The sequence below is a fragment of the Lygodium microphyllum genome, chromosome 22 (assembly GCF_053477565.2).
Source record: "Lygodium microphyllum isolate KBCC chromosome 22, Lygodium_microphyllum_v1.1.10, whole genome shotgun sequence".
In the NCBI taxonomy this organism is placed as follows: Eukaryota; Viridiplantae; Streptophyta; class Polypodiopsida; order Schizaeales; family Lygodiaceae; genus Lygodium; species Lygodium microphyllum.
The window spans coordinates 52885679-53029857 of NC_141156.1; the positions used below are offsets into that span (position 1 = coordinate 52885679).

The 144179-nt window shown below is 42.8% G+C and overlaps 1 protein-coding gene across 5 annotated transcripts; it reads left to right on the forward strand.

Annotated features, from left to right (window-relative positions):
• The first annotated feature begins 13998 nt into the window (after positions 1-13998).
• LOC148017154 (formin-like protein 14) lies at positions 13999-121249 on the forward strand. Of its 5 annotated transcripts, none has more exons than XM_087663334.1 (20): positions 13999-14411; positions 14670-14840; positions 14914-15222; positions 15328-16037; positions 16121-16342; positions 16419-17581; positions 17684-17822; positions 17905-17976; positions 68171-68269; positions 112907-112948; positions 113197-113277; positions 113372-113422; positions 113508-113589; positions 114103-114197; positions 114539-114610; positions 114705-114821; positions 114913-114981; positions 115066-115132; positions 120406-120788; positions 120977-121249. In XM_087663334.1, the coding sequence occupies exons 3-19, from the start codon at positions 15150-15152 to the stop codon at positions 120582-120584; spliced, it is 3333 nt and encodes a 1110-aa protein (XP_087519460.1). In that variant the 5' UTR covers positions 13999-14411; positions 14670-14840; positions 14914-15149; the 3' UTR covers positions 120585-120788; positions 120977-121249. The 5 variants fall into 5 exon arrangements, with proteins under 5 accessions (XP_087519460.1, XP_087519462.1, XP_087519461.1 ...); XM_087663336.1 differs by having other exon boundaries at positions 14678-14840; XM_087663338.1 differs by having other exon boundaries at positions 14005-14411; positions 17687-17822.
• The last annotated feature ends 22930 nt before the right edge of the window (positions 121250-144179 follow it).

Consider the following 144179-nt stretch of genomic DNA (forward strand, 5'->3'; position numbering starts at 1 on the left):
CCAAAAGAAGAAAGATGGTAGTCTTCATCTTTTCATTAATTACCATGGGCTAAACCACGTGACTATAAGAAATGAACACCCAATCCCCAAGATTGATGAGCTTCTTGATAGGCTTCAAGGGTTAATAATCTTATTGAAAATTGATCTAAGGTTAGGCTACTACCAAATTAGGATTAAGATGAAGGTTAAGAAAGTACGAAGCTTTTTGGGCTTGACTAGATGGTATCAAGTTTTCATCAAGGATTATGCCTCAATAGTTGCACCCCTCACCAACTTGTTAAAGAAACAAACTTACATTGTATGCACCCCAATTGAGCAATCCAACTTTGAGAAGCTAAGACAACTCCCATCCTAAAGCTTCCGAATTTGAACCAAGAGTTTGAGATTGTGATGGATGCTAGCTCTCTAGTATTGGGCTGCGTACTCATATGAGAAGTCATCTATTAGCCTACTCTTCAAGGAAGCTAATGACACATGAAAGAAATTATACCACACATCATTTAGAGTTGTAATGGTTCGTACTCTAAAATTATGGAGACACTACTTGCTTGGAAATAATTTTGGTCAATTGATCATAAGAGTTTGGACTATGAACCAAATCTAAACATGACACAACAAAGGTGGATCAAAGTCCTACAAGAGTATTTTGAGATCAAATATGGCAAAGAGAATATCATTGCATACACATCAAAGTATAAAGCATTCCTCAATGCCCTCATCTTGGAGAAACATTCTAGGGAAAAACTCTTGCTATCATAATGTCAATGCCAAACAATCCTATCATCCAAATAGCAAAGAAAGAAGCATCCAAGGACCCAAAATACTAATAGTCACAAAGAGATGTCCAAGTTAAGAAGCAAAATCCTAAGTAATGTCTCGACTATAAAGGCATTTTCATTGAGGAAGGACTTGTCTACTTCACATCAAGATCGTGCATTCCCTCAAGTTAAGAACCAAAGAAGAAGATACTTTGGGAAGCCCATGACTCCCCATTCTCAGGACACCCTAGCTATCCCAAAATGCTCAATGTAGTAAGAAAGAACTATCATTGGCAAAGCTAAGGGGTGATGTACTTAACTATGTCACCGCATGCTTGAGCTATTAAAGGGTGAAAGTTAAGTATGTCAAGACACTAGGAAAGCTCCAACTGCTTGACATCCCTCATGTAAAGTGGGCGTTCAAAAGTATAGATTTTGTAGTAGGGTAATGGGAAAAATATAATCGATTTGTGACCTTTAGATTTATGAAAAAAGCTACTTTAGGTTGCTTGAAAGGCTACTTGCTTTAGAAAATACAACCTTGTTCTTAGGAAGATAGTGATGGGCAAACTAGCAACAAGGGATAAACTTGTGACATGGGCATAGATTCCTATTGCCTTCCCCTTTTTTTACATATTAGATGGGAGGATACATTTCATCTCTTTTTAGCTTATTGGTCTTCAATAACCTTATGGAGGAAAATTGTGAAATAGATAGATAAAGCATGCCTTCAAAGAGGGCTACATAGATACAAATTTTTTTAATGGAAACATGTATCATTCGTTTTAAATGTGTGGCATGCAATACTAGTTGTGGCCTAATATGGTATATGGAGCTAAGAAATAAATCACATTTAAAAGTGGTCTTGCTATGATGACTCAGATTGGGGATCGTTTTAAGAATATTGAGCTTTCCACTAGGCTTGTTAAGATCTCAAAGAATCCTAGTAATAAGGTAATTGTTTCTAAGCTCAAACTAGTTGCTTGAGTTGTTTGTCCTTGTTTAAGGGATGTATATATTTAGTTGACTTGATATAAGTACTACGTTAAAAACAAAATTTCCCCTTTGTTGAGGCCTTATCCATTTAATGCTTCTACATGTACAAACCTTATTTTCTCTTCTTGTTAGCTTTCTTCTTCATTTAATGCTTTTCGACCTTTATGCATACTTTCACAGCATGCCTTTTACTTTTCACATTGGAAGGATCATAGATCTTATTTACATGGTATCACAAATCTTTCTAATGTCCTACTTTTAGGAGTGGTAGGACCATAACTTCATATTTCCCAACCATTTCATAGGGTGCCTATAATCATTTCTCGTTTGGTTTACTCCATTTGCATGTACAAGTGCTATTATATCATTTTCACCTTCTTTTCAATTGAATGCTCTTGGATATAGAGGTCTAGTTTTGTCTTTTTCATCTCCCTTTTTCACTCCATGATTTTTTCATTTTCTATATATGACCTTTCATTTTATGTTTTGCAAGGGCGTTTATGTGATCATTAGTAAGATCTCTCTCTCTCTCTCTCTTTCTCTCTCTCTCTCAAATGGGTGAGAGAGAGAGAGAGAGAGAGAACGCGCGCATGCACGTGCATGTGCATGTGTGTTACTTGTCCTACTATCAAATTAACACTATACCAATCAATTAATCTTAATTAAACTTTTTGCTATCTACAAATTAGCTTATTGGATTTTTTAAATCGCTAATACATTAACTATAGCTATAATGTATGTAATGGGTGAAAATATGACTATTCATGACAAGTTCATTGTACCTAGGGCTTACATGTGAAAGTATAAAGTTTCTCATCCTTATCAAGACGATTTGCAAAGAAACATCTCTCTTGTAAGGTAGAGGTGAGGAAAAAATCATGAACTTGTTGATAAAATATACAAAATATATTTATGTAAGCAATGTAGTATCACACCAACAACACCTTTTAAAACCTTTTCCTTTTAGAACCTTTTCATTTTAAAACAATTGTCTTACTACATCCTCCTAAATGTATTTTGTGCTCATTACCACTTCCTCTTCTATGTGTTTCTTGCTCATTGGGTTGGCTTGTTTATGGGTGAATATCCTTTGTCTACATATATTTATTTAGTACCAACTTAAGATAATATCAGTAAGATCATATAATAAACAAGCACTCTAATTAAAAAATTTGTAGAAAACACAATGTTGGGGATTAGACAATTGCTACAAAGTTACTCAAAAAGCTCTATGGTTGGCATGTCAACATTTATAGGGAGGCAATGTTCACATAAGTTGTGCAAATGACATGTTATGTGATATGTGAATTGAGCTAAAATATGTTCACACGTCAACATTTAAAGGGAAGTAATGCTCACAAAGGTCATGCAAAGGGCATGCTATGTGATAAGTGAATTGAACCAACATGTACATCTTTCATGTGAAAATCAAAACATGGAATCTATATGATAGAAGAGACACTTAAACTTTTTGGGTACTTGCTTGTGAAGTGCATACATAAGGAGTGGTGGCAAGGCATACTTAAAATTTAATATAGAATGCACATAAAAGAATTCGCTAATATAAGCATAAGAAAGTATGACTCTCAACCTCCCTTTTGATAGATATGATGATGGATGCATGTTTGCATTGTTGACTAGAATTTGGTTTCTCAAAAGGGATTTGTTGGCCCAAGGTAGTGACTATGCATTGGGTTGCCACGAGCTTTCGTGAATGTCGAAGTAAGTTACTTGCACAATGGACCATATTTTTGGATATTCAAAAGACAAAGAATTAACTTGCAAGCTATAACCATCAACTTCATTAAAAGAAAAGTTGGTACTTTACCAATTATCAAGGTAGGAATGATATCGAAGTTCCCACAATACCTTTATATTCCAAGAAAACCTAAGAACGACTATTCAGAATGGGTTTCTAGTATTTCCTATTACAAATATCGTGCACAAGACAAAAGCATGCATCTCTTAAGGTGTGATTATGAAGTGAAAGCTACTTCAAAACCCCTAATGCCATAGATATAACACATATCTACAAATCAAGTTGATCATTAGAGCTACGGTTAAATTTCTTTATAATTGCCACATTGAATGTGTAAATGAAGAAGGGTCACTTGTGCCCTTTATCCATCCAAATGCAAACAAAGAATGTAAACAATTGGTTTCACTTACTCTATCTAATAAATATGACCAAACCTAACAAGTTGCTGCTAAAACCAAAGTGGCAACATTTATTCCATGCAAATTCTATTCTTGAAACAAAACAAATATCTACTAGGGTTTGATAGTATAGTAGTTCATACATAGAAAATTTTTCTTGATTCTATTCACAAATGATCATAGTATGTGCACATGCATGATGGAAAATTAGAAGATTTTGATGAAGAGAAAAAATAATGTTTCCCTAAAAGATCAAACCAAGATATTATGGCAAAATAATTATTGGTCCAAAGGGATTATCTTACTAAGTAGGTAGGATTGAGGAGAAAACAAAATGGGAAAGGAGTAGCATAAAATTTGCAATTTAATGATGGTGCAAATTTGAAGAATTGTATCCAAACTAGGTTTTCATGTGGTGTAACGGTCATGTTGTAACATGTGGAGAGGTATTAGACTCGATTGAACCTATGTTTCCCATGGTGGGTGATGGATTTTTCTTCAAATCAAATTAGTTTTGCTATACTTGTCAGCTCCTTAGAGGTCCACTCATAAGATTGTAGCATCTAGGTTTAGAAACAAGCATTTTTAAAGTCCATTTTTTCACAAAATTTGCAAGAGGGTTTTGTTTAAAGGGCACATTCAAATGTTGTAAATAGAAAGGATTTGATGTATTCTCATAAAGCATGTAGTCAAAGCATGTGATATAAAGGGTTTACATAATATGACTTGCTATGTAATGATCACCTTGAGATGTATGAAAGCTAGATGTACTTTGGTGGCCCTCTTCCTTTTACATTCAATGTCTCATTTCCATAAGATGTTCAATCTTTAGATAGAATTAGAAAGATCTAGAAGAAGTCTGGAAAATTTTTGTGGAAACAAATGTAATTGGAAAAATCATATCCTGAGTAGCCTTAAACTTATTAAGGGCGATTTTACCCTTCTCTAAAAGGGCAAGTTAGGTAGCAACCTTCAAAAGAAGAAAGACTTCAACGAAATTTTAGTAAAGTAGTCTTCCAAGACCCATACGTTATAACTTATTTGAAATGCTACTTTGAGGTTACTTGTGCACACCAACCCTTATAGTAGCATGCCCTTATATGGCATGTGAAGAAATATGTTCATTAAGAGCTTTTGTTCACAAGGTGGAAGTATAAGACTAGAGGCTTGAAGTAAGAGAAAATAGTGGTGGTAGGAAAGTCCAAACACGTGTTCAAGCTTCCATTCTTGTTAGTTTATGTAGGAGGAGTTGTCATCAATCTTGTTTGTAGGGAAAGAGGATAGTATAGGAAGGTGTACAAGAGGCCAACCCCAAATAACAGAGGACAAATGATGGCAGTCAAATGGACCTAGATAGTCATGCCTCTCACACAAAGGCAAGGCATTTGACTTCTGGGTAGTTGTGCAAGCTCTAATTGCCATCATATAGTGTGTTAACGATTTTGAGAAGAAGGCTCTCATGGTTTCTAAAAGAAATTTTTATAAGATCAATGTTATCTCCCCTAATTGGATCTTTCTATGCAAGGTATTTTGATTTTCCTACATCTAGTTGAATGTTTTATACCATGTGAAAGATTCCCACTAATGATGAGTTCAATAGATGGTTTCCCAACACCTTAAGCACACTAATCTTGGTGTATTTCAAGTTTTTGGTTAAGGGATTTTATCGAGTGCTTTTAGGCATACCACAAGAAACTAGGCTCTTTCTTAGTTTTTTTGGCTATAAGGGCCATCTTATGTATTGCCTACCATGGCTTCCTAGGTTTGCCCCGTAAGGATTTCTGCTTATCGAGTGTCTAATTTGGGCTACCTTTTCTAATTTGCATCTGTGTTAAAGAATAAGGTGTAAAGAATTACTTCTATGCTAAAAAAAACCATGGTATGACCCCACAACCCTCCCCCTTCCCCCCCCCCCCCCCCCCCCCCCCCCAAATCCTACCCAAGAGGTGGAAAGTGTGCATCTAATCTTTGCAATAGGTGCTCAAAGCCACCTTAGATTCTAGAGCTTCATGATAACCATGCCTTTGAGATTGTATGTGAGGTCAAATTTTCACCTTTCGAGTATACATGTTATTTATGCTAGTAGTTAGGGCATTTTGCAGAGGCATGTCCAAAGAAGAATCAAGAAAATGAAGACACCAAAGCTATGATAGATAAGGACTATGCAAAAAAGGACAAACATATACAAACTATGGACATGCTAAGATGAGGTATTAATACCATTGATAAGCCTCCTTAGATGAGGGAAGTTCCCCATCAAGAAGGCCTCAAGAAGAGCGGACAAAAGGGTAAGGAGATGCCCAAGTAAGTCGTTGGTAAGGGTAATGAGAGACTATCAAATGAAGAAAGCATGAAACTCCCAAGTAGTGCAGATGGAGAGTTCAAAGGCAAGGATCAAAAGCATGCCAATAGCAACATCAATCAAAAGATGTTTTTAAATACTTCCAAGAAACACATAGAATCTCATGATTATCTATGCTCCTCTTGGTGAGTTGGATATTATGGTGCTTGAGATTTGCATGCACAATGCCACAATGGGAGTTACCTTGATCAACTAGAATATTTGTGGCTTCTACGCTCTAAGAAGAGACCAAGCACAACTTGTTGCATTTTAAGTAGACAAAAACTTGGCATCTTTGACAAAAACTTGACAAAAACTTGTTGCATTGTTGTAGGAAATTAACATTAGTCTAGATATTTGAAGTTAAGTTTGAAGGTAGCACATTGATAATAGTCAAAAATTACTTGAAGAATACTTATTTATGCTCTAATTAGCTCTCATTTGTTGTCCCTATTAGTTTTATAGTTGATGATGACTAGTTGGCTCTATTTATGCCCCTAAAGCTTTAATGAATAGGGCATGGTATTTGAAAGGCTTTCTATTAAGTTATGTAGATAGGAAATCCTACTCTATGGTGAAGACTAGAATATGATTGGAGATCAAGTAAATGGATCCCATGGTGTGGGTTGAGTGATAGAAAGAGAAAAGGTTAACTTGTTGTCTCTATCTAATGGGGTTGGATTAGTGGATATATTTAGTAGGTGACAATGCATGTTGTGCACTTGCCACACTAAACGCAATGACCACATGTGGTAAGGTGCTATCCATGTGGAAAAGGAGAGTGGATATCCTCAAAAATCAAGTATTGTGATGTATGAGATCCAAGATTTAGACCATGTCTTGATAATGATTACATGTAGGGTTGTTTGTGTGAGGGCCACATATAAGGGTCTTCCCCTATTCAAACTTAACATCTCTTTTGTTAAAGAGAAAATGTTCAATGATGGTATTACATAATTTGGAAAAAGTCCATCATGCAATCTCTACAAACAAACATGAGAATTGTATTGTTGTTGTTACTACCTATAGCAAAAGCTATGGGAGGTTTAAAATAATATCAAGGAGAGAGCTTCTTGATTGAGTTGTGTTATTTAGAAACTATATTCTTAACAACCTTCTTTGCACTCCCATTGGTGGCTTTTTTCTATCTTGCAAAATGTTGAAATTTATATTAATATTTGGGCAATTTATCAAATTTAGCTACTAAGGTCCAATTGAGAGCTCTAATGTTATTTATGGAGCATCATCTCACAAATCCATTTTTAAAGTGTTAAAAAACGTGATACAATCATGCATTTGAAAATCAAAGTGATGTTACAATCAAAGACGATGATAGCATAGCGAAAATGTTTCTTCAGCATCTATCATTAAATGTTGGCTCCATTTTAATGAGAGTAGCAACAATGTTTCTTCAACATCTATAATTAATTGTTGGTTCCATTCTAGAGAGAGTAGATGGATATGAAGAAAAAATAGCAACTTTTCTTGGTCCCATACATGCTAAAGTTGATTCGGTTCATGCACTACTACTTGATCAACCTTTCTCCAAGGAAGAACCACAATTTACCCTAAGTTGGATGGGAAATAGCAAAGCCCCTCATCCTAATGGATTTCTTGCAAACTTTCATGTAACTTTTTGAGACGTTTGTACTAATGATTTGCACTTACTTATTAATGACTTTAAATAGGAAGGTTATATTCCCAAGGATGAAAATCAAGTCTTGACCAAGCTAGTTCTTAAGAGTGAAATAAGGAGGAAGCAAAGTCAATTTAGATTGTTAACAAGGCTTAATCTTCCATTTTGCTAAGGCCCATGGTCTCAAAATCAAATTTGTTCTCTTCTAAATCCTCGTCACTATCAATATGGTTTTGTTCATTCCATGATAATTCATGTACAATGCTTAATATACTTTTGGAAGCGATTAGAGCTTATGATGGGATCTTATCTTATTATCATGGATTTAGACAAAGCATATGATAGGGATGCTAGGGTTTTGTGGTGAGAGTCCTTGAGTAGTGTGGTTTTGAAACTATTTTCTTTAAAACGGTTTAGGGTCTTTTTCTATTGTTAGAAGCAATGGCTATTTCTTTGCTTTCATTTCTTTACATAGGTCCATCAGGTAATTTGCCCTTTGGCACCTTTTCTATTTGCATTGGTTACAAAACCTCTTGTAGACCACATTGATTATAGGATGTGGCAAGGGCTTATCAAGGGTTTGCCTAAACTTGTACGATGACTCCTTTGTTAATAAGATGTTTGCACATGATAGACTTGTTTGGCTGTTATGAAGGATTTGATGTTGCTTTCTCAGGCTTGTGATTAGCATAGAGAAGATTGAGTTACTACTTGTAGATTGGGAATATAAATATGGCTGGGATGCAATATCATCAACAAAGGCTAGATATTCAAGTGTTTGAGTGCTTCAGTTGGCCATATTAATTACCATCTCATAGACATTTGAGTGGTTGGCAAATAAATTTAGAGATAAGATAAAAAATATATAGCCATCTCTCTCCTAGTCTTGTTAGGAGATAAACAACTCTCAACTTTGATCATGATTTTCAATGCCATGCTATTCCCTTACATTAAACAAATGGTTCAATTTTTTTTTTGTCTCTGTTTGTTTCTTTACTAGTATCTTGGGGGAAAGATAAGTCTTGCAGTTATATATTGGGACTAGATTACCACCGCATTGGAGAAAGGAGGATTGGGATTGGAAGATCTTTATGCCAAGGTCACAGGGTTGTCATTATAGATTCTGAAGAGATTGAATAATTAACAACCATAGGCCTCTATTATGGGTTGGTGGATCATGATGTCTGAATCATTAGTTTAGGAGCTAACTAGAGTATTCTACTTGGCAAGCATACTAAATTGAAGATAGATAAATTCCAACCAACGTAAATGCTATTCAATCATTGGGTGTTAATGACTAATAAGCTAAGTTGGTAGGGTGATTGGAGTGGTAGAAGTGATGCTTCCTTGCTCCATAATATTTGGCTACAATTAGAATAAGCTAATTAGAAAGACATTTGTCCAATCATTGCTAGTCAAGAGCTATCGCATTGATGGTTGACAACAAGAGGATAAATAGGTGAAGTGATACTTGGAATAGAGGTTCATTAACTTCAAAGGATGTGGAGTCATTGAGATAAGGGTACAAACTGGCTAATGTGGATAATGAATGGCTACATGTTATATTCTCCAAAAAGAATGAGCTCTAATTATCTAGGTTTGAAAGGTTTGCTTGACTTTAGAGGAAAGCCTATTGAGACATTGATGAAAATCAAAGACATTGAACAACAGGATAATAGATGGTTGTTGAAAGCCTAGAAGGCTTGAGGCAAGCTAGATCGAAGAGCTTTTTGATTGGACCTAGAAAATAAGACTTGGAAACCTTGGAACGCTACTCCATCTTTTAAACAAAACCTAGCTTTGTAGTGGGTGGATGCATATAAGCTTCCCACTAAGGACAAGAAAAGATTCTTGGGTTTTTCAACCCTTTGCAATTTTTGTAAACATGAAGAAGAGACTTCAAACTACTTAGGTGATCCAAATGAGGATTCATAGGCAATATAGACTATTTTTGAAGTCCTACTATTTAGATCAATATGAAATTTGAGCAATGAGTTACTTTTTAGCAAGAGACATTTTGGGATGGCTATCAAAAGGGTTATGATCGTAGGCTTATAGAGGATGCAATAGCTTTTTTGGGTTTAGTAGGGAGAAAATCCAACTTATGTAGTTGGTTAAGAAATTGCAATTAAAGGTAACCACTTCATTATAAGATATTGTACACATTTAATTATACATAATATAAAAATCATGCTTTTGCATTAAATAGCATGCTCTCAAGGCCAATCTTATAGTTGTGTTTATATTAAAGGCTTCCATGACAATCCCATTACACTAGCGTAAGTAGGTCCCAAAGAGATGTGGGTTCCACGTGAGTTTATTTGCAATTAAGCTTAAACTTGTTTGCAATGTAAAAAGGAAAATGTGTTTTGTTCTTGATTTCATGGTTTAGCTTCATTGTTATCACTCTCCATCTTATGATTAGCACCCCACCTTTTTATCATTTGTATGGGTAAATTTAGCACTATTGTATCACCAATAACCCCATAGGTTAACTAATCCCTAATTGCACCCATTGTAATGGGTGGCTCAATTTACTAAGAGCATTTTGATTATTGAAACAAAATGCATGAGATAATGCAAAGAATTTATGAGTTGGGCAGGGCATAATGTCAACCTTATTCACTCCAACCTATAAAACATCCCAAAAGATGAGATATCATGGAGCCAACCCCCACTAAGAGATTTGAATCATAAAGCTCTCAGAACTGATGCATCCTCTTTCCAATTGAATGCCTAGTTGTAGGCAAAAGGCATTTTGTTTGGGATGCATCAGGACTTTCGCAAGAAATGGGGGAACCCTCAAATTCCTAGCTACTTTTCTAAGCAAAGACATTTCCTCTTCCTCTCTCATTGCTTGAAATACATGTGCATGTGATTCATAACTTAGGTGGCTTGTGCATGGATGTCCCATTGCAAGTTTATCAACTTACATGCATAAGTTCATTAGCATGTTGATAAATGTGCCATGTTTCCCCTCTAATCAAGATTGAGCAATAACTTTATACTAGGAGATGCTCAAAGTATGGAACATGTTTCAAGAGCGCTAGGTGTAGAAGTGTTAGAACAATAGATTGTTTGGTTGAAAAAAGAGTGAAAAGCAATGAAAGAGGAGTGGATCTAAGGAAAAAGATTTTGGCTATCTTATGGGGGTCTCAAAAGGAAGGCTTCAATTTACAAAGTTGTGTTTTCAAGTATGAAAGAAACACTAGGTTTTGATGGGAACTTTAGCAAGTTCCTTAAGCCTTGTAGAAACATATGGCAATATATTAGGAAAATTAGTTGAAGCAAGTACAAAAGCTTACAAGACATGCCCCAATTGGAGATCATATCATTCTCCTAAGTAGACCATGAACTATTTGAAAAAATCCCCTTTCTTGTTATACACACCAAGAAGTCCATGAGGGTTGCCGTGCGCCCATTAGCAAGTAGATTAGTCGCACTTTTCATCATTCCCACATTGTCCCTGTATAAACTTAAGGCCCCCATACGAACTTAAGGACAAGATCTCTTAGGAGGTCCTTGAGTCTTTCGGTTTGTGAGATGCATATTGCTTTGAGTAGGGTTTTGTGAAGTTCCTTTAAGAAGATACTAGGTGCTCCACACCTAGATTCTCATAACGCTTTGCGCGAGGAGTTCTCCCAGTGCTTTGCACTAGGGTTTGAAGCATTAGTGTCAATAGCAGTTAGGACACTTTGCCTTCTAATGCATATTTCATGTCTCCTATGGCACACACTAATGTTAGCTCGATGCTTGGCACCAATGTTAGCTCGATGCTTGGCACCAATGTTAGTAACAATGAAATCTTTGCATCAAGAAGCACAAAACCTATTTTAAAAAACATATGTAATGGCATTCTTTTTACATGAAGCATCAAGAAGTCTTTGTATCATGCATCCATTCACATACACGCTAAGAAAACAACTAAATGTATAACCATATCAAAGTTATGCTAATCTATATCAAAGTTGAGATTGCTCTGTATGATTGTGCATAACCATATTGAAAGTTGAGTTTGCGTAGTAGATCCCCTAGTTGGTACAATCTCACAAGTAGTGGCGATCATGGCACAAATGCAACACCGAGGGAGGCACATGGTCTCTCTCTCTCTCTCTCTCTCTCTCTCTCTCTCTCTCTCTCTCTCTCTCTCTCTCTCTCTCTCTCTCTCTCTCTCTCTCTCTCTTTGAGGTAGCATGGGAGGAAGCTACAACTCAGCGTGTATGCCTCAAGTTGGGGTGTTGGTGATTGTTGCCACTATAGCATATACACCAGCCCCTATAGTGTATACACTAGCCTCAGGTTGGGGATGTTGGTGTCGCTGATTGTCACCATTTGTCACTATGCTGCCACAATGTTTCCTATTATTTCAATTGTCAAGCCAACATCCTCTCGACATGCCCATTGTTTGCTTGCGAATCAGGCCAATATTTTCTCATGGCCATGTGGGCTTACTCATCTAGTCTTCCACACTACTGCCGTAGCTTCACTCTCTTGAGCTTCCATCTTCTTGCACTTACATGTCTCTTGCCTCTATGAGAGAGAGAGAGAGAGAGAGAGAGAGAGAGAGAGAGAGAGAGAGAGAGAGAGAGAGAGAGAGAGAGAGAGAGAGAGAGAGAGAGAGAGAGAGAGAGAGAGAGAGAGAGAGAGAGAGAGAGAGAGAGAGAGAGAGAGAGAGAGAGAGAGAGAGAGAGAGAGAGAGAGAGAGAGAGAGAGAGTGTGTGTGTGTGTGTGTGTGTTTTGAATGACACCTATCTTCTTGATGTTTTTACGAATGTTCTTTTTCTATCTTCCTCCGTCATATATTTAAATACACAAAAAAGGGAGAGAGCTTTCTTAGGCTTGGGAAGGAGGTTTGATAAATGTTCAAAAAATATATTGAAAAGACTAATGTTACCTCAATGCTTGGCACCAATGTTAGTAACAATGAAATCTTTGCATCAAGAAGCACAAAACCTATTAAAAAAAAACATATGTAATGCCATGCTTTTTACACGAAGCATTAAGAAGTTTTTGTATAATGCATCCATTCATATACACGTTAAGAAAACAACTAAGTGTATAACCATATTGAAGTTATGTTAATTTATATCGAAGTTGAGATTGTGCAGTGGATTCCCCAATCATTAGTAGTGGTGATCATGGCACAAATGCAACACCTAGGGAGGCACATGCTGTGTGTGTGTGTGTGTGTGTGTGTGTGTGTGCTTGCTACTATAGAGACAAGCTAGCGCGTACGTTGTTGGGTAGTTCACAAGATATTCCAACAACATAGTTGCAAACCCGAAGGCAAGTGCGAGCTCAAAGTGCTTCAAGTGGAGGGCACCAGGTAGGAGCACATGCAGAGCAACATTGCTCTCTCTCTCTCTCTCAGTCTCAGTCTCAGTCTCTCTCTCTCTTCGAGGTAGCATGGGAGGAAGCTGCAGCTCAGCTCGTATGCCTCAGGTTGGGGTTTCGGCAATTGCCACTATAGCGTATACACCAGCCCCTATAGCTTATACACTGGGGTGTGGTGTCGGTGATTGTCACCATCTGTCACTATGCTGCCACAATGTTTCCTATTATTTCAATTGTCAGACCAACATCCTCCCAATGTGCCCACCATTTGCTTGCGAATCAGGCCAACATTTTCTCATGGGCATGTGGGCTTGTTCATCTAGTTTGCCACGGTACTGCTCCACAGTTTTGCCCATCTTCCCACACTTATGTGTGTCCTACGAGAGAGAGTATTTTGAGTAGCACCTATCTTCTTGATCTTTTCACGAATGTTCTTTTTCTATCTTCCTTAGTCGTGTCTTTAAATAAAAAAAAAGGGAGATAGCTTTCTTAGGCTTGGGAAGGCTTTTGATGCTTGGGAAGCAGGTTTGGTAAACGTTCAAATAATATATTGGAATGATACGTCGGCATTATGGAAGAAATATGACATTATTATTATACTTAGACAAACCAAAGACAACACTAATAATTACAATAACGCGAATTTAGAAAACCGGAAGTCGGACGTTCCGACGGCCCTGATTGTGTGCGTGGGCCCGCGGAGAGTGTATGCGAAGGCAGCTTGTAAGGTGGCGCTAATGGGGGACGTGGCGACGAACATGTCAGCAGGCCAGGCGTCTCGACACGTGTAGGGCTGTGGTTGGTTCAGATCGTGGAGCCCAGAAGTCTTCGTCCCGAGAGAGAGCCCTGCGTCTCGGAAGGCGGTAACAATGGAGGCCCATTTGGAAGGAAGAATGCCAGCCATCGTTCCCATTTCCTGGCGTCCCGACACGACAATCGCAGCACACAAACCCTACCTTCGCATCAGAGAAAGCACTCCCGCCTGCAAAAGGATCTCTCATCCGCAATCATCGTCGGCTTTGACGCGCAGCTCCGTTAATAACCCTCTTTCCGAAGGCGTGTGAAAGCGCAGGTAGCTGCCATTACCCCAGCTTTGTACCTCTGGCAGTGGATCTTGTCTCCATTGCATGTAATTCCAGATAGAAGTAGGGAATTCTCACGGACGACGAGCAATACCTCCACCAGGACGGTAAGCTTTCTTCTTCAATGATCTGTTTCCTCAGCCGTTTGACATCACCATTCTCGTTTGCATAGTTCATTGTCATCGTCTAAATGTTGCCTTATGCTACTTCTATTTGACATTTTCAAGCTCGCCGTCTGGATTTCGTCAACGCTCTCTCATTCTCATTCTCATTCTCTCTCTCTCTCTCCGTCTCTCGTTTCTTGTGGTTCCATTGAGGTGCTTTACTGCTTTTTTGCTGTCAACACACTTTCTTCAACTGCATAGGCGTGCAGAAACAGGAAAAGCGAAGCGAACTTTAGGCGTGACTTGTGTCACGTCGCTCGTAGCGCACAGCTAAGGCGGTTTTTTCCACTTATTAAAACTTGTGAATTTCTGAAGATCTAGTCACTTACGGAGCACGCCATCCAGGTGTTTCATTTGCTCTCTTTGATGCAGGTGAGCGAGCAAAGGCTATGTTTGGATAGCGTTTACTATTCCCTGGTGATTGAGATTTTCTCGTTGCTGGCAGGTATATTTATCTCTTCGCTAGAACGTCCATCTTCAGCATTTTAACGCCAGAAGTTAGCGCATCACCAGGGAGTCTGGATCTACATTCGTGGAATTCAGCGGACTTAGACCGTTTGAAATTGGAACCACAGCTGACGTGCCTTTCTTCTCAAATTCTGCAAACTATTGATCGAAGGAGCCGAGCGCTTCAGCATTGAGGGTCTTCATAAGAGCATTTTCCTCTTCATTACATGCTAAATGGCTTTATTTCGTAGGTTTTTTTACAGGAAGCCTCCTGATGGGCTCCTTGAGATCACAGAGCGTGTGTATGGTAAGAGAATCATGTTCTTTCTACTTGCGATGTCTGCCTTGTCTATGCATTGTAAAGTCTCAATGCGGCCTATGCCTTGAGCAAATGTGTGTTTTACATTTGCAGTTTTTGATAGCTGCTTCTCCACGGATGTGCTGGATGATGAGACTTACCGGATTCACATGCGACAGATTGCAACACAGCTGCATGAACAATTTCCAGATTCGTCCTTTCTTGTCTTCAATTTCAGAGAAGGAGAAAGAAAAAGCCAGCTCACAGACATTCTATCACAGTATGACATGACAGTTATGGATTATCCCAGGCAGTATGAGGGATGCCCAATCTTGTCCTTGGAGATGATTCATCATTTCATGCGCTCTAGTGATAGTTGGATTACTCTAGAAGGCCATCAAAACATTGTGCTGATGCACTGTGAAAGGGGGGGCTGGCCTACGCTAGCTTTTATGTTGGCTGGTCTCCTCATCTATCGGAAACAGCATACAGGAGAGCAGAAAACGCTTGAAATGCTCCACCGAGAAGCGCCTAGGGGCCTGTTGCAGCTTCTCACTCCCTTGAACCCCATGCCATCTCAGATACGCTATCTTCAATATATTGCAAGAAGAAACATTTCAGTAGAGTGGCCTCCCCCTGACAGGGCTCTTACACTTGACTGTCTTATACTTCGAATTGTCCCAAGCTTTGATACTGAGGGAGGTTGTAGGCCTCTAGTGCGAATCTATGGTTCAAACCCTCAGGGTGAGGGTGAGAGTGACAGAACCACAGGAATGCTCTTCAGTATGGCCAAGAAGAGTAAGTCACTGCGGCACTTCAAACAGGTCAGTATGATCATGGAGATTTAAACTCGTAGAGGAAAGAGCAGTTTTTGGATACCTGATGTTCAAAAGTGCTTGTTTTTCAGGTGGATTGCGATGTTGTGAAACTTGACATCCAATGTGGTGTGCAAGGTGATGTTGTGTTGGAGTGTATCCACATAGATACAGATTTGGACAGAGAACAAATGATGTTTCGTGTGATGTTTAATACGGCATTTATTAGGTCAAATATACTGATGCTTGGTAAAGACGATATTGATGTGCTTTGGGATGCCAAAGAGCGGTTTACAAAGGACTTTAGGGCTGAAGTAAGTTGCTATTTGATGGGCAGGTCCTAGTTTTATGACTTGTGTTCACCATTCTGATTCTGTCTTCATTGGACAGGTTCTTTTCACTGACGTAGATAGCCGCCATGTTCCCAGAGGTCCTGTAGCAATGCTAGGTGGTGAAGAGAAAGGTGGCTTGTCCTTGGAAGATTTTGCCAAAGTGCAGGAAATTTTCAATAGCATGGATTGGAATGATCCTAAAGGCCCAAAAGTTGAAGCTCTTCGTTTCCTACGGCAGATCTCTGCAGTCAATGGGGTTCCAGATAATGTAGGAAAGGCACCCTCGGTAGAGACACCTGATTCTCCCATGCCAGTGGCTAACAAAATAGAGCATTCTTCAGAAGTGGAAGCTAACAAGACAGAGCAGCCTGCAGAAATTAATGTTAATGAGCTAGGCACAAAATCAACTCAGGTTTTTTCAGAGCAGCTGGGTGTAATTAACCTTGCATCTTCTGCAGCACCACCACCTCAGTCCTCTGGCTCTGTAAAGCCAGCAAATACTCCACCTGTGCCACCCCCACCACCTCCGCCTCCAGGAACTCATTCTAAAAGCAGTACAATACTACCACCTTCTACAGAAAGCCAGAGTGGTTCTCATGCACCTACACCTACACCTACACCTACACCTACACCTCCACCTCCACCTCCACCGCCACGTCCACCCCCGCCTCCACCCCCACCCCCTGGATCATCTTCAACATCATCAAAAGCTCCTGCTCCACCTGCTCCTCCCCCTCCTCCTCCCCTTCCAAATTCAGCACGAAAAGCTCCTCCTCCTCCTCCTCCTCCCCCTCCCTTTCCAAATTCAGCATCAAAAGCCCCTCCCCCACCTCCCCCGCCCCCAGGTTCCAAAGCTCCACCTCCACCTCCACCACCTCCATCAGCCAAAGGTCCTCCCCCCCCTCCACCACCCCCAGGAACCAAAAACACAGGGGCAAAAGGCCCCCCTGGTCCCCCTGCACCTCCTCCACCCCCTGGGGCAAAAGCATCCAAAGGTGCTCCACCACCGCCACCTCCAGGTGTACCAAAACCTCCTACTGGTCCACCAGTCCCACCTTCAGCAAATTTGAAAGGATCTCCTTTACCATCCTCATCAGGATCAGCTTCTGCATTAACAGCACCAAAAAAAGCATCTCTAAAACCATTGCATTGGGTAAAAGTGACTAGGGCTGTGCAGGGTAGTCTCTGGGCAGAGACGCAGAGGCTGGATGATCAGTTGAGGTATATTTTCTAGCGTTTTTGTTTGGAGTTCGCATTCAATTAAGTTCCTTATGTTGGTGAGAATATTCATGTTTAGTTATGATAGTGCAATGATTCTGCTAGTAGGGGCCCTGAGATTGACATGTCAGAGCTGGAAAGCCTTTTCTCAGCAGCCGTACCGGCAGCCATTACTGCAGGTGCTGGTGAACGACCAGGGGGCCGTCGCGCTTCACTTGGTGCAAAGCCAGAGAAAGTGCATCTGGTATTTTGCAGAATTGGTTTTTCTCTTCAGGCCTAATGTATATGGAGCTATAACATTACAAATTCTTCTATGTCTTTTGTAGATTGACATGCGAAGGGCCAATAATTGTCAGATTGTGCTGACCAAAGTGAAAATGCCGCTTCCAGATATCATGGTAACAGCATTGCCCTTACTAACTGTGCTCGATGCAAATCTGTTAAAAATATGGTGTGGAGCCATATTTCGTCATGTGTCATAGGCTGTAGAAGACAGCTGAAAATAGTTAAGTTAATCACTGCATATCACAGGGAGTTATTAATGTGAATTGTTATGCCTTATTACTGTGACTCATCTATCAGAAATCATTAATAGGTAATCTGGGACAAAAATTAATACGCTACTTCCTTGTTTATGTGTGTAGTTCTCAAATACATTTCCATGATACTTTTGACCAACTTCTACCTTTTTACCTTACTTCATTAAGAAATCATTCACTTGGCTGTCTGAAGTAGAAAATGTCAAATCATGGCACCCCTATGGTGACTTGTAGAACCACTTTGGGCCCCTTTCTTGGAGAATACAAATTGTATTACAAGTGTAGTGCATGTGATGTGGCAGTGTTTTCCTCAGCAAATAGGCAATTTCAGGTGATAGAATGAGCCTAAACCTTGTCAGAAGTGTTCTAAGAAATGGATACATAACTGGCCAAAGCTTTGGACATTTAAAATGGCCCTGGACTGTCATTCTAATGGTCAAAGAGTGGACGCTAGTGATTTGTCAGATTTTCCAATCAGTTAAAAAGTTTGGCCTACTTTCTGATCTGTTTCAAGAGTTTTGGGCTATTTAGAGCCACTTTTGGTTCCCGATCAGTGATCACTTGATCATGTGATTGAGAAGAGTGGAGCAGGAGAGTATGTGGCTATGTGAGGGTTGATCATGTCTGTCCTGGACAGTGCAGCAAGGCAGATTTAGAGCATGAAGATTGCAGATTTCTCTTGGGGTGCAAGTGCTGTGTGGATTTGCTGTTGGTGGCCTTTTCCCTTGAAGATATTCATATTAGTGCTGTGATATATCTACGATTAGAGGATCCTTTCTGCTCTTGGGTATTCTGAGTTGTGCGCCTAGGAGATCAGTGTCTTAAAGTTAATATCAGAGGCAAGAAGAAGTGATTGAGGTTTGGAGAACTTGAAAATTTTTGTTTTCTCTTCTTCTTTGTATGATAGTAAAATGGTTTATTGTGCATGGCAGTGTCATATAGCTTGTGTTGTTAGGATAGGTGACACCTATGGAGGTGTATTGCTTTGTGTAACAAACCTTTTCTATATCAATTGTTACCAAGACATATTGGCTCAATGATTCCAAATTAATTTGATGCTCATGTACTTTGAAAGGCAATTTGTATTATAAGTGTTTCAAAATATGATTAAATGTTCATCTTTCTATCTAAGGGTGGCCAATGGCCAGAATGCTCTATAATTATACTTGGGTCATCATTGATGAGATGCCCAAGAGAAATAAAAAGTTTAGTCATGGGTGGTCAGATCAACCAGAAAGCTCAGATGACTAAGACTTTTATACTTAGATAGTTACATTGACTAGAAGCCCATATAATGAGTGGTTTTAGAAAGTGAAACTAGATGCTTATGATCAAAGAAACAAACCATGAACTAGTGACCCTATATAACGAAGCTCTCCAAAAGCTAAATTTGGCGACTCCTAAAATTTAGAAGATGACACTAGGGACTAGCATTAATCAATTAATTAATGCTAGTAGTCTACGGACCAACAGAGGTTGGGGGGACTACTCGAGGTTGCAAATAGCCTAGCTAATTTAATTATGAATGGACACATTTAATTTTGGGTAGGGTTAAAAGGATCGGAATTAATTTTCAGTGTTATTTAATTTTAAAAATTAATTAAATGGTTGGATAATGCTTTAAAATGGGTTTAGAAGATTGCCGCTTGGCAAAAATTCCCATGTAAATTGAAAAAACGTTTTTGGGGACTGGGCCTTAGCCATTCGGCCAGTTTACAACTTAGAAGAGAGAGGGAGTTGGTGGTGCATTTTTTGATTAAAGAATAGCAATTTGGTACAAAAGGCAGCCATCTGAGGGCCTCAACAAGGAGATAGCTTTCAACGGCTAGTAGCAGGTGACAAGAGTTTGGAGGTGCATAGTAGTAGGCGATTGCATTAAATGTAGGGTGGAGCAGGTAACAAGCAAATTTCAGGGTTTTCTCGCGAAGAAAATCAGATTTCTCTCTCATCTTGGCTTTCTCTCATCTTATCCAATTCCATTCTCAGGAGATCTCAGTATTTCTCAATCATTTTGAGCAGATCTCAGCCAAATTTGGTAGACAGCAGAGGGATCTTTGCTATGAACCCTAGATTTAGCAATCACCTTGGAACTTGTGCCAAGAGGATAAGACATCATGATACATTGAAATTAGCACTTGCAATTTGTTCTATTGTCAGGGATTTCAAATACCCTGCTATCCATTGTAAATTTGGGGCAGCATTTGGCCAATTGGGGTCTAGTTAGAGCAAGTCTTGGGTGAAAATCAAGGGGCGAATTGCCCAATTTATTTATTGATTATTGGATTAGTAAAGACCTTTTAGATCAACCAATGAGATCGTGAAATCTCACCTTGTAATACATTCATTCGCAGTTGAAGTTAAAGAAATACTGAAAGGAGCACCAGTTTTGGGGCAAACATGGTGTTAACCCTCAAATGAACAAGGTGGAAAATCCGGAAAATCTAAAGTATAAGACAAGGCCTAGGCAAAGGTGAAACGGAAGATGGCACGCCAAAGAAGAATCTGGAAACACAAGAAGTGCAAGAAAGTCCTAAATCAAGGAGAAATGCGCACAAGAAAAGTGCAAGTCAATACTTTTGTAAAAGAGCGCAAGGCATACCATAATTTGTTTTAAGAGCGTCGGGCTTTCACCCGTGCAAATTGTAAAGGTAGATGGGCGGTACGAAGGAAGCTAGGAAGATGGAAGGACAATGGGAAAAATGGCCTAGGCTACGGCCGCCCATGTAAAAAAGGGGATAAGGGGATGACCGCCTCAAAGGGATTTAGGGTTTTGTATATAAAGTTGAAAAGTGAATGAGAAGCTTATTCTTGTGTATGGCCAAAAGTAGTTCTCTTTTTTTTTTTCTTCTTCTTGTTCTTGTTCTTGCTTGCTTGAGCTTGTGCTTGAGGGAGGGAGTGTGAGAGTGTGAGGGAGTGAGTGTGTGAGGGTGAGAGAGCATGGTGGAGAAGCTCTCCATCTTCTTCTCTCTTCTTCTCTTCTCTTCTCTTCTCTTCTCTTGTCTTGCTCGCAACAATGAAGCTTGAAGCGTGGAGCTTGAGGATGGAGCTTGCTTGAAGCTTGCATTTGGATCGTGGAGCTACCGGAGTGCTTGGGAGAGGAGGTAACTCGATCGGGTATGGAGGTAAGCTCACTACATCTGTAGAGATGGATAGCGCATCAGCTATGTGAGAGGTAGCCATTAGTGCTCGGTTTGGAACGCTTAAAGCAATAAGCGGTCCGTGGGTCTTGGCGGTTAATCGCCACTACATTTTGGTTCCATTGCCGGGACCAACGGATTCAAGCCTTGAGCGCTTGTGCGCTTCGCATTGAGCATTGAAGTAGGGTTTTCCCCGAACCGGTGCTTGAGGTAGATAGGAAGGAAGCGAGGGAGTTTGAAGAGGTATTGATCTCCTTAGCAAGTAAGCTTTTGGTTTTTTAGATTTGGATAAGCAGGTTGGAGTAGTGTAGGTATTCTCTTTATGATTTCTGTTTACATTTAGGTAAGATAGGAGCAAAACAGTGTGAGCACAGAGTAGGGTTTTTGTTGCTGTATAACAGTCTGAAATAGGGAAAAGAAGGGCAAAAAAATGAAATCCTAGGTTAAATGCTAGTAAGAGGAGCAAGACTAAGGTGAGTGCAAATCTGGGCAAGGCAATAAGAGGCCAGGGGTGGCAAGGAAGACTAAGGTGAGTGCAAACCTAGGCAAGGCAATAAGAGGCAGGGGGTGGCAAGGAAGACCTGATTTTGCATTTGAAAGGTTAAGGAGAGCTTGAGAGAGAGAGAGAGAGAGAGAGAGAGAGAGAGAGAGAGAGAGCTTGTAGTTCCAGATCTACGCTAGATCAATCGGAGCGTATCGAGACTTTCAGTGAGATTGAGGTATGGAATGCCCTTGGCCCACACCCCTCTTGATTCCTGGAAGTTCTAGTAGCCACTAGTGACATCTATCCTAGATTTTTTGGGCAAATAGGTGATCAACGCGCGTTTCGGCCGGCGGAATCGAACGGCCCCCATAGTGTCCGATTCCCAGAGTCGGCTCGAATGACCTGTCCGACTCCGAGAGTTGAACCACTCAAACAAACCTACCTAGTCCGATCGGACATCCCGTCCGATTGCAAAAATTAGACAACCCATAATCGGACACACAACCTGTCCGATTGGACGACCCATCCAATTGCAATGATTGAATCATAGAATCGGACTAGTAACCTTGTCCAATCGGACATACGTGCTCCGATTTTCAAAATCGGACCATCTGGAATCAAACACTTCTCAAATCGGACGTTTGTTTCTCAGAATCGGACGTACGAAAATTGGATTAACCGACCGATCGGATATCCAACCGTCCAGTCGGATACGCACACAATTGAATCACTCTATAGTCGGTAGGACTCGGACCCAACTACCAATCGGACTACTCTTCGGAATCGGACCCAATCCAGTCGAGTGGACCGTTTGACTCTGAAAGTCGGACTACCCAGAATCGGGCAGCAGTCCGATTTTAGGAATCGGACCAACAAACCGGAACAAGAAAATACAGACCCAGAGACCATATAGAGTTGAAAGCACATTATAGATCTATCACTGGGTTGAAATCTAGAGCAAGTAGTTTAAAACTTGGCTACGAACGGTCCTTCAAATCGCACATGGTATTTAGCGTGCCGGCCCTATGGGCCGAGGGGGATTGCACCTTTTCCAAGTAGGTTGGAAAGAAAATGCGTGTCGGGACGGGTTCTCCAAATTAGATCCTAGTGTATTAAGGGCTCTGCACAAGCATAGATTCTTACTTGCAAAACAACAACCAAAAGCCCATACTCGGACAAAGAACAGAAACCCTAGGACCTCAATGGGCCAATCCAGCCAACAAGGGCAAAAAGACCATACCACAAAAACATGTATAGGTTGCGTCGAGACTGCATCTAGTCAAAACAAAATGCAACAACATTAACCTACTGCGAGGATGGCTAGACATGACAGTCCTGATGATAGATGCACCTTGAACAACACTACACAGACAACCCAAGATATCAATAGAGAATCCAAATCTAGGCATGTAGTTAGGGACTTAAGGGCATATATCAGAAGGCTTGAATTTACAAGCCAAGATCCGGAAGATGAAGACATAGTACTGCTTGCTTATCTTAGGGTCAAACTCACCGCAAAAATAGAGCATAGTGTTGATGCTCTTATCGATGAAGGAGTAGATTTTAATATCTTGACCTATGGAGCATGGACCCTACTAGGCCAACCAGAGCTCGCACTGACTAATGCAACTCTTAGTCCTTACGGGGGACACCCACAAGCACTTATAGGGAAGTGCAAAATCCTTGTAACTATTGAAACAGAAAGTTTGCCTATCCTATTCCATGTTCCTCTAAATAATGCGAATTGTGGAAAAAAAACCCTCCTAGGACGATTCTTCAAAAGGGTGACGAAGTGTGAGGCTGATTATGTAGCACAGAGGATATACTTGACACTACCGGGTGTGAGGATAATCACAACCTTTAGCAAGGGTGACCTCATCCAACCTCGGGGGAAAGACAAGGAACATTCTGACATGCTAGGTAAGCCTAGTAACGAGAGCAAGGACTTGTTGAAAGAGTTGATAGAAGTGCATGTTGAACAGAGAGAACCAGTGAGCGAGGCCATGCTTGGAACAAGAAGGTCAAGTGACAATGCCAAGGACATGCTTTGAACTTGGAAATATTGTAGAAGACTACAAAAGATGCCCAAGCCTTATAGACGAAGGTATTGATGGAGAGCTAGCACAACGCTGCGATGGATATTCAAAGAGTTGCTACGTGCTCAAGGGTATTACGTAAGTAACCGATGGATTTGGGTACTAAAATCCCTTGCTAAACCACCTATGTCAGCTAAAGGCCAGGACGTATCAAGAGCGAAGAAGCGCAGGAGAAAATCTAAGCAAAAAAACAAGTCTCGAGTCGAAAACATTGGAGTGACCGAGCTCCTCATGATTGAAATCAAGAAATCAAATAGGACTATTTGAAGGGTAGATCCTCAGCCTAGCGTGCTTAATAAGCAAATATCAGATGTAATTGTCGAGTGTGTACAAAAGCCACTAGTGCCCAAGGAGCCTTTGACTTTCCAAGAGGATAATGAGCACCATAGACGCAATGTTGCTCATGAATCATGATAAGGCTGATTGCTGAACAAAGCAAATGGTAGAATCATCTAACAGCCACTGCGCAAGTCTTCTAGCCAGTGCCAAGTCCACCTAGGAGTCCCAAATCTTCTACATCCTCTTCCCCTAAACGGACACATGAAGCGCAACAGCAGTCGCCAAGCGCAATTGCTCAATCTCGATCACTATCTCCATCTAAGCTTCCAAATGTCCAAGAGGTGGAACATGACACCGCCCTTAGCTCTCAGCCTAAGGATATGCTTGTGCAATCCATTGTGAGTAGCTTAATTGATGCTCGATCTGCACAAGTGAATGCTCAAAGGGCAACAAAAGACACGACCACTTCCGATTTGCCTAAGGACTTGACACCGCAGTCTACCAATAGTAGCCAGTCCACTGAACTAGCTGCTACTTCTTCCAATCAAGAATCACAGTAGTCACAGCAATTCACCTACGAAAGAGGTGTCCCAACCAACATCCTTGACACCTCCAATGCTGCCGAGGCTCCTAAAGCCTAGGCCTGAGGAGAAATCTCTCGAAGATTTGGCCAATCATCTGACCAATGAACCAGAGATGAAGTGCCTGATGAAGCTTGATCACAAGCTGACAGCCATCACACATGCGTACGTCCATGGGGACATTGGAGGGCCAATACCAAAGCACGCAAAGCTCATAGCCAAACCCCTGACTTGGGACGAGCAACAACATGTTTGCTCCTGCTATGTAGCTGTTGCTGAGGAAGTCATAGAGGACATCTCAAAGGCCATGGCTAGAGAATTGTGCTTGATACCCTCACGTTATACTGCTCAATGTAAGACAAACAAGGAAGAGCTCGAAGCAATCAAACGAAAAGGGAAAGGACAAGGCAACTTTGTATAGAAATGATACTCCAATCAGGGTTTGGTAGCTAAAATTGGCCATCGACTAATGACACTCGCTGAGCAAAGGAAAGCCCCTTGGATATCAATACATGATCCCACGTACATTGCCTCGATCTCATTAAGAATGTTGGCAATGGTCCATGAGGTTCAGCTTTCTGCCACTGTCCAAAAACGTCCCTTGTACGATAAACTACTTCTAGAAGAAGATCTACATGTGGCTAGCAGGCTAGGAGTAGGGAGCATGGTACTTGATATTAGTGCATATGTCTTTTGCCTCACTCAAGTCCCTGCAATCTTAGATCTCTATGCTTCCCATCAATACAACCCTGACTTCTGCAGCTGGTTCTGTCCATGCCTACATGATAAGAACCCTAAACCGTCTCTTGGTTCTACACTAGAGTCACCCAAACCTCTAGAGCAAGAGAAAAAAAGCTCTAAATACAACACCTGCTTTGATAAGAAGCAATGGAGGCATGTTCCAATGGGTAAGGACAAGAGTCTAGAGCAAATGCCCAACCAAGAGCAACTGTCAATGCAATCAAATGAAGAGCCAAATGGAGGGGAATTAGCTGAAGAGCTAGACTCTTCAAAAAGAGAGATAGTTGTATCCTCACAACCTAGCGAGGTTGTTCAGCAGGCTGTGACTATGTCCCATGAGGACACACTAGAGAAAGAGAATGTTGAGGCCTATTCAAACACATCAACGGCTAACCTAGTTTAGGATCCCGAGTCTTCAAGGGATACACCTAGATTGCCTAAGAAAAGGAGGAGAAAAGAAGGAAAACAACAACGGCAGTTGCAAGTGGTTGTAGACGCCAAGAAGATTGAGACCAAGGGTGTTAAAGAGCTGAGGAATAAAGCATCGAGTCCACTTGCCAAGGAACCCATTGCCATCTCTCCTAACAACGGTGAAACCTCAGACGCATTTATGTGTTCTGATAAGTCAAAGCAACCATTACCATCAACGGTTGCTTGCAACTCTCAATCCACCGATAACAGAATTCGCATTGACTAATCAAGAGTGGATACAACACTGTCACAACAGGGTGACAAAACTATACCAGTCACATCCCAGGAGAACCATGATGCAATAGCAACAAAGCCTCAGGAGAAACATGAAAACCCCGAGGACATAAGTAATCCTAGCATTGACCTATCTTGCTTATCTAGGCCTGAGCTCCTAGCTACACTAAAGTCTAGGGAAACCTCGAGAACCTTGCATGAGATAGCAACCGAGCAAGCCTTCATAGAACATAGAAGTGCCACAGAGTGCTTGGCTGAGTTTGATGTTAAACTCAAAATATTCACACGTGTCTATGTCCTTGCAAACATGGGCACATTCCCTAGGGAGCAACTTGAGGAATACTTGCCATATCCTCTATCCTAGGAAGAGCAAGAATATCTTAACGAGCACTATGACAAGCTCCTACATAAACGTATGTAACTCATCTCTGATGAGGAAGCTGATGACTTACACTTAACTGTGACATTCAACGATGTGCTTTGCCAACCAAATCTCTTAGAGATAGAGCAACTAAAGCGACAAATAGAAGGTGAAAGTCAGTTTGAAAAATGTTGGTTTGAAAACCGTGCTACAATGGCTGAACTTGGAGCCTAGATTATGACAGTCTTAGAGGAGTGATTGGCCAAATGGCGGTCTCAAAGAGACCGAACCGATGTGCCGCAAACTTCCTTCGAGTACTGATTGCCATTCGGGGTATGGACTTAGCTAGAACTAGCCAAGAAAACCCTCTAGTTGATAAGATCCTCACTGCGGTTGAGCTACATGTTGCGAGTAGACTAGGACAAGGTACCATGCTACTCGATGTTGCAAAATATTTGTTGTTATTGAGTAAGTTGTCGTGAGTACTGGATGCATGTGCCACACTCTAGTACAATCCCGAGTTCTACAATTGGTTTTTATTCTCACGAAGTGACATGGATGCATAACTTGTACATAAATAAACAATGAGTTTTGTGACTGTGTATAGATAATACCAACACACACAAGCAATGATAGTAAAGCGCAGGAAGAAAAGTTTGGGTTTGACAAGTTGAGCGCCTTAGGTCCTCTCACCACGTGTCTAGAAGTCGTGTGACCGTTCCTGCCTCTAGGTGGAGGGCATGCAGCCCTCATTGCCACCATGGAAAGCCTTGGCCAACATCTTTGAGGGTGTAGACGGGGTGCCGTCCCCTGCTTCTAGGGATGAGCCCTGCTCCATTCCATCGCAACCAGTCCACACAACTTGACACAAGCAAAGATCTGCTACTACTAGCCGGAATCCCCCCCACAATTGAAGTAGGACGAATGCCATTACAGGGGCTGTCCCTCTACAGTAACTATTGCATGCCTTACCTCACCCCTCCTCATCATACGCGCTTGATAATCCATTGTTTAATCCCTTCCATGTGAATAGCTCTGTCCTACCTCAGGGCCCAACCCTTGGTTCACATTTTGCACGTTCCTCCACAGTAATCCGACATGGAGCATCCTGTGCAGCTGGCCTACAAAGAAGCTCTCCTTTGTAGAAGGGAGCATACGACACAAGCTCCGCCATCAGAACGCTATGTGCCCACCCTAAAGAGGTATGCGCTGAGATGAGGCCCAAAGCGATATCGCGTAGGATGTAGGCCGAACATTCCCCAAGCCCGGAAGAGAAAGGCTCAAGGGAACGCCTGGGGGGTAGTGACTCCTGCCGTGTAGGCCCTCCCAAGACGCTCGGGCACCAGGTGCTCAAAAGAAGAAAAGAAAGCTAAAATCAAGAATGAATTTGCTGAATTGTTTCAGAGCATTCTTGATACAATAGCGGCCAGGGACTACACCATTTGGGTCCCAATCGATATTTCCCCTGCCCGGCTTGATAGGAGCCCCTCCACTGGCAATGCCCCAGTCGCTTGGTCACCCGAACTCACCTTGCCTCATACAAATAGAATAGCCCCTATTTTGTATAAGATGCTTACCAAGTGCTATTTGGCCATGGCTTTTTGTCGTTAGATGGTTGAAAGGGACAGATTCTCCAATTGTGCAAACTTTCCATATCTACTTTTAATATATTGCACGCCTTTAACAAAAAAAGATAATCAAGTACATGTGATATGCATCTAAGTCAACACTATGGGATTCAGATAAGTGATCTCTCTTTGCGTTGCACCTGTTCATTATAGTTGAAACGTATGACTTGCATGTACTCTCACGAGTTGTGAAGTGGATACACGATGACACAGGTCTCTATACGAAAGCGTTCAATGTCCAAGGTACCACAAGATCACCAACCCCACAAAGAGCCATGACGCAAGCCTCACTACCGAAAGTGAAAATCACCCTTGCAGCCCACCCACATTGCATGGCCCAAAGCGTAGTCATTGGCTACTCTCTTCTTCTGGGTTAAACTCTACATTTGGCTCATGGCAGTTGTTACCTCAATTGTACGGACAACACACGTTATAAAGCGGTTTTGCAAAATCTCAAGTGTATCTTCCTATCTCAACAACTGTTCCCCTAGCAACGAGGCTAGTAACACAATTATCGTTGTAATATCCATTTTCACAGCCTTTGAATCTCGACATTTTCCAATCCAAATGAAAGGTTGATAGCCTCAATGTATTATAATGGTTGTATTCATGTATTAAAAAAAAAGGAAAAAAAAAGAAAAAAAAAGAAAAGAAAGAAAGAAACAAAGAAAGAAAAATGAAAAAAAGCACTCACAATCATAGCACAACACCTAGGGGTTCTCAAATTAGGTATGTTCAGTGACCTTGGTCGGTTGGCTCTGTCCCTAGTTCCCTAGCCCTTTATACATCCCCCACACTTGTTCAGGGCACATCAAGGGCTGGACATGCCTAGGGAGCTTGTCTCGCCTATGGTTAGACCTGTCACCCTGACTCATTTGCACAATTCCTTTTTTGCACTCCACCTCAGTACCATTGCAATCGCTCGTGGTAAGCAATGCACGAAAGACCATGGAAAGTACACCGTACTCGTCGAGCAATACAAGTAGCCACCAGCTACCAAAAGTTAGGGTGTCGATGAGCTCAATTATACTACATTGTATTATCAAAGCACACATGATGTCTCATACACCTTCGTGTGTACTTCTCCTCAACATTGACAACTTGTTTCATCTCATTGAACCCTTGCTTCATCCATACGTTGCTACGAGGCACCAGATCAACAGTCTTCTAACTACGTAATATTTACATATGCATAAGCATTTACATACTATCTAAACCACATTCTATACATAGTTTGGGTTCTCAAGTGTAGGACATTTCTCTCAGCTCGCTGGGAGTTCGACCTGTCTCCCAAACTAATCAAGCTACGTTTTGTGTACGATAAGAAGACTAGCACTACCCCCAAGGAGAGACCATATCTGCGAGGTTTTCAATTGTAGGTATTGAAGACTCCAACGAAAGTGTCGTCAGCTCTTCATTAACACTCACCTCTGAACTCTTGTCCATTCCCATTATGCAAGCCCACCAAAGAATCGTCTTGTGGAGAATTCCCACAAACCACCACCTGTGGCAGCCACCAGTGCAATTCCCAACAACGAACAGCCCTATCCCCAACTCCAACAACCTTACCACCAGCCAACCACACCAATAAAGTGGCCTCAACGACCTTTATCCGCCCCACCACTAGAACTCCTTCAAGGCAACCACATACGTTCCTTCCACCCACGTCTTCGGTGCATGCCACAGCTTGCAACCTACAACGGTGAGTGCCATGGAACTGGCACTCATCTAGGAGGGGGATAATGTTAACCCTTAAACGAACAAGGTGGAAAATCCAGAAAATGTAAAGTAGAAGACAAGGCCTAGGCAAAGGTGAAACGGAAGACGAAGGCACGCCAAAGAAGAATCTGGAAACACAAGAAGTGTAGGAAAGTCCTCGAAAAGTGCAAGTCAAGACTTTTGTAAAAGAGCGCAAGGCGCACCATGGTTTATTTTAAGAGCGTTGGGCTTTCACCCTTGCAAATTGTAAAGGTAGATGGGCGATAGGAAGGAGGCTAGGAAGATAGGAGGACAATGGGAAAAATGGCCTAGGCCATGGCCGGCCATGTCAAAAAGGGGATAAGGGGATGACCGCCCAAAAGGGATTTAGGGTTTTGTATATAAAGTTGAAAAGTGAATGAGAAGCTCATTCTTGTGTGTGGCCAAAAGTAGCTCTCATATTCTTCTTATTCTTATTCTTGCTTGCTTGAGCTTGTGCTTGAGGGAGGGAGTGTGAGAGTATGAGGAAGTGAGTGTATGAGGGTGAGGGACCATGGTGGAGAAGCTCTCCATCTTCTCCTCTCTTCTTGTCTTGTCTTGTCTTGCTCGCAGTAATGGAGCTTGGAGCGTGGAGCTTGCTTGAAGCTTGCACTTGGATCGTGGAGCTACCGGAGTGCTCGGGAGAGGAGGTAACTCGATCGGGCATGGAGGTAAGCTCACTACATCCATAGAGATGGATAGTGCATCGACTATATGAGAGATAGCCATTAGTGCTCGGCTTGGAATGCTTGAAGCAATAAGCGGTCCGTGGGTCTTGGCGGTTGATTGCCACTACATAGGGTGTCTACTATCCAAGATTATTAAGATAAATTGTACATTTCAATTTATGTTTATTTGCTGATTGTTGTAATTAAGTGCTTGATTAGGGAATTTCTACCCTTTCCATGAAGAAAGGCTAGTTTCATGGTTCCATTGTCGAGATACTACTCAATTCTTTGATTTGGTGGGCTCGAGGCACCTGATTGCAAGCCAAAGCTTTGTGCTAGTGCTGATTTTTACTCTCAGCTGAGAAATTACAGCAATATGTCTTCATGCAATGAGATGGAATCAAGTAGTGATGATGCCTCTCAGTATGGACACTCATATGGGAAAGAAGGAAATGCAGTGCTTAATCTTGGACAAGGCTCAAACTATGGACATCGAGCTGAAAATGTTGCTATTGGGCAAGATACAGGGCCTTCAAGGCATAATGAGACTGATGACTGGCAAAGTAAAGAGGAATTTGATGACCAATTCAAGAATTGGACAAGGACAACATCAAATCTCTTTGCTGAATTGGCAAAGGATCCTTAGTTCACCCAATTTTTGAATGCTTTGAAGAAGGACAGCAAGGTGCATTGAAGGTAATGCCAAAGCCTTCACTTGAAGATTCCAAAGGTGATAATGAAGCAGAACAGTTGGTAACTGCAGGGCAAGGAATGCAAATGCAATGCCATCATGGAAATGCCAATCCAATGGATTTTGGATAGCCGGGGGGATGCACGCTATGATGGGGCAACTAGGATACTTTGGTGGTAGCACGATTTTTCATGCTATGGTTGGATAGGGATTGCATACGAGGATGTATGGCACAAATCCCAATGGTATGCAATAGCCAATGCATGGTGTGCAAGGCTCGATATATTGAAGTATGGTAGGAAATTTTCAAAACCCTATGTATGGCAGCATTGGCTTGATGCTTGGGAAACAAAGTAGTATGTTTGGTAATGCATCTGCATCCTTGAATGCTTATGGGGCTTAAGGAATGAGTGTTGATAATGGAAATGCTCCGTTTGGTGTTGGTTTGATGTAAAATCAGCAAATGTACCCTTTTTGCACTGACCAGTGTATACAACTCGATATCCAAAGGGGTAATAAAAGACTATGATGAGGGTGGAAAAGCAGTGAAGTTTGAGTTCTTTAGTGGTGCACAAGATAGACTAAAGCTTTCATTTAATAGTTTGATGCAACCTATTTAGGGGGAAACTTCATGGAGTTCTCAAAGATTTGAAAGATAACCACTTTCTTGAAGGGGAATGCATTGCAGTGGTGGTCCACTCTTTTGATACAAGTTAGAGCATTGTCACGTGGGTACAATTTAAGCAAATGTTTGCATCGAATTGATTGACAAGTATCTTTGAGATGGACATCATGATAGCTTGGAATAAGTTGGATGCCAAGGAATGCAAGCTTTTGGAGCAATACAATAAGAAGTTTTGGGATGCATTGCTGCCCATCACTTCTTATTGCTCCATACCCCTCCATGAGCAAGTGGAAAAATATATTTGTGGTTGCCTAAAGAAATCATGGATTTTTGCATAAAATCCACCGTGTCTAGCATGTCTTAGCTCATAGAAACTGTTGGTATAACATATACTTTGCTACGTGGGAAGGTTCGTCGGGCTTCTTAGAGAGTGGGGAGAAGCCGAACAAAAAGTTGTTTATAAGGTTGAGAAAAGGGGCAAATCTGAAAATCAGCTTGAAAAGAGGCCAAAGCAACAAAGAAAGGGCTCCAAAACATTGGCACAATGTAGGGAATTGATGGTTGTAAATAAATGGTTTATTTGTGAATAGGAGGGTCACATTGCAAGGGACTGTCCCAATAGACAGCAAGCTGAAAAATTAGAAAATTAGGGAGATGCCCGAAGTATTAGTGGGATTGGTGTTTGGTGTTGTTAGTGATCAACCTAATGATGATGCTATTGAGTTATGCATAGAGCATGGAAAAAAAATAGGGAGTAGCATGTATTGTTTTTCTTTGATAATGGCGCACAAGCCAACTTCATCTGTGTAGACATGGCAAGCCATCAAGGAATCAGAAAGGATGAGATGGGACCCATGGGGGGAGTTGGAATGGTATATAAAGGCCATACAAAGCTTGTTATACCGCTCATTGGAAAGCTTCGGTTGCATATATAGAGATATGTGGACAGTGAAGAGTTCTTCATTGGTCTACTTGAGGGTTGTGATGTATTGCTTGGAATGCCATGGTGTCACTATATGCATGCAGTGATTGATTCTCATGTAAAAGAGATCACTATTTAGTATAAGGAAAAGACACTCACACTTGATGTATAGTTAAAAGGAGAATTTGTCTTTGTATGTGCTTCTGCCATTTCTAAAGTAATGAAAAATCATCTTTTAACATATTTGGTTTTTACTAAGGATAAAAATGATAGTGAGAATGTTGGGAACATCTCAAGGTTAGAGAAGGATTGCATATTATTTTTGAAAATGTATACTGATTGCTTCTCTTAGTCACTTTCAAGGTAGCTATCACCCAAATGGCCTGAAGATCATAGCATGGATCTTATTCTTGGAAGTAGCCAACCTAATAAGCCACCCTATAGAGTCAGTGCAAGCCAGAAGGAGGAGATTATGAGTCAGGTGAATGAGCTGTTAGAAAGAAGGATGATTTTGCCTAGCTTATCTGCTTTTTGTTCTATAGTGCTTTTGGTGTGAAAAAATGATGGTTCATGGTGTATGTGCATTGATTATCGAGCTCTGAACAAGATCACGATAAAGAATTGGTCTCTGATCCCTCGCATCAATGATGTTACGGATAGATTGTAGGGGGCAGCTATATTTAGCAGTATAGATTTGAAAAGTGGATATCATCAAGTATGCATTAGATTGGAGGATGCATCTAAGATAGCTTTCAGGACATCTTTTGGATTATATGACTTTCTTGTCATGCCTTTTGGGATTACGAATGCTCTTGCCACTTTTAATTGGATGATGGATCACATCTTCAGGCCACATAAAGGATTTGTGGGTATTTATGACATGATTGTCTATTTAAACAATGAGGTAGAGCATAGAAGACACTTGGACATTGTGTTAAATGAATTGTGTAAGCATAGGCTGGCTATCAATGACAAGAAAAGTGAATTATTTTTGCACGAGATCCACTTTTTGGGGCATATTGTATCAGTTGATGATATTTGCATGGACCTTGCAAAGGTTGAGGTAATACGATCATGGCCACCTTTGAGAAATGTACATGAGATTCGCAATTTCTTGGATTTATGTTCTTGCTATAGGAATAGAAGACACTTGGACATTGTGTTAAATGAATTGTGTAAGCATAGGCTGGCTATCAATGACAAGAAAAGTGAATTATTTTTGCACGAGATCCACTTTTTGGGGCATATTGTATCAGTTGATGATATTTGCATGGACCTTGCAAAGGTTGAGGTAATACGATCATGGCCACCTTTGAGAAATGTACATGAGATTCGCAATTTCTTGGATTTATGTTCTTGCTATAGGAAGTATGTATGCGGGTTTCTTGAAATTGTATCTCCATTGTATGCTTTACAAAAGAAAAATGTGCCATTTAGATGGATAGCAATGGAAATTTCAACATTTGAAAAGTTTAAGGAAAAGATGATCTCAGATCTTGTGCTTATCTTACTCGATCTAATGAAGTTGTTTGTGGTTTAGTGTGATGCATGTGGTAAAAGCATTGGGGTTGTTTTTATGTAGGATGGTCGTGTTGTGGCTTATGAGAGTGGAATTTTCCATGGTGTAGAGAAGAATTTGTAGGTCTATGAGAAAAAGCTCTTGGTTGTAATTTATGCACCGTCTGCTAGAAACATTATTTGTTGGGGATTGATTTTACAGTGCAAATAGACCACCAAACTTTGAGGTACTTTCTGATGCAAACAGAGTTGTCAGAGAAGCATATGAGATGGATGAATTTTCTCTCTATGTTTCATTTTTAGATTGTACATATTGATGGTAAAAATAATGTGATGACTGATGCGTTGTTACGTAAGGCACACATTTCAGCTGCTAGCATGGTTTATCTTATTGAATTGGATGCCATGAAAGAGCAATATACTAATGATTCAAACTTTGCTAATGTTTATGATCAAATTTGCAATGCCTAGAGGCATGAGCACTTTGTGCTTAGAGATGGGTTTCTGATGATGCATGGATGACTATGTATCACAAAGCAATTGAGGCCTAGAGTTATCATTGAAAGTCATGCTTCTCCGTAAGCAAGACAAGAGGTATTGATGCCATAGTCAAGATAGTTCAACATTTCTTTTATCGGTCAACTTTGAGGCATGATGTAGAGCAGCTTGTTAGGATATGCATCATATGTCAAAAGGTAAAGCATAATAGGCAAAAGATGTGGGGCTTGATATAGCCCTTGCCTATATCAGATAGTCCTTGGCAGAGTATTGCAATGGATTTTGTTTTTGAGCTTTGTAGGATACCTCTAGGGAATGATGGAATATGGATTATCATTTGAAGGTCAAGCAAATGGGCCCATTTCATTCCGGTGAGGAAGAAAATAGAGGTTGATTATATAGCTCGATTGTTTTTGTAGCACGTCTTTAAGGATCATGCTATACCGGAGTCGATCGTTAGCGATCGAGACTCTCAGATGGCTAGTTTAATTTAGAAGGGATTGTTTGAGAATATGTGTATCATCGTGAAATTCTCATCAGCGTTCAATTTGCAGACAAATGGTTAGTTTGAGAAACCAAATTGCATAGTGTTGGATCTTTTTAGGTGCTATATTTTAGACCACAATACATAGTGGAAGCACTATTTGCTATTAGTTGAGTTTGCATATAACAATATAGTGCATAGTTCCAGTAGCAAAGCTCCATTTGAGGTGGTTGAGGGTGGCAAGAAGGTACTGCCTATCTTGCAGACTAAGGATAAGATCTTTGAAGCTGATCGTTATGTGGAAAACTCGGATGCAGCCTATGCAAAGATAAAATATGCACTTAAGAGATATAGGAAAAGCAAAAGAAGGCAATTGATCACCATAGATGTGCTTTGCGGTTTGTAGAGGGTAGTTATATATTGTTGAGTTTTGAAAAGGCAAGGTTGAAAAAGATAAAAGGAAGAGAGAGGTTGTATCGGAAGTTGAGACAATGCTTTTTATGTTAGTTTGTTGAGGCCTTTTCGTGGTGATGTGCCATAGGATATATCTGCTGAAATTTAACCCGAGGTTGAGGAGATGGATAAGATTAGAATTCACTTACCAATGGATGCAAAATGGATGGAAGAGGATGACTTGGCAGACCATGCTCAGTTCTTACTCAGATGCCTTTCAGTTAGAGTGGACTTTAGTTCAGGCTTAGTTAGGTTTAGCAAAGCAGGGGTTCGGAGTATTGCTTGGCGCTCAAGGGGTAGATAGCACTTCCACTCCTCCAGTATTATGTTGATAATATGTTTGCCATGGGGTCACTATTCAGTGTACTAGTCACTATGAGATGTATGCAGATGAGTATGGTTGTTACCATGGCTTTGAGACTATACTTTTGCATTTGTTTGGGATTATTTCATGATTAGTTAGGCATGAGCTTTTGCCTCAGTTTTGAGATCAAATTCTGATTAGTTTCAGCTTTGTTTTGATCACTTTGAGAACCATTTATGGTCACTTTGGGATCAATTGTGCATCAATTTTTGCATTAATTGCTAATTAGTTTTTGCAATGAGTTTAGGATCACATCTGCAATAGTTTGTGATCAATTCTCAGGTTAGCGAATGATCAGTTTATGCTTAGTTTCCAATGGTTTACAGTTAGTTCTATGGACAACAGCATGTTGGTGAATGCCATTGATATTCTCAAGCATAGTTTATGTTGAGTTCATGCTTTTCTGTGGCTGTGAAGTCGGAACAGTTGAGAAATGTGAGTTACAAATGCATCCAATGGATTTCTAGTAACAATTTTAGATAGTTTTTTAGATTTATATCATGTTTTTGCTAGTTCGAAATTTTTAGTAGATTTGGGGCATGTGGCATGGTTAGACAATAGTGGCCAATGTTGTGATTGTGATGCCTTATGGAAATTCTAGTGTGGTATGCTTTTTGTTTGGCACAATGCAATGCAATCGAGGACGATTGTAGGGATTTCAAGTGGAAGGTTTGTCATGAGGATGTGAAATTTTAAGATGCTTTAATCTTGCCGATAACATTTGATTTATTAATCAAATGTGCAAGCTTGTTTAGCACATGGCAGTTATTTCATGGTGACAAGCCAAGGACCTCGAGGATGCAATGGTGGGTGTCAAAGGCAAAAGCTATGATAACTTATGTCAACTGGATTTTGGTGGTGAGTTAGTGTTAGTTTTGATCCTAGGATAGTTATTTGGCTAATAAGTATCAATAATGACACTAGGGACAAGCATTAATTAATTAATACAAGTCTAAGGATCAACAAAGATTGGGGACTACTCAAAGGTTGCAAATGGCCTAGCCAATTTCATTATGGATAGGTACATTTTATTTTGGGCAAGGTCAGAAGGGCTGGAATTAATTATCGGGATTATTTAATTTCAAAAATTAATTAAATGGCTGGATAATGCTGAAAAATGGATTTAGAAGGCTGCCACTTAGCAAAAATGCCTATGCAAACTGATAAAACGTTTTTGGGAGGGTTGGGTCTTAGCCATTTGGTTAGTTTACAACTTGGGGGAGAGAGAGAGGGAGCTGCTAGTCCATTTTCTAATCAAAGAACAACAATTCGCTATAGAAGACAACCATCTGGGGGTTTCAGCAGGGAAAAGCAGGGAGATAGCTTCCGGGGGTCTACAATAGCATTGTTGATTAGGTGACAGCATTTTGGAGGTGCTTGGTAATAGGTGATTGCATTAAATGCAGGCTGAAGTAGGCAGCAAGCAGGTTTTAGGGTTTTCTCGCAAAGAAAATCAGATTTCTCTCTCATCTTGCCTTTCTCTCACCTTCTCTGACCATTCTTACGAGATCTTAGCATTTCTTAGCCATCTTTAGTAAATCTTAGCCAAATTTGGTGGACAATAGAGGATTCTTGGCTATAAACCCTAAATTTTTACAGAAATGAGGATTTAGTAGCCATCTCGGGACTTGTGCCAAAAGGACATGGCATCGTATATTGAAATCAACACGTGCAATTTGGTCTATTGTCAGGGATTTGAGATGCCCAACCATCCATTGTAAATTTGGGGCAAATTTGGCCAATTGGGGTCCAGTTAGAGCAAGGCTTGGTGAAAATCAAGGGGCAAATTGCCCAATTGATTTGTTGATTGTTGGATTAGTAAGGGGCTTTTGGATCAGCCAAGGAGATTGTGGAATCTTGGTTTGTAATACATCCATTGGCAATTGAAATTAAAGAACGATGGAAATGAGCATCAGTTTTGGGGCCAATAGAGTGTTTGTTGTCCAAGATTATTAAGGTAAATTGTGCATTTCAATCTATGTTTATTTGTTGATTGTTGTAATCGAGTGTTCAATTAGTGATTTACCATCCTTTCCAAGGACGACTTGTTTTACTTGTCACACAAGCTTCCAAGTGTCCTACCACTTGTCACACCTCATAACATATGGCTAGACACTTATCTTGTGCTATTTCACTTTTCCTTTTTGTACTAGCTTTCCCCTTTTCCCAATAAAGAGAGCTTGTTTTTTCTCTTTCTACATCGACTTTCTTGGTTGTTAACTCTTGTACAACAATTGAAGATAGCCTAGAGTTGGCCTCATCTATCTATATCATTATCCTCTACTCCTCATCTTTGAATACCTTCATATTCTCTCTTCTTTTGTTATTGTTTTACAAGATATCGAGCCTGTAAAATCATTATAGTTTCTTCTTCTCAAACTTTTCTTCTATTTCAAGAATAAAAAGCAAGCCATATTGATATATTGTTGTTCATCAATTGAGCAAGGTTGATTTTTTCCTCTTTTTATTCTCATATTGTAAATAAATCAATTGTCTTTATTGCATAGTAAGAGATGTATGTGTGGATGTACATCTTCTCATGATCTTGTGAGAGTGATGTCAAAATAACAGGTATGCTTTAAACCATGTCAAAATAACATGTATGCTTTGATACCATGTCAAAATAGTGTGACGATGTCATGAGGGCATGCATTTTTGACACCTCACTTAACATGTGGATTAATTTTTAATCACATGGTTAAGTAAATGTTGCATATGTGAGGTGTAACTGGGGTTAGAGTAAATTTACGAGCTCGGGACCTGAGGAAATCACGAGATATCAAAGGCAAAAGTTGCTATAAGCTATACCACATAGGTACTTGGTGGTATCTGGTGCTAGTTGTTGGCCTAGGTCATTCATTTGGCGATAAGTGTTAGTTGTTGGTGGTGACACTAGGGAAGTGGTGTTTAATGGTACCTAACGTTAATCTGATCGTCAAAGATGGTGCAGAGACACTCGGGAATGAAAGTTGCCTAGCCAATTTAATTATCGGCTAGTGAGATTATCTTTTAAGGCATTGAAATAATAGTTAGATTAATTTTTAGTATTTTAAGACTGAAAATTAATATTTAATTATGGATAATACTAGAAAAAGCATTTGGGAAGGTTGCCACTTGTTAAAAATGCCTATGCAAGTCTAAAAAATGTCTTTAGAGATTGGAGAGAGGCATTTTTAGTGTATTCAGCTTGCAAGAGAGAGGGAGGAGATATTACTGGTTTGATTTGTAACCATTGAAGGACTTTCTGAGGCAGCCAAGGACAGGAGAAGACCAATCAATAGTAGGTGACAACATCTACAAGCTGTTGAGATATGGCAGCAACGGTAAATGACTGATTTTCTTCAGTTCTTTACATCTACAAGCTGTCGAGACAAGATAGCAATAGTAAATGATAGATCTTCTTTAGTTCTTTGTGAAGAAAGTCTGAATTTTCTCTCTCCTCACCATTCTTTCTCATCTCCCAGCCTTTCTACAGCCTTGCTCTAAAGGTTACAGCATTGAGATCATCGGAGGTTGAGAAATTTCAGATTTCTTTGCTGTAAACCCTAATATGCAGCAGAAATTAGGGTTTAGCAGCAGCCTTAGGAAGCGTGCCAGAAATTGAAAGCCCCACAGCTTGGATTCAAGAAGGCTGAAGTGGTTTCTTCAAGCTCAAACCCCCATCACGTCACGCACGCTATCCCCGCCCCCCGTTTAATCGTCGCGGCACCTCTCGCCGGATTCATCGCCATCGCCAGCGCCCTATCGCCATCGCCAGCACCGTTGTTTCCTCCACATCGCCATTGCCAGGGCCCTCTCTTGCCTGTGGCACGTTACCACTAACCCATTCTACGCTTGTTCGTTTCCCCCCCGTTTGCGCCACCGCCTGCGCTTTTGTGCCGCTTGAGCCCCCCCCCTCTCCCTCCCCCTCCTCTTGCACCTGTCCCGCCCACCCCAGTCCTGTTTTCCTCTCCTCTGGCCGCCGCCCCCTCCCCCCGTTGTCTTTCCCCACCTCCCCCTGCACGGTGCCCTGCCTTGAGACCTGGCCCCTTGTTAGACTGACATACCACTGGCATCGAAAACAACAATTTCCTCCCCTCCCCCCTCGCTATCGACAACACCTCCCTCTCCCCCTCTCCAATTCCTCCCTCGCCTTGCAACAACTCTCCCCTCCAATTGCACAGCAACGTGATAGGTAAGTTCTCCCAGAAGGGACGCACAATGGAAACCTATGGTCAGACGCCGGCGCACTCAGTGAGTGCCCCCCCTGTCAAATACCTTGCGCGTAGTCCTCTCTGATGAGCAGCTCTTAGCCGTGCGAGCTAAGGAGTTGGAGCTAATGGAAACAATGATTTATAGTTAGGTAGTAGGACATTTCCTAGCCAAGGCCCAACTTCGGGACTGGCTTTACTCCACACTGCGCATCGGCACAGTGCAGATCGTGGAGGCGGTCCTATTGGGCCAAGGGATCTTCATGGTCCGGCTCAGCTCAGCAGACGTAGCTCGTGAGTTACTCGCTAGTTTACCATATGCGTCCACGAAGGGGATCATATATATAGTCCCGTGGTACAGTGGCTTTACTGTGGAGGCGTTTGCACTCCACAACAGGTTTCTTCGGCACCCGGTCGCCCTTCTTTTCCCCGGCCTGGCGATTGAGTATCGCCAGTTGATGGAAGACTTTGAATGGCTCTTTGACATTGTCCTTCCCGCGTCTTTCGCAGATGTAGTGATAGCAGTAGGAGTCCCAAAGATACGGGTGGTAGTGAAAGAGGTCAAGAATATCCCACAGTTCCTAGAGATCGAGGCAGGCAGACACTCCTTTAGGCAGCAGGTCATTGTGACTAGGCAACCAGGGCAGTGTTTGCGTTGCCACGACTTTGGGCATCAGGTAGCAGTTGGTACGCGTTTCAGAGCCAAGGCGGCTCCGCCCATAGGCCCGTAAGTGGACACTGACGGCTTCACACGGGTCCACATACGATAGAGAGAGAGGTTAAGGGGGGGGGGAGCAGCTAGCTCCTGAGACCCAGTCTCGTTAGCAAGGTGCAGGCAGGCGAGTGAGGTTCCCTTGGCAGAGCACTCCACAACCCCGCCTTGTCCGTCCCACCCGGCAGGACCGCAACCCCCCACATCCTTCACCCGCGCCATAAAATGCCTCGCCTGAGCTCCCATAGTTCCCCCCGCCCCCCCTTTGCCATGCATCTCCATCCATTCCACCATCCCTCGATCACCCCCCCCCTCTTACCGAGCACCCCCCTTGATCCGTACTCGGGTTAGGTAAGCCCTCCCAGACCCACCCCCCCTCCTCCCACAGGAGGTGATGAGCCACACACACCTACCTCCTCTGCGCACCGACAGTCTTTCCCCTTCCACACAACCACCAGCTCATCCGCCCCTGCCACCCGCCACACCTTCTCGAGACATGCACAACTGTTGCCACAAGTGTTCTTCCGTAGTGGCCCATGGTCCTACCTGCAAGTTGTGGAGCTTGGAGAGTTCCCACTACATCTAGAGGTGGGGATCTTTGTGGTTCGTAAGGCAAGGAGAGGCAAGGTCTATCTACTAGCACCACCGGATGGACCAAACTACACCTTTTTTTTTTCAGTCCTCTTACTCAGGGGAGTGGACGACTACACAGATTGAGGAGCAGTTAAAGAGTCAGGTGGCGGATCACATCTCCCAGTGGATGGGAGATGAAGGATTAGCACTGTTTGCACAACAGTGGCCTGGTTGCATGATGGACATTAACTGGTGGGTTGGTGCTGAGCATTATCTTTCGAGCCCCTCCACAGTGGAGAGCTCCGAGGGACGTGATCGAGTGGCCCCTAGCACAGGCGGCCCGTTTCTACCAGTGTATAGAGTCGCGATTCTCAACATGGTTGATAGATGCATTGATAGTACCACCTCGAGCATCTATCACCCCTATGGTCCCGGCCAAGGGCCACCATGGGGGATTGGAGTTCGCCGTCCAGACCTGCGGCAAAACGTGCTTGCATGCCCCATAGTTTCTCCTTCTCATTAGTAGCTTCCACACCGAACAGATGCTTGTTCGGTCAGTCACAGGTTTCCCCATGAGCTTACACCTTGCATCTTGGAATGTGAACAGTCTCCACTACAGTGGGGCACGTGGTTCCAGGAAGTTGATTGTTCTGCAGGAGCTGCAGCATGCCCTTGCCGGATGGATCGATATCCTACTTCTACAGGAGCACAAACTTACCCCCACCCAGGCCTAGCGGGTAGGGAAGGTACTCTCGAGCAGCTCGCAGACTTACTGGGAGCACGCCATAGGTGCCCATGACAGGAGTGGAGGTGTATGCACCTCTATTGGCCTGAGTCTCACCCCCTGTGTACGAGACCACGGGACGATAGTGGCAGGAGGGTTCTATGGATTAGACTGGATATTGGAGACTCCTGACTTGGAGTCCTCAATGTCTATGCCCCTATGGAGGTTAGGGCACGCAGCAGGTTCTGGGTGGAGATCGCGGATGGACTTTGAGAGGTGGACTCCTGGATCGTTGGAGGAGACTTCAACAACCTGGAGGCTTTGGAGGACCAGTAGGGCAGAGGTAGAAACTACCAGGGCATGGCTAGGGAGGAGTAGGAGGCATGGGAGGTCTTTTTGCTTGCAGTTGGAGCACGTGATACTTCGAAAGATCCTGCCTTCCATAGGAGGGAGAGGTCGTTGGACTTCTCTTGGGGATACAGGTGGCTAGGTGGAGTCCTGTTGGAGTGGTTGGATAGGTTTTGTGTGGGAGAGTGGGGAGGCTCTCGTGGAGACCAGATTGAGCAGTTGGCAGGCACCATGTTGTCCGATCATTGCCTGGTTCTCCTGATACTTGACCCCCCAGTATCCGCCCTAGACACACGATCCTGTCACATCCTTGACTCAATCTATAGGAGGAAGGAGGTGATGAGACAGATATAGCAGATTTGGACTAGAGAGTGGGACAGGAGGGATAGAATAGCAGAGGAGGTTGCAGAGGTCCAAGCCTGGTGGAGCAGAGTTTGCCTCAGATTTGGACTAGAGAGTGGGATAGGAGGGATAGAATAGTAGAGGAGGTTGCAGAGGTCCTAGCCGAGTGGAGCAAAGTCTGCCAAGAGGCAGCCATACAGACCAAGCAATAGTGCTGGGAGGAGAGAGCACTCAGGTGGGACCTTGCAGCCACGCAGAGTTTATTGCAGGAGGCACCAGGGGATCCCACCCTCCATGCATAGGAGGTGCGCGCGTGAGCTGCCATTTCTAGCCTAGAGGATAGGCACTCGGAGTTCTCTTCCGAACCTCAGCAGCCTTCTGGGCGTGGAAGGGGGACACGATGTGCAGGGAGTTCTTCTAGGTGCACTAGCCCCACACCGCAGGAGAGCAGATATGCAGCCTTCGGGATCCGTATGGGAGGACCCGTTCTAGCCCAGATGAGGTGATGGAGATTGCTACCGACTATTACACGCTCCTTTTCCAGCAGGAGACAGCTTTAGCTAGAGGACAAAGATGTAGACAGCAGGTATGGGATCACATCCTGTTCCTCGTCACAGAGGAGATGGGACGCTCCCTCCTAGCCCCCTTCACAGAGAAGGAACTAGAGTAGGCTTTCCAGACAGAGGATGGGTAGAAATGCCCCGGGGAGGATGGCCTCTCTAAGGCCTTCTTCACTATCTACTGGGAAGTGGTGAAGGACCCCCTATTGATGGCCTTCCAGGAGATTTTCACTTCAAGATAGATGCCAGGGAGTCTCTCTGCAGGCCTTATCAATCTTCTTCCCAAAGGGGGAGACTGGTTGGAGCTCTCCCAGTGGAGACTGATTACCCTATTGTCAGTGGCTTATAAGGCACTGGCAAAGATGATTGGTAGGTGACTACGCTCCGTGCTTCCAGATATCATCCATGACTCACAGACAGGCTTTGTCTAGGATAGGAGCATCCTAGACAATGTATTTACCTTCTTTGAGGTGACAGAGTGGGCTCAGCACAGTGGGCAGAAATTGACAGTACTACTCTTGGATTTCGAGAAAGCTTATGACAGGGTGGACTGGGATTTCCTAGAGGGCACCATGGTGAGGTTGGGATTCTCCCAAGCTTGGATTCGTGGGGCCTTCGGCTTGTATAGATCGGGCACTAGCAGGGTTCTCATAGGCGGAAGGCGAGGGGAGGAGTTTCGGCTGGAGAGATCGGTTTGACAGGGCTGCCCCTTGGCCCCATACCTGTTCCTACTCTTCGCAGAGGTGATGTCTCACTTCCTCAGGTCACGTGTGAGTGGATTACGCGGCCTCCGACTTCTAGTGAGAGAGGAGAGTGAGTTGTTAGACTCGGAGTATGCAGATGATACAACCCTCTACATAGAGGACGATGAGTTGATGCTAGAGAGAGTAAGGTTGACTCTTGACGTGTTCTGCTTTGCTGCGGGAGCAAAAATCAACTGGCGAAAGTTGGTTGGTTTCCTCACAGACCCGAACTCCAGCACGGAGTGGGACGTCCACTTGGGATTTAGATGGGTGAGCAGAGGGCAGACCATCTGGTACCTAGGGTTCCAGGTGGGACTCAACATCACTCCTGCCTAGCAGTTTCTTCCTATCCTTGATTCTATTCGGAGGAAATTGACCTACTAGAGCACGGCTCGCCTCTCACTAGCTGTACGAGCCCTGGTGGTTAACCAGGTCCTCCTAGTGACAGCCTGGTACATCGCCTTGTGTTGGTGCTTCTCCTCATTGTGCGTAGTGCAGCTTCGCCGCCTAGTGCGGAATTTCCTTTGGTCAGGGTCTGATGGTTCCAGGGATTCCAGGGCCAAGGTGGCGTGGGCAACCATCATACGACATAGGTCAGAGGGAGGGCTTGGGATCATAAACCTAGAGTATCAGAATATGGCCCTCTTGGGCAAGCTAGTTGTCTGTGGTCTCACACCAGGCGGGCAAACCTGGAAGGTCTTATTGCAGGAGGGCCTTTAGGACTGTAGACCAAGGCTTGGCGGTGGGTGGAGGCCGTCCCTGAGATGGATCTTCACATCGGCCCCCGGATCACCTTTTCTTCGCAGCTTACTCCGTGTGTGGCAAGGCCTCCGCAAGGCCCTAATCCAAAGCCCTTGAGGCTGCCAGGAGGAAATAGACCGTCAGTTGATGATCTAGAACATCCCGGTCAAAGATCGGGAAGGGGCACAGATAGGTGAGCGCACCCACATCCAGTGGGTTGGGTGAGAGGCCGGCCCAGCTCGTACCATTAGGACATGGCAAGAGGTGTACAAGATGTTGGACAAGGAGGTGTTGCAGGGAGTATTAGGTTGCCAGAGGAGTGGAGTTGAGGGGAAGGGAGATAGACGCAGCAATACATCCGGAGTGGCTTGCTCCCTCGATACAAGAGCCGATAGAGCCCGAGGAGGTATGGGCAGCTAGGTTTTCACTTGCAGGCATCCCCCTTCAGGTGGTAGGTAGAGTGGGTGGTGCCCTGCAGGGGACTTTCTTCGCCGTTCAGGAGGGGAACGTCTGGCCCTTGACAGAGGGCAGCAGGATGAGGGGATTGCCACCCTTTTGTGGAGGAGGATTTGGGTGGTGGGCCTTTAAGGGAAGACATGTCGACTGGATCCCTATGCTTTTTGGAAGGAGCTCAGGGAGTGGCGCCTTTGGATCTAGGAGGGCAGACCACTTGATGAGCTGAAGTGGAATCTAGGAGAGTGGATACGACCAGCCTCTGCGGTCACGAAAAAGCCACCCAGGTTCCTAGAGTACATTGCCAGGATTGGCAGAAATGTACTGATGTAGGAGGATATGGACTGGGCGCCGCCATGCAGCAGGCACTGGGCGGAGCACAGCATTACGGAGCCCTTTCGACGGACCTTCTGGCGCCACCTATGGGATAGCTGAAGGCCGAGGAGGGTGTCATACTTTTTATGGCTGGTGGCACATGGAGGCTTGGCGGTGGGAAGTTGGTTTGCCGAGATGCAGGAGGGAGGTTGTAAGCGCTGCACACAGTAGCGTCTGGAAACCCCAAAGCACTGCCTTTGGTCATGTGAGGAGGCACAGCTCGTGTGGAGAGGAGCATGCCGCATCCTTTGCCATATAGCCCCCAACCATGGATGTATCTCATGGGGAGCTTTCTGTTGGCAGGCAGTTAGCCAGGGCCATCACCTTTTGTATGAGGTCGGGATGCAGGACACGATATTCATGATCGAGGTAGGGTCGTACACAGTGGTCGGTTTGGAAACTCTACCCATCCGCTAGGTACTGGAGCCCACAACAAACTGCTCAGAGGTATGGAAGATCATAGGGAGTCTTACTAGATGGCATATATGGAAGGCGCGGTGTGAGGAGGCTTTCGGCAGAGAGAGACTCTCAGCACATGCGACCTTAGCAAAGCTCTGGACCTCCATCATCCACTCCCTCTGCGGCCGATGGGATCAGGTGCAGGGCGAGTCTAGGGCTCGTCAGGAGCTCCGAGGTCACTTCATGCGTACTTGGGGCGGCTAGGGTCCGTTCTTCGTGATGTAGGCAGGCAGCCCAAATTCGTGATGTAAACCCAGCCGCGCCCCCCCCCCCCCCCCGGCGGCTTCTTGCCCCCACCCCTCCTAGACCGCCTTGAGAGGCTTGTATACATGATGTATTGGTGACTTTGCATCAGCTCCAGCTAGTCTGTTGAGCATGAGCACTCTGTTGTAATCAGTTTTTTGAGTAATATAATCAGCCACATTTTACTTGCAAAAAAAAAGAGGGTTGAAGTTGTTTTTAGCCTATTCAAGTGGAGGGACCAGCAAACCATTGAATTTGGGGCATTTTCCATCTCCATCAAAGTGGGTGAAGGCCAATTGATTGCACGAATAATGGGGCAAATCAGATTAAAGACTTGCTAGCCATTGTGGACAGCAAGGGGAGTTGGAATACCGAAAGAGTTTGGGAGAATCCCATTGTACATCAACTTCTTTTTCAATTAAGTTAAATAAATATTGAAAGGGGTGCCAGTTTTGGGGCCAACAAGGTGTCCAATGTCCAAGATTATATGATAAAGTGTGCATTTCAGTTTTGTGAATTTGTTAATTGCTGTAAATAGTGCTTAATCAAGTTATTTACTGTCCTATCCGAGGAGGAAGGTTGGTTACAGATGGAATATGATGCACTCATACCATATTAGAGAGACAATGGGGCTTGTAGGGAGGAACACAGAGTGTGTAGAGTAAACATTGAGAGAAGAAGAAACTTAGATTAAAGCAGAGAAGAAGAAGAAGATGAATGACGAATCACTGAATCGTGTTAAGTGAACCGAGCAGATATAACGAAGCTGAAGCTTTGAGGATGATTGCACTATCTTGTTTGATTAGGCGGTATCACCTGAAGAAAACCTGCACTGTAGAGGGAGTGAAACACAATTCTTCAGGCAGTAGGGTATAGAAGGTAATATTGAAGATGAAGGATAGTTTTCAAGGGAGTAGAATATAGTCCTTTGGTGGTGTTGAAGTTGAGGAAGGAGATCACCAGCTACGGATGAGATCTCTAGAGGATGAGGAATCATAGGGCGGCCTGCTAGATGAAGGGATATGACCCTAGATGGACCAGAAACTGCAAAACACAGCATAGATAGAATAGCAGGTGCTTGCTAGAGGTGGATCCGGTGCCAGGAAGTTGCCAAACAGCAAAACACAGCTTGGGATGATGGCTCTTGGTGATGAGGAAGGCCACTTGATGAGGGAGTTGTCAAACACAACAATAGAATGCAATAGTAAAGTGTTCTAGTAAAGTACAACAATAAAATGGTAGTAGTAAAACGCCGCTATAAAATGCAACAAAAAAACAGGAGGAGTAAAACAGCAGAAAGATGCACAGGCTGCAGTATAGAGGTTGGAAATAGTCACTAGATGGGTGAAGAAAGCGTGGAAGATAGGGTGCATGGTGCAGGGGAAGATGGAGGCCACAAATTGCAATGTCCTCCAAGTGGGGTGTGAGCATTAGTGGAGAGGATATAAGAGAGTGACAAAACGTTGGAAGGAATGAATGTGTGGGATGATGAATGGGTGGAGTCAGTGCAGGATTTATAGGCACAAATTGTCTTGAGTGGTGCCCATTGAAGTCTCTCAAGTGGTGCCTCGACTCTCTCAAGAGGTGCCCAAAATCCTTTTTTGGGGCTGTAAATGGAAACCAAAATAGGAATGGAGGGGAAAATGTATTGAATGGCTTGGTTTCTCAACAAGTGAGAACTACTTCTCCTTAGTCTCTGGTTGATTGTAATTGAGCTCTTTGATAAAGGACTTGGGTTGATCACAAGTAAATTCCTTCGGGGAGGGGGGATTGAACAATTTCAACCCTCAATCTTGTTTCCATTACTTTACGATATATATTTCCATGGCTATAAATTTTTTTTGAATAGTTGTCATATTCAGCTTTAGCTATTTGTTCACTCCATTTCTTGAAATAATAAGTTTCAAGCATTTATACACTTGACCTTGTAGAAGGGGGATTGATGTCTTTCACTTGGTGCTGATAATGGGAAAGCGAGGAGGGGACATATATCCTATAGGTTTCATGGGCCTTGAAATTTCCTTCTTTTGAAGATATGCTAGGATTTGCAGTGGAGTTTGTTTGGGACGAGAAGAAGTAGCTGTAGCTTGTTGCTTCACAGAGAAGAGGCTATAAATGCAGACATAAGAGGTGGTAGAAGAGGTGCAGTAGTTGATGTTAGGAGCGAGACTGAAAATGCAGTTGTAGATAGGGTGTTAAGGGCTAGAGAAGATGTGGCAAGAGTTGTGGTAGTATAGACAACCATTGTTTAGAGAGGACTGGTGGCTAGATGTCATGAGGACATGTATTTTTGAAATCTCACTTACCATGTGGATTAATTTTTAATTACATGATTAAGTAAATGTTGCATATGTGAGGTGCAATTGGGGTTAGAGTAAATTTACGAGCCCGGGACCCGAGAAAATCATGGGATGTCAAAGGCAAAAGTTGTTATAAGTTATGTTGCAGAGGTACTTAGTGGTATCTGGTGTCAATTGTTGGCCTAGGTCATCCTTTTGGCCATAAGTGTTAGTTGGTGACACTAGAGATGTGGTGTTTATTGGTACCTAACATCGATCTAATGGTCAAAGATGGCACAGAGAGACTCGGGAGTGAAAGATGCCTAGCCAATTTAATTATTGGCCAGTCAGATTATTTTTATGGGTATTGAAATAATTATAAGATTAAATTTTTAGTAATTAAATGCTGAACATTAATATTTAATGATGGATAATGTTGGATAACCATTTAGGAAGGCTGCCACTTGGCAAACTTACCCATACAGGCTGGTAAAAGGCTGAAGAAGAGGAAAAATGAGATCATTCTTGCTGTTGCAAATGTGGGAGAGCTGTGAGCAGCCATGGCAGCCTAGTTTCAGCCATTGTGGCCAGCCACGAGTGAGTTTTGAGGAGGCAATTGCATATTTGGACCTCCACAGCTGGGTGATTGCTTCTAGGTACAAGGTGATAGCTGATTTGGATGTCTCAATTGTAGGCGACAGCATTTAATGCTGTTGTGGCAGGGCTGTAGTTACATTTGACTGATTTTCAGTCATTCTTCGCGACAAAACTCCGAATTTTCTCTCTCTACAGCTTTCTTTCTCATCTCCTAGCCATTTCACAGCCTTACTCAGAACATCTCAGCATTTGAACCCTTGGAGGCTGAGAAATTGCAAATTTCTCTGTTGGAAACCCTAATTTACAGCAGAAATTAGGGTTTAGCAGCAGCCTCGGGAAGCTTGTCAGAAATCGGAAGCTCCAAGACTTGGATTTTTCAGGGCTGAAGGTGAATTTTAGCTAAATCCAAGTGGAGGACTAGCCAGCCATTGAATTTGGGGCATTTCCATCGTCTATGAAGTGGGTGAAGGCCAATTAAGTGCCCGAATCAGGGGGCAAATCAGATTACTTACTGGAGTTTGGATTGCGAAGGGGATTGGGAGAATCCCATTGTAAATCAACTTCTTCTTCAATAAAGCTAAAGAAATACCAAAAGGGGCGCCAATTTTGGGGCCAATCGGGTGTGCATTGTCCAAGATCAATAGGTAAATTTGTATTTTCAGATTTGTATTTATTGTTTACTGCTGTAATTAAGTTGTAATCAGGGATTTACCACCCATCCACGGAAGGAAGGCTAGTTTCACTAGAACCTACAAAACAGAGATGGAACAAGTGGGCTGGGTAGCCTCCTATTTATAGATGTTGATCCTTCCAAAGTTTGGGTGTTTGCCTATGGGGGGTAGGAACTCTCGTAATTTTTGAGTTTCGAAACCATTTTAATGAACTAATGAAGATTGAATGTGTAATGCATCTTTTTTAGCTTGACACTCTTATTAAGAAGAAACAAGTGGCGATGGTGAAGAAATTTACCATCTTGTAGTTCAATGGTAAGTGAGATGGGAAGCTTGTCTACATGTGGGTGAAGGTTGATAGTTCCCTATCTTGATGTGGCAAATAGAGGGACTTTAGATTCTTCATCTTCAAGAATCTGTAGGAGGATAACATATGGTTTAAGAGAAGCAAAGGGTCACAAGGATCATGAATGTCCTCCACTGGAAGCAACAGGGCAAGAGTTCTCCACAAATTTGTCAATTCAAGTAAGTGACAGTAGTGATCAAGATAGTGATACACATGTGGTTGTGGCATTGTTACATTCTAGATCACAACCAAGAGTTGGCACCATTTGAAAGCAACAATTGAGGGCTTTGGTCCATATGTATCGTCTTTGGAGAAGCACACATAAGTGGTTGGGAACCAAGTTGTGAAGATGATAGATGACTGGAGATGTTGCAGCATGGGTCTTGTTGGATAGGGGTTTCCCGAAGCTGGATTTGTTGGCATTGATATGATGTTTGTTGGGACATAGATATGAACATACACTAGGGTTTGCAGAGAAAACATTGAGAATGTACAAACATGGCTAACATGTGGTGAACTCAAACAAGAATGCAAAACATCAAAGGAGAAGAAGTTGATGAATGAATGCCTTAATGAGATGAATGATGAAGAAGATACAAAAGAGGGAGCTCAAGGAGCTGGGATTGTCCAACAACCATTGTCTCATGTGGGAGCGGGGGACTGAGGGAGAGTGCCAGAGTGTAAGAATCCTGAGTGCAGCAAATCACCAATATATGTGTTAATCCAAAGGACTGGAATGGAGGGTGAAGAATGCTACAACGTGTTAAGCTCAAAAAGATGCATTTCACATTAAATCTTTATTAGCTCATTAAAATAGCCCCAAAACTCAAATATTACCGAAGTTTTTGTGTTCGGTAAGCAAACACTCAAACTTTGGGAGGATCTACATCTATAAATCGGAGGTTGCCTAGGCACTCAGTTCATTGCTTGTTTTGTAGGTTACCCTAGTTCTTCCTAGCTTCCATCCATCAAGTGCCTCCTTCAGCCTACTACTGTGGTCATCTCTAGCTATTGACCTTTAAAGTTCAGCCTGGCAACTCCTATAGGCTGCGTTTTGCCCCAGCTTGGTGACGCCATCATCATCTGCAACAGGTTGTTTTCTGTTTTGCATTTGTGTTTAAGTTTTGAGTGTTTCAATCATGGTATTACACTTAGTGTTTTTTTGGCAAAACTTAGCATATCTCCACATAGCCAAGGGCCAATTGATGTAGAGGAGGATGATGATGATGAGCTGGTCATCAAGATAGGATGTTAGAGGGCAGTTATGGCAGGCTGAGCGGAGTCGTAGACAGCAAGGGTGGCAGCTCTAGGAGGCTAGACAACTGTTGTTTGCTCCTACAGCTACTGTGTTTCTGGCTGCCATACATATGCTGTAGGTCAAAATGTAAGTGGTAGGAGTCCGCGAAGGGCAAGACCGAAGCACTAGAGTATGGTAGCAGCATTGGTGGCAGCAGATGTGGCTGGGTTGCAGCAGTGAATGCAGCAGCTGCAGGTCACAACATAGGTGGCAGGAGTTCTTTGGGGCTGGGACAACAGCACCCAAAGGGTTCATATAATCCTTTTGATTCATATGAATTGAAACCCTTCTCTCTTACTCTTGTTGTGTAGGATCCGATTGTAAGCTACCATGGAGCCATGATTGGTATCAATATGTTATTGTCTAACAGGGAGGCGCTAGAGGCAGATGAATGTCATTAGTTTTACTTGTTACATTCTTCTACTTCATTTGAGCATATCGCTGGTACTAATCGATCACAATTTCCTCCAATTACTCCCACTTCTCATAATAATTTAGATCTTAATTTTTTTGTTTTTAATAGCTTAGGATAAGATTAGATTCTGCACTTGCATTATTCATATTAGGTTCAATTCCATCACTGTCAAGTAGAATAGGATTAGAACCTTCTAATTTTGCTCCAAGTTCGTTTTCTTTTTCAGTTGCACGTGTTACCTATCCATAGGTGCATGCCTCTTTGTAGCCTTGATACTTTGTTATTGGGAATGTGACTTGTGCAAGCTGTGCTAGGATGCTTCTTCTTCATTCTACTTCACATGATTCTTGGCACCACACAAAGGTAGACATTAGGCTCCTTATCTCCCTTTGGCCTTGATATCTCTGGTTGAGAGGGGGTTCCTATCCTTCATTTCGTACCCATAGGTTTCAACACTATCTTCTCATCTTTGACATTGACATCTCTTTCTTGTGTATCTTCCCCTTTTCCTTGCTTGAAATTCACATAATCTTTGTAAAACGGTGCTTGGGCAAGTGAACAAATTCTCCACGAGGAATACTTCCCAAGTGGTACCTTGCTGCATGAGCATTCTTATTTGCATTGTGTAGCATTCTTCTATGCTTCTCATTGTGTAGGGAACCCCATGAGCACCATATTCACTTTGGATCATGAGCAATTTCCCATTATAGTCTTTTCAATGTTTTAAGATGGAAGATTATTAGCTCATCTCCACATTTGTTGGGGCAAGATCTGTATTTATCAACAAGCCGCTGGATGCTTATTATAGTTGTGTGATATATGGTTGGATATTCAATCTGGTATCTCACCATTGTTATAGTTGTGTGATATATGGTTGGATATTCAATATGGCATCTCACCATTGTTATGCTTTATGCACAACCCTAGCACAAAGCATTGGCAAGCAGCCAAATGTGTCTTTAGATATCTGAAAGGAACTGGGCCTCTTCTATACACACGGGTCTCAGCCTCACTTGCATGCCTTTATAGATAATGAATGGGTTGGGTGTTACAAAACTAGAGTGTCCACTAGTGTGAATTGTTTTATGCTTGGGGATTCTTGTATTTCTTGGCTCAACAAGGAATGGATAATGGTGGCCATATGCAATTGTGAACCTGAATTTATGGCAGCTTCACAACTACATTGGAATGTGCATGGCTTAGATGCTTGTTGGATGATCTTTATGGGGAACAAAAGTCACCCACTCCTAACTACAACGGTAGTCATAGCATTATGGCAGTTGTTAGGATTCCAATCTTCTTTATGCTTGCACAAAGCACATTGAGGTGCATTGTCGCTATATCAAGGCAAGGCTTCATCTTGGAGAGATCGACTTGGTTTATTCCCTACATAGGTCAACGTTGGCAGATGTGTTTATCAAGGCTTTTTAGAGAGAAAATTTTGAAGTTGTTCACAAGGCTTTAGGTTTACTACCATTTGGCGATTGATTTGCCATACCCAAAATACATTTACATCATTTATTTTGGGGGGTTTTGCTACACTAACCATATTCCCCTTGGTGGTTCTTGTGTGAACAATCTCTTACACATGAGCACTTTTTATGTTCATGCTAGGAAGAGTTCAGCCTATTTGGGGGTGTTTCTTTAGTATGCTAGAGATTGCACGCTTTTGCTTCCACTTACTATTCAGCGATAATGTTCCATTGCGTGCACACTCTTTTTGTGGATTGTGTGTATTGTGTATGTGACCTTTGCACCAAACCCAAGAAGAGTGGTAGCTCTAAGATGGCACACATTGCTCTCTTCCAATGACCAAAACATAGCATAAGACACACACAAGCTTGACTCAAGTTGTATGAAACATAGGGGAGTGCGAATCAGCCATAGAGCAAACAGGCTCACCCTTGAGTGTGGGACCAGTATCACAATAGGCCATCCCCACACCACCCTTGAGTGTGGGACCAATATCATAACATAGGGGAGTGCGAAACAGCCATAGAGCAAACAAGCTCACTCTTGAGTGTGGGACCAGTATCACAAGAAGCCATGCCCACACCACGAGTGTTGATGTTGCATGCCAATAGGCGGCATAATCTCGACGTGTTTATGTGATTGCCTATGGGCTTGGAGTTCAATTGAATCACATAAGATATGGCACAAATGAGCCCCTCAAGCCTTTTTATAAGACTTCTTAACATCCCTAGCCTATGGGTGTGTTCGCACCTAGTAAGAAAGTGACCCATACCTGTGATCAATCTTGTGATACCATCTTGGATGTCCAAAGATGTAAAACTGTTCATGTTGTTTTGCTTTGGAGTACTACAGCCTTGCTTCCATTGTTCCCTAGGATGTACCAAAGTTCGAGTTTTATGAGGACTTTTGGAATTAGAACAAATCTTGGTGCATTAGTATAGAATCTAGATGAATCCCAATGTTTCAGTTGTCATTACCAGCAAAGCTTTATAAAGTGATGAAGTTGAGGTTGTGTAGGTTGGAAAAAATATTATATCCCTTGATATTATCAAGGCTATGTAGATGGGGATAGCCCATAGTATAGGGTTCATGCTGAAACCGGTCTATGACTCACATAAAGCAGTAGTTCCTTAAATTAATACCTGGTCTTTTCACACACACACACACACACATACCTCACTCCCTTGCTCTACACCAGATTGGCTCGGAAGGCCGGCGCCCCTCTCGGTATTTTTTTATCAATTAAAAGGTAGAAAGTTACAAAGATGAAATGTTCCAAAATACATAACCTGTGAACAGTTGGCTCTTTTCTGAGTAAATCCCAGCTGCATAAGGATAGTACAGCATGTCCAAAACAACACCCTTTTTAGGAAAGCATTTTTTGAGACCATAACTCAATAATTCATGTGCAGAATTGCAATCTGCAAAACTGTGTATTTATTGTTTCTACTGTCTAGCATATCCAGAACAACATGCCTTTTAGCAAAACACTTTTTGTGACCATAACTCAATGATTCATGTGCAGAATTGCAGTCTGTAGAATTCTGTATTTACTGTTTTTACTGTCCAGCATATCCAGAACAACATCCCTTTTAGGAAAACACTTTCTGTGATCATAACTCAATGATTCATGTGCAAAATTGCAATCTGCAGAACTTTGTATTTACAGTTTTTACCCTCTAGCATATCCAGAACAATATCACTTTTACCTTGGCATCATTCCAACTGTAAAACAATCCCACAAACAGCACCAAATCAGAGCTGAAAAACCCTATTCTTGTGTTGCATGGTCATCACTTTTTTTAGTTCTTGCATTGGAGAAGCTATCAGCTACTCCTGAACCTGGATAGTGAGGCTCTTGCCTCAGCAGAATTGCAAAGAAAACACAGAATTGTACATTCGATGGAATTAGCCCATCATGCCGAGCATTTCCTTTGAGAATAGAGAGAGAGTTGACCAGAGGGAGTAAGCTCTACCTGCGTACATGAGTCAGAGACGAAGAAGTACTCTCCATAGCTGATATACTTGCAGCAATCTGCCCTCAGGTTCTTAAAACTTCACTCTCAGATCTTCCCCTCATGCCAATTACGTTTTTTAAAAAATGCTCTCTCTCTCTCTCTTTTTTTTCCGTAAAAGGTAATTGTATTAATTACGAAAAAAGGTACAAGATTACATGATTACATGATTACAAGAGACACGAGGGCCCTAGGCCAACGTGTGGGAAATCCCCGTACTAATGTACTAAAAAGGTTACACCAATCATGGCAACGACCCAGAGGTAATTGCCATATGCCAGGGATGCAAATCCTCCCGAGGGAGCAAGTCGGAGTGTCGAATGAGATCTAGTTGCCAATGCAAGAGCCCTTTAAGCTTGGCAATATGTCTCGGTACATTAGAGGCCGAATCAAAGAGAAAATCATTGCGCGTTGTCCAAATGTGCCAGCATCCCCAGTATCTGAAAAAGCGAAATAAGATCTGCATATGTAACTGTGGCGGTGTGGGGTACTTTGGGCGCACAAAAACCCAATCGAAAGGAGTTAGTGAGGACCCCACCACCGCGCGCCAGATTTGCGACAAGAGTAACCAGATATTCTTGGCGAGCGGGCAAGAAAGAAAATGATGTCGGGCCGATTCCGCAGTAGTGGTACAGAAGAAACAATTGCCATTCGAGATTCGACGCTTGGAAAGGGCCGAGGCAAGAGGAAAACCACCAATCATTACCCGCCAAAGAAAGACTTTGCATTTGAAAGGTACCTTATTCCGCCAGCCTTCCATCAGCGTCGCCTGCCACCATGACATCGATTTCCGCAGTCCCCAAACAGTATTAGCTTTCAGACCCAGCCAATGGTGATCTTGAATGAGAAGATGATACACTTGATTAGTAGAGGCCTTTTCCAGACTCAACCTGCCTGCAAGGTCCCAGTCCTGCCAAGGACGAAGGGCAGGAAAGGGTTGCCTACCCTGAAGCTCCAACAAAAGCTTTTCCCATAAACCACGGTATCCGCGCGGGATCTTGAAGAGTCTCCTAGCAGTCCGAAACGATGCGAGGACATTGCGAGTGGCAAGGGTAGCATCTGCAATCGACGTCACACCTAAACGGGCCATGCGGTTAAATCTCGGTCTGAGCTGATGTTTGTCTTCCCATGAAAGTAATCTGGATACTGCCAACAATTCCAGCTGAAAGGAGTTAGTCTGCAAGCGGTTCCCTACTGGATGCCAATGGGCCTTTTGGAGCACCACTTTCCAAGAGCCGACCAAGTGCAGTAACAAAGAAGAAGAGGGACTGGAAAATCGAGAGTCAGCATTAAGGACATGCCACCAGGAGGCCCGAAGCCGTGTGTTACCATGGCGTAGCCCGCCGTCCTCAAGAAAATAACGGGCTATGATGGTCCACGGGTGATGATCCACACACATAGCACGAAAAAGAGACCAACGAAGAGCCAACATATGAGTTTCTGCATCCAAAATAGCGCCACCACCCATGCGTTTAGGGGTGCATGTATGTGACCATGAAATCCATGAAATGCCTGCCTGCAGGGAATCCTTCTTCCATAGCATGAAACAAATGGGATGAGTGAGAGCCTTCAAAGTAGTAGGCGTCCACGGCAGCAATGGCAAGAAATAAGTTAACATTGGTAGCATAATTATCTGAGCCACTTTAAGGCGCACATGGAAAGGCCACGCTTGCGACTTCCAATACATAAACTTCGCCGCCAGTTTTTGTGAAATCCACTCCAGTAGGTCCTTTGGCCGTACATCCACTCCCAACGGGTATCCAAGATGCCTGACAATGGATCCACGGGAAACCACCTGGCCCTGCCAGCCTAATGACTATAAATCAGGCTCCGTGCAACTGAGAATGGCCGACTTAAAGGCATTGATGCGAAGACCAGAGGCCTGACCAAAGAGCGTCCAAACATCTAATGCCTTTCGAATGTTGTCCCTGTCTGCCCGCAAAATCATAAAGGTGTCATCAGCCAAAGATTGGCTAATGAAGTGCTGCCCAAAGGAAGAGACAATCCTACCAGCTGAGCAGAAGCCGCCATTGAGGATAACATTGAAAGGACCGGGTGAGTTGCCAGGGCAAAGAAGAGAGGACTCAAAGGGCAACCCTGTCTGACCGAGCGTGCAAGGACAAATGGCTCTGTAACCCCACCATTGACCATAACTCTTGAAGAAGCCGTAGCACTAATGGTGTAGATCAATCGGGACATCCGGGTACCAAAGCCCATAGCAGACATGAGATCTGCAATGAAAGACCAGTCCACATAGTCAAACGCCTTTTCCAAGTCCAATTGAACCAATACCACTTCCTGACTGGAGTGCCGCGCATAGTCAATAGCCATTTGCACATTCAAGATATTATGCAGAATGTTGCGGCCCTTAATGAAACCGTATTGGAGAGGATGCACAATAGCTGGAAGGTGCTTGTGAAGCCGATTCGCCAGCACTTTGGAGAAGATTTTATACATCGAGCCCATCAAAGAAATTGGTCTCCAATGTTGCAGCTTTGACGGCGAAGGGACCTTGGGAATCAGTTTGATAAGGCCTTGTTTCCATGAGGAAGGCAATGACCCCTGTTTCCCAAACATGCTGACACATGACCGCAAATGGCTTTACCAACTGCGTGGCCGAGTTCTCAAAGAATTCATTAGTGAGACCATCCTAACCAGGACTTTTATCCTTCGGCAGGTGCAACAAAACATCCATAACCTCCTCCTCGCAAATATCCGCCTCCAAAGTGGCTTGCATATCAAGTGGAACCTGCTGGCGGACCAGATGATAGAAGACCGAGAGAGCATGCATAACCTGGCTAGAAGGCGAGGGAGAAGAACCAAGAAGTTCCATAAAATAATTTCTGCACATAGTGACAATGGTCTGCGGATCAGTGACCATGCGACCTTCCGAATCCTGGAGTCGAGTCATATTTTCGCAAGCCGGAGAAGCATGTAAGGCGCGAAAGAACTTATGAGACTGGCAGGCACTATCTTGCAATGTGTTAGTCAAGTTATGCAGCTTGGCCTGTTGATAAGATTTCAACTGAAAGACTTGAATAAGATGGGCCAAACGCCTTTCCAGTGACAGTAGAAAATCATCATCTGGGGAATCCACGAGCAAGGAACGGACCAAAGCCAGTAAGTCCTCTGCTGCATGTTGACGTCGCCGGCAAAGAGAGGCATGATGAATCCCATACTGGTGAGCAATCCGCTGCACATTAGAGAGCAGCCGGGCAAATGCAGCCAGGCCGTCAGAGGCGAAGTCCAATAAGAACCTCTCAATCAATTGCTGCATATAGCCCTGAAAAATGGGATGCTTTAAATAAGAGGAGTTGAAACGTAAAGGAAGCCTATCCAGCAACTGCATAAAAGGTGCAATAGATTGTGCCCGCATCTCAAGCTGGAGGGGGAAATGGTCCGACAACGCATATTGCTGCAAGACCTTCATTTCCAACATCTCGGGCAGAAAATCATTCCCTTGCATGATATACATTCGGTCCAACCGCGACCAAGTAGTTGCATATTGTGCGGAATGAAAAGTAAAGCCTGAAAAAGAAGGGTGAAGCCACGACCAAAGATCTTGCTTAAGCACGCGCAAAGCAAAAGAATTCCACACCCGGCTTTCCGGCGTATCCATTACCGAATGTCCTGAAGTGGGCTGAGAAGAGTCAACACACATATTGAAATCTCCCATCTAAAACCCCCTTTGGCCAAGTGACATGGAGCCCTGCAAAGTGGACCAGAGATCCCGTCGGGATGCGGGATCATTCGGAGCATAGAGGCCCAGCAACCATAAAATCTCTCCTTCAAATAAGACTTCGATGACCAGAAAGCGGCCCTGCACATCATTTTTGACAAGAACAGGCTGGTATTTCTCATGGACAATCATCAGCACGCCCGAATAGTACGTAGCATGTGTCCCTGCATAAAACAGACGGAAGCCGTGACAATCCACAATTTTCCCTGCTTCAGCGTGACTTTTGTGCTCAACTGCACACAATACATCCCACTGGTTCTCATGCAAGACAGTCCACATGGCATGTTGCTTATGGCGAGAGAAAATGCCTCGCACATTCCACGTGGCTATCTTCATATATCTTCAAACAAGGGAGTCAGGAACGAGGCGCCTGTTGCCTCGCTTTCACCTTTTCCGCGAGAGCATCTAGGACGCCCTCATCCAGAAAATCAGTCAACTCTGCAAACGAATTCTGGCGACCTGCTTTAGAGGTAGAAGGAACATCCACTGCCTTGGGAGTGGGGCGGGGATAATGCCGATCCCAGGGTGTAATGACATTACCTTTTGTATCAAACGCCAGCTTAGCAGGTGGGCCCTTGGAGCCGTCTATATAGGCTTTCTTTGTAGACTGATTACGGGGGCCAGACGGGGCCATAGTACGCGCAGCCGGCTGTGAAGTGAACATTTCTTTCCGGCGCATATACGTGCGCACGGAATCCTGTGAAGTATTAGGCCCAGGATCCGCCCGGCCTGCATCCAGCTTTTTACCTTTTTTTTGACGTGCCTCAATCCAATCAGTGCTACGAGAATCCAAACCTAGGACTTGCTGTTTGCCTTTATCCACGACATTTGGTGGCTGAAGGGCCTCCTGTGTCGGGGCATCAAGCACCATGTTATCCTTAGGCAGCACAACCGGCGCATCCTCGGAAGACGGTTGCCTTTCAGGGCATTCGGCCATGAAATGCCCCAATTTACCACATGAAAAGCAGTGGCCTGCAAAGTTGCCCCATTTTAAGCGAAAATGCAAAGGATGCATACTAGAACAATTGAGGCGAAGCCACGTAGGCCTTTTCCTGGCTGTGTCCCATAACATGCATAAACGATTTCGATTCATAGCCCTGAGGCTTGGGGGCACCAACACTGTTCCCACAACGGCCATTGCATCCTTCAACAATGGCCAATAAACCGCCGGACAATTTTCCACTTCCACCCATACCGGGCATTCTCGTTGAAGCAGACGCTGGAAATCGCCCATAGGGCGCCAGGGTACAACATGGACCAAGCGGCGATCAAAGAATAATGGCAGCTTGGACAGGAGCTCAGCTCGATGTGTTTCCGATTTCAACAGCACCTCATAAAAGCCGCGAGGTCCAAGGAAGATCTCCTCGACACACTCCCCTTGCAATAAATGGTACATCCACTGGCGAATATGTGAAAGCACTGGGATCCTGCCAGTGAAGAAAAGTATAACTGCACGGTCATAAAACACCGAGAAGGACCGCAAGACTGATTTCGGGTCCACCGTGGCTTCCAGCACATCATCAGTTCCCGCGTCAGAAAAAGTTTCAGTGTTGTGCTGGACATAATCGCCAAGCAGAGTATTGGCAAAGTCCAGCAAATGCTCCCAGTCAATCTCCTGCGAATCCACCGGATCAGAGGCAACCTGCGCATAGGAACGTTCATGAGGACCCATTGGCTCGTCAGAAGTATGCTTGGAGCGTTTGCCCGCAGGCAGCAGTTCAGAACCCGGAGGCATCTCCTCCGTGCAGGGCACCATATCCTCCGGCTCCTCTGTATCGGAATCAGGGCCAAGGGCTGCCACCGTCCGGTCTAGAAAATCCATATCCAGGCCAGCCATACTGCTTCCTTAGCGCTGCCCGCGGACGAAAAGCAGGGGACCACAGGCGAACAGGCGTGCACTCGTTCAGGCGTCGCTCTCTCTCTCTCTCTCTCTCTCCCTCTGTGTACAGATCAGGGGGTGCACCACTCGGCTGTAGCAACAGGACTACAATGTAGAACCGGGCAGACACGCGCAGATGACCCGGGGTGTCGGGTAACCGGAGAAACACGGGGGAGGCGTAAATGTGGCTGCGGCAGCCGCGCACGCTGACACAGAGAAGTCTGCAAAATCAGGGAACCACCTGGCTGCAGCAACTGGACTGCAACGGGACTCCTGTTTGTGCAGACGAACGGCGTGCCGTCTTCAGGCGTCGACGTGGCGGATCAAGCAACGGCAGGGCGGAACGAAGCGGCTTGCTCTGCGACCACAGGCGGAAGACGGCAGTCGTCAGGCGAGGAGGTAGGCACACGCGGAAGACGGCACTCGTCAGGCGAGCAGGCAGGCACAGGCGGAAGGTGGCAATCCTCTCTCTCTCTCTCTCTCTCTCTCTCTCTCTCGGGAATTTGTGCCACATGGCATACATGTAACAAATTTCTCGTTTAAACCTTCCGGTCTAAAATTCTCCACGATCGGTGTAAACTTTGACCTCGGCACAGACCAAAGAATCAATCCTCCTGCAAAAACGAAGATAATGACGCGAACAGATTCTGGGGTCCAAAGATCTCGGCTTAATCCAAGAGAACTTTGGGCGTAAGAAGCAACAGCAACAACTAAAGAAAAGAAAAATAAAATATTTATATAAGTAAATAAGAAAAACAATTACAAAAAGTATCACCATTTGGTGACACATGCACTTTGGACATTGGAATGGTGAGCTAAAAAGAAAATGCCTTAGTGTCACATCCGCAATCGGGGGAATATTCTCTATGTTGTCTGAAGTGAGCAATACGCAATTGAGATGCAATGGTCAGTGATGGCGATGGTAGATAGAGAGAAAAACGTGAGCAACAACAGAGAGTAGTAGAGTGAGAGAGATGCACGATGTGTGGGTATAATAGAGTGTACATCTTTTAGGTTTTTGAGATAGATATATAAAAGTACAAGTGCTAAGGGTGCATTCACACCCGTGTACATATAAAAGGCATGGTAGCCCTTTATTCCCAATAGCTTTCCACCCAAAGGCAGTGTTTTTTAATGTTGAGAAAAATAATCAGCTAAGTGTAAGCATGTACATGACTGAAATACATATACTATCCAACTTCTATCATTTGTCGGCAATGAGCAAACTGCTCTACTGGAAGACCCTTCGTGAGAAGATATGCAGACTTATCATTTGTATGTACCTTGACAAGCTCAATGCTTTTGCTGTCAAGTACATCCTTGATAAAGTGATACTTCACTTGTATACGCTTCGTCTTTGCATGAAAGATGAGGCTCTATGCTAGCATGATAGCACTTTGACTATCACAATGGAGGATAGGGATCTCGGTAATGCCAAGCTCTTCCACTAGATGTGAAAGCCATAAAGTCTCCTTGCATGTCTTAGTGGCGGCTGCATACTTTGCCTCTATAGTAGACAATGCAACACACTTCTGTAGCTTGGAGATCCAGGAAACTGCTCCCCTTGTGAAGGTGTATACATATCTTGAAGTAGACTTTTTGCAGTCAAGAGAACCAATATAGTTTGTATCCGTAAAGCCAATGACAGATGCCTCCTACTTTCCAAAGCAAATGCACAAATCCTTTGTGCCCTTAAGATATCTCATGATACCTTTCATTGCTTCCCAATGCTTTTTGCCAGGATGTGCCATGTACTTGCTCACCACTTCTATTGCAAATGCTATGTCAGGATGGGTAGCAACCATAGCATACATCAAGCTACCCATAGCTGAAGCATGCGGAATCTTGGCCATTTCAACCTTTTCATCATTAGATGTAGGGCTGTCCTCTGTACTAAGTGGAAGGAAAAGATGATATGTAAACTCAACAAAAGCTTGTATGGGCTGAAATAGGCACCGCGTGATTGGTATCATAAGTTCAATGCATTTGTGCAATCTCAAGGATTCAAAAGAAGTCAAGTGGATCATTGCTTGTATACCAAGAAGGCAACAGATGGTAGCCTTATTATGTTGGTTTGGTATGTGGATGACATGCTGATTGTCGGTAGGGATATTGCTGCTTTGACACATTGAAGTAGAACCTACACGGTAGTTGTGACATGAAGGATCTTGGTGAGGCAAATCACATTCATGGCATTTGTATACTTGGGGATAGATCGAAAAAGATGATATGTAAACTCAACAAAAGCTTGTATGGGCTGAAATAGACACCGCCTGATTGGTATCGTAAGTTCAATACATTCATGCAATCTCAAGGATTCAAAAGAAGCCAAGTGGATCACTGCTTATATACCAAGAAGGCAATAGATGGCAGCCTTATTATGTTGGTTTTGTATGTGAAAGACATGCTGATTGCCGGTAGGGATATTTATGCTTTGGACACATTGAAGCAGAACCTACACAGCAGTTTTGACATGAAGGATCTTGGTGAGGCAAATCACATTGATGGCATGCGTATACTCAGGGGCAGATCGAAAGGTCTTCTTTATCTCTCACAGTAGGAGTATGTATCCAAGATTTTGTAGTGTGTTAATATGGAGGTGGTGGAAAGTAATTGTCGTACCATTGCCTCCATATGTGACCTTTGGCTTGTAAACCCATTTGCATGGTAGGACTTTTTGCCCCTCGGGCAAATGCATCAAATCCCAGTGCCATTCTTCTTTAGAGATTCTATCTTTGACAACATAGCTGTATACCACATCCTGTTATCCTCTCTATCCATTGTTTCCTTGAAGCATGATGGTTCAGTGCATTCTGGCAACATGACATAATCAACAACATAATTTGTACCAGGAACAGACCTATCCAGCAATTTTGTAATTTTGGTTGATCTACAGATCAATGATTAGTGTTTGCTGGCTGTTCATTCTTCAAATTTGCATTAACAACTTGCTATTCAAATAGTTCAACAAGAAAATGTTCTAATGGCACATTTTCTTGCTGAAACTGTGGTATATCATGGGCAACTTCTTGTTGATCAATTTCAACATCATTCACTGCATTTATAGGGTCATTTGTTGCAGGTATTTGCTGCTGTACAACATGCACTCTTTGTTGTCCTACAGGTATCTCTTCTCGGAACACAACCTTCTTGACTTTCTCAGTCTTTTCGGGTTGTTTATGCATGTGATCTTCCGGAAGATAATGTCATTGTTGCGTACAAATTTCCTTTTCGTGGGATCCCATAATCTATACCCCATTTCACCCTCATCACCATATCCTAGGAAAATGCATTTGCAGGACTTTGGCTTCAATTTGCTGCGTTGTTCCTTGTGTATGTGCACAAATGCCTCGCAGCCAAACACTCTCAAGTGTGTATACGAAGGTGGCTTGCCCGGCCACACTTCTTAAGGGACTCTCCCTCCCAAAGACCTATTTGGTGATTGATTTATCAAGTGTATGGCTGCCATAACAATCTCTGCCTAAAATCCATGGGGTAATGTAGCACGAGATAGCATGGTATGGACCTTTTCCTGAATAGTCCTATTCATACGCTTTGCAACACTATTTTGAGGCAGATTATGAGGGACAGCAAGCTCCCTCTTTATCCCTTTGCTATCACAAAAAGCTTAGAAGGCTTTTGAAATATATTCCCCACCAATGTCAGAGCAAAGACACTTTAATGTCTTGTTGGTCATATTTTCAGCAAGTGCTAGGAAATTTTAAAACTTATCTAAGGCCTCGTCTTTACAACGGATTGGATAAACCCATACTTTGCATGTGGCATAATCAACAAACGTGATAAAATATTTCTTTTCCCCTAGAGATAACCCCGACATCTCACATATATCTAAATGTACCAACTCTAAGAGTAAAGACTTTAATGAAAGAGACTTTTTATGTGATGTTTGAGCATGCTTACCAAATTTACAATGATCACAATGGTTAAAATCAACATGCCTCAAACATGGCAAATAACCCAAACAAGAAAGTGCTTTCATTCCAGTTTGACTCATGTATCCCAACCGGCCATGCCACAGAGACACACTTGGCTATATTTTACCTATTTAGCTCTTCCATGAGGAAAGAGCTCTCCACATCTGAATATAACAGTATAGCATTGGAGTTACTCATTGTTGTCCTAAAAGTATCCCACCTTACAGGCAAAGTGCATAGCAAAAATGTTGCCTTGAACTCTCCATCAATGTTGAACGTCAAAGCAACTAGCTGGCTGAAAATAGAGTTAAACTCATTCAAGTGTACAGACATGGATGTACCTTCCTTTATTGAAGGTCCATCAATTTCTTCAACCAATAAACCTTACTTGTTGCACTTTTCTGAGTGTATAACTCCTTAAGTCTTTGCCACATATCATAAGGAGAATTCAATTTCTCTATGTTAAATAGCAGAGTGTTTGACATTGAAAGCTCTATGGTAGAGCATGCAAGCTCATCTAAGTCGTCCCACTCATCTTGATCCACGGTTGTTGGTTTTACCCCTTCTATCTTTATTGGCTTCACCTGTTTCTTTTGCACCAAGACATTATAGCATTGCTTCTGCCATATAGCAAAGTTGTGTGCACCCTCAAGCTTCTTGATGTGCAAAAGATTGCTGCTATCATTGCTGCCAGCCATGATTTACAGTCCAAAAATTGACTCAAAAGTCAAAAAATACAAGCCCAATTGTCACACAAATGACCAAGGTACAAGATAAGTACCAAGCAGCAATGAAAAACCAGGCGATTGCAGAAATTTCAGATCTGAAAATCAAATTTCAGAGTTACAAAATGTGTGCCACAGCACACCACAAGTAATTGTAGTTGTTGCATGGGCTAATACATCAGATTCCATGAGAAAGGCCCAAATTTTAGCTGCAATTTCTGCTCCAAATGCATCTGCGGGCACAAATTTGACCCACACAGTCAAAAGCCCCAAAATTTCTCTACTCTAACTACTCAAATTGCATCAAACATAACTCCCGAGTAGATTCCACAAGCCAATTTTGCAAAAGCCCCAAATTTGCCCAGGGTCCAATGTGCTCAATTTGCACAGAAATTGTACCACAAGTGCATTTCAAGACCAAATTTGACACAAATCTTGCAAATTTTGCAAAAGCCCCAAATTTGCCTAGGGTCAATGTGCTCAATTTGCATAGAAATTGTATTGCAAGTGCATTTCAAGGCTAAATTTGACACAAATTTTGCAAATTTCGCAAAAGCCCCAAATTGCCGAGGTCCAATGTGTCAAGATTTCAAGAAATTGTACTTGTCATTGTGCAATTTCCACAAACACATGAAAAATCCCAATTTCTGAGACCTGAATGTATGCAAATTTCGCAAATTTTACTCAGCGAAGTAAAATCTCCGAGCATACATACATCAGAAGCCCCAAATTCTGGGAGTAAATGCATGCACAATCTCTGAGATTCTTCAATCTGTTCTGAGCAGTGCGTGACAGGCTGCAAAATTTACCAAAAGGATGAACCTTTGAAAAAAACGTGATTTTTTACCAGGAAAAAAAACTTGAATTTCCAAGCAGCTGCGCGTGACCTGCACTGACCTAGAAACTATCGCCTGACTGCCAAATAGCCGTGCGTAACCGGCATTGACCTGGAAGCTGTGGCCTGACTGCTGAACTGACTGAAACATGACCCGAAAGCTGTCACCTGACCTGCGCTGACAGAAATATCTGTTGCCCGCTTGAAACAGGTCACGCCTGACCTGTGGACTGCCCGAGACAGCTGCGCCTGACCTGCGCATGCTGCCTCTGACCTGAAATGTGGACGACCTACTGTTTTCTTCACATGGGATAAGCTAACACAGCTCAAATGAACTCCGGGAAGCGTGCTCACGATAATCGATGCTCTAATACCAGTTTGAAGTGAGCCATATGCAGCTGTGATGCAACGGTCAGTGATGGTGGTGGTAGATAGAGAGAAAAACGTGAGCAGCAATAGAGAGTAGTAGAGTAAGAGAGATGCACAATGTGTGGGTACAATGGAGTGTACCTCTTTTAGGTTTTTGAGATAGATATATAAAAGTACAAGTGCTAAGGGTGCATTCACACCCATGCACATATAAAAGGCAAGGTGGCCCTTTATTCCCAACACTGTCCTTGACAAGGGGACGGCTAGGGATAGGGAAAGGGACCTGTTCCCTTGTGGATGGCACCTATACCCCACCAACCCACCCACACCCACACTTCACATCACCCCATAGTTCAAAGTGTCCCTTTTTGTATGATCTTAAACAGGGTATGATTTCTGAGGATAATTATTTACCACAATTTTTATATGTTTTCTGTATGCTGTCCAACCCCCTGTCCCCGTTCCTTGAGTCTGGAATGTTGCTTGTGCCCTGCCCCCCTCCCTTGTCCCATGTTTCTATTACTGTTGACCAGCATCAGATCTGATGATGTGGCAGATGCTGGTATCAGCCTGTCTGCTTTTAATTCTCACGGGTTACCAGCATCATTGAGGCAGACATAGGAAGAGCATGCAGACAGGCAGTCTAACAGCAGCGGACATGCAATTGGACAGCTGGGCAAACCAGGTAAGGGATAGTGTGGCAGTTGGACCGGAGCTCAGCAGATTGGAACATGCTGAACCTAGCAGCCAGGTTGACTAAAACTCCTGCTAGTTTGGTTTATTAAACAAGACGCCTGACTCCATCTTCTTCAGACTGCATCTAGGCTTTGTGGTCCTCTTCCTGCAAGTATAGCCAGCACTGGCATTCCACAATTCCTAGGTCTAGACTGCCATGATTTTTGATTCAACGTTTTTCTATAGATTTGTCTGCTTGTTAGAGATATCTGAGCAGGATTAGATTTTTGTTAAATTGCATGAGTTTAAATGTCTTTGTAGGATAGATGGTGGAGATTAATTCTGTTGTGTGTTTGTTTTCTTCTCAGAGTGCTGTATTGGCTTTGGATGGCTCTATGTTAGATATCGATCAAGTGGAGAATTTAATAAAAAATTGTCCAACGAAGGAGGAAATTGACTTGCTCAAGGTATGGTTATGGTTGTTTTGTATTTATCACATTCATTCGTCATGGCATGCATAAATTACTTTCCATATATGTTTTCGGTCTTGTAGAATGGAGGTTTTTCATCATAAATGGTGTTAAAAGAGCTTGAAGCTAATTGACATGCAAAGAGATTGAAAATTCAATTGATAGTTTGTGTTGAATCTTGCCGCTGAATTCACATAGGTCTCAAGCAGTCTTTTAAGACCCTTGCAGCTCAATTAGGAGCCAAGGTAAAACATTGTCATAATGAAGAATCATAATGCTTGGAGTCTGCACCTTATTGGAAATTGAATAAAAAATATTGCACTATGCTCCTTTACATGCCCGTATGAAGGAGACTTGTAGCTAGTTGTGGAGGAACGACTCCTTTTGTGGCCCTTACACCTTGCTTGGATCATGGACAGAGGCCCACTAACGTCTCGATGCAAGGATGTACAAGATAGCTATTCCTATCTCATCTTTGGTTGGCTCTTGGGCAAGATTGCCATGCCAGAGAGACTTAGGAGCATTGTCACAAATGGGAGCTGATAGCTAGCATCATTATTTGGTCTATAGATATAGCCATCCTAAAACGTCGCCCTAGGATCCAACCTGCACACAAGACATGATGCAAGCCAAACTCACCATGAAAGGGACCTCCCAGCCATACAACCAAACAGGCTGACACCATCCTGGTGTATGGATGTATTGGCCAATGGGCCAGGAGTCCAAGAGTGGTGATCACACAATGAAAAATACAATAGGGCCTTAAGTCCTATAAATAGGGCTCAACTGCCCTAACCCCGAAGTGTCCTTAGTGCATTTGCACTAAGTCACTTCGTAACCACCGTGAGCAATGATACTAGCGCCCATTTGGATGTCAAGAGACATAACACATCCAATAGATTTATTGAACATATCCACACTTTCCACAGGAGGTAGGAAAGGCTACATGGTGACTTGGAGACTATGAGGTTCTTAGGATTGGGGATTTTGACACTTTCTTTCTTTGTCAGCCACACATGGTTTGGCATTATAGATGTCCTTATTGATATTCATTTAGGCCATATAATACTTACTTTTGTTGTATATTGGTTTTTTGGGAGTCCGTTACATGGCTAATTTTGTACTTTGTGTTGAGATATGTTGTCCCAAGGGGATTTATTAATAGAATTATTCTCTTCTCTGAAAACAAAGTATGAAGATGAAATGTTTAACAAGATTGCTGATAAAATAAGATGAGACTAAGATGCAATGTAGTAGACAGCCACACTCTCATTGCTAACCAGCAGCATGTGGCACTAGAAGAGCAGCCCAACCTTCTCTCCTTGATCGATTGGATCACTGCATGACGCGGGTCCTGAACATGCTGAAATTCTTTGGTGAAGAGCAACAAGAAGATGGAATCTAAAGGAAACTACTATACTTTAAAGCTATTGCTTTGGAATGCAGTGGATAGTAGTGTATTAGCAATGTGCACATTGGCCAGCAGAGGGAGCACCAAAACATAGCTTGAACAAGGGCAACAAGTTGTAACCTTTGTTGAGAAATTAGGCAATGACACCCACCCAATGTAGCCTCTTTGTATGGAGCAGTTGGGCGAAGGGAAATGCAAGCAATCCAGGAGAAGGGGCTGAATCCCATAAGCACAATGGTGGAAAGTGCTATCTACCCAAAAAACTATAAAGCATTGTACTTGCCTATCATTTTGAATGCAATGTCATTGTATTTTTTGTCATTTCAGTTAGTGCCATTGTCTATTGTCATGAGGACATGTATTTTTGAAACCTCACTTAACATGTGGATTAATTTTTAATCACATGGTTAAGTGAATGTTGCATATGTGAGGCGTAAATGGGGTTAGAGTAAATTTACAAGCTCGAGATCCAAGGAAATCACAGGATGTCAAAGGCAAAAGTTGCTATAAGTTATGCCGTACAGGTACTTGGTGGTATCTAGTGCTAGTTGTTAGCGTAGGTCATTCATTTGGCCATAAGTGTCAGTTGGTGACACTAGGGTAGTGGCGTTTAATGGTACTAAACACCAATTTGATGGTCAAAGATGGTGTAGAGACACTCGGAAATGGAAGTTGCCTAGCCAATTTAATTATTGATCAGTCAGATTATTTTTCAAGGCACCGAAATAATTATTAGATTAATTTTTAAGATTTAAAGTCTGAAAATTCATATTTAATTATGGATAATACTGAAAAAACCATTTGGAAAGGTTGCCACTTGTAAAAAATGCTCATGTAAGATTGAAAAACGTCTTTAGAGGCTAGAGAGAGGCATTTTAGTGTATTGAGCTTGCAAGAGAGGGGGAGGAGTTGCTGGTGCTTTGATTTGCAGCCATTGGAGGACCTTTTGAGGCAGCTAGGGATAGGAGAAAACCAATCAACAGCAGGGGATAGCATCTACAGGTTGCTGAGATAGGGTAGTAGTAGTAAATGACTGATTTTCTTTAGTTCTTTACATCTACAAGATGTTGAGACAAGGCAGCAACAGTAAATAACAGATTTTCTTCAGTTATTCATGAAGTCTGAATTTTCTCTCTCCTCAGCATTCTCTCTCATCTCCCATCCTTTCTACAGCCCTGCTCCGAAGATTATAGCATTGAGATCATTGGAGGTTGAGAAATTTCAGATTTCTCTGCTGTAAATCCTAATTTGCAGACAACAGAAATTAGGGTTTAGCAGCAGCCTCAAGAAGCGTGCCAGAAATTGGAAGCTCCAAGACTTGGATTCAACAGGGTTGAAGCTGTCTATTCAAGTGGACTCATGATAAGCAAACTAAATCAAAGATTATCATCATGATCTGAGGCTGCTCTAGCTACTCCTGAAGTGCCAGCCTCATCATCATGTGTACCATAAGCTACTACATCTCCCTCAACATTAGCATGTGTCTCCTCTTCTTGCTGCATCTTCGACTCTGTGAAGGGATCGGGCTTTGTTGTCATATTGTTACATAACGTTCTCAATTTGCACTAATGAATACTAGATCGTTTGCCCTCTCCACACCAGATGGTTCCTCTTCTTTGAAGCAATGTGAGCGCATATACTCCATAATTGCTCCAAACAAGAGGAGCTAATTGACTGACTCAAAATATGAATGACTAGTTATTGTAGCTCAAGACCATTCAACCATAGTCCTCCCACCACAAAACTGCCCCAATCTTACAACAATTCTCGTGTGCATCCCCACAACCAAAAGAACCCCGAAAGGTCCTATAACATGAAAGCTGGTCTTTGATCTTTTGTCTAGTGCCATGATTAGGCACTAGACGAGACAATATAAGTCTCCATGCATCCATAACCTCAGTGTCGTTCTCCTGACGAGCTATAGGAGTTTCATCTCGTCACAACTAAATGGTGTATCTCCTTATATGGCTCATCATTTGGTGCCAACTCATGCAACTTTTCATTCAGCCTATCCATAGCCTCATATACCTTGCCAATGCAAGGTTGCATAGCATTCATAACCCTTAATAAATGCACAATAGGTGATACCATAGCATCTATTTGCTTTATATCATCCCAAAAAGTGGAGTTATTTGCTTTCTCTAAGCGTAAGATACTTGTAGGAGTATCTGCCAATGCTGATAAGGTGAACTCATCACTAAGAAATAGGTGCCTCAAGGCACCATTGCATTCTCTTAATCTGTCTAGCATCAATAAGTTAAAGGCAAATCTGGTATTAGAGTATTTTAAAAGTGTCTTCTTCAACCGCAAAGAGAATTGATGGCAAAGAAACTGGTGATTCAAAACAAAGCTAACCATTTGAGCTCCTTGCTCTATGATAGGTGCAATCCATGATAGGTTATCAATATCCTTTAGTAGGTTATTGAAGCAATGAGCCATACAATATGAAATTGTGAAATGCGGATAATATCCATGGTTAATAGTAACTGTTGCCCTATTTGCGGGCTCTCCATCTACAACAAATCCCACAACATGCTTTGGGCCAATAAGCTCAATACTTGTAACCCACTCTGCTGCAAGTACATCTGTCGACTTTCTTATCTTTGATGCATCACGTGAAGATATGAAATACATTTTCCCATGAGAATAAGCAACCATACCATGAATGGATTGCTTGTGTGTATCACTTCAACCATCAGCAATTAACAAAACTCCATTTTTAGCCCATAGGCTCTTTCTAGTCATTGCTGCTTGCTCAACAAGGCGCTTTTTCTTTTGTCGAGCAAAGTGGTGCGTAAGAGGTTTTTGATGATGGAGATACATGCGAAGCGCTATACTCACAAATCTTCTTGCACATCAATTTAAAATACTCTAACCTGGCTGGAATGTGGTCATGATAAAAAAAATGTGCCCCTGATGTATCCACCTCTTCTTTTTTCTTGGGATCCCAACTAGCATCAAGTGTGCTATGTCTATGTGCAACATGTGGCGTTGTTGATGCCATGGCCGATGCAATGCTTGTAGTAGGTGTGGAGGTAGTATTTCTTGATACTGATCTTGCTCTAGATACATCTGATGGGGATGGCATCACAAAAGTTACAAGGTTAATTGCAACACTTTGTGGTCTAGATGCAAGATAAGCTTGTTGACGTGCTACACAGTTACGAAGCTCCCTTTGCTTCTCCAAGGTCACATTAGGACAAAACTATACCTCTGAATTTGGCTCATGTAGGACATGAGCTCAGATCTAATTATGCATAAAATAGAACAAGTGGCAATTTGTATTTTATATCTAATATTTAAGTAACTTTAAAAAATTAAAATTAATAAAAATTCAAAATAGAAATGCTTGGTTCAACGGATTACCTTGTTTGCTTTGTTAGAGATGCCATTCCTTGGACAGTGCAGCAGGTAGGACATGTCATCGCTACGTTAGCGGGACACGTTAGCAGTCAGCGCAGGTGCCACATGGCAGCCTGTAGTCAGACAGATTTATGTCAGTCAACTGCACTTAATGCAGCTGTTAAATGCCGTTGACCTGGTCATTTTTGGCCTTTTCTTTTCTGCTATTTATAGCAGTCCTCCAGCACATTGTGATCACTTGTATCTGACAGAGACAGCCTGCTGGTGACAGACAGCATGCGGGCTGATGGAGATCGAGGTTCTCAAGACGGAGACATATGTAGATATTTCTGCATTCCTATACAACATTCTTCATTGCAGATTTTCTGCATTTCACAGTCTCCTTCTCTCTCTCTCTCTTCTCTTTGTGTTCACTCTCTCAGTCTTGGTCCCACGCTTCCGTATTGCTGCACTCTGACATGGTATCAGAGCAATGAAATTGAACTGACTGAGTCAAGAATCTACCTGAAGAGGAGATTTCAACGCGACACAAGGCTGTGTTTCCAACATTCGAGGGCGAGCAGGAGGGCTGTGCACTGAAACATGGCTGAAGCGAGCGTGGGCGTGCGGGAAAGGAGTCCAGTTGGTGAATTTGCTGCAGGTGGTTGTTGTTTGAAGGGCAGGACGGCTGCGTTTTCGGCCTTCCATTGCAGATTTTACCCTTTCATCGCCTCCGACGGTTGAAGAAGGTTTGGGAAGCGAAGGAAAGAGCCCTAGCAGGTTGCATCTTCACTGTTAGAGGGGGTTGCTTTTGTGTTTGTGCAGACATTGCAGGTGAAAATGTCTACAAAGACTGACTTGGAGTTCAAGGCGATCATGGACCGGAAGGTGCTTGTCCTCCTGGCTCTTCCATCGGATCAAAAGCTTGATGGTGACAATTACCGCATTTGGTGCGTGATGATGTTGGCCATTTTGGAGTCTTATGATTTGGGGGAGCTTGTGATGGAGAAGATTAACGGGCCCTCGGTGAGAGATGAGTCTAAACTCTCTTCTAATGCTCATGCGGAGTTGACCAAGGCCCAGTCTCATTGGGACAAACTGAATGCCCGGATTCGTTCTTTTCTTTTTCTGTCTTGTACTAGAGCTGTAATAGCTCACATCAAGCACTTGACGGTGGCTTGAGAGATATGGTTGGAGCTTGACAAGATGTATAACTGGATGACCCTGATGAAGAGGGTTTCTTTGGAGGTGCAGATGCAGACCTTGCCTGTGAATAAGTCTTCTTTGCTTCGGGAACACATCAACAAGCTTCGGCAGCTTCAAATGCAAGTTCAAAATGTGGGGAAGCCTATGTTCTCCGAAGACATGGTGATCACTTTATTGTCCCAGTTGCCACTATGATTCGGTACTTTTTATTCCGCTCTTATTGCATCAGGGCGGGAGTTGACTCTTCGATGGGAAGAACTAGTTCCTATGGTCTTGGACCAAGAGAAACAATTGAAGGGACATAATGCTTCCAAATCGGAGACATTGGTTGGTCAAGCCTCTCAGAAGAAGGGGAAGGACCAAAAGAAGGAGAATAATAAATCCAAGAAGGACAAGGATAAAGAATTGACATGCCATATTTGTGGTAAGATCGGTCATTGGAAGAAGGATTGCCCCGACAAGGACAAGAAGGACACCAAGAAGGACTCGAAGGATTCTTGAGTGGTTTCTGTATCCTCATCAGCTGCTTTTCTACACTTAGTGGTCATTGAGGATCTCTCACACACGATCCAAGCCATGGCATGCTCGGTTTGGCCACGTGAACTATGAGTACCTTCGGAAGGCGGCGCAAGGATCGTTTGTTTGAGGTTTGCTGGACATAGTGGTGAGCCAACAGCCATGTGTCTCTTGCATTCGTAGCAAACTGCATCGGGATGCGATTCCCAACAAAGCTTCAAGGCGGTCTACTTCACCTTTGGAGCTTATATCTACGGATCTTTGTGGCATGATGAGGATTGAGTTCCTGAATGGAAGCTTGTACTTCACGTTGATTGTAGATGACTATAGCACGATGACATGGGCCTATTTCTTGATGTTGAAGCTGGAGGCTTTCTCCCACTTCAAGGATTGGCTTCTCTTTGAGGAGAACCGATTTGGCGGGAGATTGAAGACCTTGCGATCAAACAAGGGTGGTGAATTTGTGTCTAATGAGTTTGCTTGTTTTTGTGTAGATAGGGGGATTCACCAGGAGTTTGCTAACACCAACACTCCTCAAGAGAATGGCATTTTGGAGTGAAAGAACCGAAGTGTGATTGAGATGGCGCACACCATGACGGAGCACCGACAGACACCTTAGTTTCTATGGGCCGAGACAATGGCTACGACAGTTCACACCCTCAATCGATCTCCCACTTCAGCCGTTGATAAGATGACACCTTTTGAGGCTTGCTTTGGGACTAAGCTTGATGTCTCTTATTTCAGGATCTTTGGGTGTGATGCCTGTGTGCACATCTTGAAGACACAACGTGACAAGTTTGAGGCGGCTTCCAGACGATAGGTTTTTGTTGGTTACAACTCCTAGTCCCAAGGTTATCGGTCGTTTGATCCTGTCAAGCGGGATGTCTAGACGAGCCAAGATATGTGGTTCGTGGAACTTCCAGCCACAGAGGGGGGTGAGGAGCACCCGTCCTTGGAGATCCAAGGGAGAGTTGGGCTCCCGAGACAGTTCCTTTGAAGCTAGAGCCTCTCGATGGAGATTCTTCTTCTGATTCAGAGTCTTCCCTTCCACTGGCCACCCCTGTGGAGCTTCGCCAGTGGATATACCCGAGTCTTTAGGAGATGGAGAGCGATGAGGAGAGATCCGGTCTCCTCCTCGTTGGGCCCATGACACGCTCCGAGATTCAGGGACCGAGGGGGTCCTTGAGGAGTGGGAACTGTAGGATGGACTGTGGAGGTCACGGAGGAATTAGGCCCATTCTACTGAGCTTGTTTGCTCTAACTATTGTTTGATGACCCGTGTTATGCACGATCGAGAGCCCACTTCCGTGAAGGAGGCTTTGCAGTTTGACCATTGGTGGAAAGCTATGGAAGCTGAGTTGGAGGCTATTGAGAGGAATGACACTTGGTACCTGGTGCCTTGTCCCTCTCACAAGAAGGTAATTGGCGTCAAGTGGGTCTTCAAGACCAAGTACCTTAGCAATGGTTCTTTGGACAAGCACGAGGCTCGCCTTGTTGCTAAAGGTTTTGCTCGGCGCCCAGGCATTGACTTCCATGATATTTTTGCTCCCACTGTTCGTATGGCGACTATTCGAGATGTTCTTGTCTTGGCTGGCCATAGGAGATGGCCTGTCTATTAGTTGGATGTGAAGTCGGCCTTTCTCAATGGTGACTTGCAAGAGGAGACCTATGTAGAGTAGCCTTTCGGCTTTGGATCCTTGGATGGGAAAGTATACAGGTTGAGGAAGGCCTTGTATGGCTTCAAGCAGGCTCCGCGTGCATGGAACGAGAAGATTAACTCGTTCCTTCTGTCAAAGTTGGGATGTTGGCACTCTAAGGCCGATCCGCAGCTTTATGTGCACACTTTCGAGGTTGGTCGTGTGTTGTTTGTGTTGTATGTTGATGATTTGATTCTTATAGGTGACCATGCACAGAAGGTCCAAGAGACCAAGATAGCTTTACATCAGACGTTCGAAATGACGGACTTGGGGCTTCTTCATTTTTTCTTGGGTCATGAGATTTATCAGTCTCAGAGGGGGATTTTCATCTCTCAGTAGAGATACATTCAAGAGCTCTTGATGAATTTTGAAATGGAGACTTGTCAAACCATTTCTACTCCTATGGATCCGAATTGGAAGGCCACTTAACACTTAGCTTCTCCCGTGACGGATGCTTCCCGCTACTGTCAGCTGATTGGCTCCTTGATTTGGCTACTCAACACTCTTGTTGATCTTTGTTTTGTTGTGGGTCTTTTGGTGGGATTCATGAGTGAACCCAAATAGGTGCATTGGTAGGCTGCCTTGAGGATTCTTCGATTTTTGCGGGGGACCTCTGACTTAGGGAGTTCTTATCCCCCAGGTACAGATGTTTTAGATCTTGTTCTTGCAGGTTGGAGCGACTCGGATTGGGCTGGCAATGTGGACCATTCGTGATCTACTAGAGGCTGTTGTTTTACCTTGGGTTCAGGTGTTATCTCATGGAGTAGCAAGAAGCAGCCCACGGTAGCCCTTTCTTCTACTAAGGGGGAGTATCGGTCCATGTCTTCCACTACATGTGAGGTTGTGTGGCTTCGGAGATTGTTGGAGGAGCTTGGCTGCCCCCAGACTCATCCTACTCTTTTGCGGTGCGACAATGAAAGTTGCATTGCCTTGGTACAAAATCCTGTATTCCATGCCCGGATGAAGCACATTGAGATCCAGTACCACTTCATTCGGGAGAAGCTTCTGGATGGGACCATTGATGTGGAGTATTGCAAGACGGAGCATAATCTTGCAGATTTGTTCACGAAGGCACTTCCCTAGGCTCTTCTTTGGAGACATGCCAGATCCCTCAGTCTTTTGATCTATCTAGGATCTGAGAGGGGGTGTTAGAGATGTCATTCCTTGGACAGTGCAACAGGTAGGACATGTCATCGCCATGTCAGCAAGACACGTTAGCAGTCAGCGCAGGTGCCACATGGCAGCCTGCAGTCAGCACAGTTCAGGCTATGCAGTTGGACAGATTTATGTTAGTCGGCTGCATTTAATGCAGCCGACCCCGACCTGGTCATTTTTGGCCTTTTCTTTGCTGCTATTTATAGAAGTCCTCCAGCACATTGTGATCACTTGTATCTGACAGAGACAGCTTGCTGGTGACAGAGCATGCGGGCTGACGGAGATCGAGGTCCTCAAGGCAGAGACATATGTAGATATTCTCTCTGCACCGGTGTATATTTCTGCATTCCTATACAACATTCTTCATTGCAGATTTTCTGCGTTTCACAGTCTCCTCTCTCTCTCTCTTCTCTTTGTGTTCACTCTCTCTTAGTCTTGGTTCCACACTTCCGCATCGCTGCACTCTGAGATGCTCCACTAGTTTACTTGTATGGGCAAAGCTTGTAAGCCCACGGTCGAGATCCTCCACCACTCAATGGGCGGTTAGCATTTACTTCTTCCCACCATGACTAATCATCAAACCTTCTTCCTTGACCATTGACATGACGAGCGGGGCGGGAAGGTGAAGCCATTTCAAGCTGAAAATTGAAATAAAAATGGCTCATGAGAAGGGAGAAATCGAGAGAAGGGAGAAGGCTCAAGAGTCAAGAGTGAGGGTCTAGGGAGAAGTTGAGAACTTGATACTTAGAAAAGAGAAGGGAAAAGGAGAGAAGGGAGAAGGAAGAAGAGAAGAGGAGGAGAAGGAACTTGCTGCAAGTGGGTGGGAGGCTGGAGCAATAGGGGGAGTAGACCGGAGGTGGGCGGGAGTGTGCAATGACCAGTCGCAAGCGGGTTGGAGCGTGCAAGAGCATGCAGTTGCAGGTGTGTAGGCGGGAGCAAATGGCACGAAACAAGGCGCACGCAGGAGGCAAGTGGGATACCACGTGGCGTTCCCTGTCCCGTTTCGGACAGAGACACGTTCCTTGTCCAAAACGGGACCGGAAATGTTTCGCAGTTTCGGAATGTAGGACGTGACGATTTCGTGCTGGGAACGGTGTTTCGGTGTCCCGGGGGGCTGTTCCAGCCATTCCTTGTTTCTATGTTAGCATTACAGGAATTCGTCATCGTTGCCTGTTTTGCACCTGCGCCTGTTCGTACAGCTTGCTCTCCCTACACGTAGCGCAATTCTCGTCGAGTTCATAGGGCTTTGAAAGCTTCATACCCCACTTAGAGGGTTTTCAAAATGGTCCTCTCTGTGAGCTGCAATCAGTGAAAAACTAGGCTCTATCTTGAAACCCTAAACAAGAAGCCATAGCCATTTGGGTTGAGGCTCATAAATCACTATATTTTCTCTCCTGCCACTTGAACCAAGTTCTTGCTACTCTGATCAGTTGATTTAGTAAGTTTCCAGCAAAGATTTGCCCATCAAATCAGCAAGGTGGGGAAGATCTATGAAGATTTGAAGGATTCAAGCTCATCAATTCAGTTCAAGTAGTATCTCTTGATACTATTTATCACTGCATTGCTTGTATCTCTTGACACAACCAAAGTCACTCATTTCTAAGACTTTTGGTGCTGATTTGTCTGTTTCAATCACTCCAGCATGGGTAAAGACTCTCGGACATGTCGCTTCAAAGGAGTCGGATTTCATACCTGGCAAACACGCATAAAGCTTATCTTGATGAAGAAGGGCTTATGGGCCATCACTAGTAGACAAGAGAGAAGAAGCCCTGAGATGCAACTCTTGCAGTTGCCTGGTAGAAAAGTAATGACAAGTCTCAAGCCACCATAATGCTTGAACTGGATGGTAGCTATATCCACCATGTGGATACCGGTGACATGTCTCATGACACTTGGAAAAGATTGGATATTTTGTTTAGTGCATAGTCAAAGTCTTCAAAGTATGGCTTATTAATTGAAAATTTCAAACTAGACATGAAACCTAACACATCTCTTGTAACACATTTGAATTACATGGAAAGTCTCTTAACCCAGCTTGCAAGGATCAATATTAAAATGGATGAAGATGTGCATTGGTGTTTTATTAAAAAGTTTGTCTCCAGATTATGATAATGTCTCCACTACTTTAATCAACATGCTAAATTCTAAGCTTGTTGATATCCAAGTATCTTTGTTAGAAGAAGAAAAGAAGATAAAAAAATAAAGAAGAGCCAAGTATCTGTAAGGAAAAACAAGTGTTGTATGTTAGTAACAAATACAAAGGCAAAAAGGACTAGCTAGTTTGTGATTTTCGCAAAAGAACTGGACATACTAAAAAGTTTTGTCATGCCAGAAAAAGGCATCAAAAGGCCTATCTTATAGCGGTGAACGAAGAAGAAGACCATGGACATAAAGAAGCAGAAGAAGAAGAAGAAGACCATCAAGAGCAGAAGGACAAGCCTCACCGGTCCTTCTTTTCACACTACTCTGATAGACTTTTTTGAAGCCTTGTATAACCTTGCCCTAATGCTCCGTTTCAAGCTTGTAAACTCCTCATGTAACCTGGCACTACAGCCTCTATACCCTTTGTGAAGCCCCTGTTATAGCCTCTGGATATTCACTATGTTTTTGGTACCCACACTTAGTTTTGTTTGTGATAGCCTCTAGATGATTACCATGTTTGTGGTGTGCCCACACTTTGTAGGTGGTTGCTCACTAAAGCCTCTACACACTTTGTGCCTTTCTGGTTGTGCAGGAGAGGTATTGAGAATTTAGGCAATCACACCCAGTGTAGCCTCTTTGTATGGAGCAGTTGGGCCAAGAGAAATGCAAGCAATCTAGGAGAAGGGACTGAATCCCATAAGCATAGTGGTGGAAAGTGCTACCTACCCAAAAGACTATAAAGCATTGTACTTATCTATCATTTTGAATGCAATGTCATTGTACTTTTTGTCCTTTCACTCAATGTCATTGTCTATACACACAAGATTGTGTTTATGAGTCCAAGCTTCCATCTTGGAACCTAATTCAATTGTGTGATAGTCATTGTCTCTAAGTTAATGTTATCATGCATCTTCTCCTTCTCTTCCATCTGCCATAGCCATGCTCTAGATCCATGCATTCTAACAACCTTCTCTTATTGATGCATGATAGCCACATGACATGAATAGTGCTGACTACTTGATGACTATTGGTGTCTCTTGGTTTGAGGCTCCTCCTCTTTTAACAGTTGTATAGCCATGAAAAGTTAGATTAAAAACTGTCTATATATTTGGGCCCAACAAGGTCGGATGAGGTCATAGCAAGAACCCTAATGACTCCCGCCTTCCAAGGAGCTTGAAATGCCCACATAGATCCAATATGCAGACATGACATGATGCAAGGCACACAAGCATAACATAGAAATATAGGACAGACATCAAGCTTTACCTCCTAGCCATAAAGCTAATATGGGCTCACCCTCTAGCTTGGGACCAACAAAATGTCAATCCAAGCTCCCTTTGTAAGGATTGGCATCTCATACACGAGCCCACGCTGCATTTTGGTTTCTAGCTTGTTGCCCTTTCATTTTCAGTATCGGCTTGATTTGTGCTTGCATCTATAGTAGGTTGTTTTTTCTGTTTACAACACTTTTCTTCATTAGCATTTGCGTTGACTAGTGGTTATTGCACTCAGGATAATGCTTGGGAAGATGAGACAATCAAATACAATAGTGAGTCAATGTTGAGTAGGTATTGGCACTGGTTCTCTCCCTCTCTCCAATAGCTGCAAGTAACTTAGTAAGATAGTAATGGCAATTGAGGAGGGAGCAGTGGCCAATAACTAGTTCATGTAAACAAAATGTCGACTAGTTTAAATAAAGGGAAATAAAATAATCAAGTTGTCCAACAAGAAATGCCCAAAATCGAGTACCACTAAATCATGATTGATAAAAGTAATGTGCCCACCCCACAACTCATGCATAGACTCACATATAAATTGACTAATCTACTAACACCCTCTTTTAGATCATGGGTGATGTGGTACAATATAAGATTTAATGATAACAACTCATCATAGTACATACAACAATGACCATGAGAATAGGATTGTGGATACCCAAGCAGTAGGTGATCAAGCCATCACCAAGGTGTCTTGGAGAAAACTTGATGTTGATGTTGATTGTACCAGCTCTTGAAAATAGAAAGTAGTCATAGAAGCCCTCTATGTTTGTTAACAATGCATCTCTAGTAGCATATGTGACCATGTTGCTAGTAGTGCCTTTGAGCATACTTGACCATGGATTCCTTTCCTTCGGCTAGACTGCCAAAGTGTCCTCTCATGTGAGCTTGAATGATGAGCAAATCCACTCTCTGTCAAGAAACAACTCATCTTGAACCTAGATCAATCCCAACCTTAGGATTTCAAATTGCTGGACTCCAATCAATGCAGAAGGGAAACTCCTATTTGGATGCTTTGCATTTGTATATATGTATAGATGAGGTCCAACTGTCCCTCCTCACCGCCCTTTCATTCTCCCTCTTTGGCACTCTAGAGTTGTGAGAGATGACTGCATCACCGACTTGGTTGGACAAGGATGAGAATGATGACTCCGAGGAGTTTGTATCCTACTTCTTCTTCTCCTTTTGCAATGTTGCTAGCTCCTTGCAATCCTTGCATAGGCGTTCCTTCTCCCCACAGTGATGACATCAAACCTTTGTCTTCTTCTTATCACTCCTCTTTGAGGCCATAAAAGTCTCCTCATAGCCACCATACTGAGGTTGAAGCCTTCTTTTAACCTGAAACGTGCCTCATGCTCAAGCACCATGGAGGATGTGTGTAAAGCTTGTTGGTGTTGATGATGTTTGGGCGTGCATAGCATTGGCTACTTCATTAAGCTTCAAAGTGAGCTTATAGAGCATAATCCCCACAAGTAGAGGGTCACAGCTCACATGGTCGATGGAGCCTCATACAACAACCGTAACTTCTCCCACACCTTTGAAGCTGTCCTACAGGAGGTAACTGTTGGATGACTTCTTTAAGTAGATTAAGCATAGGCATCATCTACATCCCAAGTAAGAATTGCTTCCTCATAGTTGTTGCAGTCCCAATCATCTGGAAGAGTTGGAATTTGGGAATACGTAATAGCTCTTGGAACCACGTACCATAGGCGTTTTTGCACAAACCAAGCTTTCATGATGGTACCCCAGGTTAGGTAATCAGGAATATGAAGCTTATCATCAGTAGAACAGCAGGGATGTGCCATTGGAGAGGGTGCAAAGTGAAAATGAAGAAAAGAAGAGATGTAGAGATAGTGTACATCCAAAAGACAGCAAACTGCACTTGTCATGAGTTCACACATGCAGTGAAAAGAACAGCTGATGACAAAGCGACTGCTGCAAAAGGGTCGAATCCAATCAAAACATAGCTAGAAAAGGATCAACAATGAAGATTACAGCCAAAGGACCTGTAAATACAGTTGCCCAGCCTGGAGAAGCAATAAATGCTGAAAACATAGAGTCCGATTAAAAAGACCCAGGCTGATTAAGCGTTAAATGTAGCCTCACTGTAAGAAAACAGGTTAAAAAACTAAAATCCAGCCTGCTCGGTACAAAACAAAGATTGTAGAGGGTGGGAAACAATCCAATTTGGCTAAGAAACAAGTTGCCTGAGCAACAGTCCACAAGGAAGGGTCAGCAATCAGGAGGAGAAGGTGATGGCAGACCTGCAACAGCATAAAACAACACTTCAGGACTGAACATGGATCTCTGATGCCATGTTAGAAGTGGGTGTAGTGTTGGAAGCATGAGGATCTGTTGTAATAGACTGCTCAACACAAGAGAAGAGAGAGACCGCAAAGAAAGAGAAACATTACAAGAACTCATAAGAATGCTTTGAGACACAGCATGTACCAAGACAAGACAGTTAGGTACGACAGTGAGTCACCGGCTAATAGACATTGGCATTGGCTCCGTCTCTCCAATAGGACTTGGAAGGAACTGAGTATGTTGAAGATGATAAGGACAACTGATGAGGAGGGAGTAGAGGCTGAATTGAGTATGTTGAAGATGATAAGGACAACTAATGAGGAGGGAGTAGAGGCTGATAGATAGGCCATGATCAGCAAAAAGTCACCTAGATGAAATAAAATAACTAGGTTTGGAGGGCACACTTTGTTCGTGCTTTACGTGGATGATCTCATTTTGATAGGTGACCATCCTCAGAAGGTCAAGCAAACAAAGGAGGCACTAGATGCGATGTTTGAGATGATGGATATGGGACTTCTTCACTTTTCTAAGTCATGAGATTTGGTAGACTCCGAGGGAGATTTTCATTTGTCAATAGTGGTATGTGTAGGAGCTTTTGACCACCTTTGGCATGGAGTGTCAGTCTATTTCTACTCCCATGGATCTAAATTGGAAGGCTAGGACCCATGCAGATTCACTTGCGGCAGATGTTACCTGCTACAGGCAGTTGATTGGGTTGTTGATATGGCTCTTAAATACTCGGATCAATTCGTGCTTTGGTGTAGGTTTGCTTACAGGTTCATGACCCAAGTTGGTTCATTGGCAAGTTGCTATGAGGATTTTACGGTTCCTAAGAGGGACTTGTGACCTAAGTCTTTATTATCCAATAGGTATAGGATATATAGCCTTTGTTTTATAAGGCTAGATAGATTTAGATTGGGTTGGAGATGTTGACCATCAGAGGTCAATGATAGGTTATTAGTAATTACTTTACTTTGGGTGTAGGTGTTTTTTTTTGGAGTAGAAAAGCAACAACCTACAATTGCCCTATCATCTATAGAGGTGGAGTATGGAGCAGTATCTTCTACCACATGTGAGGCAGTGTGGCTTCAGAGGTTACTAGGAGAGCTTGGTTGCCCATTGATAGGTCTTACTACACTTCATTGCAACAAAGAAAGTTGCATTGCTTTGGCATGGAACCTTGTGTTCCATGCTAGGATGAAGCACATTGAGATCCAATACCATTTCGTTCGGGAGACGATCTTGGATGAGCTATTGATGTGGTGTATTGTAAGACTGAAGATAACTTGGCAGACTTGTTTACGAAGGGTCTTTCTCGAGCCATTCTTTGATAGCACTCTGATCCTTGAGCCTCATGCCACTTCCAAGATCTTTTTTGGGGGGCGGGGGGAACTGTTAGAGATTTGGTCATCCCCAGGACAGCACAAGCAATGTACAGTCAGTTTAGGGAATATTTATGCATTTCCTGAATTGTTAAGTATGACGGACAGTTTGCAGTAGTTGCCATCGGTTTGTGCCGTATCTTGGGCAGGTTGGTTAGTGCTGGGCATTGACGAGTAGTTTGGGCAGTGTGCCACTCGGCAAGGCAGCATTTATAATGCAGCAGATTATGTTTATTTTATTATTTGTTTACAGTGGGCATGATCTATAACTGTTGGTGAGTTTTTTGGTGTCTGGCCAGACATATTTTATTTTTTATTTTCTGTCTATTTAGGCAGTTCAGCCTGAGGGTCACACATCATTCAGATTGTGTGCTTGCAGGTTGAGACATCTTTGGCAGATACATTCGATAGCCCCTTGTACATATTTGCTCTCCTTATTCAGCATTCGTTAACTGTAGATTTCTGCATTCTTTTCTCTCTTTCTCTCTCTCCCTTTTCTTCCTGTTTTGTTCTTTCTTTCAGTCCGGTCATATGCGTCCACACTTGCTACACTTTAACAAAGTAAACATTGAAAATCAGCCATGGTTCTCCATGGTACCACATGGATCAGCAGCCTATCAAAGAAGAGAGATAGTCTACCCAAAAGATCATCCCCGTTCTTCATTGGTCTCAGCGTGAACTCATAGAAGCCTTAGGGACCCACAAATATCTCTTCCACACAATCCCCCTACAAGATGGATGTCATCCACGGGGGTGAATCCAAGAAAGCACTGGAATTCGGCCAGTAAAAAAGAGAATGAATCCATGGCATGAGGAGGAGTAAACCACCTTCTACATGTCCATGAGTATCCAAAACATGCTCTGCATCACATTGTGGGAGATCAGGATGGTTATGTTTAATGTATTCACATAGCAAGGTGTTGGCAAATTCAAGCAGGTGGTCCCATCGCCCAATCTAGGTCTTGGGAATCACTAGATTTGGTGTTGACTTGCACATAGGAGTGCACAGGGGGCTCCAGAGCGGTAGGGCCTTGAGAACCTGCCATTCATCTGCAGCATGTTTGCCATGTTTCACAGCTGGTTGCACATCAGAACACTGTACCATTTCCTCAGTACATGGTACCATTTCCTCTTCCCCATCAGAATCTGGTCCCAAGGCCTTGAGTAGCTGATCAATGAAGGCGGTATTCAGTCCAGCCATAGCATCAGTTGATCACAAAAGATCCATCTCTCTCTCTCTCTCTCTCTCTCTCTCTCTGTGTTCACTTTCAGCCTGCAAGGGCTGCAAAATTGTGGCCTGATACAGTCTGCACAGGTTTACGGTTGCCTGTCTGCAGGTCTGGGTGATTGTCCATGAAGATTCACTCCTCTCTGTTTGAATACACAACTGCAGATCACTTACTTGCAATCACAATCTGTGTGTCATAGGTGTGACCACCAAGAACAGAGGTTACACACACACACACACACACACACACACACACACACTCTCTCTTTTTTTTTTCCGTAATGGATGTTATATTTATAAAGTACTAAATGACAAAAGAGTTAACAAAATCTTGCCCCTCCTTGACTTACGAACCACGAAGATCCCCACCTCTAGAGGTAGTGGAAACTCTCCGCGCTCTGCAACTCTCAAGTAGGACCATGGGCCACTGCGGAAGAACTCATGTGGCAACAGGTGTGTCTGTCTCGGGAAAGTGTGACGGGCGGTAGGGGTGGATGAGCTAGTGGCTGTATGGGAGGGGAAGGACTGTTGGTGCGAAGAGGATGTAGGCGTGTGTGGGTCATCACCTCCTGTGGGAGGAGGGGGGGTGGGTCAGGGGGGGATTGCTTAAAGCACGTGCGGATCGGGGGGGGTGCTCGGTATGGGAGGTGGTGGGGGGAGGATGATCGAGGGATGGTGGGGTGGACGGAAGTACATGGCGGGTGGAGGGGGGGGGGGGGAACTGGTGGTCCTGGAAGTAGGGGGGCTGTGGGCCAGGGTCAGTTGGGGGGGGGGCATGGGATGTGGAGGGTGGTGGGTGTGGGGGCTGTGGGAACTCAGGAAAGGTAGTCTGTGGTGCGGATGGTGGATGTGGGGGGTTGCGGTCCTGCTGGGTGGGGCAGGCAGAGGGGGCTGTGGAGTGCTCTGTCGAGGGGCGACGCATGCCCACCTGCTCCTTGCCGCCTCCCTCTCTGTCGTCTTTGGACCCGTGTGAAGCCATCAACATCCACTTGCGGACCTGTTGGCGGAGCCACCTTGGCTCCGAAACGTGTGCAACCTGTTGCATGATGCCCAAAGTTGTGGCAACGCGGGCATTGCCCTGGTTGCCTCGTCACAATGACCTGCTGTCTAAAGGAGTGCCCATCCGCCTCAATCTCTAGGAACTGTGGGATATTCTTGACCTCTTTCACCGCCACCCGTACCTTTGGGACTTTTGCAGTTGTCACTTCATCCGTGAAGGACGCGGGAAGGATAGTGCCAAAAAGCCGTCCAAAGTCTTCCACCAACTGGCGATACTCAATCATCAGGCCGGGGAAAAGAAGGGTGACTAGGTGCAGAAGAAACCTGTTGTGGAGTGCAAAACACCTCCACAGTAAAGCTCCTGTACTAGGGGAACATGTGTATGATCCCCTTCGTGGAGATGCATATGGTGAACTGGCGAGTAACTCGCGAGTTGCGTTCGCCGAGCTGAGTCGACCATGAAGATCCCTTGGCCCAATAGGACCGCCGCCTCGATCTGCACTGTCCTGATGCGTAGCGTGGAGTGTAGCCAGTCCCGAAGCTGGGCCCTAGTTGGGGAATGTCCTACTATCTGACCATAAATCGTTGTTTCCGTTAGCTCTACCTGCTTAGCTCGGATGGCTAAGAGCTGTTCCTCAGAGAGGACTACGGGCAAGGTGTTTGACGGGGGGGCACTCGCTAAGTGCGCCGGCGTTGACCAGAGGTTTCCATTTCGCGTCCCTATTGAAAAACGTGCCGATTACACTGTTGAACTGCTGGAGGGGGGGAGCGTTGCTGCAAATGGAGGGAGCAACCGGGGTGGGGTGGGGGTGGTGTGCAATGTCGATGAAGGGGGGGGGGGGGGGGGAGGGGTTCTATTTTCTGACGGTGATGGAGGCACCGAGCGCCACAAAAGATGATTCCTGACTAAAGTCGCGCGGGTGAGGGGCCTGGAGCTGCCAGTTGAAAGGGACAGGGGACAACGTGGGAGTTGGGGGGGGACTGGGCGTCAAATTTGGGAGGCGCAGAGGGGTTAGAAAGGGGGGGGACAACAGAGAACGTCAGGTTGGGTGTCTGATTGGGGGTCAGTGCAAGATTTTGGGGGGGGGTCTGGGTGTCAGATCGGAACCAGGGCGGAGGGAGGTTGGCGCGAAGAGGTCTTTTTGGCGGAGCCAAAGCTGGGGGGGGGGGGGGGGGATGTGGGGCATGTAAAATATTACACGGCGCAGCGAACAGAATCTGAGAAAGAGATAGAGAGTACACAACAGATAAGAGGAGAATCAGTAAAATTCTTTAACTCCAAACAACTGATACAAAGATGGCTCTGTCCACCCGTGCGCTTCCACTGAGTGAAGCTTAGATGGCGATCTAGACAGAAGATAGGCGAAGAGCTTAAGGCTAGCTGGAACAACAACTCTGACTGGGTGAAAGATGAGTGTCAGATGGCTGCGAAGGGGTTTAGCTTTTATAGCCCGCGAAGGTCGTTAGGTCGGCCTGCTGACCGACCTACCATATGAGCCTCCACTAGTCGGCCAGGGAATATTCCAGGGAATATTCCCTTTACCATCGGGCCGGCCCTGGGACCCCCCAGCCAGGGGCCGCTTCCGCGGCCTCCGGACCCCACAATAGGGGCCCCTTTTAACTCCCTTACCACGCAACTCAATGCAATGTGCCTCCAGTTGCTACCAGCTTAACCACTCTGTCTAACCCAAAGATTAGACCCACAACAGTCATCTTTTTGCCATCCGATCACATAGACCTCATCTGATATACAAGTCAGGACTCAACCAATGTCCGGGCTCACATTTGGCTTCTCCTCATAATGGGGGCCTTACAACTTTGAGCACCATGGATCATTGGTAGCACCTAATGAGGGTGGGGCATTGATCATATCTAACACCCCCTCTCAATGTCCACCCATAGGTGAACTATCTCCTCGGCCCAATGCCGAGTCTCTGAAGATGAACTTGAAGCAGATCCTTCGTAAGTGCTTTGGTGAAGATATCTGCTCCATTCTCCTCTGTTGGACAGTAGACCAATTCCACTATCCCATCCTCCATCAAATCACGCACATAGTGATACTGGATCTCTATATGTTTGGTGCGTGCATGAAACACTGGATTTTTGGCAATGGCGATGCAACTCTGATTGTCACATCTCAGCACAGTTGGTTCTTCATCCTGCACTCCCATATGCCATAGAATCCTTCTCAACCATACGGCCTCACATGCAGCAAAACAAGCTGCCTTGTACTCTGCTTCGGTAGAAGACAATGCCACTGTTGGTTGCTTCTTACTAATCCAAGAGAAAATTCCTGAACCCAAAGAGAAACAATAACCAGAAACTGACTTCCTGGAATCAATGTCTCCTGCCCATCCTAAAACGTCGCCCTAAAACGTCGCCCTAGGATCCAACCTGCACACAAGACATGATGCAAGCCAAACTCACCATGAAAGGGACCTCCCAGCCATACAACCAAACAGGCTGACACCATCCTGGTGTATGGATGTATTGGCCAATGGGCCAGGAGTCCAAGAGTGGTGATCACACAATGAAAAATACAATAGGGCCTTAAGTCCTATAAATAGGGCTCAACTGCCCTAACCCCGAAGTGTCCTTAGTGCATTTGCACTAAGTCACTTCGTAACCACCGTGAGCAATGATACTAGCGCCCATTTGGATGTCAAGAGACATAACACATCCAATAGATTTATTGAACATATCCACACTTTCCACAGGAGGTAGGAAAGGCTACATGGTGACTTGGAGACTATGAGGTTCTTAGGATTGGGGATTTTGACACTTTCTTTCTTTGTCAGCCACACATGGTTTGGCATTATAGATGTCCTTATTGATATTCATTTAGGCCATATAATACTTACTTTTGTTGTATATTGGTTTTTTGGGAGTCCGTTACATGGCTAATTTTGTACTTTGTGTTGAGATATGTTGTCCCAAGGGGATTTATTAATAGAATTATTCTCTTCTCTGAAAACAAAGTATGAAGATGAAATGTTTAACAAGATTGCTGATAAAATAAGATGAGACTAAGATGCAATGTAGTAGACAGCCACACTCTCATTGCTAACCAGCAGCATGTGGCACTAGAAGAGCAGCCCAACCTTCTCTCCTTGATCGATTGGATCACTGCATGACGCGGGTCCTGAACATGCTGAAATTCTTTGGTGAAGAGCAACAAGAAGATGGAATCTAAAGGAAACTACTATACTTTAAAGCTATTGCTTTGGAATGCAGTGGATAGTAGTGTATTAGCAATGTGCACATTGGCCAGCAGAGGGAGCACCAAAACATAGCTTGAACAAGGGCAACAAGTTGTAACCTTTGTTGAGAAATTAGGCAATGACACCCACCCAATGTAGCCTCTTTGTATGGAGCAGTTGGGCGAAGGGAAATGCAAGCAATCCAGGAGAAGGGGCTGAATCCCATAAGCACAATGGTGGAAAGTGCTATCTACCCAAAAAACTATAAAGCATTGTACTTGCCTATCATTTTGAATGCAATGTCATTGTATTTTTTGTCATTTCAGTTAGTGCCATTGTCTATTGTCATGAGGACATGTATTTTTGAAACCTCACTTAACATGTGGATTAATTTTTAATCACATGGTTAAGTGAATGTTGCATATGTGAGGCGTAAATGGGGTTAGAGTAAATTTACAAGCTCGAGATCCAAGGAAATCACAGGATGTCAAAGGCAAAAGTTGCTATAAGTTATGCCGTACAGGTACTTGGTGGTATCTAGTGCTAGTTGTTAGCGTAGGTCATTCATTTGGCCATAAGTGTCAGTTGGTGACACTAGGGTAGTGGCGTTTAATGGTACTAAACACCAATTTGATGGTCAAAGATGGTGTAGAGACACTCGGAAATGGAAGTTGCCTAGCCAATTTAATTATTGATCAGTCAGATTATTTTTCAAGGCACCGAAATAATTATTAGATTAATTTTTAAGATTTAAAGTCTGAAAATTCATATTTAATTATGGATAATACTGAAAAAACCATTTGGAAAGGTTGCCACTTGTAAAAAATGCTCATGTAAGATTGAAAAACGTCTTTAGAGGCTAGAGAGAGGCATTTTAGTGTATTGAGCTTGCAAGAGAGGGGGAGGAGTTGCTGGTGCTTTGATTTGCAGCCATTGGAGGACCTTTTGAGGCAGCTAGGGATAGGAGAAAACCAATCAACAGCAGGGGATAGCATCTACAGGTTGCTGAGATAGGGTAGTAGTAGTAAATGACTGATTTTCTTTAGTTCTTTACATCTACAAGATGTTGAGACAAGGCAGCAACAGTAAATAACAGATTTTCTTCAGTTATTCATGAAGTCTGAATTTTCTCTCTCCTCAGCATTCTCTCTCATCTCCCATCCTTTCTACAGCCCTGCTCCGAAGATTATAGCATTGAGATCATTGGAGGTTGAGAAATTTCAGATTTCTCTGCTGTAAATCCTAATTTGCAGACAACAGAAATTAGGGTTTAGCAGCAGCCTCAAGAAGCGTGCCAGAAATTGGAAGCTCCAAGACTTGGATTCAACAGGGTTGAAGCTGTCTATTCAAGTGGACTCATGATAAGCAAACTAAATCAAAGATTATCATCATGATCTGAGGCTGCTCTAGCTACTCCTGAAGTGCCAGCCTCATCATCATGTGTACCATAAGCTACTACATCTCCCTCAACATTAGCATGTGTCTCCTCTTCTTGCTGCATCTTCGACTCTGTGAAGGGATCGGGCTTTGTTGTCATATTGTTACATAACGTTCTCAATTTGCACTAATGAATACTAGATCGTTTGCCCTCTCCACACCAGATGGTTCCTCTTCTTTGAAGCAATGTGAGCGCATATACTCCATAATTGCTCCAAACAAGAGGAGCTAATTGACTGACTCAAAATATGAATGACTAGTTATTGTAGCTCAAGACCATTCAACCATAGTCCTCCCACCACAAAACTGCCCCAATCTTACAACAATTCTCGTGTGCATCCCCACAACCAAAAGAACCCCGAAAGGTCCTATAACATGAAAGCTGGTCTTTGATCTTTTGTCTAGTGCCATGATTAGGCACTAGACGAGACAATATAAGTCTCCATGCATCCATAACCTCAGTGTCGTTCTCCTGACGAGCTATAGGAGTTTCATCTCGTCACAACTAAATGGTGTATCTCCTTATATGGCTCATCATTTGGTGCCAACTCATGCAACTTTTCATTCAGCCTATCCATAGCCTCATATACCTTGCCAATGCAAGGTTGCATAGCATTCATAACCCTTAATAAATGCACAATAGGTGATACCATAGCATCTATTTGCTTTATATCATCCCAAAAAGTGGAGTTATTTGCTTTCTCTAAGCGTAAGATACTTGTAGGAGTATCTGCCAATGCTGATAAGGTGAACTCATCACTAAGAAATAGGTGCCTCAAGGCACCATTGCATTCTCTTAATCTGTCTAGCATCAATAAGTTAAAGGCAAATCTGGTATTAGAGTATTTTAAAAGTGTCTTCTTCAACCGCAAAGAGAATTGATGGCAAAGAAACTGGTGATTCAAAACAAAGCTAACCATTTGAGCTCCTTGCTCTATGATAGGTGCAATCCATGATAGGTTATCAATATCCTTTAGTAGGTTATTGAAGCAATGAGCCATACAATATGAAATTGTGAAATGCGGATAATATCCATGGTTAATAGTAACTGTTGCCCTATTTGCGGGCTCTCCATCTACAACAAATCCCACAACATGCTTTGGGCCAATAAGCTCAATACTTGTAACCCACTCTGCTGCAAGTACATCTGTCGACTTTCTTATCTTTGATGCATCACGTGAAGATATGAAATACATTTTCCCATGAGAATAAGCAACCATACCATGAATGGATTGCTTGTGTGTATCACTTCAACCATCAGCAATTAACGAAACTCCATTTTTAGCCCATAGGCTCTTTCTAGTCATTGCTGCTTGCTCAACAAGGCGCTTTTTCTTTTGTCGAGCAAAGTGGTGCGTAAGAGGTTTTTGATGATGGAGATACATGCGAAGCGCTATACTCACAAATCTTCTTGCACATCAATTTAAAATACTCTAACCTGGCTGGAATGTGGTCATGATAAAAAAAATGTGCCCCTGATGTATCCACCTCTTCTTTTTTCTTGGGATCCCAACTAGCATCAAGTGTGCTATGTCTATGTGCAACATGTGGCGTTGTTGATGCCATGGCCGATGCAATGCTTGTAGTAGGTGTGGAGGTAGTATTTCTTGATACTGATCTTGCTCTAGATACATCTGATGGGGATGGCATCACAAAAGTTACAAGGTTAATTGCAACACTTTGTGGTCTAGATGCAAGATAAGCTTGTTGACGTGCTACACGGTTACGAAGCTCCCTTTGCTTCTCCAAGGTCACATTAGGACAAAACTATACCTCTGAATTTGGCTCATGTAGGACATGAGCTCAGATCTAATTATGCATAAAATAGAACAAGTGGCAATTTGTATTTTATATCTAATATTTAAGTAACTTTAAAAAATTAAAATTAATAAAAATTCAAAATAGAAATGCTTGGTTCAACGGATTACCTTGTTTGCTTTGTTAGAGATGCCATTCCTTGGACAGTGCAGCAGGTAGGACATGTCATCGCTACGTTAGCGGGACACGTTAGCAGTCAGCGCAGGTGCCACATGGCAGCCTGTAGTCAGACAGATTTATGTCAGTCAACTGCACTTAATGCAGCTGTTAAATGCCGTTGACCTGGTCATTTTTGGCCTTTTCTTTTCTGCTATTTATAGCAGTCCTCCAGCACATTGTGATCACTTGTATCTGACAGAGACAGCCTGCTGGTGACAGACAGCATGCGGGCTGATGGAGATCGAGGTTCTCAAGACGGAGACATACGTAGATATTTCTGCATTCCTATACAACATTCTTCATTGCAGATTTTCTGCATTTCACAGTCTCCTTCTCTCTCTCTCTCTTCTCTTTGTGTTCACTCTCTCAGTCTTGGTCCCACGCTTCCGTATTGCTGCACTCTGACATGGTATCAGAGCAATGAAATTGAACTGACTGAGTCAAGAATCTACCTGAAGAGGAGATTTCAACGCGACACAAGGCTGTGTTTCCAACATTCGAGGGCGAGCAGGAGGGCTGTGCACTGAAACATGGCTGAAGCGAGCGTGGGCGTGCGGGAAAGGAGTCCAGTTGGTGAATTTGCTGCAGGTGGTTGTTGTTTGAAGGGCAGGACGGCTGCGTTTTCGGCCTTCCATTGCAGATTTTACCCTTTCATCGCCTCCGACGGTTGAAGAAGGTTTGGGAAGCGAAGGAAAGAGCCCTAGCAGGTTGCATCTTCACTGTTAGAGGGGGTTGCTTTTGTGTTTGTGCAGACATTGCAGGTGAAAATGTCTACAAAGACTGACTTGGAGTTCAAGGCGATCATGGACCGGAAGGTGCTTGTCCTCCTGGCTCTTCCATCGGATCAAAAGCTTGATGGTGACAATTACCGCATTTGGTGCGTGATGATGTTGGCCATTTTGGAGTCTTATGATTTGGGGGAGCTTGTGATGGAGAAGATTAACGGGCCCTCGGTGAGAGATGAGTCTAAACTCTCTTCTAATGCTCATGCGGAGTTGACCAAGGCCCAGTCTCATTGGGACAAACTGAATGCCCGGATTCGTTCTTTTCTTTTTCTGTCTTGTACTAGAGCTGTAATAGCTCACATCAAGCACTTGACGGTGGCTTGAGAGATATGGTTGGAGCTTGACAAGATGTATAACTGGATGACCCTGATGAAGAGGGTTTCTTTGGAGGTGCAGATGCAGACCTTGCCTGTGAATAAGTCTTCTTTGCTTCGGGAACACATCAACAAGCTTCGGCAGCTTCAAATGCAAGTTCAAAATGTGGGGAAGCCTATGTTCTCCGAAGACATGGTGATCACTTTATTGTCCCAGTTGCCACTATGATTCGGTACTTTTTATTCCGCTCTTATTGCATCAGGGCGGGAGTTGACTCTTCGATGGGAAGAACTAGTTCCTATGGTCTTGGACCAAGAGAAACAATTGAAGGGACATAATGCTTCCAAATCGGAGACATTGGTTGGTCAAGCCTCTCAGAAGAAGGGGAAGGACCAAAAGAAGGAGAATAATAAATCCAAGAAGGACAAGGATAAAGAATTGACATGCCATATTTGTGGTAAGATCGGTCATTGGAAGAAGGATTGCCCCGACAAGGACAAGAAGGACACCAAGAAGGACTCGAAGGATTCTTGAGTGGTTTCTGTATCCTCATCAGCTGCTTTTCTACACTTAGTGGTCATTGAGGATCTCTCACACACGATCCAAGCCATGGCATGCTCGGTTTGGCCACGTGAACTATGAGTACCTTCGGAAGGCGGCGCAAGGATCGTTTGTTTGAGGTTTGCTGGACATAGTGGTGAGCCAACAGCCATGTGTCTCTTGCATTCGTAGCAAACTGCATCGGGATGCGATTCCCAACAAAGCTTCAAGGCGGTCTACTTCACCTTTGGAGCTTATATCTACGGATCTTTGTGGCATGATGAGGATTGAGTTCCTGAATGGAAGCTTGTACTTCACGTTGATTGTAGATGACTATAGCACGATGACATGGGCCTATTTCTTGATGTTGAAGCTGGAGGCTTTCTCCCACTTCAAGGATTGGCTTCTCTTTGAGGAGAACCGATTTGGCGGGAGATTGAAGACCTTGCGATCAAACAAGGGTGGTGAATTTGTGTCTAATGAGTTTGCTTGTTTTTGTGTAGATAGGGGGATTCACCAGGAGTTTGCTAACACCAACACTCCTCAAGAGAATGGCATTTTGGAGTGAAAGAACCGAAGTGTGATTGAGATGGCGCACACCATGACGGAGCACCGACAGACACCTTAGTTTCTATGGGCCGAGACAATGGCTACGACAGTTCACACCCTCAATCGATCTCCCACTTCAGCCGTTGATAAGATGACACCTTTTGAGGCTTGCTTTGGGACTAAGCTTGATGTCTCTTATTTCAGGATCTTTGGGTGTGATGCCTGTGTGCACATCTTGAAGACACAACGTGACAAGTTTGAGGCGGCTTCCAGACGATAGGTTTTTGTTGGTTACAACTCCTAGTCCCAAGGTTATCGGTCGTTTGATCCTGTCAAGCGGGATGTCTAGACGAGCCAAGATATGTGGTTCGTGGAACTTCCAGCCACAGAGGGGGGTGAGGAGCACCCGTCCTTGGAGATCCAAGGGAGAGTTGGGCTCCCGAGACAGTTCCTTTGAAGCTAGAGCCTCTCGATGGAGATTCTTCTTCTGATTCAGAGTCTTCCCTTCCACTGGCCACCCCTGTGGAGCTTCGCCAGTGGATATACCCGAGTCTTTAGGAGATGGAGAGCGATGAGGAGAGATCCGGTCTCCTCCTCGTTGGGCCCATGACACGCTCCGAGATTCAGGGACCGAGGGGGTCCTTGAGGAGTGGGAACTGTAGGATGGACTGTGGAGGTCACGGAGGAATTAGGCCCATTCTACTGAGCTTGTTTGCTCTAACTATTGTTTGATGACCCGTGTTATGCACGATCGAGAGCCCACTTCCGTGAAGGAGGCTTTGCAGTTTGACCATTGGTGGAAAGCTATGGAAGCTGAGTTGGAGGCTATTGAGAGGAATGACACTTGGTACCTGGTGCCTTGTCCCTCTCACAAGAAGGTAATTGGCGTCAAGTGGGTCTTCAAGACCAAGTACCTTAGCAATGGTTCTTTGGACAAGCACGAGGCTCGCCTTGTTGCTAAAGGTTTTGCTCGGCGCCCAGGCATTGACTTCCATGATATTTTTGCTCCCACTGTTCGTATGGCGACTATTCGAGATGTTCTTGTCTTGGCTGGCCATAGGAGATGGCCTGTCTATTAGTTGGATGTGAAGTCGGCCTTTCTCAATGGTGACTTGCAAGAGGAGACCTATGTAGAGTAGCCTTTCGGCTTTGGATCCTTGGATGGGAAAGTATACAGGTTGAGGAAGGCCTTGTATGGCTTCAAGCAGGCTCCGCGTGCATGGAACGAGAAGATTAACTCGTTCCTTCTGTCAAAGTTGGGATGTTGGCACTCTAAGGCCGATCCGCAGCTTTATGTGCACACTTTCGAGGTTGGTCGTGTGTTGTTTGTGTTGTATGTTGATGATTTGATTCTTATAGGTGACCATGCACAGAAGGTCCAAGAGACCAAGATAGCTTTACATCAGACGTTCGAAATGACGGACTTGGGGCTTCTTCATTTTTTCTTGGGTCATGAGATTTATCAGTCTCAGAGGGGGATTTTCATCTCTCAGTAGAGATACATTCAAGAGCTCTTGATGAATTTTGAAATGGAGACTTGTCAAACCATTTCTACTCCTATGGATCCGAATTGGAAGGCCACTTAACACTTAGCTTCTCCCGTGACGGATGCTTCCCGCTACTGTCAGCTGATTGGCTCCTTGATTTGGCTACTCAACACTCTTGTTGATCTTTGTTTTGTTGTGGGTCTTTTGGTGGGATTCATGAGTGAACCCAAATAGGTGCATTGGTAGGCTGCCTTGAGGATTCTTCGATTTTTGCGGGGGACCTCTGACTTAGGGAGTTCTTATCCCCCAGGTACAGATGTTTTAGATCTTGTTCTTGCAGGTTGGAGCGACTCGGATTGGGCTGGCAATGTGGACCATTCGTGATCTACTAGAGGCTGTTGTTTTACCTTGGGTTCAGGTGTTATCTCATGGAGTAGCAAGAAGCAGCCCACGGTAGCCCTTTCTTCTACTAAGGGGGAGTATCGGTCCATGTCTTCCACTACATGTGAGGTTGTGTGGCTTCGGAGATTGTTGGAGGAGCTTGGCTGCCCCCAGACTCATCCTACTCTTTTGCGGTGCGACAATGAAAGTTGCATTGCCTTGGTACAAAATCCTGTATTCCATGCCCGGATGAAGCACATTGAGATCCAGTACCACTTCATTCGGGAGAAGCTTCTGGATGGGACCATTGATGTGGAGTATTGCAAGACGGAGCATAATCTTGCAGATTTGTTCACGAAGGCACTTCCCTAGGCTCTTCTTTGGAGACATGCCAGATCCCTCAGTCTTTTGATCTATCTAGGATCTGAGAGGGGGTGTTAGAGATGTCATTCCTTGGACAGTGCAACAGGTAGGACATGTCATCGCCATGTCAGCAAGACACGTTAGCAGTCAGCGCAGGTGCCACATGGCAGCCTGCAGTCAGCACAGTTCAGGCTATGCAGTTGGACAGATTTATGTTAGTCGGCTGCATTTAATGCAGCCGACCCCGACCTGGTCATTTTTGGCCTTTTCTTTGCTGCTATTTATAGAAGTCCTCCAGCACATTGTGATCACTTGTATCTGACAGAGACAGCTTGCTGGTGACAGAGCATGCGGGCTGACGGAGATCGAGGTCCTCAAGGCAGAGACATATGTAGATATTCTCTCTGCACCGGTGTATATTTCTGCATTCCTATACAACATTCTTCATTGCAGATTTTCTGCGTTTCACAGTCTCCTCTCTCTCTCTCTTCTCTTTGTGTTCACTCTCTCTTAGTCTTGGTTCCACACTTCCGCATCGCTGCACTCTGAGATGCTCCACTAGTTTACTTGTATGGGCAAAGCTTGTAAGCCCACGGTCGAGATCCTCCACCACTCAATGGGCGGTTAGCATTTACTTCTTCCCACCATGACTAATCATCAGACCTTCTTCCTTGACCATTGACATGACGAGCGGGGCGGGAAGGTGAAGCCATTTCAAGCTGAAAATTGAAATAAAAATGGCTCATGAGAAGGGAGAAATCGAGAGAAGGGAGAAGGCTCAAGAGTCAAGAGTGAGGGTCTAGGGAGAAGTTGAGAACTTGATACTTAGAAAAGAGAAGGGAAAAGGAGAGAAGGGAGAAGGAAGAAGAGAAGAGGAGGAGAAGGAACTTGCTGCAAGTGGGTGGGAGGCTGGAGCAATAGGGGGAGTAGACCGGAGGTGGGCGGGAGTGTGCAATGACCAGTCGCAAGCGGGTTGGAGCGTGCAAGAGCATGCAGTTGCAGGTGTGTAGGCGGGAGCAAATGGCACGAAACAAGGCGCACGCAGGAGGCAAGTGGGATACCACGTGGCGTTCCCTGTCCCGTTTCGGACAGAGACACGTTCCTTGTCCAAAACGGGACCGGAAATGTTTCGCAGTTTCGGAATGTAGGACGTGACGATTTCGTGCTGGGAACGGTGTTTCGGTGTCCCGGGGGGCTGTTCCAGCCATTCCTTGTTTCTATGTTAGCATTACAGGAATTCGTCATCGTTGCCTGTTTTGCACCTGCGCCTGTTCGTACAGCTTGCTCTCCCTACACGTAGCGCAATTCTCGTCGAGTTCATAGGGCTTTGAAAGCTTCATACCCCACTTAGAGGGTTTTCAAAATGGTCCTCTCTGTGAGCTGCAATCAGTGAAAAACTAGGCTCTATCTTGAAACCCTAAACAAGAAGCCATAGCCATTTGGGTTGAGGCTCATAAATCACTATATTTTCTCTCCTGCCACTTGAACCAAGTTCTTGCTACTCTGATCAGTTGATTTAGTAAGTTTCCAGCAAAGATTTGCCCATCAAATCAGCAAGGTGGGGAAGATCTATGAAGATTTGAAGGATTCAAGCTCATCAATTCAGTTCAAGTAGTATCTCTTGATACTATTTATCACTGCATTGCTTGTATCTCTTGACACAACCAAAGTCACTCATTTCTAAGACTTTTGGTGCTGATTTGTCTGTTTCAATCACTCCAGCATGGGTAAAGACTCTCGGACATGTCGCTTCAAAGGAGTCGGATTTCATACCTGGCAAACACGCATAAAGCTTATCTTGATGAAGAAGGGCTTATGGGCCATCACTAGTAGACAAGAGAGAAGAAGCCCTGAGATGCAACTCTTGCAGTTGCCTGGTAGAAAAGTAATGACAAGTCTCAAGCCACCATAATGCTTGAACTGGATGGTAGCTATATCCACCATGTGGATACCGGTGACATGTCTCATGACACTTGGAAAAGATTGGATATTTTGTTTAGTGCATAGTCAAAGTCTTCAAAGTATGGCTTATTAATTGAAAATTTCAAACTAGACATGAAACCTAACACATCTCTTGTAACACATTTGAATTACATGGAAAGTCTCTTAACCCAGCTTGCAAGGATCAATATTAAAATGGATGAAGATGTGCATTGGTGTTTTATTAAAAAGTTTGTCTCCAGATTATGATAATGTCTCCACTACTTTAATCAACATGCTAAATTCTAAGCTTGTTGATATCCAAGTATCTTTGTTAGAAGAAGAAAAGAAGATAAAAAAATAAAGAAGAGCCAAGTATCTGTAAGGAAAAACAAGTGTTGTATGTTAGTAACAAATACAAAGGCAAAAAGGACTAGCTAGTTTGTGATTTTCGCAAAAGAACTGGACATACTAAAAAGTTTTGTCATGCCAGAAAAAGGCATCAAAAGGCCTATCTTATAGCGGTGAACGAAGAAGAAGACCATGGACATAAAGAAGCAGAAGAAGAAGAAGAAGACCATCAAGAGCAGAAGGACAAGCCTCACCGGTCCTTCTTTTCACACTACTCTGATAGACTTTTTTGAAGCCTTGTATAACCTTGCCCTAATGCTCCGTTTCAAGCTTGTAAACTCCTCATGTAACCTGGCACTACAGCCTCTATACCCTTTGTGAAGCCCCTGTTATAGCCTCTGGATATTCACTATGTTTTTGGTACCCACACTTAGTTTTGTTTGTGATAGCCTCTAGATGATTACCATGTTTGTGGTGTGCCCACACTTTGTAGGTGGTTGCTCACTAAAGCCTCTACACACTTTGTGCCTTTCTGGTTGTGCAGGAGAGGTATTGAGAATTTAGGCAATCACACCCAGTGTAGCCTCTTTGTATGGAGCAGTTGGGCCAAGAGAAATGCAAGCAATCTAGGAGAAGGGACTGAATCCCATAAGCATAGTGGTGGAAAGTGCTACCTACCCAAAAGACTATAAAGCATTGTACTTATCTATCATTTTGAATGCAATGTCATTGTACTTTTTGTCCTTTCACTCAATGTCATTGTCTATACACACAAGATTGTGTTTATGAGTCCAAGCTTCCATCTTGGAACCTAATTCAATTGTGTGATAGTCATTGTCTCTAAGTTAATGTTATCATGCATCTTCTCCTTCTCTTCCATCTGCCATAGCCATGCTCTAGATCCATGCATTCTAACAACCTTCTCTTATTGATGCATGATAGCCACATGACATGAATAGTGCTGACTACTTGATGACTATTGGTGTCTCTTGGTTTGAGGCTCCTCCTCTTTTAACAGTTGTATAGCCATGAAAAGTTAGATTAAAAACTGTCTATATATTTGGGCCCAACAAGGTCGGATGAGGTCATAGCAAGAACCCTAATGACTCCCGCCTTCCAAGGAGCTTGAAATGCCCACATAGATCCAATATGCAGACATGACATGATGCAAGGCACACAAGCATAACATAGAAATATAGGACAGACATCAAGCTTTACCTCCTAGCCATAAAGCTAATATGGGCTCACCCTCTAGCTTGGGACCAACAAAATGTCAATCCAAGCTCCCTTTGTAAGGATTGGCATCTCATACACGAGCCCACGCTGCATTTTGGTTTCTAGCTTGTTGCCCTTTCATTTTCAGTATCGGCTTGATTTGTGCTTGCATCTATAGTAGGTTGTTTTTTCTGTTTACAACACTTTTCTTCATTAGCATTTGCGTTGACTAGTGGTTATTGCACTCAGGATAATGCTTGGGAAGATGAGACAATCAAATACAATAGTGAGTCAATGTTGAGTAGGTATTGGCACTGGTTCTCTCCCTCTCTCCAATAGCTGCAAGTAACTTAGTAAGATAGTAATGGCAATTGAGGAGGGAGCAGTGGCCAATAACTAGTTCATGTAAACAAAATGTCGACTAGTTTAAATAAAGGGAAATAAAATAATCAAGTTGTCCAACAAGAAATGCCCAAAATCGAGTACCACTAAATCATGATTGATAAAAGTAATGTGCCCACCCCACAACTCATGCATAGACTCACATATAAATTGACTAATCTACTAACACCCTCTTTTAGATCATGGGTGATGTGGTACAATATAAGATTTAATGATAACAACTCATCATAGTACATACAACAATGACCATGAGAATAGGATTGTGGATACCCAAGCAGTAGGTGATCAAGCCATCACCAAGGTGTCTTGGAGAAAACTTGATGTTGATGTTGATTGTACCAGCTCTTGAAAATAGAAAGTAGTCATAGAAGCCCTCTATGTTTGTTAACAATGCATCTCTAGTAGCATATGTGACCATGTTGCTAGTAGTGCCTTTGAGCATACTTGACCATGGATTCCTTTCCTTCGGCTAGACTGCCAAAGTGTCCTCTCATGTGAGCTTGAATGATGAGCAAATCCACTCTCTGTCAAGAAACAACTCATCTTGAACCTAGATCAATCCCAACCTTAGGATTTCAAATTGCTGGACTCCAATCAATGCAGAAGGGAAACTCCTATTTGGATGCTTTGCATTTGTATATATGTATAGATGAGGTCCAACTGTCCCTCCTCACCGCCCTTTCATTCTCCCTCTTTGGCACTCTAGAGTTGTGAGAGATGACTGCATCACCGACTTGGTTGGACAAGGATGAGAATGATGACTCCGAGGAGTTTGTATCCTACTTCTTCTTCTCCTTTTGCAATGTTGCTAGCTCCTTGCAATCCTTGCATAGGCGTTCCTTCTCCCCACAGTGATGACATCAAACCTTTGTCTTCTTCTTATCACTCCTCTTTGAGGCCATAAAAGTCTCCTCATAGCCACCATACTGAGGTTGAAGCCTTCTTTTAACCTGAAACGTGCCTCATGCTCAAGCACCATGGAGGATGTGTGTAAAGCTTGTTGGTGTTGATGATGTTTGGGCGTGCATAGCATTGGCTACTTCATTAAGCTTCAAAGTGAGCTTATAGAGCATAATCCCCACAAGTAGAGGGTCACAGCTCACATGGTCGATGGAGCCTCATACAACAACCGTAACTTCTCCCACACCTTTGAAGCTGTCCTACAGGAGGTAACTGTTGGATGACTTCTTTAAGTAGATTAAGCATAGGCATCATCTACATCCCAAGTAAGAATTGCTTCCTCATAGTTGTTGCAGTCCCAATCATCTGGAAGAGTTGGAATTTGGGAATACGTAATAGCTCTTGGAACCACGTACCATAGGCGTTTTTGCACAAACCAAGCTTTCATGATGGTACCCCAGGTTAGGTAATCAGGAATATGAAGCTTATCATCAGTAGAACAGCAGGGATGTGCCATTGGAGAGGGTGCAAAGTGAAAATGAAGAAAAGAAGAGATGTAGAGATAGTGTACATCCAAAAGACAGCAAACTGCACTTGTCATGAGTTCACACATGCAGTGAAAAGAACAGCTGATGACAAAGCGACTGCTGCAAAAGGGTCGAATCCAATCAAAACATAGCTAGAAAAGGATCAACAATGAAGATTACAGCCAAAGGACCTGTAAATACAGTTGCCCAGCCTGGAGAAGCAATAAATGCTGAAAACATAGAGTCCGATTAAAAAGACCCAGGCTGATTAAGCGTTAAATGTAGCCTCACTGTAAGAAAACAGGTTAAAAAACTAAAATCCAGCCTGCTCGGTACAAAACAAAGATTGTAGAGGGTGGGAAACAATCCAATTTGGCTAAGAAACAAGTTGCCTGAGCAACAGTCCACAAGGAAGGGTCAGCAATCAGGAGGAGAAGGTGATGGCAGACCTGCAACAGCATAAAACAACACTTCAGGACTGAACATGGATCTCTGATGCCATGTTAGAAGTGGGTGTAGTGTTGGAAGCATGAGGATCTGTTGTAATAGACTGCTCAACACAAGAGAAGAGAGAGACCGCAAAGAAAGAGAAACATTACAAGAACTCATAAGAATGCTTTGAGACACAGCATGTACCAAGACAAGACAGTTAGGTACGACAGTGAGTCACCGGCTAATAGACATTGGCATTGGCTCCGTCTCTCCAATAGGACTTGGAAGGAACTGAGTATGTTGAAGATGATAAGGACAACTGATGAGGAGGGAGTAGAGGCTGAATTGAGTATGTTGAAGATGATAAGGACAACTAATGAGGAGGGAGTAGAGGCTGATAGATAGGCCATGATCAGCAAAAAGTCACCTAGATGAAATAAAATAACTAGGTTTGGAGGGCACACTTTGTTCGTGCTTTACGTGGATGATCTCATTTTGATAGGTGACCATCCTCAGAAGGTCAAGCAAACAAAGGAGGCACTAGATGCGATGTTTGAGATGATGGATATGGGACTTCTTCACTTTTCTAAGTCATGAGATTTGGTAGACTCCGAGGGAGATTTTCATTTGTCAATAGTGGTATGTGTAGGAGCTTTTGACCACCTTTGGCATGGAGTGTCAGTCTATTTCTACTCCCATGGATCTAAATTGGAAGGCTAGGACCCATGCAGATTCACTTGCGGCAGATGTTACCTGCTACAGGCAGTTGATTGGGTTGTTGATATGGCTCTTAAATACTCGGATCAATTCGTGCTTTGGTGTAGGTTTGCTTACAGGTTCATGACCCAAGTTGGTTCATTGGCAAGTTGCTATGAGGATTTTACGGTTCCTAAGAGGGACTTGTGACCTAAGTCTTTATTATCCAATAGGTATAGGATATATAGCCTTTGTTTTATAAGGCTAGATAGATTTAGATTGGGTTGGAGATGTTGACCATCAGAGGTCAATGATAGGTTATTAGTAATTACTTTACTTTGGGTGTAGGTGTTTTTTTTTGGAGTAGAAAAGCAACAACCTACAATTGCCCTATCATCTATAGAGGTGGAGTATGGAGCAGTATCTTCTACCACATGTGAGGCAGTGTGGCTTCAGAGGTTACTAGGAGAGCTTGGTTGCCCATTGATAGGTCTTACTACACTTCATTGCAACAAAGAAAGTTGCATTGCTTTGGCATGGAACCTTGTGTTCCATGCTAGGATGAAGCACATTGAGATCCAATACCATTTCGTTCGGGAGACGATCTTGGATGAGCTATTGATGTGGTGTATTGTAAGACTGAAGATAACTTGGCAGACTTGTTTACGAAGGGTCTTTCTCGAGCCATTCTTTGATAGCACTCTGATCCTTGAGCCTCATGCCACTTCCAAGATCTTTTTTGGGGGGCGGGGGGAACTGTTAGAGATTTGGTCATCCCCAGGACAGCACAAGCAATGTACAGTCAGTTTAGGGAATATTTATGCATTTCCTGAATTGTTAAGTATGACGGACAGTTTGCAGTAGTTGCCATCGGTTTGTGCCGTATCTTGGGCAGGTTGGTTAGTGCTGGGCATTGACGAGTAGTTTGGGCAGTGTGCCACTCGGCAAGGCAGCATTTATAATGCAGCAGATTATGTTTATTTTATTATTTGTTTACAGTGGGCATGATCTATAACTGTTGGTGAGTTTTTTGGTGTCTGGCCAGACATATTTTATTTTTTATTTTCTGTCTATTTAGGCAGTTCAGCCTGAGGGTCACACATCATTCAGATTGTGTGCTTGCAGGTTGAGACATCTTTGGCAGATACATTCGATAGCCCCTTGTACATATTTGCTCTCCTTATTCAGCATTCGTTAACTGTAGATTTCTGCATTCTTTTCTCTCTTTCTCTCTCTCCCTTTTCTTCCTGTTTTGTTCTTTCTTTCAGTCCGGTCATATGCGTCCACACTTGCTACACTTTAACAAAGTAAACATTGAAAATCAGCCATGGTTCTCCATGGTACCACATGGATCAGCAGCCTATCAAAGAAGAGAGATAGTCTACCCAAAAGATCATCCCCGTTCTTCATTGGTCTCAGCGTGAACTCATAGAAGCCTTAGGGACCCACAAATATCTCTTCCACACAATCCCCCTACAAGATGGATGTCATCCACGGGGGTGAATCCAAGAAAGCACTGGAATTCGGCCAGTAAAAAAGAGAATGAATCCATGGCATGAGGAGGAGTAAACCACCTTCTACATGTCCATGAGTATCCAAAACATGCTCTGCATCACATTGTGGGAGATCAGGATGGTTATGTTTAATGTATTCACATAGCAAGGTGTTGGCAAATTCAAGCAGGTGGTCCCATCGCCCAATCTAGGTCTTGGGAATCACTAGATTTGGTGTTGACTTGCACATAGGAGTGCACAGGGGGCTCCAGAGCGGTAGGGCCTTGAGAACCTGCCATTCATCTGCAGCATGTTTGCCATGTTTCACAGCTGGTTGCACATCAGAACACTGTACCATTTCCTCAGTACATGGTACCATTTCCTCTTCCCCATCAGAATCTGGTCCCAAGGCCTTGAGTAGCTGATCAATGAAGGCGGTATTCAGTCCAGCCATAGCATCAGTTGATCACAAAAGATCCATCTCTCTCTCTCTCTCTCTCTCTCTCTCTCTCTGTGTTCACTTTCAGCCTGCAAGGGCTGCAAAATTGTGGCCTGATACAGTCTGCACAGGTTTACGGTTGCCTGTCTGCAGGTCTGGGTGATTGTCCATGAAGATTCACTCCTCTCTGTTTGAATACACAACTGCAGATCACTTACTTGCAATCACAATCTGTGTGTCATAGGTGTGACCACCAAGAACAGAGGTTACACACACACACACACACACACACACACACACACACTCTCTTTTTTTTTTTCCGTAATGGATGTTATATTTATAAAGTACTAAATGACAAAAGAGTTAACAAAATCTTGCCCCTCCTTGACTTACGAACCACGAAGATCCCCACCTCTAGAGGTAGTGGAAACTCTCCGCGCTCTGCAACTCTCAAGTAGGACCATGGGCCACTGCGGAAGAACTCATGTGGCAACAGGTGTGTCTGTCTCGGGAAAGTGTGACGGGCGGTAGGGGTGGATGAGCTAGTGGCTGTATGGGAGGGGAAGGACTGTTGGTGCGAAGAGGATGTAGGCGTGTGTGGGTCATCACCTCCTGTGGGAGGAGGGGGGGTGGGTCAGGGGGGGATTGCTTAAAGCACGTGCGGATCGGGGGGGGTGCTCGGTATGGGAGGTGGTGGGGGGAGGATGATCGAGGGATGGTGGGGTGGACGGAAGTACATGGCGGGTGGAGGGGGGGGGGGGGAACTGGTGGTCCTGGAAGTAGGGGGGCTGTGGGCCAGGGTCAGTTGGGGGGGGGGCATGGGATGTGGAGGGTGGTGGGTGTGGGGGCTGTGGGAACTCAGGAAAGGTAGTCTGTGGTGCGGATGGTGGATGTGGGGGGTTGCGGTCCTGCTGGGTGGGGCAGGCAGAGGGGGCTGTGGAGTGCTCTGTCGAGGGGCGGCGCATGCCCACCTGCTCCTTGCCGCCTCCCTCTCTGTCGTCTTTGGACCTGTGTGAAGCCATCAACATCCACTTGCGGACCTGTCGGCGGAGCCACCTTGGCTCCGAAACGTGTGCAACCTGTTGCATGATGCCCAAAGTTGTGGCAACGCGGGCATTGCCCTGGTTGCCTCGTCACAATGACCTGCTGTCTAAAGGAGTGCCCATCCGCCTCAATCTCTAGGAACTGTGGGATATTCTTGACCTCTTTCACCGCCACCCGTACCTTTGGGACTTTTGCAGTTGTCACTTCATCCGTGAAGGACGCGGGAAGGATAGTGCCAAAAAGCCGTCCAAAGTCTTCCACCAACTGGCGATACTCAATCATCAGGCCGGGGAAAAGAAGGGTGACTAGGTGCAGAAGAAACCTGTTGTGGAGTGCAAAACACCTCCACAGTAAAGCTCCTGTACTAGGGGAACATGTGTATGATCCCCTTCGTGGAGATGCATATGGTGAACTGGCGAGTAACTCGCGAGTTGCGTTCGCCGAGCTGAGTCGACCATGAAGATCCCTTGGCCCAATAGGACCGCCGCCTCGATCTGCACTGTCCTGATGCGTAGCGTGGAGTGTAGCCAGTCCCGAAGCTGGGCCCTAGTTGGGGAATGTCCTACTATCTGACCATAAATCGTTGTTTCCGTTAGCTCTACCTGCTTAGCTCGGATGGCTAAGAGCTGTTCCTCAGAGAGGACTACGGGCAAGGTGTTTGACGGGGGGGCACTCGCTAAGTGCGCCGGCGTTGACCAGAGGTTTCCATTTCGCGTCCCTATTGAAAAACGTGCCGATTACACTGTTGAACTGCTGGAGGGGGGGAGCGTTGCTGCAAATGGAGGGAGCAACCGGGGTGGGGTGGGGGTGGTGTGCAATGTCGATGAAGGGGGGGGGGGGGGGAGGGGTTCTATTTTCTGACGGTGATGGAGGCACCGAGCGCCACAAAAGATGATTCCTGACTAAAGTCGCGCGGGTGAGGGGCCTGGAGCTGCCAGTTGAAAGGGACAGGGGACAACGTGGGAGTTGGGGGGGGACTGGGCGTCAGATTTGGGAGGCGCAGAGGGGTTAGAAAGGGGGGGGACAACAGAGAACGTCAGGTTGGGTGTCTGATTGGGGGTCAGTGCAAGATTTTGGGGGGGGGTCTGGGTGTCAGATCGGAACCAGGGCGGAGGGAGGTTGGCGCGAAGAGGTCTTTTTGGCGGAGCCAAAGCTGGGGGGGGGGGGGGATGTGGGGCATGTAAAATATTACACGGCGCAGCGAACAGAATCTGAGAAAGAGATAGAGAGTACACAACAGATAAGAGGAGAATCAGTAAAATTCTTTAACTCCAAACAACTGATACAAAGATGGCTCTGTCCACCCGTGCGCTTCCACTGAGTGAAGCTTAGATGGCGATCTAGACAGAAGATAGGCGAAGAGCTTAAGGCTAGCTGGAACAACAACTCTGACTGGGTGAAAGATGAGTGTCAGATGGCTGCGAAGGGGTTTAGCTTTTATAGCCCGCGAAGGTCGTTAGGTCGGCCTGCTGACCGACCTACCATATGAGCCTCCACTAGTCGGCCAGGGAATATTCCAGGGAATATTCCCTTTACCATCATGGGGGCCTTACAACTTTGAGCACCATGGATCATTGGTAGCACCTAATGAGGGTGGGGCATTGATCATATCTAACAGGGCAGTGCTGTTGGAAGTAGCACGATGACGCGACAGTCTGGCGGGGGGAGAGGCACAATGCGTCACGGGAGGGGACAGACGGATGAAACGGTTGGGTCGTGGGGGTGCTGTGGCAAGTCAATGGGAGAGACGGGGGTTGCGGGAGCGCGGTGGCAAGTCAGTGATGACGGGCGACGGAGCCGGTAATACAGTATATATTCTTCTCAAAATTACCATATCTGGTGCGGAAAGCTGTTTTTGGGATATCTTCTTCTACTATGCGAATCTGGTGATAACCTAACCTAAGCTCTATGTGGCTAAAGTATTTGGCTCTATGTAGCCTATCTAGAAGGTCTTCCACTAGGGGCATGGGATATATGTTTCTTATGGTGATTTTATTAAGGGCCCTATAGTCTACACATAGTCTAAGCCCCCCATCCTTCTTCTTCACAAATAGTATTGGGGCACCAAAGAGGGACTTGCTGGGACGGATGAAACCTTGTTCTTCTAGTTCATGAAGTTGCTTCTTCAATTCCATGAGTTTTGTGTGATTCATTTGATATGGGGCTGTGGCCGGTGGGGCGGATCCCGGAATGACCTCGATTTTGTGATCCACATCTCTTCTGGGTGGGAGACCCTTGGGTAGTTTTGTCGGCATTACATCTTTGAACTCCTTGAGTATTTCTGTCACTTCTGAGTTGTTGGTTTGGGGTCAGGTTTCTTGGTGATCTCTTGCTCAACGGGTCGGATCATGCATAGATAGACCATGTCTCCTTGCTTAACAGATTTTTCCACTTGCTTGGCACTACATGTCATGATGCATGGCCTAATGGTGTTTCCTTGACATGGTGTTACTTGGGTTGGCACCCTTCGTTGGTTTGGGTTGGACTTCAGTGTTTGGCAAGTAGCCCCAGCCTTGTTTTCCTTCATTTGCACTTTGATTGGTGTTCTGCCTGGTAGCTGCATTCTTTCATAGGGTACTCTGATACCTTCTCCTTGCATATCTAGCATAATCTCATTCACTCCCTTTCCAAACATTGCAATGACATACTTATCATAGAATTCCAAGGCTAAGATAACTTCAAAGTCATCCATGGAAATTATTAAGAAGTTGAGCTTTGCTTTCCATTTCCCGGCTTCTATTTGCACTGCAAAAACCTGTTTCACTTCTTTGGCTCTCCTTGTGCGAACGTTACTGTTAATCCTTTTGGGGCCTTGGACAATTTCAATCCGTGTTTGGCTGCGCACTCTGATGTGATAAAGTTGTGAGTCGCCTTTGTGTCCACCATAATGGCCTGATTCCCTTTGCTCACTCTGTCTTTGATGTATAAGTGGTGGATTGTTGCTACTTGAGCCACCATTCAATGGGGTCGTGCACTGACTGTCCCCACCCTTGGATGGTCCATACTTTCCTCACTTTTGTTAGGAATCTCTAGGATACGAGGGGGTTGTGGTTCATCTCCTCCATACGCACTAGTGGCATTCACCCTCGACCCACTTGATGATGCTGTGTCTTCCACAGGGCATTTGTTTTGGTAGTGTGGTCCTCCGCATTTGAAGTATCTAATCCCCATGGTTGGGCCTGGGGGTCTCCACCAAGACGTGTTTGATCTAGCGGGACCATATGATGCACTTGGAGTAGGCCTGTAGTGATTATTTCCCCATCTGCTGTTTGCTCCTCTTGGTACTAATGCAGATTGTGCTGCGGTTGGGGTTATGCTGGTGGTCTGGCTCCATGTTTCTGTAAACTTGCCTGTAGGCACATTGGGTCTTGGGGTCCATGAGTTGTTGTTGAGGTTGGTGTTGAATCTATTCTGGTTCCCTTGGGCTGTCCTCCTGCCTTCCAAATCACTAGTCTTTCAACCATTATCATGGCCTTAGCCAAACTGGTTGGCTCTTACCTCTCTACATCTCTTTTGGCCCATTCTTGCATCCCAAATAAGAATCCATGCAGTTTGGTGTCAGTGTCCATGTTGGGTAGTTGTAGTATAATCTGCCTGTATTTATTGACATACTCCATCTTCCCTTGCATTTGCTTGAGGTTCCTCCATTTGTCTCTGACTTTGAATTTTTTCATCTTTGGAATGAAGTAGAGTTATTCTTGGAGTTCTTCCCATGAAAAAATGGTGTCTCCTTGCTCCTGTTCGAGCAGGTACCAATTGGTAGCGTCCTCCTCCAAGTAGATGGTTGCCACCTCTGCCTTCCTGTCTTCAGTGATCGTGGCATACTTTGAGTATCTGTCCACCTTTGCGATCCACTTCTTTAGAACTAGCCCGTCTCTCTCTCCTTTGTACTTGACGTGTTGGGGTATCTTGAATTTGCCGTAGTCATCTTCTGAACTATCACTATCTTCCTCGTTTTTATGGTGGTGCTTCTTGTTCTTCTTCTTGTCTTGTTTCTTACTTCTTGCTTCTACTATCTTCTCCTTGTCTTTTCTTGTATCTTGTGCTCTCCTAGAAGTCTCCTCTCTCCCTGATCTATCTACCTCCTCTTGTGCTTTCTGCCTTTTCTCCTCTTCTTGTTGTTGTAACACCCATTCTCTATAGCCTTACTCCAGTTCTAATTTTCTTCTTCTTTCCTATTCCTCTTCCTCATTTGCATGTTCCTCCAAATTGATTCTAGCATGCTTGACATGCCCTCCAATTGTCTCTCCAATCCGGCTACCTTCTCCTCTTGGGCCACTCTCCATTCTTGCCCTCTACTCTTCTTCCTCTCTTCCATTGTTGGGATGGGTACATTCTCTCTGTTGTTCTCCAAGTGGTCGGTGGGATTGTCGGCGCGGGGAAGCCGCATTTCACCTTTGGGGTGGTTGTGCCGCTAGGAAGCCACATCATGTCTTCAGAGAGTTGGTGGTGTTAGGGTCGCTGTGTTGGGGCGTCATGCCGGGGTCGGCACGACGGGTCGATGTGACATGGGATGATGGGACGGGGGTTGATGTGTCGTGGGGCATCGCAATGTGGGGCAACACGACGTGGGTCGTTTCGGCTCGTTCTCTTTGGGGCATTGGATCCTTTTCTTCTGCTTTCGTGAGCACTCCTTCACTTCGAGCAAGAGTTGCTATGATACGAAGTGTGATGCACTTGCACTCGTTACTCACTCAACATGGCATAGAAAGGTAACACGATATGTGAGAGCAAGGTATACTCTTGTATTATTCAATCAAAGAAACGGTACAACATAGGCCCCAACAACCAACCCCCAACCCCCAACACACCCCCCCCCCCCCCCCACCCCACCCCCCCCCCCCCCCACCCCCCTCCAAAAAAAAAAAAAAAAAAAAACCAGAAAAAGGTCCTTCCCTTCTCACAAATAGGCGAATCTCTCTCTCTCACTCATTCTTTCCTGGCCAATATACAGAGGGAGTGGAAATAGAGGAAAAGTTGGAGCAATAACAGCCATGTTTGACTGAGTACAACACATTGTGTTCTTGTTTCAGTTTCTATGTTTGTTGCAAATTGCAATGCTAATTTTCGAAAGTGAATTGTATTTGCGTGAAACTAACTTTGTAGCAAGGGTGGGTTTTGACACATGGCCGTTGAGTTTTCTGATTTTTGGGGAATCACTCCAAAACATTTTTGTCCCACTAGTCTGTGGATTGAGGTTGCTTATAGGTATCAATATTCTTCACGGGCTGCTATTTATCCAAATGATCCGAGCCTCCTGCATTGTTGGCCTAATAACGAGGCTAAGCAAGCCTGGATTGAGGCGTTATTTTTGTATTTCATAACATGGACGTGCTAATAGGCAGATTAATCATCCTTATTTATTTATTTGGCTTTTGGTTTCGTTGGCATCTGTAACTGTGCTCAAGTAGCAATGTGAAGTAAAGTATGGCAGTATGCCATGTTTGTTTACTGCTGCAAAGTTAATGGGTATGTAATGTAAAACTGGGATGTAATCTGATAGTCTGCTGCATCAACAGGGTTATTCTGGGGACAAAGAGAAGTTGGGAAAGTGTGAACAGGTGATTCTTAAAGCTCACGTTATATCTTCTCTACTCTTCTTCAATCTTCAATCCTCTTTATTCCTACATGTTTTCTAAGTCCATTACTGTTTTTTAGCACCTCTTGCTTTGAAATAATTCCAATATCTTTCCCAGTATCTATACCTCTTGCATTATAATAATTCCATTAGCTTTTCTTATGAGATGGAAAAAGTAATTTCTATCCCATAAAGGTAAACATGTATCTTTTATGCTGGTGGATGCCACAGTTTTTCTTGGAAATGATGAGGGTTCCAAGGGTTGAATCCAAGCTGAGGGTTTTTGCTTTCAAGTTACAGTTTGCATCTCAGGTCAGTGGTGTGACATGTGCTTTTTCAGAACTTTGTGCGTTTAGAATTGCAGACTTTAATGGTCGTGGAACTCTTCTGTGAAAAATTTTCATAGGTTGGAGACCTGCGCAGAGACTTGAAAACAGTGAATAATGCTTCAAAGGAGGTAATCTAGAAGAATCACGGTCTGTGGGGAGCTTGTGATGTTGTGAACCAAGAAATTCTGTGCTCATTCATGTTGAGTTTAGCAGGTCCGAGAATCACACAAGCTTCGCCAAATCATGCAGACCATCCTCACTTTGGGAAATGCGCTAAATCAAGGGACTGCTCGAGGTGGGTGGTACTATATTATCCTCCTATTGGTTATATTGTTGAATTGTGTGAATGATGAAGGTTGGTAGGAGATGCTTTTGTTGTGCTCAGAACTTCCTGGTTTACCATGCCTTCTATGGAAGAGAAATTTGCAGGACTTTGGAAATGCCAGGTCTCTTCTTGTTTCTCTAGAGTGTTTACCTACTTAGTGACTTAAAAATTTCAAGGCCTCTCCTAGGAAGGATGCTCTTAATGATTATATTATCCAGTTTGAAGTGTGCATTACAAATTTTTGTTTCTTCTTGCATCGATCAAAAAATTCAAGAAGAATTGAGCATCTGATAGATCAAATGAAATTTATGGCATGTGTGAAACTGGCATGTACTGTGCTGTGTCATTACCATTTTTTGGTGTGCTCATATTTTATGCCTGCCGGTAGTATTGTGGGCATAAGAACATATGAAAGAAGTGATGCTCTGACAATCCTAATTGGTGGAAATCTGACAGATGCTTCATTTTCATGATGCTGTTCAGGCTCTGCCATTGGTTTTAAACTTGACAGTCTCCTGAAGCTTACTGAGACTCGTGCGAGAAACAACAAGATGACCCTAATGCACTATTTGTGCAAGGTAAAGAAGTTTTACATTAGATGATGATGCTTTATGGCATTTTTCTTTTTCATAAATATCAATGTTTGTATATTGTTTTGATCTTTTCCAGAACGTCTTGCTGCTTCTCTTTTCTATCTGAACCTTCACATATGTAAACATGATACTAATCAGTGCATGTGCATGTGTGCACATGCATGAATATGCATGTGTGCTGTATGACAATGCATTGCAAATCCACACATGTAGACATTGTGGGGTGCTAAAACTTATTTTTGATATGGCGTGTTACTGTAATGATCCTCTATTTGTAACAATTGTTTTCAAAGTTCTTTGTGATCACATTGGCTTGTTGATGACAGGTTCTTTCTGACAAGCTGCCAGATCTCCTTGATTTTCACAAAGACCTGGCTCACTTAGAAGAAGCATCCAAGGTAAACACTATCCAGTCTGCATTGCTTGAGTGTGGTATCTTCTTATTGTGCTGATAGACAGAATATTGAAAAAGATCTCCATTTTCTCCTCCAGGTTCAGTTGAAATCTTTGGCTGAAGAGATGCAAGCAGTGAGCAAAAGTTTGGGTAAGGTAGAGCAGGAGTTAACAGCAGCAGAGAATGATGGTTCTGTGTCAGAAGGATTTCGGAAGGTAATAAAAATGTGAACAACTTGTTCAGATCTTGACAGTACTGATGATATAATTGCTCTAAGCTTCTCTATTAATATTGCCTTTGTCACAGAATTTGAAGGACTTTCTGAGTATGGCAGAGGCTGATGTACGATCACTTACATCTCTTTATTCAGAAGTGGTACGGCATCTCAATTTGCTGTTTTTTCTGTATGGGTATGCCTTTATATCCATGTTCACTACTAATAAGACTTTGATTAACCAGGGTCGAAATGCTGATGCTTTGGCTCAGTATTTTGGTGAAGATCCTGCACGATGCCCATTTGAGCAAGGTATGGTAGTTTCTACTGCTTCTTCTGGACCATGAACTCTTTTTAAGGAAACCTTTCTACTTTTGAGACTGGGAAAATAGATATTATTGGATGAAGAAAGACCAAGAAAAGGTAAATGAATGCTGCAGTGGTACATGGAAAGGTGAACCTAATGATTGCTACTAGTATCTGCTGGTTTGGGTAGCTTTGTATTATCAAGAATCATGATAGTGTCCAGAGCTTCCCAAAGTTTTATTTCTTCACTTTGTCCATGGAGGGATGTAAGGTTTTGCTTTATATTGAGTCAGAGAGACTACTGATTCTGTTTTAACAGTTTTCTACAATCTTCTCCATCTTGAGCATTAGAACCAACAAACGTTGTGTGGTATTTTTGTTACTGTTCTGACAATCTTCGCAAGCTGTTGACAAATAATGCTAGTTGTAATTGTGAGAATACTAAAATTATGTCTTACTATTAAAGTCAAGTGGCTAACGATACTTTTTATATGAAATGATGCATTACACTTGGAATAATCATCCATAAACTGTCATCAATACTTTTATTTTGGTGAACATATGTGAGGATCCCATCCATTCACAAAACAAACACACCCCCCCCCCCCCCCCCCCCCCCCCCCCGAACAACCCCAAACAAAACAATCAGGGGGCTCCATGTGGGGTCCCGTGTGTTTTTGTGCATGTGCACACCATTATGGTCTCTTCACTTCTAGACATGGAGTCATTGGAGTACATCGAACTGTTTTATGAGGCAAGTTAGAGCTGCATCTTCTGTGAATCCAAGCCATCAATACTGTGTTTGAGCGACTTCCTCAAATCCTAGTCATCTATACATTGTGTTTCATGCTTTTATTTGAGCATCTTCTTTGAATCCTAGCTGTAGTACTCCTACCCATGAGAGGACCTACTTGCCATCCTATACTACTACATCGAATTCCATTCCATCTTTTCCTTTGTTCCACATAATGGTTAGGCAGTGAAGATCTTAGTCCTAGCATGGAGCAGGGTTTTGTTCCATTACAAAATTATCATGGAGATTTATTAGGATGCAACAACTTAGTAAAATCCAAGAACTATGGAGGATGAGGGTCCAAGACATCATTCTCTGGAAAATAAAGGTATGCAAGACATCATAATAAAGCATTTGTGGTGGTCTTGATGTTAATTGCCTTTTTGGGAGAGTGGACCAAAGACATTGTATCTAGTAGAAAATCCAATTAGTGAAGATGTTGAGGATGTACATCTTGATCCTCCAACTGGTGTGGATGGTGCTAGATATGACTTGTGCACTTCTATGAATTCTTGATAAGCAATAGAAACCCTAATTCAGGGTAATTTTCAAGTGAATGCACATCCTCAAATCTAACAATAGTATAAGGTGGGAGGGAGATGGAAAAATATCAAAGTTCCTTCTGACTCCTTTGCAGTAGATAGTGATGTCTTATTCTTCCTTTTTTCCCCTTCTTGTTGATTTCACCTTCAGATTTTTCAAGCTCTTAAGAACTTTGGGATGGGGTTACACAAAACCTCCCACCATAATCTGTGGATAATCGAATACTGGTTCCTCAGGATAGATGATGAGGTAGAGGGGTCCATTCATAAAGATGATCAGCAATGGGGAATCCAAATAATATTGCACGAACTCAAAAGTTCCCATTAGTGACTTCAGGCCAGCCATGTGTGGGTAGAGGAGAATTAGAAAAGTGGAATGAGAAGGAGAAGAGATAGGGAAGCATGTGAACATTATGTTTGAGTAAAAGATGCAAAAAGTAAAGTTTTTAATTTTAAGAGAGAATATTAAGTGTTATTGGAAGAGAGAAGATAAGGAGTCAAGGGGGAGAGAGAAGAGAGATATTGTATGGCTTAGTTACCTGGCAACATTTTGTAAATGATTGGACTGTGTGTTAGGAGGCATTTGGTGTGCTACCTTTAGGCAGGTGGCAGGTTTGCTAGTTCACTCGATCCATGTCAATTTTTTATGGGTGGACATGTTTGTCTTGTAAAGATATGCTAGGGCAAACAAAGAGAGACAATGAAACTCAGTATCTAGAACATTCATTGAAAGTAAATGAATACGAAGATGTATAATACAACTGGGGCCTCAAACCTCCGTGTGTCAAATGGTGTCTGAGGCACTAAAACCAGCTCCGAGAGAGTGTCTACTTATGGCAGATCCCAGAATGCAGATAGAATGGTCCACTTATGATGATGTTGAGAGCAGCTGTGGAGGGAGTGAAACACAGCCCTCTGGGCAGTAAGATGTCAGAGGTGACTCCATGCAGCAAGCATGCAGATATGTTGGCTGAGATGGCAGCTCCACAAACTACAGTAGGAATGATGGCTTTAACAGGTTCTCCATTTGCAGCAGAAAATGCAGGTTGTGGCAATATAGATGACAACTACTGATGAATCTCTAGATGATCAAATGACGATACAGAATGGCTGGTGATTGCTCCAATCAGCTGGGTGAAGCAGGCTGAATGATGATGCTAGTTGGGTGGACCTCCAGATGGGGTGGCAACAGCAGCAAGATGCCCATCACTCATTCCTAACAAATAATAGGAGGAGAGCATTAATGGCTTTCTGGAGGATGGGAGGAACAACATATTCGCACTCCGTGAGGGCTTCCAATGCATGATTAAGTCGATTGCACATGGGTTAGGAGTCATGGTAGTCAGGCCATCACCTAGACTGCAGTGTGGATTCCACCTATCCCAAAGGTGAGAAGGGCCATCAACCGACGCCTAAAAGCATGGAAACTGGCTAGGAAGATGCAACCTAGCTCTCAGTGGGGAGGGTGGCTTGGAACTGCTATTGCAACCTGACAGCGCAGCCTTTTACAAAAGAACTCCTATGTGAAACACAACTGGAAAAATTTTGAAACCATCACAAGAAATTGACTAGGGAGAGCAGGGGTGGGGGTGTGGAATCATAGTCTATACAAGACCTTTTTGAAAATTTGCAGATTGATCCAAAGGTCTCGAAGGACCTTTGGTTTAGATACTATCAAAGAAATTTTGGCCTGGGCAATGGACACAACAAGGACGTGGATTTCTGGGAAGGAAGTGACAATGATCTCAGATTGTGGCTTGGCTCTATAAGGAAGATGCTCCCATCAATTGGTCTGATGTCTGCTTCATTTGTCACCATAGTTGTCAGGCACAAAAGGTATGATACGATAAAAATATGGTACTACGGTATGGTACAATATTAGTACAAAAAAAAGTTAACTTGAATTTTTAAAAACTACAAATGATAGAACACATGTTTAAAGTCAAAATAGCAATGCCATTACAAAATAAGATGAATACATGAAGTTACAAGCCAAAATTCGCATATGCTAAGCCTTGGCATCACATGCGCAACATGCAATACAGCAACATACATGGATAGATCATAGGGAGGAGTGGATGCAATGATCAATCATACAAAAAAGAGAGACACCTAGAGTGATGCATAATTGACATCATCATCATCATTGGGACCATTTGAGTACTCATCAAGAGATTGTGAAGTTGAGTCCTTAGAATCGGATGGTGAGACAATCTCATACTTATCTTTATTGGTGAGGTTATCATCATCATCAAATGATGGCTCCCTAGGCAATGGTTGTGTAGGCAAGAAAGAATGTCATCACAAGGCATGGGATGAGAGCTAGTAGAGCCTTGCGTTGCATATGTTTTCAAACCACTCGAACCACCCCTTATTGATGTGGCAGGGTGCTGAATGACCACACCCTTGTCGCTACCTGCTCAAACTCCTTGCCCATGATCAGTCAGTCGAAGTACTGCTGCAGGGCAGAGCTCCCCACTGTGCACTGCAGTTCAGTTGGACCAGGGTAGCTAAGCAAGCACCCATGAGCATGGGATCGGTATCCTTGGCTTTAAAAAGCTCTTCACAGGGCACATCTTCAGGCTGCAGTCTCTCACCGTATTGTTCTATAAATAATCTTTCTATGCCCCTCACAAATCTGCAGCTGCTGCACACATTTCAACAACTGCAGTGAGGGTGGCTGCATCCTTCTCTTGCTTTGCAGCATGCTTATTTCTCTGCCCATTACCTTGCCTTGAAGTTAGAAACACAACTTTGAATGCAACTGCCAAAAGTAAACCTCTCTCCTGAGCAAGCTGAGCCAGCATGAAGAGATTGCAACATTGAAGCTGCCCATGGCAGGCATGATGCAGCTTGCAGACCAAGCACAAGCTTCAGCTGCAGTGAAACTTGATTTTAGGCTGCACAACACTGATCACTGACTTCCCACCCCACAGTAAAACACAATTGAAGTGATCAAGAACTTTGATTACTTTCAGATGCACAAGGGAACCAGAACAGAATGCAGATTATACAAGTGTAGGAGGAGCTGCCTCCTGAAACTGATCAGGACTGTATCCATGAAAAAATCTTGTATAATGCTGTGCAGTACTTGCTGTTAGACAGATTAAAACTATTGAGATCACATAATAAATTGTATGAAAGCCTCCCAGTCCATGATTTTATACTGGAGTACATTATTGTTGGCATATAACATGCCAACCTTGTAGTAAAATTACACTAGAGATTCTGGCAGACCTGGGGTGAAGCAGATAGATTGGCTGAGTGCAATAGTAGAAGTCTAGTGCCATAAGGCAAAGGTTCACAAAGATCTTTTGCACAAACAGCTCTAAACACAGGCGATTCAGGTGAAAGTAGTCATGACTAATGCTTAATATGATTTATTAACTTTGAGTTGCTCATGCTTGATATTTTAAACACTGACTGACAGCAGTCAAATGTGCACTCTCTGATTTTATTAAGCTTTGACTCACTTGGACTTAGTTTTTTTAAACCACTGATTTTTTGGATATATGCGGATCCTTGAGACTAAGGTGCTCCCAAGGGCATATTTGGCAAATACATGTGCAGGAAGAGTTGTGCATGTGACATGAAGGCTAAAGTGTACGCTTATGGACAGTGTGATTCTCTAATAGAGGGATGAAAAGCTATTATTATGGTTTGTCTTGATCTCATCAAGTCACCATTTTCAGAGAAGAATATCTGAGTCTGGATTGTTTACACACTGTAAAGTCTTAAGGGAATGTGATCACTTTGTTGCGAGAGGCATTTACAGAACTGTTTGAAAGTGGCGCTATTATAGGGAACTTGTTTAGATACTTTGTAGCAACTGTGCCTGTTTCGGACAATTATATATTTTATCAAGAACACAACCCCATGCATCCCCCCTCTCTACTGTTTTATCTGATGTGCTTTGACATATTTTGTACTGTTTTGTTCTGCAGTGGTTTCTGTACTACTAAATTTTGTAGTCATGTTCAAGCGGGCACATGAAGAAAACTGTAAGCTGATTGAAATTGAGCGTAAAAAGGCTGAGAGGGAGGCAGAGCAGGAGAGACTAAAAACTTCACCTTTGAAAAGCTTGACAGAGGTCTTAAGCACAAAGATAAACAAGATTGGGTAGTTTTATACACTCATATAGTAGAGTGGACATCATGCCCTCCAGCTGAGGATGCCAGAAAGTGTGGCTCTGTAAATAGTATACACTCGTTCTCGTCAAGCATGCAGCTTGCCTTGTACAGATTTGGACATGTAGTTGATATTCAGACAACATGATTGCGCCAGCTCATCAGCTCCATTTGCTACATGTTGGAAAGATTCCTACATGGTATGTAATCTTAGCTATACCCTTCAATACTTTGGAAGGCTTGTCTTTGGACCATCCATGCAGACATCCATGTGTGAACACATGCACGAGGGCAGCATTGTCTTCTATTTGAAAAGGGGACAAAACTTTGATAAGCACAGCTTTTACCTCACCACAGTTTAACTGGGCTCAAATCTCTATTATTGCAGGTTGCAATATGTACATACAAGGCTTGATCTGGCAATCTAAAGGAGTGGGTTTCCCCGAAAAGATATACAAGGGAAAGGGCTTTATTTTTCTTGAGTTGAGCAATCAGATTCCTAGTTTTTTCAAGTTCCTGGTGTATCTGTACATCTTGTATTTTTGATGCCCATGGAATTTCGAGTTGTATATGAGTATATGATAGCACAGATAATTTATAGTACTATGAGCTTACATTTCTCTTGATTAATATTTACTGAAAGCTCAAAAATTTATGTACACTAACCATGTCCATGCTAGTGCAATTCTTTTGAATTGTAAGCCTGTGTTTATTGGAGATTCAGTCAAGGCACTTGTTTATTTGAGAATTAATCGACTTTATAAGTCATGAATTTGCATTGGTTTAACCTCGAGCTGTTCATAGCATTTTCCCCGTCTACTTGAGATTCGGTCATCTTTATAGCATGGCATTTATTTCAGCTTGTCTACTCGTATGCCATTACTATATGTAAACCTAGTTCAAAATTCTAGTAACCAGAATTATGTCACATGTGTGACAGTATGCCTTATGTTTAGAGATGGAGAATGCTACAACTGAGCAATTCTAGCTGTTAAATACATAGTGTATGAATCTGCTTGAGACAATTCATTGTATATAGTAAAAGAGAACTGCTATAATCTCCTGGGGTACACCTTGATGGAGTGAAGAGGAGAGAGGAGTTAAGGTGTTAGGTGTAGTAATGGTAATTAGTGGTCTTTCATGGAATTTATTCCATGCATGCGAAAACTCATTCTCGGCAAACTTGTGCACAAAGGTATTGTGTAGGAAAAGATACTTTCAGGAAAGAGTGTCCCATCTGGGTTGAAATCCCAGTATGTGCCTGCAAATTTGTGGAACCTCCTACTGGACATTTCAAAGGGGTTGGAAAACCATTGTACATTCTCCCAGCAGGCCCCTACAGAAATCGCTTTTGTCTTGTATGGACACCAGTTAAAAGAAGCCAGAGTATCTTGATGTGGATGTGCCGTATGTAGGAGATCTTAGACTTAAGTTGGTTTGGGGTAAGTTTGGAGGGGCCTGTTATAACTGTGGAAGGTGGGTTCACAATTATAGAGAATGCCCATCAGCAATGTACAAAAATAATGCAACCAAGGCCCAAACTAATGGAGCAAGCTGGGCTGAGGTGGTCAGAGGTAATCAGCAACAAAATGGCTGGGAAATGGAAACTGAGCTGGAGAACCCTGCTAATAATGGACGTTGGCAGCAAGTTAAAATTATTAGGGCAAAACCCACAGCTCAAGCAAAGGGCCTCCGTCTGAAAGCACCTTGCAAACATACCTCCTCACATTAGGAATTTTTGGAACAAGGCTACTATTCTGAAGTACACTAGGGGGAATAGTGGAGAAACAAAGCGAAAATGTCAGATAGTCGCTGGTTTAATGAGCAGTGAGCATTGGAATGTGGGGAAGGGATATAAAAGCTAAAAACACCAATAACAATAATGTCAATACATGACCAGTTCAAATTGCCTACTTACCAATGTGAAGGGAATAAAGGGATAGCATCGAAAAGGCTTTGTTTTGGCAATGAATATCAAGGACGGATTTAGTTGTACTAAAACAGGAGCGCACACTACATAGCAGAAGGGGGGACAGAAGTTCTACATAGAGATTACATGTGCTTTGTGGGAGGGACCTTAGGGAAGAATTAGGATGCATGTTCATGATCATATCTTGCAGAAATCCAAAATTTACGTTCAGGTTTGATGATGGTAGAATGCTGGTTGCCTCAGTCAGTTGGAGCATCCAAACTTCTGATTAATGTAAATAGTTTCGATGATTTGAGAAGAAAGAGTCTGTGAAACATTTGCGAGACTTTGACGTTGTTCACGAAAGGAGTGATGCATCCTCTCTATCCTCTTGGCTGTCAGGTGAAAGCTTTCATGCTTGGGAACATGCCTGTTGAATAATTGGGCTTGATTGACGTTAAGGGCTACTTGCATGATGAAAGTCCTATGCCGATTTTCAACTCAATGAGCAACTCGGTATTAGGCACGTTTAGATAGGTGGTATAACACTAATCATGGAACCTTGCTACCACTAGTAGAGCTCCTCAAAGTGGATTTTATCTACTCTCTATCTGATCAACCTCCAGTTCTCTTGATTTCGAGCTCTTTCCAAGAAAGAAGATATACTGGTGAGCACAAATTGCTTATAGCCAATCAGAGACATATCAAGCAGAATGCACTTGGTTATATGGTAAGGGGAGCCATTTTGGGCAGTGAAGGTAACAAAACTGTTACTTGGGAGAGCTTCATCAAAACCATGCAATAGCGCATCTGCCTACGAGGAACATGGCTTTGCAAACCAGTGAGGGAGGAAACTCTATGGATTGAAACTAAGTTTTGCAACAGCTTGCTGTTCTAACCAGGGGCAGAAAATTAAATGCAAAACACAGCCTCCTAGCCAGTACAGCTAACATCATCAAACACACAATCCTGATTTAGAGAAATGGAGAAATAAGCCTGACATATAGTAGGAGGATGATGTTAGATCTTCAATGCTGTCATCTGAATTATTAAACAACATAAAACACAAAAGGGCCAGGGAAGGCTTATTACCACTTAAGATAAATGAGGGTAACTAGATAACCAAACAAGAAGACAGCTGGGATTGGCATACAACAGTGGAGACTCCTTTGGATTCATCAGCCACTAAACTCTTGCTTCAATCTGTAAAGAGGGTTGGGGCTTCTCAGATATCAATCCAAACTCAATAAAATTCGGGGACTTTTGCTTTGCACCTTGAATTTAACATCGATTTCATGCTAAAATTTGAGGTTTCTTGTTGCAAAACCTCAAATTTTACGAAGGATTTGCGGATTTCTAATCTGAGCCCAAATTCCTTGAAATTTCATCATCAGAATTTGGGGCTTTTGCAAGCTTTGCTAGTCATTGAGGCTTGATTTAGCAGTCTAGGTGGCACGTGGACATTAGAAGCAAATTTGCATCACATTGGCAGCATGCTATCCAACATTCAACTCTACATCTTCGTTTCAATTGAACTATGCAAAATATTTAGCTTTGTCAAAATTCATTTTGGTTGAAATATGCAAGTTTCATGTTTGCAATTGGATTTTCTTTGTGCTATGCCTATAGAAATTCTTTGGACATCAATTGGTTAGATTTCTCTCTTATATACAACAAAATGGTAGCTCAAAATGACTTGGTGACTATGTTTGGGGTTATTGACAACTTGGATGTGGCATCAATTGCGAGATATGTGTACATATGATTTGCAATGTACTTGTTGTAAAGTAGTTATGGGCTTATGTGTTGTGCAATGAAGTTAGGTAGTTTAGAAAAATGCAAGATCATCTAGCTCATCCTTGTCACTAGTAGGTCAATTGCTGTAACTTCTCTTACTTCTCCATTTACAGATCAGATGAGATGGGATGGGAGAGATGTCAAGGCATAAATTTTGATTGCATTGTCATGCAAGGGCACTCCTTATATTTGATCATGCTAGCATAGTCTTCTTTGTAGTAATCTTTATTAAACTACGGAAATGAGAGTATGGATGTTATAAGAAACATTAAAAGGGATTTTCTCATGTGAAAGAAACTATACTTATTCTCTTGTCTTCAAGCATGAACTTGGTTTGTGAAAATCTCTAGGAATTGGCAATGATTCTCGATCCATAGGAGGAGTCTAGCTATTGAGGGACAAGACCGATACCTCTTTATCCTTTTTCAATGATTGATAATTCTCTCAGAGAAGCAAATGCTCTTTTTGAAAACCTATTGAGAAATTTATCAAAAACCACTTCTAGAATATTGCTAACACTCCAAAAGCACAAATAAATTTACATTTACAATCTAATGTCTCTATGCAAAACATGGAGGAAATTCATTAGATAAAATTTCCTACTTTTCCAATGTGATTTGCACGAATTTAAATATAAAGGTAACTTAGCTAATTCAAATTGGATTTTCAAGTTTGACCTCTTAGCAAAGCATTATCAAAATATTTGACTTACCCCTCATTATAAGGAATGATTACACAATACTAGACATTCGGACAATTTGATTTCTACAATAAGATGTTCATACAAGTTGCCTTTGTCTTTGTAGATATTAGTGGATCCACTACATAGACTTTTTGTGCTTGTTAAGTGGAAGTGTGAGAATAAGATACCTTTCAAAAAATTCAAGATTGAATGAGAACTACTTTTGTACCTTTGCTTGTGAACTACTAGACATTATATGGGCAAAGGTCCCTTGTTTGCATTACCAAGGTTTCCAACTTGGGGAGCTTTGCCCTCAGAAGAAACAATGCTTGACCTTAGAGCATCTAGCTCTCTAAATGGTGTGCTTTGGGTATTTAGTATCTCGTGTCTCCTCTTCTCTTGTAGGCTCCTAAGGATGTGCTTCTTGATTAGGAGTGCTTTGAGCTTATTGGGTGTTCTCTTGTCTTGAACCCTTTAGTGGGTTTGCTTCTCCTAGTCTTGCACCTTATAGAGGGTTTGGCTCATCCTAGGTGGGTGTGCTATGGCATTTTGTTTGTTCATTATTTTAGGACCTTTGGAGCCTTGTTGTGTCTCTCACCCTTGCCATTGCATCCAATTGATCTTTGGATTTGCAAAATGCTGAGTGACATTATAACAAACAAAAGCATTTATAAGCTCTTGGACCTATGATGCACAAGGAGGCGATCCGAGAATGTTAAATTGCCTCCTTTTGCATCGTGTTCTCTATAGAGGGAAAAAGCTCTTAAACCATGTTGTGGAGGTTGAGTAAAAACCTTTGCATGTGTTGTAGGTTGAATGCAAGAAGCTAGATCCACGATTGAAAGTCCACAACAGGCTAGAAGTTAAGGGCTTGCAATCTGGAAGACGATGCAATATTTTGGAAGGATGGTGAGGGCTAGCTAATCAAGAAGGAAGCAAGGGCAAGAAGCTAGAAGGAAGGAGGGCAAGAAGAACATGAGGTTCATTGATGGCAAAAAGTAAATAAATGAAATTTGACCTTGATTATATGCTCCTCACCTCACATATGTGAGCCAAGAGTCATCATGCTTGCCATGTGGCACCCCTCCGTTGAGCTATCTAGTCGAGATGACATGTTGAAGGCTGTGGATGATGCTAAGGAGTGTGCACAATTGCGATCTTTTTGTTTGATTGTTTGTCACATGGTAGTCATGCCATGATTGATGAGGAACCATGGCAATGTTGATGCCCTGCATGATTAAAGATCCCCTTATAAAGTCACTTAAGTCCTTTTGACCAAAATTTTCACACTTCCCTCTCGATATCATAAGTCTCTTTAGTGCTACATTTGAATCTTTCTAGACCTATCTCTCATCTTGCAAGGTCAAGTTTTGGACAAGTATGTCATTTTCTATTAACTAGTTTGCTTTTGTAGCTTCATTTTATCCATGTAGTTTGACATAGTGGCTCTATTTTTTGCGTTCAAGATTTCATAAAGATAGTGTATTGTGTAATGAAGCACTTCATGATCTAGACTCTATAGCACATAGGGAGGCAATTTAAGGTGTTAGATTGCCTTTTGTGTGTCATAAGGTCTAGGTCAAAGCCCTTATTTTGAGGGTTAAAGTAACCCCCAAGGTGTTCTCCCTCTCATGTGGTGACTTTTGAGATCCTTTTTCCTCCAAGTAGGAAACCAAAGACTTCTTGAAACATTTGGAAAGGCATTGGCTTCCTGTGTAGATTGGTGAACTTGTGTGTCCTTGTGGACTGGTGGATCAATGTGCTTTGACCTCCCATGACTTTTAGCAATCTTTTGCTAGCTAAATATTACCAAAAGTGGAATCTTTAACCTCCCATGATTCTTAGTAATCTTTTGCTAGCTAAACTATAGAAGTTTTTGTAGATCACCTATGGCTAGGTCAGCAACCCCTAGCTTGCATAACCCCTTTGGCATTAAGGAAGATGTTATTGCTCACTTCTTTAACCCTAATCAAGCATTTTTTGACCCAAACCCTATGGAACACATGAAGGCATTCCAACATTATCGAGGTGCCTCCCTATGTAACTATAGGGTCCAAGTCAATTCAGGGTGCTTTTTGAGTATATTTTTAAAGTTTTCCAACTATCTTCATCATGTCATTGCAAATGGAGACCAAATAGGAGAAGATTAGAGATATTGATGATGTAGATTTTGAAGATATAAACATTGGAGAGGAGATACCATTTGATCTAGAAGTTAGACATTGGAGAAAAGAAGGAGACTAGAGATACTGATCCAAAGCCAAGATTTGGACATTGAAGAGGGCATCTATATTGGAGAAGAAGTGAGTCTAGTAGATGAGTTCCCAGTACAGAAGTTGTTCTCCTTCCTTTACAAAGCTATGCGTAGTGTTTGCTTTGAGAATACTAGAAAAATATTCAATGTTTCATTCAATATAGAGGCGATCATATTTTCTAACATGTTATTCTTGCAAGATGAGTTCAAGACCTTCAAGGATTTGGTGGAGTTAAAAAACATTATTGAAGATTTTAAGATTTATATATGTTATCCATTTTAGAAAGAAGTGAGAATTGTAAAGAAAAGGCACCAAAAGCTTCATGAAGATTGTGTGAGTTGTATGAAATTTACTCTATGTTTGTTAGTTGCTTGGCCTAGTAGGAAGAGCCATCAAACCCAACAAGATTTCACCAATCTACTACCACTTGCAAGGGTGAAGGCTAACATGGAAATAGAGGAGGTCCTACCCATTGCTAACGAGAGACTCATTTGAGTTTTCACTTTTCCTATAGGTTTTAATTTACGATGATGATGGCTTTCCAAGTTGTTCCAGTGGCGTGAGGACTAAGTTTGGGTATAATTCCACACTTGTCTATTATCCAAGCTTGGCCTTGACATTTTCAAAAGATTTATCATAGAATGTATACTAATGAGCCAACTATAGCAATATCTATTCTCAAGTCTTTGTTTAGATACTTAAAGTATTCTCACATAGTTAAAAATAGAGACAAAGTTACACTCATTGAAGAATATGCTACAAATAAATATTTCAGATATGGTTTAGAATACAAAGGTTCAAGAAGTGGATACTTCTTGTGCTACAATACTTATGCCTTAGCAGCTAATCTTAAAAAGAACTCCCCATTGACAAGCTATAGGAAGCAAAGATACCTCCTGGACAACAAAGGAGCACATTCTTCCTTGAAGATAAGGAGAAATATGGGAAAGAAAAAACCAACAAAAGGAGAAGGATTTTTTATTGGTCCTTGGTTTTCAATAAAAATAAAATCACTTGTACTATAAAACCTTGATTCTCAGTAGAGAAGCTTATTTGAGTGACATCTCTTCAAAATAATGTAATTAAAATCACTTGTACAAACTCTCATTATACTAATTAGAAATGTCTTATTGAGTTACATTTGGGTCTTGTGTATCTTCTTTAGTTTTTTGTGTATTGTTTGCTAAATTTATGTCATGTTGAATTTGCTTTCTAAAATAGTGTTGAACATCACCTACAATGATTGTGTTTTTCTTTGCCCCATCACATCTTATGGTTCTAGAGTAGAGTGTCATTACTTGATAGTGGAACTTCTTAGTGCGTTGTGCATTCCATATTAACAATATTCTATATGACAAAGGACATTCCATGCCTTCACAAAATGTGGAATATAAGAAAAAAACTCATCAAGGCTATAAAGAAATGAGCTTATAAGAGAAAGCGAAAAGATATTATACTTACTAAATACAATTTGATGTCTTTTGAAACCTAATCTTTGACCATTGCTTCCACCCACCTTTGTATTGCTTTCATGAAGTCTCTTGAGCAATAACTCACAATGTTCCTACTTTGCCTCAAGAGTCATATGAAGTTATTGAGTTCCATTTAGACCTTCATATGATCATTTGTTATCAAGTGATCATTAGCCATATTGGTTGTACATTCGCACAATTCTTTCCAACATTCCCATATTGCATTTGGTTGGACATTATCAAAGTCGGGGAGACATCTTGTGGCATTTTTCCCTTCCATTAGTATAGTACCTAGTACACTATATTTTCTAGATTATTTATGCATCCTTTTGAATTTGCACGATGGATTCCATAAATTGTTGCTCTAATTAGGATCCTAGTACACTTATTTTGGATGTTAATTAACCCTTTAGCATAGGTTTACTGCATGCCTTTAGATCAGTACAAAAAAACAAGTAAAAGCTATCTTTTATAAACAACCCTTTTATTTAAATATAATAGCCATCAACATATAATCATATCATGTCCTCAACTGGGCACAAAACTTGTTGAGATATCAAGCTCAATACGAGTTGATACTCATGTATTTGGATGACTGTTTTCACATTCATGTCGTTGAAATTTCTAGTGATCACACACACACACACACACACACACACACACACACACACACACACACACACACACACACACACACACACACACACACACAGCTAGACATCAATTAGTCCACCCATCCGAGTTATGGGATATCTATCTAGTTATCTTTCTAGTTAGCATGTTCACACTATGGACCGCGTGTATATTATGTATGTTGTACTCTCTTTTTTAAAAAGTATACTACTATAGTGGAGAAGAAGAAGAATAAGAAGAAAGACTAGGGTTTTTAGCTTCCTATCTTTTTGGATTCTCTTGTGTGTCTTATAAGAGCTCGAGCTCCCTTGCTCTCCCCCCATCTTTTCGTAGTATCAAAGTGGTGTTCAATTGAGGAGTTGTGAGCCGCAACATAAGAGCCTACAAGGAAGCCTTGTTATGGAGTACACCTATGGAGATCTCTCTCATATGATCTCCGATTGAGGAGCCATCTTTGCAAGCTTGGAGTGCTCGAGGAAGTGTCATAGAGGCATTTGATGTGAGCATGTGGAGTGCTTGAGGAAGTGTTATAAAGACCTCCAGTTTGAGCTTTTCTGTTTTGGGCACTTTTTGGCCTTTGTTCAAGAGTTAGTGTGTCTATTTGTGTGAGAATTTGGTAAGGTTCACAAACTCCTCAAGCCTCTTCATTTCACCAATAGCTTGTAGGTGTTGGGTGTCATAGACAGTATTTGCAAATTGTTTGACATTATAGGTATTGCTCAAGGTATGTTTATATACTGTGCTTTTGGATGATAGTTTACATGAATTAGCTGGTTATTGATGAGAATAGATTATTGGGTTTTGCCACTCCTACTATTTTTATTGAGCCCTTGGAAGCACTCTAAGGTGCTCAAACAAATTGAATGATACCATAGAAATGTCAGAGGGATCTAATTAAATTTCAATGACAAGCTTGATAAGCATAACTTTCATGATTGGAAGTTCAGAGATTGAACAATTTCCTCACGGATAAAGGATTTTAGGACTACATTGAAGGAGATAATGCTAAGCCTCTAGAGTTACTAGAGGAAAATGCCACACCTGAATATGCCAAGGAATTTAAGAAATGAATCCAAGGTGCTTGAAAAGTTATGCATTGAATTTCCATCAATGTTTCAAATAACATGATTGGTCATATACAACATGTAGACAATCCTGAAAAAGCACAATGATATGGGCCAAAGGGAGAGCCATAGAGGATGTGGCAAATGGAAGACAGGTTATGATAACATAGAATGCTATTACATATGACTGCCCAGAAAAGAGTAGAGGTGAACATAATAAAAATGAGAGAAGACAACATAATAATTATGCATTTACTAGTAATCAAGTTCATAATGAGAAGTTGTTTGTTATGCAGCACCCGCACGATGAGTGTAGTGAATGTAGTGTATCAGATAATATATGGTATGTGGACTCAAGTACCTCTAATCATATGATGTCTTATAGAGAATGGTTTAAATAAATGAAAAATCCTAAAATGCTTGATTTTGTGGAAACACGTGACAATACATCACATCCTATTGCTCATGTTGGGAGTGTCCCAGTCTATGCAAAATGGAAAAGTTAAGTGTTTGATTGATGTGATGCATGTGCTAACATCATAAAGAACTTGGTTTTTGTTGGGAAAATGGTTATTAAGCATGGATTGCAAGTAAAGTTTAATCAGAATGGTTGCTTTGTAGAAGATTTCAGAAATGGATGTAAATTGGTTGCATTTACTTTGGATGTAAATGTTTCCAAGCCGAAGGCTCCTATGTTAGCACAAGATGCAAGAATTGTAGCTAATATTGAAATTTGACATAAACGTATTGGGCATGTAAATATGAAATGGTTGAAGAAGATGTAGTTACACAAAATTGTGACAAGCTTGTCTAAGTTCAAAGAGCGACTAATATGTAGAAAGTGTGTGGAGCATGCCAATTTGAAAAATAGACAAGAGCCTGCATTTCCTCGTGATAAACATGTAAGCATGCATTTACTTGATGTTATAAATTCGTATGTGTGGGATCCTATAAATATTGCATCAATGGCTAGATATAAGTATTATGCGACCTTTATTGATGATGCGAATGTTGAGATATTGACAATCACACCTAGCTTAGCCTCTTTGTATGGAGCAGTGTGGCCTCAAGATGATGCAAAATCCCATATGCATAGTGGTGGAAAGTGAAGTCTAGTCTATTTCTATAATGCATTGTACTTGCTCTCTTTTTGAATACAATGTCATAGTACTTTTGTCATTCCAGCAAAGTGTTTGTGTCATTGTCAACACACAAGATTGTGTTTATGAGTCTAAGCTTCCATCTTGGAACCTAATTCACTTGTGTGACATTTGGTCTTGATGTCTGTTTCCTCATGATCTCACTCTTCCTCTTTCAACTTCCATAGCCATGCTCTAGATCTGACATTTTAACATGGTATCAGAGCCCAATCAGGCATGGCCTAAGCTCAATTCAACCCCTCTCTTTACTCTCTCAGTCTCTCTCAACCTCTGTTCAACTCAATGGCAGCTCATAACTTCATCTTCAACTTCCACCTTGTGGCAGCCATAGCCAGCCTCTACCCTGTCCACTTGGAGCCTTCATATCTCACTCTACAGGCAATATTTATCAGTGCTTCCTTCTAGGGAGTTGCTCAAGGCACTGGTTCCTAGCACCTCAAAGTGCAACATTGGCCACTGTATGCTCTAGCATCGCTGAAAATTGAGATCGCTGCCCTGTTTGCACTTAGTCTTGCTACTGTTTCGTACACCTAGTGTGCTGCGTGTAGGCCGCGATCTGGTCTAGGATCATAGGGCTTTGGAAGCCCATTAGCTAAGCTTCATTTCCATAAAAAAACTTATGGAAATGATTGAGTATAGAGTACACAGAGAGAAAAACCAGGCCTTGTCGTGCAAATCCTCATTTGCCATAGTCATTTCAACTTCAAGCTTCTCTTCTACTTCAATTTCTCTTCCTCTGCCACTCTGATCCACTAAGAATTGAAGTTTCTAGCAAGCATTTCCCATCAAATTAGCAAGGAGGGGAGAAATCCAAGCATCAAACTCTCAACATCAAGTGCTTGAAAGCATAATATTTATTAATACTTATCTAATGTTACTTGACACTACATTCCTTGTGTCCCTTGACGCAATTAAATCTTCTGTTGCTCAAATCTAAGAGTTTTTGGTGTTGATTTGTTGCTTCAGCATGGCCAAAGAATCTCGAACTGTTCGGTTCAAGGGGGTCGGGTTTCACACCACTTGGCAAACCCGCATCAAGCTCATCTTGATGAAGAAGGTTCTTTGGGCCATTAAAAATGGCAAAGAGAAGAAGCATCAGGATGCAGACCTTGTAGCTACTTGGCAAAAGAATGATGACAAAGCACATGCCATCATTAAGCTGGAATTGGATGATAGCTACATCCATCATGTGAATACCTGTGAAACCTCTAATGATACATGGAAGAGATAAACTTTATTTAGTGCACAATCAAAGTCATCTAAGTATGGATTATTGATTGAAATTTTTAGGCTAGATATGAAATCAAACACATCTCTTTTAACTAATTTAAACTACATGGAAAGTCTCTTAACTCGACTTACAAAAATTGATCTCAAGATGGATGAAGATATTTGTATTGGTGTGTTGTTAAAAAGCCTACCTCCTGACTATAATAATGTGTCAACTACATTGATCAACATGCTTAGTCCTAAACTAGTTGACATTAAGGCCTCCCTACTGAAGAAGAAAAGAAGGTAAAATCCAAAGAAGAACCAAGCAACTCTAAAGATGAACAAATGTTATATACCAGTAATAGGTACAAGGGCAAGAAAGATCAACTGGTATGTGACTTCTGCAAAAGGATCGAGCACACAGAGAAATTCTTTCATGCTAGGAAGAGGTGTCAAAAGGCCTATCTAGCTACTGTTAAAGAAGAAGAAGACCATGGAGCAAAATAAGAAGAAGAAGACCACCAGGAGAAGAACAAGCCTTACCAATCCTTCTATTTTGATAGACTTTTTTGGCCTTGTATTTCCTAGACCTAATGCTTTTGACATAAGCTTGTAAACTCCTCATATAACCTTGTACTACAACCTTTGTACACTTTGTGAGGCCCCTGTTACAGCCTTTGGATGTCCACCATGTCTTTGGTATCCACACTTAGCCTTTTCTGCGAGACAGCCTCTGGTGTTTACCAAGTTTTGTTGAGAGATAAGCATGGGAACTCTTCTTACACTGGAGAGGATAAAGATAGCTAGGTGTAAATGGAAACCCTAACCTTAACTCCTCCAAAGGCTATATAAATAGCCTAAAGTACACACTCATAGTAGAGGAAAGTGTACTAGTTATACCTTGAACAATTGACTAAACAAGATCTTGTTCTTGTACTTTAGCTCTCTCTCCTTGTGCACACTCTCTCATGCTTCCAACTTTGATTTGCAACATGGTATCAGAGCCATCTCTGATCCTTCAGCTTCCCTCAGCCTCTTTACACATCTAAGTGCACAAGAAGAACTATTGCCCTCGCATTTACCTTCCTTTCCACCATAGCCAGCTTGATCCACCTCTGTTGGAGGACCTAGGGAGGGCAAAGGAGAGCATTTCAGCTCTAAATTCTTCTGGAGATCTTCTCCTTAGTTCAAGGCGATTCAACGTGGCACATCAAAGGTTGGGATTAGGCCATGTGGAGGGCAGCATTACGTTTTTTTTTAAATAGGCGCAGATTTGTAGGCGACACATCAGAAGCTGCTGTGCATGTTGACGATGGCGCAATCATTGGGGCCACCATAGGGCTTTCATAGCCCCCCTAGTGGGCTATCCTCCCCTAAGAGGGTTTGGAGAAATTCCTCCTCTACTGGCTGCTATAAGCTAAACCCTAACTGTGGGTCTTTGGTAGCCATAGCCAAAAAGCTTCAAGCTTTTCCATTTTTCAAAATTTTCAATTTGTAATCATTAATAGTGATTCTAATCACTGAAGCACATGCTCTGAAGTGTGTTCCTGATCTGTGAGTAGCATCAACACTCAGGGGACATCATAAACTCATCGAGAATCATGACTTCAATGTCGGTAATAAGTCAAGTGTCTCACCAAGCTTGACAAGGTAATACCTAAACATCTCAATCTCGAGATGAGTGCTTCTAAGCACTGAAAATGCATTTACTCACATTAGTACTACTGCCCTATGAATACTCATGTGATTGAAATCTCCTCGGACTCTTCAACAAGTGTCGAGGTCATTAATCAACCTTGCTCAATCAAATGCTCGTATACTAAACCACAAGGAGGGGAAGAGCCTGAAGTCCAGTCAAAACTCACCTTATTGAAACCTAGAAAAATAGTAAAACCTAAATCAAGGGTAGCTCGAAGAATAGGACCTCCTAAATCCTATCTTGAGATATTGCATATGTATGATTTCCAACCATTTTCAACTCTACAACTTTAAAACTTGGCTATCAGTTCATTGTACTTGGCCACCTGTAAAGGATTAGACACTGCCATTGCTTAAGGCAATTGGTAAGACCTTCCTATAATGGCCATGGCCTATGCAGATGTAAGGCCTCAAATTTGCAAATTTAATGGAAAAGATTTCCATCCTTAGCAAGTCTTGGTATTTTACAAAATGATGGAAAGAGGCTACTGGACCTTCATAAAAGGGACCAAAGCAATTGACCCATCCAATCCCCTTGATGTAGAAGATAATGAATGGGCTCATGCCATCATCATGCTTCATTTAGATGAATCTTTAATTCATCACATTGACCAACTCTCAACTGCCAAAGAAAAGTGGGATGAGCTTGAAAGGATAGACAGTGCTACAGAGACGAACTCCAAGATATTTCTCAAGATTGAGTTTTTTATCTTGGAATACAAATAGGGAGACAATCTAAGCAAGTATATTTCACATATGAAGGGGATTATGGCATAGCTTGCCTCCATTCAAGCACCCATCCATGATGAAGATGCCATTGCCATCCTGCTAAAGTCTGTGAAGAAGGTTTTTCCAACCCTTGTGCTACCCTAACTAATATCCCGAACCCAACTTTAGCAAGTATCATCCAATCATGCCTGGATGAAGAGAAGAGAAATCATACTGAAGAGTCTTCAGCGTTTACTTCCTGTGAGCAAGTGTTAGTCCATACAGCTTCTACTAAGTACTCCTTCTATCACAAAAAAGGGCATATTGTAAGCAACTGTTGGAAGAAATATCCCAACAAAATGAAGTGCAATAAATGCAAAAAGACCGGGCATATCACCAGTAAGTGTCCCAGTGTTATAGAAGTACTTAAGGAATTGGAGGCCAACTTTTCCTCCCAATCCATAGATGATCGACTCTTTTGAGTCTTGTAACACTCTCTACCTATAACCTTCTTTTGTAGCCTGATTTATAAAGGCATCTCATTGTGAATTAAGGGGGGGCGTCCTATCATGCTTTATCCAATGCCACCTATCATTGAGGGGGGGTGTTGAGAGATAATCATGGGAACTCTCCTTACACTGGAGAGGATAAGGGTAGCTAGATGTAAATGGACTAGAGGACAGGGGAAACCCTAACCCTAACTCCTCCAGAGGCGATATAAATAGCCTAAAGTACACACTCATAGTAGAGGAGAGTGTACTAGTTGTACCTTAAACAACTGACTAAACAAGATCTTATTCTTGTACTTGAGCTCTCTCTCTCCCTCTTGTGCACACTCTCTCATGCTTCCAACTCTGATTTGCAACAAGTTTGTGGTGTGCCCACACTTTGCAGGTGGTTGCTCACTAAAGTCTCTACACACTTATTACTTTTCTGGTTGTGATTGAGGAGGGGTGGGTGTTGAGATATTGGCAATCACACCTGGCTTAGCCTCTTTGTATGGAGTACTGTGGGCTCAGGATGATGCATAATCCCATATGCATAGTGGTGGAAAGTGCAGCCTAGTCTATTCCTATAAAGCATTGTACTTGCTCTCTTTTTGAATACAATGTCATAGTAACTTTGTCCTTCCAGCAAAGTGTCTGTGTCATTGTCAACATGCAAGATTGTGTTTATGAGTCCAATCTTCCATCTTGGAACCTAATTCACTTGTGTGACATTTGGTCTTGATGTCTGTTACCTCATGAGCTCACTCTTCCTCTTTTAACCTCCATACCATGCTATAGATCTAACATTTTAACAAGGAAGGTCTGTGTGTATTTCATAAAGGAGAAAAATGACGTGTTTTCCAATGAATTTGGTATTTTTTTGAAACAACATGAAATTCAAATGTTATGTACATAGAAGCACACTCTCAAATAGAATGGTATTGATGAAAGAAAGAGCATGCAAATTGTATAAATTGTATGAACCTTGATGATTAAAAAGAATATACCTCATTATTATTGGGATAAAGCTGTCTCTACAACTATGTATATCATGAACAAGACTCTCATTGGCTATAGTGTATAATGTGACACGAGAGGAGAAGTTTACTAGCAAGAAACCATATTTATTAAGTATTTAGATGCATTGCATAAGTACATGTTTTTGATGAGCTAAGAAAGAAGTTGGATCCAAAAGCTCCAAAGTGTGTATTTCTTGGCTATTCCCTTGAGTAAAAGGGTTACAAGTATTGTAATCTAGTTTCACACAAGTTATAGGTGAGCAAAGATATTTTGTTTGATGAGATGAGTACTTGGTATGATGTTGAAAAATAGATTGTTGCAGATGATATAAAAGAAAATATGATCTCACAAAATGTGGGTCTACAATCATAGACATTGAGTGGGTCGTCAGAACAATCCTCTTCTAGTATGTTGTACTTATCGACCATGGGGAATGGCAAGTTGCATGTGAATAGCACTCGTACAAGTGGAGAAAATATATCACAAAAGAGAAAAGAAAAAGTGGTTGAGTTCCACTTAGTATGCTAGATGTTTTACAAGCTATTCACGTGCAGATGATGAGTCTGATGGCTTAGATTACGATATCGATGAGGAATTTGGTAGTATAAGAAAAGCTAAGTTTGATGTAAAGGGATCATAGAGTGCTTTGCAAGTGTACAGATCAACGAGAGTAAGGTATCCTATGAATATGTTGACATATGATGGTTATATTGCTTGCCATTATGCATATATGGTGAATGTTATAAAATTAGTTGAGTCCACTTGTTTTGAGGATGCTATTTGTTATGTGTATTGGAAGAAAGCCATGAAGAGATGAATGCATTGGATGAAAATTAGACTTGAGATTGGTGCCATTGCTTGAGGAAAAGAAAGCTATAGGCTACACATGGGATAACAAAGTAAAAGCATAATGCAGATGGAAGTGTGAGTCGATATAAAGCAAGAGTAGTTGCCAAAGGCCATGCTACATAGGCAAACATGATTGATTATGAGGAGACATTTTCTCTAATGGAAAAGATGGAACCTATAAGAGTTGTCATTGCAGTGGTTGCACAACAAAAGATTGGATCTTGCATCAAATGGTGGATATAAAGAATTAATTCTTGCATGGTGAGTTGCAAAATACCTATATATTTTCATGTAGATTACTCACTTTTTAGGTGTCATAATAGGGGCATTGAGGTCTATTACCTTGTATGTGGATGATTGATTGTTGGGGGTAATAATCTACAAGGGCTATAATATCTTTTATGAGGTTGACTCATTGGTGCACTTATTTTGTTATATTGATGGAGATTGGGTAGGTAGTCTGTGTGACATGAAGTCCACCAATGGTTATGTATTTTTCCTTGGGAGTGGGGTTGTGACTTAGAGCAGTAAAAAACAACCCATTATTGCATTGTCGAGTGTAGAGACATAATACAAGGGTGCTACCTATGGCAACGTGTGAGGTAGGTTGGATGCAGAACCTACTTAATGATTATAGGATATATAAACATGAGAGTTTCATTTATTGTACATGAGTAGCATACAATTAACCAAGAACTCAATGTTTCAGGTATGCATGAAACACATTGAGGTTCACTAACATTTCATCAAAGAGTGAGTCTTGGTAGGTGACATTGATCTCATACATGTGAGCACAGAGGAGTAGGTCGTAGACATCTTCACCAAGGCCCTAGGAGCAAAAAAGATTTAACAATTTCAAAGCTTACTTGGAGTACAAGTCATGGAGTTGAGCATGAGGGGAGCATTGAGATGTCGTGCTCGACATGAGTTGACACTCACATACTCAGATGATTGTTTATACATTTAGTGGTTGGAACTTGCATCAGCATATCATTCTAGTGATACTTTATATAGCTAGACATTAATTCATTCACCTACTAGAGTTACAAGATATCTATCTAGCTATCTTTCTAGTTAGTGTGTTCACACTATGGAGTGCTTATATATTATGTATGTTGTAGTGTAGGGTTTTTAACTACCTATCTTTGGTGCATTCTCTGTGTGTTGTTAGTCTTGCAACAACTCAAGCTCCCCTCTCTCTCCCCCCTTGAAAAGACTAGCTTTGGACAAAAACCAACCCTGTACTGAGCTTGAAGAAAAGCCACTCTGGATAGTCCATTGATACTAAGCAAACTACTCTAGACTAGAACTATAGATATTGATGTTATGTAGATAGGTTTGATACCAAGAAAATTGCTCTAGTCTAGAAATATTGATATCAGGGCTTCACTATATCCCCTAACTAGTAAAGGGTCCTTTTAGAATGCATCCAAGCTCACAAAGTCACCAATCCTATCGCAGACCCATGAAAGTATCCCTAGAGGCCTATTAGTCATCGAGCGATCAATCACACCTTGTATAGAGACCTCTCATCTAAGGGCCTAGTGTCCAAGCACACATGACAAAATCAATTCCTAGTGGTGGAACTTAGTGTAGTGTGGTTGGGATAGCCACATCCACTCTCAATCTATCAATAGCTTTCTTATTACTTCACAAGTACAATCATAAAACATATATGCCAAGATAAAGAATACAATATTTTTCAAACAAAGATTTTATTCATTGCATCTATGAAATCCAAGTAACAAAGCAAGCAATATTCTACTACTCGATTGTAAAAGTATACTATGTACTTCTTAAAATCTAAGGCATGACTAGTAAGATATCTTGATTAAAACATAATGGATTCAATCCCATGGTTTTTGCAAAAGAAGGAAAACAGTCTACCCTCCTCTAATGAAAAAATATCACTTGTCCAAAGTCACATGCTATTAAATCAGTGGCAGAGGTGGAAGAGGGGTTGTGCTTGTTGTCACAACCACTTGCTCTACCACATCCACTTGCTCCACTTCTATTTGCTGATAGGACTTGCTCTGATGTAATAGCACTCCTCTTTGGGGCCATTATACACCACAACAACTCTTGATTGGCTCTCGGAGTAGAGTGGATAGTAGAGAACTTGGTTAGGAGAGGTGATAAAAAAAGGGGGTTGATAAGGATTAGGCTAAAATTAGGGTAGGAAAGTAGGGTGTAGAGAGTTGGATGGCAATAGTATTTTCGTAGAAAAGCTAATGATCATAGCTCATTTCTCTCATAGTCGAAATTAAGGCATTATCTTCTACTCACCTTTGTGATCTCTATGAAATGCCCTACCCCTCTTTATATGAGAGGGGGGTTTGCATTTAGTGTTTCATCCAACATCATTGATGACAATGGGGAAGGGGGGTTCACTTTAGTGTTTTAATCTACATCATCAATGACATTTAAAGGAAGGAGGTTTGTTTTGAGATGTAGGGGAGAAAAGAATGGCAATGCTTTTTATAGCATTGCCATCTTTTACAAAAAAGAAGCTTGCAATCTGCTTGAAATTAAACAATAATCCAACATCATCCAATTGTGATTGATTGCATTGTGGGTGGGGGGTACCATGGCACTACATCACATTGCATTGGCCGACATCCTCTTGTACCATAGACCTTAGCACCTTAGCCTTGGCATACTCAGCAATGAGGTTATAAAGGCTCCATTGGCACCATTGGCTTCACGTGAGGTGCAACCCTTTGCTTGTTAGAAAAACGCATGTCAGTAATGTCGATCCAAGCATACTTAATTGCCAAGTGACTATCCATCAATATAGTCCTTATTGTTTTTCTACACTACAAATATATTTTTAATAAACTTGTTTTGGGTAGCATTGTAAGTTGCACCCTCTAAGATCCATCAAAATATTGTTGAATTCATCATATTGAAAAATGAGCACATCTTTTTTCTTTGCCTTTGTAAAACACATTGAATTCTTAATGTTCTTATAGTCACATAGAAGCATTGTGAATACCAAATTTCATTTTTGCCTCTCTTTTGTAAGCATGTAGTCTAGGAAGAACAAAAACGCTTTAGTGATGTTGACAAAGATTTTTCACTACCACCTTGTTAATTGCTAAAGTGAGGCTAAAGTACCATTTTCTACTAATTGAAGCATTGTCACATACTTCCAAAACTTGATGTAGTTCGACTATATTTGGAAAATCCTTGCTTATCTATTTTCACACATGTCTAAGTAGGGAGCATGAAGTTGGATCCTCGAGCAATTGTTTGTCGAGAGGGGTTGATGCTATGAGCAAGAGGATATGAAGAGATAGAGAAGAACTTCAAGTTGCATGTTCCTCACTCTCTTACGCACTCTATATACCACACCCACTTGCTCAATCTCTCAACTCACCTTGAACGTATAGAGATGAAGAGAAGAGAAGAGAACATATGAAGCTTCACCATACACAAGCTCTTCACTCTGCCACATACTCTCCCTCACCCCCTCTTCTTCACTCACACACACTTGGATAATAGAGTAGTAAGACAGATGGAAAGCTAAGTTAACATACACATGAATAGCATCTTCTATTCTTTTTCATCCTCCTTATACATGCTATCTGGGGTTAGGGTTTTCTATTCCCCTTAATCATCAAGCCCACTTTTTGGCCATATGGCCGGTCTTTCCTCGATTTGTGTGCACCTAAACCTTACTCTAAATGTAAAAATTAGATTACACACATCTTAGTCTTATGGCACCACTCAATTTATATACAGTTTGTATAGGAGTGAGCTTGGCTCTTAGAAAAATATCGTAGCATAAAAATTTCTTTTCAAAAATTATGGAGGTCTTTTACACTCACCATTAAGATTATGCCCCCTCCTACCTGAGTGTCAGATCCAATTAGTTGATATGAAATTATGGAGGTCTTTTACACTCACCATTAAGATTATGCCCCCTCCTACCTGAGTGCCAGATCCAACTAGTTGATATGAAGATATTGTATTATGTAGACCTCAGGGTGATAGGTTGTTTGAGTAAGCTTGGGTTATCTTGCCCTTGATGTGTCTTAAGATTGTGACATGGGGGTGTGGGCTAACGGGGTTAGAGATAGAGCTAGTTGACCAAGGCCATCAAACGCTTCTAACTTGGGGACCCTTAGGTGCAATGGAAATGTAACATGCTTGTATCTTTTTATTCTCTCTCTCTCTCTCTCTCTATATATATATATATATATATATATATAGGCAAATTAAATACATTTCAATGCATGGAAGGCATCACACTACTCAAAAAGTAGGTTACTATTCCTTGAAGGCATCACAAAGTTATAAGGATGACACATGGAATAAGGGGTGTTTACACTTGGAAAACCTGCTATCCAGCATGTCTTCCAATAATTATACACAAAATGCAAGTAACACTATAGCTCTCAAGTGGAGTCAAACCATCACTCCATCTTCATATGGTGTGATTGGCTGTTGCAGTAGCTTTATAGTTTGTAGTTATTCCATGTTGACATGAAGGAGAGGTCTAACTAGTTGGTGAATTCTCTCATAGGATGACCAAATGATGACATTAGGTGTACATCCTAGAATAGCTAGGTCTTATCTATGTGGGTGGTTTTTTAATTTCTTTATACTCTCTACCATCTCTCTATGGATAGGGGAAATAGAGTGGATGTCCCCTCTCATCTTCATGTGAGTAGCAAAAATCTTTAGATGCCTTTTTGTTGTCTTTCAAGATGGGGTATTAGTACACTAGCTAACATGACCATACTTCCATTGGTTTCTACTTAAGATATTTACTTGTGGTTCCCTACATATAACAAGATCTATGATAGGCAGTGAGATCCATCAAGTCAAGCAACTTGCTATACTCCTAGCTACCCATATAAGCAACCATACAATGTGTAGGAGTAGTAGTCTTCTAGACTTTCCTTTCTCACTCACCTTGAAGTCAAAGACCACCAAGTTTCTTGATCTATGTCGTTCTTTGTATCTTTGCAAAGATTATTTTATATATTTTTATCTTCTTTTTGCTATATGAGCTTAAGGAGAAGAGGATATTCAATCACCTTCTAGGACTATGTTCTCATTGTCTACACCATAATGGAATATTCATCTTTTTGCTCTTGATCCTTTTCTCCTACTTTTTAGATTCACATGCATCAAACTTTGGTGGTTCTAATAGATCAATGGGGGTGCCATAACTATGGATGGCTCTATGGTAATGGGAGATTATGGGCTGAGTGTTTCTAGTTGCAATAGACCAATTTTCTTCAATTCTTGAACCTCATAACCGTTTTTCCTCAAATGATGGACCAAGTCCTTTTTTTGCTATGTAAACATTAGATTGATTTCTTTTGTCTAGTCCATGCTTTCCAAGATTCTAGAAATCAACCCTAGTTGAGCCTTGACTTCATCGACACCTTTCATTTGTGGAGTGTGGGCTAGTAGTATAGCTTTTCTAAAAAGTTCATGTTCCTTAGCCATGATATATTTTTGTGCTTCTAATTGGACCTTATGTCGACTTTCACTACACAATGTTGCTCCTAGGTCATTATGGACATCTGAAGAAAGGTGAGGGGAAGGTGGAAGCACGTGTGGAAGCAAGATCTATGGACATTCAAGCAAGAAGAGAGAGATCAGTATGTGGGAACTCCAATAGTCATAATGTATGACCTGTGATAGTGATGGATGCCTACCACCTATAGTGTATAGGTGTGTGAGTACATATACTAATAAATGTAGGAACTTTTAACCCCCAAAAACCTCCCACTTAAGGAAAAATGTGCCTTAGTGAGGAGTGAAAGAAAAAAAGAGAAAATCACCACATTTACATATAGTACAACACAATGTGGAAAGACATCATCTCATCCTATGCTTATCAACTTCCTAAGGAAGGAATATTTTTCCAGTGAGAGACTTTTAGTGAGAAAATCTATAGGATTGTATTCCTAGGGATCTTGACAAGGTCAAAGGACTTGTCCTCTATGAAGTGATAGCACACCTCAATGTGCTTGCCTTCGCATGGAAGATCAGTGGAACTACAGGCACTACGGCCCAACTGAATGACACTCATCGAATCTAAAAGCAATATAGAAGTCCTAGTCATACCAAGATCTATAACTAGACTGCCTAATCATAGGGTATTCTTGCAAGCCTTAGTGGCATCTTGGACATCTAAGAGATAGCACCTCTAACATAGGTAAAGACATATCTAGAGGTGTATTTCTATTGTTTGCATGCCTTACCTAATATGAGTCAATGTAATCCATGACTCTTGTATCTTGGCTATCATAACAAATGTGCATACCTAAAGTGCCTTTAAGATATCTCATGATATCCTTTATGGTGCCCCAATGTCACTTGCTAGGTGTAGCCATAGAACATGCCACAACTCCCAGTACAAATGCTATGTCAGGATGAGTGGCTATCACGGTATACATCAAACTACCCACCGCACATGCATATGGAACCTTGACCATCTTGGCCCTCTCATCATCTGACTATGGAAAAATCATCCTGACTAACCTTTACGATAAAGGAAAACCAGTAGGCTTACCATCCTATATATGGAATCACTCAAGTACTCTATGCATGTACTTTTGGGACAAGTAGAGAAGTCACTTAGAGTGATTGTACCTAATGTGAATACCAAGTGTGTGTGCGAG

Excerpts from the sequence above, each read along its gene's own strand:
- LOC148017154 (XM_087663335.1), top strand. The coding sequence starts at position 15,150 with ATGGCTTTATTTCGTAGGTTTTTTTACAGGAAGCCTCCTGATGGGCTC. Across the intron at positions 15,223-15,327 it reads GATCACAGAGCGTGTGTATG|TTTTTGATAGCTGCTTCTCC; the intron begins GTAAGAGAATCA and ends TTACATTTGCAG. Across the intron at positions 112,949-113,196 it reads AGTTGGGAAAGTGTGAACAG|TTTTTCTTGGAAATGATGAG; the intron begins GTGATTCTTAAA and ends TGGATGCCACAG.